Genomic DNA, 121,896 nt, shown 5'->3' on the forward strand with positions numbered 1-121,896 from the left:
TAAGTCTGATCTGTTTAACACATAGTATTTTCATCTGCAGGTCTTTTTATATATATATAGAGAGAGACCATATATACATACATATATATATATATGTTTTAATCAGGTACAGGATAAAATTTGTCCTAAGGATTTTCAGACTTCATTTACTTTGAAGTATTTATTTCTTGTCTTAAGCAGGGGAGGACGGGCTGTGGAGAGAGGCATTTGGTCTGTTCTGCATTTTGCGGTTAGTTACACTATTTTTTAAAATTGTTATCAGAAGGTTTAAGACTGTTGACTATTCTTATACCTAGCCCATATTTCATCACCCATGCTATGCTGCTCTCCTTACTGTGGCAAAGCATGAAGGGGTTTGAGCACTATGTAAGTCTCTCTCGCCAAGGTTCCCCCTCTCTCCTTATCATCACTTATCCCATATTGCAACAGTCAGCCACCGTCAGGAAAAGACCTAAGTTACATGCAGGAATTTGTGTCACAGGGCCAAATTCACATCTGCTGTAAGTTTGATGACATCAGGAATGAATCGAAAGGCAGTGTTTTCTATACTCCTCCAGCCGGGGTCACATAGCTGCACAGAGCCCGTCTGTCCATATGGTTTTAACTTTGCTCACAAGACAGGCACATGACAGAGCCAGTATTGCAGCTAAGCATAACAGTGAAAATGCTGGATGGTTCCCATTAGTAGCTGGGGTTACACCACCATGCAGGGTATGTAACTGAGATCTGTGTCCTTGCTTTTTCAGTGCTGAGCACTTCGGTGAGGACCAGCCACCTCTCTTCTTGCTGGAGCACTCTTCTCCCACTCTGCCTGGAGCTGGGTCCAGAGGGAGAGCAGACCACCGGACCCATGTTCCCCTAGTCTGCTTGGATTGTAAGGAAGATAAGCAGGTTCAGGATGATGTGCCAATTTATTAGAGTGGCATCTTGATTAACATCTGTGGGTCTCATTGTAAGTTCTCAATATCCTGGTTTTATGCTGTAATAGTTTATAAGATAGGCTAGAGAGGTTGGAATAAAGGTTAAGACCATGAGTGTGTCCAACCAGGACATGGCGCAGATAGATACTAGTGAAAAGTCTAAAACCAATCTGTCACACAGTGAAAGGATTTGGACTTTTACACATGGTTTTAATGGATCAAGGAGTCCTCTTTTGTGTTATTTTTTTTCCCCCTGTATCTGCAGCTTTTAAAGAAATAAGTAGGAACCTTAACACTCTTAAATGCTTTATTATTATTATTATTTATTATTTTCACAGAATCACAGACTAGCTGAGGCTGGCAGGGCCATCTGGAGGCCACCTGGTCCAACCCCTACTCAAACAGTGCCACCCAGAGCCTTTTTCCCAAAAACATGCCCCTGGGGTTTTGAAGATGTCCAAGGAGGGAGACTCCACAACCTCTCTGGGCAACCTGTTCATAGGTTGTTGGTATATTAGCCACTACACAAATGAACCTAATTTCTCTCTGACACTACCCAATGAGCTTTCCCTCAGTAAAAGGGCAATAAAAGCAAGTAGCTTCTTTCCTCAACCTCCATCACAGGTTATGCCTGGGGGCTAAAGACATCTAGCACTATGTTTCTTGCTTCATATATCTTTACTTTCTTCCTAATAAACCCGAGGTACTGGGTGCTTCCACTTCATAATGAAATAAGTAGAGGAATGGGTTTTTGAATCATAGCCTGGTTTCAATTTGAAAGAAATTGTAACGAGACTATAAAAAGAAGAGGAGTGCGGTGTATGTAATGCACATGAGGCTTTTTTCTAGAAGTGAGACATTGTTACTAAAGCCTGCTTATGTCATTTTCATTTTTCTGAATACATTATGAAAAGATAGCATTCTCATGACATGGTGTCTGGTGGCCTTTATGGTACTTTACTGAGTGGTTACTCTATGGCTGCTCTTCAGGCTCCCAGATTATATAGCTTCCCATATTCTAAGTGTGATTCAGATTACTTTCTTCATTGCAAAAAATATACTGGATATGTAGAAGATGCATCCTGCCTTAACCTCTGAATGAGCCATGACTGTATTTTGACATGCTCAACCTGTCAATTTGTATAAGACTTTGGTCTGCTGCTTTGTGCAGCAGTTCCTTATCCAGTTTGTTACAGTCATTATAAGATGATTGATGTGCCTCTTTTGGAAGACCTGACTTTCAGATTTTATTTTTTTATTTTATTTTTTTCCCTTTTCTTTCTTTTATTTATTTATCTATTTATTTTACACTTTCTTGCCATTAAAAAATTATTTGCAAATTTAAGTCATTCAGTTGTTTTTCACTATGGAAAAAATGAATAATACATGGTTAATCTTCGAAACTAATTTATCATGATAGCCTTTAGAAGAAAGAAATGTTGAAGAAATGTTTGAATGCTCATAAAAACAGATTTTAGATGACAGCAACCTTCCTGCTAGCTGCAGAGATGTTTTTCCTTCAGAAGATGTTCTGCAATTGTAAAGGTGTATAATTTCAGAGGATGTCACAGTTGTCATGGCAATTGCATTAATATTGCATGGCCATAAAGCATGCAATAACATCATGTCTATGCCTCCTGCCCCCAGGCTAACACAAGTTATTAATTTTTTTCCTTTAAAAATGTGTTAATTTTTCCCTACAAGCAATTCCTTATTACACATATCAACCAAAGTATATTTCTAATCGTTCACTCTTAATTTGCATAGATAACTTGTCAGTCTATCTGCAGAAGGAAGGGACTTGTAAAAACTTTTTAAAACTTAAACAACCAATTTTCTTGCATTGTTCCACAAACAGTGTGAGGAGTAGTGGATGTGATAAAAGCTGTAATAAAGATTTAGGACATAATTATTCTCCCCATTATCTGCTACCTTCATGTATTTCACCTCTTATATTTTCCTTGTTGTTCTGTCTCAGGTTGAGATTCGAGCCTCTTTAAATCAATGAAATGTTGGCTACAGGTAATCAGGACTTTATCTCCATGTTATCTTTAAGTATACATTAAAAAAGCCACGGGATAACAAAAATAATAGTATGAAAAACCACAGAAATTCTCAGCAGTTCAGACTATGTTGTTATTGCCTGTGTTTTTCCAGATGTGCTGGAGCTGAGGAAAGTTGAGGTCTGTGGGTTGGAAATACCTGGATCTGTGGGGTACCTGGACCTCACTTTCTTTTCAGTTGACTTCAGTGGGCTTTAGAAGGATGCATAAGGATGTAAGAGGTGTTATCCTTTCTGCTTCCTGCATATATGATGTATCATGGAAAGTGGAAAACTCTGTATTAACAGCTGGTCCCAAAAAGCATACAGCTCTCATGTGTACACCTGCACTGCCTGCAGAGGGATGAGCCCAGCCTTGTCATGTTTTGATAAAACCAACCTTGGAGTTGCAGCTGCATCAGTGTTCAGCTCTCTGCTTGTTGAGCTCTGCTTGAGTTAGTGCCCAACATCCTGCCCCACTGTCTGCGCTAGCTGTCTTTGAGTTGGATGTTCGTTTTAGGACTTCAAAGCCCTAAATAAAGTCTGTCAAAAAAATATCTGTCTATGTTTGTTAAGTGCTTCAAGCAGATTCATCTCTCTCCTGTTTCCATATGGTAACTACTCTGTCACCTCCGGTGACTGTAGCAGTGTTATAGAGTAGAGGCACAGACACTTTTTGAAAATACATTTATGTTTTGCATAGGGGAAGTCCTTTGTCTGTCCTCCTTGGTGGAAAAAAAATCCCTCAACCAAGTTTCATGCCTGTGTCATGGTCAATGCGATACAGTCAGCATCTCAGAGGGTTTTATCAGACATGTCTCTTCAAAATTCATAAATGTAAGGCTATTTTTCAGCATATAGCAAGCTTTGTCCCCCTGGAATATATGCATGAGCTCCTTTGCATTTTTGACTTGAGGCCTGGTTACTTTCCTCACATTTTTAGTCCCACTGGTAGGGAAGTGAGTGTTGCTGGCTGGCCACTACCACCCAAAGTCTTGAATTGCTTGAACTTTCTTCCTCTTTCCCCTGTACAGGCTGTGGTTTGCTATCCTTAAGTCTCTGTTTGTCTTTGGCTCATTGAGGAGTTAGCAGCTGTCTGCTGACTGTCATTTTATAGTGCATTACATTTGTACCTTATGGTACATGCAGAGCTCGTCTAGAGTTTTGGATAGGTGGCTATTTGTTCGATAAAGTCATGAATACTTCAATTAGAGCTGCATCTGTAATGCATTAGATAATAAACAACAGGAGACTGTAAACAATTAACTCCTACGAACTCTGTAATAACAGTCTTAGGGGGATGGCATATTTCTTCAGTCTGTGTGGAGCACTGCATCCAAAGCACACCATTAGAGACCTAGGAGGGCCCATCAGCAGAGCTGCCACATGCACTAAATCAGAGGCAAAAAAACTTTGCTCAGCTAGGACTGTAGTACTCAGGAACGTGCACAAGCTGTGCTCCAGATCATTTCCTCAGGATTAAAATTCAGCCTTACAGGCTTCTTTTTCAGCACCTGAAACATTTCAGCCACTTTGATTTTCTGATCTCTTTCATCTTAAAGTAAATCAAGTTTATTTTCCAGCACTTGCTTATGATTTGCAATTAATAGGTGGAGAAGGGCCAATAACTCATTTGATGGAGAAGATCTGTTCTGCTGAGATGTTTGTGAGGAAATGAAAAGCATGAACCACAATAAATGTGCATATTAGAGAAGTATTAAATATTCTGTTGTAAAATAAGATTCTTTGTGATATATACACACACATATATACATACATACATATATACATATATATTTATATTTTTTTTTCTTGAGAGCTTTATATCTTGTATTTCTGGGATGAAAATAGAGATCCACTAAGTTTAGCCAAGAGTTTTTGGTTGGTGATACTATAAAACAAAAGGAACTAATAGGCCAACTGCACTGATTTCAGTGACATTACCACAGATTTACACAGGGCTATGGGTTTTTTGATATTAAAACCCCTTTAACCAAATCTTTTAAGAAATTTCAGGCACTATTAGAGGTGGAAAACATCAGAAATTAGAAGATTTGGGTGTCCCTAGAAGAGACACCATTCTGCTATGCAGAATTATGCCTAGCTCGTATCTTCCATAGGGACTGACAGCCTTGAAATGAAACAAGAAGCATCATTGCTGCCACTGTGGTATGGACCAGGAGAGCTTTCACAGTGTACATCCCAGATATACTGAGAACTTCAGTGCAAATGCTGCTCCCAAGCACATTTCCTGGAAGACCTCAGGGCAACCACAGCCCTTTACTTCATTGTTGATTCCTCTCAATATTTCTTGATACTGAATGACAGACACAAACTGCAGCAAGGACTAAGCCTGAAGGCTGCTGGAAATTCAACCTTGCCATCCAAACAGTCCTTTCTTGCACAGCATGGACAGAGGTCGCATAAATCTGCACTTAAACAAATATGAAAGTGCTGCTGTTTTGAAAGTGTGGTTTATTTCTGTTCAACATAGTTCAGTACTGTTCATGTTTAATATTAAAAAATAAAAATCTCCTAGATGCTGTCAGGTATTCTTCACTCTGGGAGGGCAATAACCTTCAAGGTTAACTATTCTCAGCTGTACTCTTGGTGGCTTTTATTCCTGCTACCATCTCTGTAACTACTACAAGTTTGTATAAAAAATAACCATCTAATAAATATCAAGCATATTCAGCAGAGACTACCCCATCGTTTGAAAAATGAGGCAGCCACTGGATGTGGCCAGTCTCTGTATGTTAAATGGGCAGCTGACAGAAAATCCTGTCCCTTGTCATTCTTGTGATTGGTGAGTCCAAGGTCCAATTTGATTTCCCTGTGATCAATAGGAAACACCTTACTCACTGTCAACAGATTTAAAGCCTTGGCTATGATTACTTTACGCTATTCTACAGCTAAAGCCTGTCTGTCCTAAACTTCCTGATCTTTATGTGGAGTCCTTACTTGGTATGTTATCCATCTACTTAACTGCCTCAAAACGCATCTGTTCGGTTATTTGGTTGGTGAAGGGTTAACATTGCTTTGGTTCATTCCCATGAAACCAGTATTTCCATCACAGGAGTTAGTGGCATGTGGTGCATCTGCCTATGGACACTTAAGTAGCAGGGTCATGGAAACGTCAAACGTGGGTGAAGTTTAAAATGAAAATAAAGACAGAAACATATACAAGTGTATTTACTTTTCCTTCTGTATAGTTGAAGTACAGCTGGAAAGTGACTTTTTCCTCTTTCTCATTGTATAACTGTAAACTAATGAAAAATCTGCAACAAATTCCTGACCCTGCTGTGCATATATGAATAAATTGATTTAATTTCCTCAGAGGATCCATAGGCTCAGTGTTATCTGCTGGGACAGCACTGCAGCAGGAGGTGACTCTGTATGATGATATATGTAGAATTAGATTTTTTTTAACCTGCTATTTTATTGCTTATTATTTTGAATAGTGTTTCCCAAACTAAAACTCTGGATCAAGGCAGTCTGCAGAGTTATTAGAGCTGCTGCTTGTCCACAACCTAGACTGTATGATGGTGGATTACACCTCGTGATTTTCATTCTTGTGCCCCATGATTTGGTGCAAGGTCTGTCACCCTTTGTACATTCTCCTGACTTTGAATGGGTTTTGCCCTGGGCCTGGCTGCTACAATACTTATTACTCTTCCCAGGGAGATGAGACACATCATCAAACTAGGCACAGCATGAAAACCTCACTCTTACATGCTTGCTTTGGCTCTGAGAGCAGCTTGTGGATAGGGTCAAAGTCCTCAAGTAATGGTTGAGTGAGCTGAGATGATAGGAGGATGCACATATTTTCCTTCTCAGTCCTACACTGATAGCCTGTTTGCAAGTAAAACCATGTGAAATCCCTCCCACAAAGTGTTTTCCAAGATAGCATTTGGGATGCCTGCTGTTCAAAGGGTGCTTGCAACGCAGACCTCTGGGAGAGGTTGGGTAGCTGAGTCTTGGTGAGAGGCACTATGCTAGAAGTGAACAGAGGAAGCAATGTTCAGCTTTGCGCTCCAGCCAGCAGTAATCTCTTTCCCTGCTGAATACTGCATTTTTTCCTTTATAAAAACATTAATCTGCAGGGTACTGGGACACGGTCAGATCCTGCCAAGAACAAATTGTTAAGTAGTTGCTGTGCTCGTTACTTCTTAAAGCTGTAACTGTTGGTCTTCATTTTGCAAAATAAGTATCATGGGGCAAATATGCATTGGCTGTGACATTATAACTATTTCCCAGAAGAATTAATTCTAAACTGAGGGACTTAGAAACAAATAATTCTTAGAAGGCTGTGTTTGTTTGTTCAGCAGCTGTTGTTTATATATGAGACAGAGGAAATTTAGTTAAAATTGCATGATATGCCCTTACATTTAAAAACATGACCTGCTTTAAGGTTTCTATTTTCATTTGGCTTTAGATCATGCTACAAAGCATCTAAACTAGAATTTCTATCTGACAAAGAGCAATTCATGGGAATTGACCCTCTGAGGTGTCAGACTCAACCTGTGCCTTCCAGAGACAGCCCAGCAGCAACTCCCCTGCTCAGACCCAACCCTGTGCCTTCTCCATGTCCTCCAATTGCTATACTCAGCACTTTAAATTTCCATCTCTGGGATTCTGTGCCTACCCAGACTTCCTAAAGCACAACAAGGGGTAGAGAATATTTCAAACAGGACTGTGCACAAACTGATCATCTTACTTAGAGGTACTTTTTGGAAATGCTGAAAAAGAAAGTGCCAAATTTTTGTCAAAGGTATTTACAGAAAGTTTTTTTTTCTTTCTTTCTTTTTTTTTTTTTTTTTTTTGTTTTCCTAGGGGGCAGATCTAAAAACCATCACATGTACAAACAGCTTCACTCAATTCAATTGCCCACTTTCACAATTAAGAACCTACAGTAGCACAATAGGTTTCAGTAAGAAATACGGCAATACTGAATCTGATGAGATAATGAAATATATGATAGTTTTACAAAGGAGAAATCTAGAAATATGCACTTTGCACCAGTCTGAGGTTTAGCAGAATAAGTAAGAGTTATGGTCTTCTGTACCAAGATCACTTTTTCCTTGAACTTTACTGGCATTTTTATGCTTTGTCACAAACTAAAAATGGAAATACTGTCAAATACTATATCATCTAATCAGACAGCTTCATTTTTTCCCCTTGTGTGGTTACTTATTAAAGCTGTTGCCATTCACTGTAATGGAAGTTGTGTCAGACTCCTTGTATTCCCCAGTTGCTCACAATTTGTGAATGTGCATGTCTGTCTTCTTGTAATGACAAATAATGCTGTTGTGCTGGTGATGGATTTTGCAGTCGTTTCAGCAGTATTTTTGCAGTAATTTTTAAGTGTAAGGCAGAAGAGAAGATCATAGGAAACCTAATTCTTAGAGTACCTGTCTGGAAAAAGGAGGAGGATAGTCCTAACCTTGCCTACAAGACTTTCACCCGTTTCATGTGAACTTTCCAGTAATTCTAGTGCACTGATAAAATGCTGGGTTTGATGACAAATGAGTTAATAAATCCTTTCCTTAGGCTTTTAGTTGGCTTCCATGAGAGAGAAATCTTTAATTTAATATGTCATTGACCACTTTCAGGTATGAGGTTAGCCCCACAAATCTTTTTGCACTGTCACCTCTTGGTAGGTTATTAAATTGGTGCTGTCTACAAATTTATTTGGTCATAAATAGTTTGGTAATTATTAAGAAACTCCTTTCACCCTATGTGCCCTCTTCAGGCAGTTACTGGGAAGCAGAATAGAAATGGATAATTTATTTTTAATGGTAATTCAAAAGTGCTTGTGAATAAATGGAATATAAAAGAAACGGCTATGTTCAATATCTGAATTTTGCTTTAAGTATAAATGAAACAGAAAGCAAGCTTTCTGGACTAGACATTATTGAATATTTAGTTTTTCTTCTTTACCTCTTTTCACCTCTTTTCTTTTTATTTTTAATCAGATTTTAAAAAAAAAAAAACTATTATATTTATGTTCCCAAATGACCTGATGAAAGATTTTATAGGTAACCTACACTGATTTTGCACTGGTCCTGCTTCCTTTAAACTGAATTTAAAATAAATAAAGTAAAAGTTTATTTAAAGTTTTATTTAAAAATAATAAACTAAATGTAGACCTAAATGCTGTCAAAATATGTTTGCCTACAGAAAACCTGTTCAACTTCCAGTATTTACAATCAACTAGCAGCTCTGCCCTTGAGCTATTGACTGTCATGCAGTAAATAAGGATGGCATTTCTGGTTTTCTTTCTTGAAATATTGGTAGTGCCACTGAACACTGAGCACACTGAGGTCCTGTGGCTTGACTCTGCATGAGGAGCTAAAAGTTTCTGGTGTGGTTGGAAGGAAAATGGGGTATCTAAGCTGGGGGCAGGATGGGGCATCAATATGTGGCGTGCACATATTCACATCATTAACACAATGCTGGGATGGAGCTCACATACTGCTCTTAAGAACAGATGCTGCACTGCAGGATGTGTTGCATTTACATTACAGTGTATTTGTGTCCTGCTTGAGGAAAGTAATCATCCTCTAATAATAAACAGAAGTCATCCTGTTTTCATTATTTTAATTTATTTTATTTTATTTTATTTTATTTTATTTTATTTTATTTTATTTTATTTTATTTTATTTTATTTTATTTTATTTTATTTTTATTTATTTTGTGTGGAAGTCACATTTTTAGTGTTGATAGGCAAAGACCATACACATGGTTGTAGCAGGGACATAATCAAGGACATTAGGTAGCTCACAAGCAGCAAACAAGTATCACCAGAAGCATGGTAAAGCATAAAACAGATCACAGTATATTGATTTCAAAATAAGGTACCTACAGTGAACAGAAACAAAAGGGGTGAAACACAGTGCACCAGAACGCAGCAGTTATTTACTGACTGAACTAATATGTGTTCTCACTAACTTCTGGAACTTGTTTCATCATGTGAGTATCAGCACATCTGTTATTGATCATTCAGTAATGACCTCAAAGATATTAGGGAGTTGTTAGATTGTTAGTTTTCATGTTTTCCACCCCCAACCTTTTATACAGTATAGTTTCAAAATGCAGCACTCCTGCCCCATTGATTTCAGTAAGGTAAAAGCTGACTCTTTATTTAGGATGTCTGTCAGTGCTATAGGAAATTTTTACACAGAACAATCATGGCTTCAGGGTCTGGTCTTGTATCATTATATTAGCTCAATATATTTTCATATTATTCATAATTACCATCTAAATGTCTTTTAAGACATGTCCACCGCCTTGACTGTTGGTGAAGATGTATCATGGAGTATCACAGAGCCAAAGCAAATAAATCTGAGTGTACCATTTGCAGATTCTTGCCCTTTTCTTTCTCCCATGCTGCTAAAAAATATAAGCATGTTAACTAGAAGGGACAAATGATGCATTAACTAAAAGGGACAAATTGTGCAATAACTAAATCATAACACTGCTCATCCTACATATGACGAGGCACTTAGTATATGTAGCAGGAACTGATTTCTGGATTTAGTACACTTCCAATTTTTTCTGCAGCAATGACTGTCTAGCTGAACACCTCCTTCCCTCAGGATGGGGAGTGACACCAGGTGAAAATTCTGGCTGGGGTAAACACCCCCTGACTCTGAAAGAAGGAAGCTGCTCAGTTATTCTCTGCTTAATGTTAGTGCGTCATGACAACTTCTTGTTCCACAATTGAAAAAGGACAACATTTTAGTCCTTTAGATTAATTATAGTTTGCTTCTATGTAGGGATTCCTATAGGGGAAATGGTTGCTTGTGACCTTCCTTTCAGTAGTGGAGCTGACTAATTTTGAAATCCCATGAGGCCCATAATTATTCTCCTTGGTAAACAGAAGATCCCAATACCAACAGATGTCACAGTTTTCATTGTGCTTCAGCTATTTTTCCTTTTTTTAAATAGTCTTGGAAAAATTAACCAGTGCATATGAACCAAGTTCTGAGTCAAAAGAAATAATGTAATGAGATTGATATCTGCAGGTAGAAGCTAGAGTAGGACTTGGACTCTTTTAACATTTACAAATTTCATTAATTTTGAATATGAAAAATATTTCATACTTTTGAAATATGAAAATTTCATAAGTGAAAATTTCAAAGAAATGTCCCTCTTTTCTTTACAAAATCTCTAGACCTTCACTATGCAGGTAAGGTGTAAAAGGAGTAAATAATTGATGCAAGTGGTATAAAAACAACAGGATAGGAACAATTAATACTTGGGAATACTTGTCAGGGTGATATGTCTATATCCACAAAAATGAGGCATGCGATTCAATAACCAATGTTTTAGTAGATGTACACTGTTAAAGACCTATGAATCTATGGAGTACACCTGGAGTATTATTTTTAGTTAAGGATATATAGTTGTTGAAATATGATACTCAAGCTCATACTTAGATTCTGTATTGGCACATCCTTCTGGTCCTGCTTACAGAAAAGGAAGAACTTCAATAGTGATAATTACAAAATCATAGACTTCCAACATCCCAAGTTGGAAGGGAGCCACAAGGGTCATTGACTCCAACTCCTTGGTCCACAAGTCCAAAATCAGGCCATGTGTCTGAGAGTGTTGTTCAAATGCTCTTTGAATTCTGGCAGCTCAGTGGTGTGCCCACTGCCCTGGGGAGCCAGTCCCAGTGCCTGACCACCCTCTGGGTGCAGAACCTTTCCCTAACCCCCAGCCTGACCCTCCCCTATCCTAGCTCCATGCCGTTCCCATGGGTCCTGTTGCTGTCCCCAGAGAGCTTAGCTCAGCACCTCCAAGTGGGCTAGTGTTTTTGTGGAAGCCTAAATTCTCCTTCTCCATTCCTCCACTGCTCTCACCACATACACTAGTGTTTCTCCTGTGCTATCCCAAGCAGGCCTTCTGCATGGTACCAAATTGCCACTTGTGTATTTACACAGTTACTAGGGTTATACTAATGCAAACCTGCAAACATATTTTTTCAACCAAGATATTTGTCACAGAAGCGAACAGAGATACTATTGTTGGTATCCAAACAGAGAAATATATCCCATTAAGTTATGCTTTGTTGATAGGTTACCTTAATATTTCTGAGATGCCAATGTCTCTTGGTAAGACATTTTGTACCTGTTGCAATAACTGAGTAGATATTTCCTTGAAAGGGATGGTAGAATGCAGAAATATGACAAGCAGTGCGAGGGATAGATGATTTTCAGTGTGTTACTTGTACTTATTTGGACTTGCCCTAAACTCTAAAATTTGGAAATCAGCTTACATTTCCCAAATTTTTAGCCAGACCAGTCCTGGTCATAACAACAAATAAACAACCCTCTGTTGATTTTTTTTTTTTTTTTTTTCCAATAATAAAATTGTTTAAAGGTGGAGTGTAGCTGGATAACTGCATAACCCTAGAGTGAGTTCCTTGGTCATCATATGAATTTCTCTGCTTTGAATTTCATCTCATATTCTGAAATAGTTAGTCTTAACATTTCAGTCCATCATGATCACAAAATTGTACATTGCACCCTGTGAAGGCTCATCTGAAATCTAACAGCGTATGTGTTTGTAATGCACCTTCAGTTAGAATTGTTGAAATGGACACCCAGCCTTTCCAAAGTGCTGAGTGTACTTTATGGACATGAAATTGAGATGTAGTTGGTATGTGGAGGCTACAAATAAAACTAAAAAATAAAATAATTCAAATTTCCTATGTATTATGCATTGTTCTCTACATCTACCTTAATAATGAATGGATATTTTCTCTGTAGTTTTAAGTGTCACATTACAGCATAACAATACAGTGATGGATTCATATAGCTATGGGATCTGGAGTGTTCTCTCTAAATATATATTTTTGTTTGGTTCATGTATGACCCGTTAGTACAGTGTCTAATTACTCTGTGGCCTGGGGAGTATACAGATGGAACATCCCGGTACAATTCAATAGAGATGTGAAGATTTTCCTCCACTCATTTAATAATAGGATTAGATTTTACATGTAGTTTTCCTTAATTATATAAACATCTCAATTAAAAACAGTGCTCCTAATGAATTGCTGAAGATTCTCAGAATACCTCTAACAAAGTAAGCAAACAATCCAAAAGAGATTTGCAGCTCTCTACTCTGCCTGCTGAACCCAACCTACACTGCACGGAAGCCGTTTGATGGCTGCTATCCACCTTCTGCTATTGCTTCTCAAAGAAATTTGAGGTACAAAATTTATTTAACTGAAGTTTATCACTTATTCAAGATCTATTACAAGTAGCTCTGGAGGAAGGATGAGTACCTGGGACCTAAGACACAAAATGTTGAGAATTTTTACATTGATTCCCAGCATTCACAGAGGCACGTACTTAGAAATTACAGGGATATTCTATCACGCTCTGCTCCCCTTCCCCCCCACCCCCCCTTTTTTTTGACAGTTTAAGACAGTTCTGATGCAGCCCAATAATGGAACTCTTTTCTTCACTCTTTCATCTCTTTCATCCCATTCTCCTCAATTAGTGTTCGTATTTTTTTCTCCTTTTTATTTGTTTTCCCACTTTTTCCCATCTTCTTGTTTCATTCATTCCCCCTCCCCACCCCGCTTCATGCCCAGCAAACCATGCCTCAGCAGACCATGTATAACAGTGAATGATACATGTATATTATTCACAACTGGTTCTGTAGAATTAAGAACCTCAATTTCCTCAGAAAGCTGGGAAAACCATAGCATTAAACAACTTCTGTAGGAGAAAGACAGATTTAGCAAAATTAAGGAAATGTTAAGTATCCCCCTTAGGACTGTAAATCTTGTTCTTAGTGTTAGCAAGTATTAAAAAACAGGGCAGTTAACAATAGCTTTGCTGGTGAGGATTGAGACTATGGGTTTATGGTTTTGACTTGTTTTTCTAAATAGTCATTATTGTGTGATAATTCAGTTTGTATGATGTACTTTCCCCTCCTCCCCATCCCCCCCCCCCCCCGCCCCCCCCCCCCTTCCTTTCTTTCTAATCTTCTTGGTTAACTGACCAGGATCTCCAGGTTTTAACCAAATTCAGTAGAAGTATGGGTGTCTCATGTGTTTTCACAAGTTTCATAAAAATAACTATCTGAGTACAGAAAAAATCAGAATTCAAAGACTTTCAAGATTACACTTTTTATAAAAGTCACTTTTAATCTGTTGTCTGACTTGGTCAACAAGGAGGCACAGCTATACAGGATATTAAGCATCATTAATTCTGCTGTTCATGGAGCTTTTTACTTTTTTAATGATGCCATTAATTTTGTTGCATTTGTGTCTCACTGGCAAATTGGTGATTAATATAAAGCTCCTACTGACTGGAGAGAAGTTTTTTAAACTTGTAATGGCAGTGAAGTTACTGCCTTGATGCAAAGTTACATTGCAAATAAAATACATCAAAATATTTACAAATGTAGACATAGCTATCCCTATATGATAAAGTGGCTGGACTTCTAAAGACTGTATATTGGAGTCATCAAACCAAATTAGTCAGTCAGTATTCTCAGCATTTACTGTTGAACCTCTTGTAATTGTCTATTGTCACTAAAAATCTATTCATCTTTTGCTCTGATCTTTCTTTAGCCATTAACGCTACTGTAAAATGCTGCAGTTCTAATTTGGTGGCTTTTCAAGTTGTTACAGAAAGAGACATTAGAAGGATGTCTGTGTGAAAGTGTTGAACAGCTGAATTCACCCCCAAATGCCTGTTTTCCTGATGACTTTGCTGTTGAAGGTGCATTGCTAGTAGGCTCTGGCAAACTGAGCAGTGGAGAGCAGGGCCAAATTCTGGATGAAACTCAAACATCTCCTGATCTTGAAACCTAGATATCACAGGCTCTATAATTATATTCATTCTCCAGGAGGTTCAGAATATAATCTAAATGCCAAACTTGTTTTAGAACGTCATTCCTTTAATCTTTAATTTCCTTCCACCATATTTTTCCTAACTTTTTCAAGCTGGAGTTTCCCAGTGGAAGTACTGAGTAGCTAGATATTTATTTAATAAGAGATTCTATGTGTCTCTGCATCTCTTATATAGAGATATAGACAAAAGTATAATCTTGATGTTTTTTGTTTGTTTTTATTTGTTTGTTTGCTTTTGTTTTGTTTTGTTTTGTTTTGTTTTCTTCTTCAAATACTCATAGTTTTGTAGAGATACAGAGACTGGCTTGAAAACCACTGTCCTACTACTGATGTTAGAAGACAGTGTTTAGTATTTAGGCAGTATGGATATTTTTATACAGTATTTGCACTAAGGAATGTTTTTTGTCAATGCAAAGAAATATTTTCCATGATTTGTGTCCTATGAATACCTTGTTAATAGAAACCTTCACTGATGTGAAAACCTTTATAAAGATTGGGTAGTTGCTTTTTAAAAAAATTTATTTTATTTTATCTTGAGGATGCAACCATTTTATTTTATTTTGAGGGTGTAACCATTCCCAGCTTCTTTAGCTGTAGTGAATGGAAATGCAATTCCTTTCTATGCTTAATACCTTATTGGTATGTAGGCTTATGATTAAGAGATCTGAAAAGAGCTGCACTTTTATACAAACATAGGCATTGTGAGTAACTCACTTGGTATTTTCAGTCAAATAAATTATAAAAACAGCACTAAATTTGATAGAATGGTCCCAATCTATATAGACAGCTTTAGAATTTGTGGACATTTCTGTAATATTCCTAGTGAGTAGGAAGGTTGAGTCTGCATGTGTTTTTTTTTTTTTTTTTTAATTTATTTTTATTTTTATTATTTTTATTTTTATTTTTATTTTTATTTTTATTTTTAATTTTTATTTTTATTTTTATTTTTATTTTTATTTTTATTTTTATTTTTATTTAGAGCTACAGCTCTTAGGTACTTTATTATGTCTTCAGAATCTACACACCACCTGCAAGAACTTCTAGATGAAATCCTCTGACCTTGCTGTGCAAACAAATAGTTCTGGTATTAACATACTTCAAACTCACTTCACTGCATTTGTTTTCTCTGAGGTCTATGTCTCCAGACAATACTGCTGAATCTCACCCTCCACTGGCACAGCCCTAAAAATGCATATTTAACATCTAAACTCTTTATTTTATTCTGGTCTTTCCTCCTTAATCAGTAGAATGTTCATTATACTGTCATCTTTAACTGAGAAAGTAATAATTCCTCTTCCATGCATGGCAGTAGAAGAGTGAGAAGAGTACTGACGCTATTTAATAGTAGTACTAGGTCATCTGGGCTGTAAGCCTGACATCTTCCATCCCCGTGTTTTTCACTTTTCTGTTCTAATACTTTGCTGATGAGCTGCTGATAAAGTAATTTTTCCACAGGTTTATGGTACTGTGTTATTCTTTTTCCATGGTGGGGAGAAAAGGAAATGTTCCTAGGTACCAAACAATATTCTTGTCTCAGATGCTTCATTTTGATTAAGAATGCCTTATTCAGCAAAATATTCACAGCAGATTTTGCACACTGGTTTCAGCAGATGTATTTTTAATGATGTGGCTTTAAATACTTTTTTGAAACTCTTTCATCCATCTCTATTCTTTGTTGGATCTTAAAAGGCTGTGGTTCCATTCAGCATCCCCAGAGAGGAGGGCTGCAAAACTGGAAAACCCTTCTTCCTTTCTGCTATAGGATATTGCTTTTTCTTAGTCCTCCTGTAAGACTTCCACAGCTTCTAATAGTTCCTGTTGAGCATGAATACCCAGGTAACAACTAGGGAAAAATGTATATCAATTACTCAGGAGAAACCTGACCAAATTAATAATGCCAAGGCCCCTTGACTGATGAATGTCCTGAATTTCAGTGTTTCCAGGGAGTGAATTGTACAACACAGAACAACCCATAAGCAGCATTGGGCTGGCTCCTCCAGCGTATTCAGTGTGTCCTGTTTTGACTGTGATTAGCAAAACAAAATTTCAGCTCTGTGTCACTCATTCATCTCTGATATTTTATCCTGGCTTGTCCACCTCTTCATATGCTTCACTGCACTGTGCTTTACCTCCTGATTATATGTCCCTCCTTTTAAGCCAGCTGTGAATTTCTGAACTGATTGAACCCTCGCTGGGAGACAACTGCTTATTGTTTTTTTGATCAGCAAGGTCTCTCACAGACTGGTTTGTATTGCCAGAAAAAGAATCTGCAAAATATTCACAGCATATTTAGCTCAAGCCACAGACTCGGCTTGAGCATAAAAGGCATTATGAATAGAGAGATATTTTCTCTGTCTCTGCTCCCCTGAATTGCAAATGTTGTCATCCAGCTGCATTGGATAAAAGCTTGTAATAGCTATGAACGTTTCTGTCTTTACAAATGTAGCTATGAAATTCGTCATATACTAAGTCAAATGTGTCTGTCCTCTCACAATCTGAGTGGTTTTTGTCAGCATGCATCCTCTTGCACAAGTCTGAGGAATCAAAGTGTTTATATGTGAAGCAGTACTTTCTGTGGCTATTTTTAGAGACCCAAGGGTGGATTTTTTTTTTCTTTCCCAAATGAAGTTTAAGAGTGCCTCAGTGAGCTTTGACTGTTTGTTTTCTTCCTTATGTCTCTTCAGATATCATTACTCCAGGATGATTCACGTCGCGTTCTGAATTCATACACTGGGATGCCTGTTGAGGAGAGCTTAGCAACTGCATCACACTGAAAGCCCATGCTGGCTGAAGCACGGCTGATGCTTAACCTTTACTCTTCTCTGTCAGGAAAAAGGTCATTGCTATGAGCTCATGACTGAGCAATGTTCTGCAACATTTAATTACCCTCTTTTGTACCTCTATCTATCTTCTCCCACTATTTTCTACTTTCCTGGTCACTGTCTTTTGCCTTGTTACCTGTTGTTCTTCAGCCAGGATTTTGCAACATTGACAGTCTGATAGTGAGGAAGCATAGATACAAGACAAGAAAAGAACTACTAGTCATTAATTTTAGCTATATGTCCTGAACTTATGGGCCAGACTTTCCACTGCCACCCCTGGAATTACTCCAGTGTATTTCATTGAATTTTCATGGACTGAGCTGGTGGAGAGTCTTCAAAGCTTGTGATTTAAAATAGAAGACTTAAATCACAGGTCTCACGTTAGCACTGGCTTGGACTAGACTTGCTTCATTCAAATAAAATTTGGTCATATCCTTTATTCATTACATGCAGATAATTTCTTGATTCTTTTTTAAACCTTAAGGCTGAAATATTTTCAGGTAGTGTATGTTTCATTTCTAAGGCATTTGAATGACAGACAATTTCCCGATTATTTTAATTAAAAAAAAAAAAACAAAAAAAAAAAAGGAAGGAAGAATTTATCTTTTTAAGCCCAGGTATGGCATCAGTGCTTGTCAGGCTGTTAAAAAGTAAAGATAAATAATAGTGAAGAAAGGAAAGCCAGTTGTCAGATTTTAAACAGAAGCAAAATCATGGACTGACAGACTGTAAAAACATTCAAACTCCATTTTTAGAAAGGTCTTTTAGAAAACAAATTTCTACCACAGTTTATGTATGTAAAGACTAAAAGCTGGGTAATGGGACAAATTGCAAATCTATGCATAATTAAATGGGTAGTACTGGAAACAGAAGCTCTGTTTTTCACTCAATTTGCGTGGGAATTATGAGCAAGAATAAGTGCTTCAAGGAAACCTCCACACAGTATTTGCTTAGAAAATGAATTTACAGAATGTATTCTTCCAGCAATTACATATATAGATACTTTGTGCATCAAATCTTGGAGATGTTTTGGCTAGCACTTTGAGTGGGCGAGGTAGCGTCCCTGGAGCTTTGCTTGCTTGCTGCTCTTCAGCTGCCCTTGGTGGCCAGCTGGCCAGTGCCGGAGCTTTCAACCAGTATTATTTGTACCACAGGGACAAAAAGCTGTATTTTCTTTATCTACCTCCAGCATCTACTTTAGATTCTTTTACTTGTTTGATAGCTCAGTGTGATTAGGTTGGTCCTCTTTGCTTATTGGCAGCTTAGAATAATATTAAAAATAATAGTAATAATAATATTATTTTGAGAGAAGTTGAGCTCAAATCATGGTTGTTGCAGATGAAGCTCTACCAGTTGACAGGGAACAGACTTAGGATTTCAACCACTTGTGAGAATCCCCTGTCAAAAAAATAAAAGTTTTCTGTTCAAACTCTGCTTTTCTAATCCGGTAGGATTCAAGGCTCTACACCTGCCTGACCAGCAGACCCAGGTCAGCACTGGACCTTTGGAGATTCATTTATCCTAAGTAGTCCCTTGAAGAAGTTACCTCAGTAAACAGGAAATCCTTATATGAACGTTCCTTTGCCTTATTGAAGTCATAAATGGAAATGTATGCTGCAAGATAAAGCTGGGTTATAAAATTTGGAAGATGTTAGCTGAGAAAGAACCAATATCAGTATCAAACTTAGTAATCTAGGTGTGAAAAATGTGGTTTCATTTGTAAAAGGAGGAGTCTTGACAACTTAAAATAAACACAAGATAGTAAATATAAAATCAGACTGTTGATGTTAAATTATTTTTGTACTTCTGAAGAAATACTTACATTTTTTATGGATACTACCACATATAAGTTTGATTATTTTCTGCACAGATACTGGTGAAAGACAGCAATTGAAAATTAAGCAGTAAAACCAACAACCACACATTAAGAACTTTTTGTAGCCTTGTCTTCTGTTTTAAACTGAATTATTGGAATTGTTTATAGTGAAACTAGAAATCACAGCAGCATAAACCTGCTGCTCCTGCTCTTTATTTGTGGCCTGAAAAGGCTGAATTTTCTGGATTAAAATTATAGGACTTTTACAAGTAAAAACTTGCTCTCCTGCCTCTACCTGCCTCTACCTCAACCATTTTAAGGTTGCTGATATTGAGCTGAACATAAAAAAAATCCAAAGATGTCTTCCAATTAGTGCTTGGTTGGAAGGATTTTTTGTTTTGTTTTGTTTTGTTTTGTTGCTTCTGAATGAGACAGATGGCACAGACTCCTCACCCCAGCCCAGGAGCCCTGATGGCTGGTTTGCCCACTGTGCCTCAGTAGATTCTGCCTGTTTGCTTGCCTCTCTCCCTCTCTTCTTCCTTTCCACTCTTTCTTGTTTTGTTCTACTCCTAATCACATGTTTCTGCAAACTATTTGGGTGCATTGAGTGTCACAAGGTTATTTGGTTTAAGATCATGAGACCTCAAGTTCTGCTTTTTTTTTTTTTTTTTTTTTTTTTTTTCTCCTTAGCTATTTTTAATGGGCCTTTTAGAATTTTTCCTGTTAGCTCTGCAACCAGTGTAACATCAGAGTGAGAAGAGCTGAGTTGAGTGCTGGCCAGACCCGAAACCTCAAGTAAAGCTGGTGATGAAATATAACATTTGTTGAAAAAACATGCAGTTACTCCAGCAAGGACCTAGAAGCAACCCCCCTGTGCTCACAACCCCACACTCCTCCAGTCCTTCAGAGTTTCAGATGCAGAGCTTTTTTTTTTTTTTTTTTTTTTTTTTGCTTCTTCTGAATTGATTTGAGTGGGATTGTTGCTTGGATCAGGTGAGCAGGATGGAGCTAAAGGATGCTTTCAACCTTCTTTTACTTCACCTGACTTAGGTTAAACACATAGGTGATTTCCTTCAAGTAGATTGAAGATGCTGAGTTGTGGTGATTAGGTGCCACGTGTTAAATTTAGTTATAGCCTGTGATGAGAAAATGGGCCATCATCACAGTAAGTCCCCCATGACACTTTTGTTTGTCTGGGTAATGTTTGATAAAGTTATCAGCTCATAATATTCTTCTAAGTTCAGGTTAGCTGAGACAACAGAAAAGAGCAGCTGTTTTAGCTGTTTTAGCTGTTTTAGCTGTTTCTATATATGTGATTTCAGAAAACATTCTCATGCTAGACTGGGCCAAAAGCTCCAGTGCAACTTGTTATTAACATAACTGCTTTAGTTATTAACATTTGCTTTAGTGGTTGGGGCCACACAGACCCACCAGCCTGCTGAGACGCAGCTCGGAAACCTCTGCCATAGCCCCCCCCCAAGAGGACAAATAAGTCCTTGTTTTTTTAAACAAGGCTAGTAGAATTCAAAATCTTGATTTGGTGGGTTTAGTCAGCACTTTTTTTTTCTTATTTGCAGAGGAACAATCACTCTCTTTTGTCCTCTAAATCCATTTGTGCAGCTCAGTTGCTGTGAGTGGGCTTAAGCTGCGCCTTACCACCTGAGGTAAGGTCTGGAAAGGCCCTGGAAGTTTAGTAACACCCGTGCTTCCACCATGGTTTGAAAGTACTTTTAAATCTTCTTTACAAATTTTCTGATTTTTGCCTATTGATTTTTAACACTAACACCGCTGATGTGTGTGCTGATAAAGCTATTCTGCAGCAGGCTGTAATAAGTTTTATTATTGAAATATAGTTATGCATTCTGTATTAAAAATGTGTTTCAGGACTTCCACTGGTAAATCTCTTTACGTTTAACTAGTCAGTGTAAATCATGACACATCTTTTGATGCAGGAGAGTAGATGATTACATTCATAATATATGCTGCAAGGATTAATTAAAACAACAACAACAAACACAAGCCCTCCCAGCGCTTGCTAACTCATAAAGTGCTACCTGAGACCATGCACGATTTATGGATTAGTTCATTAACCTGCATTACTGAGAAGGCAGTAATTGATTAGATTTCACTAATGAGTATTTCTGGAGTGTTCTGCCATAAAGTTGATATTTCTTGCATAGCCTTTGGTAAGTGCCTCTGTTTGGAGTTCAGGACCACATCGTGTTTATCTCTTTGTTTGTTTACTTTAAATTGAGATTGCTGTTAATAAAACTCAGTGTAGCGTCCTTGCTATGAGTTGTTACTTTGTCCTTCCTTCACTTTGTTCTCTTATCTTGTGTATTCAAGCTGCTCTCATATTTAAGAGCCTGCAATGTGAACAGTTCTATTTATCTTTGCAATAGAACATAGAATTTGTAACCAGATATCAGCTAGATAAACTTGTCCAGCAGAAGAAAAAACATGAACTTTCTTAACCATCTGGAGAAATAGTAGCTGGACCCTGAATAGACCCCAAGTGAGATCTTATCCTGAGATGTTTGTGTGCTACCCTGATACTCTGCAAACTCCCTCAGAGCAAACATGCCATCCAGGAAGCTGGGGGGGAGCAACGTGTTCTTGCCAAGCTGCAAATATTTGCTCTGAGACAACCCCAGTCAGCTGTTAGCAAATGCAGCAAAGAGGCCAGGCACAGCAAAGCTGCCATTTGGGCTTGGCAGACAGATTATGGGACTGTCATGCATTTTTCAAATGTGGCCACAAATATTTACCTTCTTCCTAGGGCAGTGGCTTGAGAGTAAATTACTCAGACTTCTTAAAAACCTCTTTTCATAACTTTTGTGGTCAGACAATTTTCAAGAAAATTTGAAAGAAAGCGACTTGAAATGTACTAGCTCCAAGCAAGCAGAATAGATGTATGGACATGAGAATGTCCAGCCTGAAACAGGCAGCTGCTCCCTGACCTTCTCAGCAGCACAAAGAAATGGTGGCAGAGCATCCCCTCTGCCAGAGCATCCATCCTCTGGCACACATCAGAGAACGCCATGAGAGGTCTCAGATGCGGCACGTCTGGCAGTGTTGATGTCAGCTCTTGGTAAGAAATTCACAGCTCTGATCTAAGCATTTTCTGCATGCAGGTCAGACATATCTTCTCCCTACACACGTTCTCTTTGTGCACAGTGTTTTATTAACATCAGGAAACATAACAAGTTTCAGGGCAATGTGATGGTTCTGATGAAGTTATTCTGCAGTGAAGATAAGCAGCAGCACATTTAGGTTAATTCCAGCTATCATTTCCTTTTTCATTGTAAAAAAAATGTGAATGGAAAGAAAACTCCACAGAATACTGACCATATAGCCATAAAAAGCCACAACAAGCCACAACAGCATTTTGATCAAAAAGAGAAATTTTTTTTTGATTAGACAATGCCACGTGGTGCACTGAGACTTAAAGCAGCTCATGACCGTATTTTGTACAATGGATGAAACTCTTCTCCCACCCTCTTGGTGGCATACCTCCCACTGTGCACCAGTTTTCATAGAATCATAGAATATTGCGAGTTGGAAGGGACCCATAAAAATCATTGAGTTCATCTCCTGGCTCCACACAGACCTACCCAAAAATTCAGATCACTTTCAGTTCCTGGCTGTGCTGCTCTCCTGTGTGGAGAGAAGTCCAGCCCTGTGGGCAGGACCTGTGCCCTCCCACTGCACGAGAAGCATGAGGGGTTCAAACTGCTATTTCCACCACCCCAACATTGTTGAATTTTAAGCAATAGTGGCATTAGTCTATCAATCACTTTTAAAATAGAAAGATCCTTGTTAGAGCAGATTTTATACTGATTTTGATAGGTACATTTTTGATGGGCTACAGCTGTGGTTACCCATGGATACCAACTAACCAACAAGCTTTGTGGGAGTTAAGATGCAACTGAGATCACATTCCAATGAGAGTAATTACAAAATGTATATCAACCCTCCTCTGCTATCTTATCTCTGAGATTATCTTTGCAGTTTTTAAATGGATGTGTGCTGGTGAACCATAGTACCATGTCACTTAGAGAAAGGAATTTATTTTCTGACAGAGAAGTTATTTAGTAAAGCATGTTTTGAATGCTAAGACACACAATAGTCAGATTTAACTTTAGTACAGAGGAACATGAGATTTTACATGTACTAGTATAAAGTTATAATTCTAGAAGTATGCATTTTGTTTTACATGGTAGCTAAACAGAGAAAATATAAGTTAGGAAATCCTTTTTAGACACATAGCTCACAAAGAATCAGTGATGGAGCTACATTTATTAATTATTTGTACTTCAGAGCAGAGTAGACTTGGCTGAGAGATGATGGTTTGGTGTTTTTTGTTGTTGTTGTTTGTTTGTTTGTTTGTTTTTAGTGGGGAAAGAGAAGTTTCTGGTTTCTTTTTTCTTTCTTTCTTCTTTTTTAAAAGACTCTCCACGTGGAATTTAAAAAACAAACAAACAAAAACAACAACAACAACAACAACAACAACAACAACAAACAGATTAATCAAGTCAAATCATTTACTTCTGCTGCGCAAAGAAATTACTGATTGCTTCAGCCCTCCTCTTACTCCTATGACATATGAAATAAAGTGGAGGAGGCAATAACCTTATTAACAAACAAAGATAGAGGGACAGGCCCTTTAAGTAAGGGATGGTTTACTACCTTAATAAGAGCCGTGGTGTGATGTTTCTGCCCTTGAGCATTCTTTTCCTTCTTTGATGTCTCCTATCTATTTATAAAGTACTCTGAGATTGCAAGGATGAAGCACCCTATATAAAGTACAAGGTCTTTGTCTGTTTCTATTAAAATAAGCCAAGACAATTTATGTTTTAAAAAGAGGGGGAAAGGAATTCAGGAAAGAAACTGTGTGCTGCATGTTGTTGTAATATCTGAGAAAATCTTTTGCTAAAGCTGACACTTTCTTCCATTTCAGCCTAAATCACAAACATAGCTTCAGAAAGCTTCAGTTAGTTCAGCTACCCAGAGCAAATGAATCTGAAAAATTAGAAATAAAAACTTAACCATAACAATAGAAAAAACAGAAAGCTGAAATGGATGTTGTCTTGTGTTCTTGACTGTAATTGCACTCTAATGCAAGCAATTATACATAAATAATCAGTTCAGGTAGCAATGCCCTGTGGAGATGGACTGACACTCATCTGTATCCTAAAAGTAACCTGCTATGCTGAGGTGAAAATCAGATTAATCAGATTACTCATATGTGGGAATCACTGTTAAAAATGTTTGGTCTGAGCAGCTTTATTTTACTAAGATACATGCTGAAACCAACAGGCTTACAAATGTCTGAAGTAATGGCTCAATTAGTTGGTATTACGGATTCTTAATTTTAAGGATCAAATCAGGACCATGGAAGATAACCCCAGAATCAGTCCTATTCAATATGACTTTTCAATGACATTTCTGAGACTTTTATTTTGTTTTTATAGACTAGATCTACCAAGCCTATGGTGCCCAAATCATCTTTGGCTGAGGAAAGCTACAGAGTTTATGAATCATATAGAGCTGGCAGGAGTTCTGATTTGGATCAAGATCTCAACCCTACCATGTGTTACTAACTTCAGGAGGCCAGATGCTCTCTGCTGGCTGTGCAATACCCTAACTGGGGTCTCACACTGGAGAATGTCCTATGTTGGACTGGGCAAAATGGGACGTTCACCTACCTAAGTGTGCAATGCACCTTATCCTCTCCAGTTCATTGTACTCATTGAAAACAGACAGTACAATTTGGGCAGCCCAGATGTAAAGGACTTCAAGTACCTGAGCTAAACATTCCTAATTCAGCAAAGCTGCCAAGTACTCCCTTAATTGCTGTGTTAAATTACAAGCGAGTTCCTCTGTTCCTTTCATTTGTACACCTAGGTCAATGAGACTGTCACGCTGTCTGTCATGCAAAGTCAGAAAGAAAAGATTAAAAATGGGACCCTTTTTACCTGTCTCATGTGGCTAAGAGCTTTTCCTTTATACTTATCAGCTTGTGGGCTGCTTCAGAATAGCTGCATCTAAAAAATCCAGTTGACAAACTCTGCTGATAAGCCACAAGAGAAGTCCCCAATAAATACTAAAGATTTTGAAAAAAGCTGTATTGTCACTTCATTGGAATTCCTAGTTTTGAGTCTTGATTAACCATTAGCCATTAGCCATATAGCTGAACATTTTATATCAAATAACAGAAAATAGTTAAGCTTTGGACATGGTGCTCATTTAGTCTCCCCTTACTCTAGGCTGTGTTTGAGCACAGCTATTGTTATTTCATACGTGGCAGATATTTGATATGGTGTGTGTCCTGCTATTGTGATTCTGTAAAGCTTCTGAGGATTAAGAAACGTTGCAGAAATGAGCTGCCTGAGATGTCAAATACAAAAGAGGAGAAAAGGGAAAATATACGAAAAGTGGATAGATTTGTACCTATAGCCCTCAGAGAATCAGATAGAGCAACTTCAATTTCTGATTCTACTACCAGGTTCTTAATGTGACCTTGGGAAAATCATTTAACTTTTATCTCTCCATTTTCTCTTCTGCAGTATTGACAATGCGCTTTGCTGAAAGGTAGAGAGACAGGGACAGCTTTTGGCCTTATTTCAACACAGAGGTCATGCCATGTAGGTAATGACTTTTTCATGAATGACTTTTTAAAAGAAAATATAATTTATAACATAGTTTCCTTCTGAACTAGACATAGCACTTGGTGTTTAAGACTTACCCCTTTTTGTTTTATATCTCATATCAGAATAAAATAGTATGTACTTAAAGCTATCTGATTGTAATCCCCTACACACAAATGACAGCAGAGATTTAACATCTTGAAGCACAGAAAATAAGCATTTTACCTTTTTTTTTTTTCTTTTTTTTTTTCTTTTTTTTTTTCCTTTTTAAAGCTGCTGTTTTTTTTTCCTAAAAGAATTATCTTTGGCAAAAGATTTGTTTGTTGTAAATCTTCAGAAACTACAGCACAAGTCAGCATTGCAACTTTCCATTTATTGGGTCTCAACAAAGTATTACACATTTTAACAGCACCTATAAAACAAATTGAGGAGATTTAGGTATATCTCTTGTCACTAAACAGACTTTTGCTAGTCCTTTCTTCAGCTGACAGTACTTTTAAACATTTATATGACCTAGGATTTATATTCTATCTGCATGCAAGCAAAAAAATACCCTAGTTGGTATCAAAAAGCCTTAGTGGATGTGTTATTTTGGAAATCGACTATTTAGGCTTATGCTGAACTAAAATCACATGTTCTGTCATGAAGAACTGCTTCTGTTCCACTGTTTACATACCATGAATAAATGTTTAAAACACTCTTTCCTGTGAATAAAGCTCAAAAGGAAAAGCTTGGCCACTCCTCATAGAAAGCAAGCTAGATTGTGATTTCTGAGTGCTACAGGAGAGGTAGGCTCCGGCTGGGCCAACAACTCACTGTCCTTAGGGAGAAGGGGATTTACATTCATTCTTGAATGTGCAGGTGTTGGGATCTTACTGTGCATGGGACACAGGGGTGGCTGGGTGACCTGTGGCACTGTCATGACAAATGGGAATTTTTGCCTATAAAATGAGGCCATGAATTCTCCAGCAGACAGCTCTGGATTGTTCCATATGGTGAAATCTGTAAACTCCTTCTCACAGATGTATCTGAAAAATGCTGAGAATCTGACCTGCAAAAGGGGAAAAAGAAAAAAAAAAAAAGTATGTATCTACGCAGAAACAAATATGTGATAAAAACAAACAAATAAATAAATAAATAAGGACATTTTGAGCTTTTGTAGTATAGGTCTTGGAATATCTGCAGTTAAAAAAAAAAAAGCATTGGATCATATTATTAAGATTACCTAAAATAATATCCCTTAAAAAAAAAAAAAAAAAAAAAAAAAAGAACAAATGTTCTTTACCTTGTTTCTAACACTTCCTAATTTTTCTATATTCAACTTGGCATCTTTAGTTGTGTCCTTAGTACTCTTCATGAGTCATACATAAAGTATTTGGACAGCATATGCTCTTTGATTGAACAGATTTTTAAAATGTGATTATTCACATTTGTATGAGCAAACCCCCCCTTTCCAAACATTAGCATGTACAAAAATCAGAGCCATCTGAGTACCCACAGGAAAGGAACGGCAATGATAGGAAAGGGAGAAATTACACTTCATCTCACATTTTATAAGTTCATTTACTCTACCTGCACCTCCTTATTTGTGAAACTCACACCTATCTAAATACCTACTAGTTCAGAGAAAGCACAATCGCCCTGTTTTAACACTGACAAAAGAAGGATATTTTTCTGTGCTGATTGCAATAGAAATAGATTCCACTTTTTAAAAAATAATGATCTGATAGTCTTCTTCTATCAGGGTGCTGGACTTTCAATCTGTCCTTGTAGTTTTTAGCATTACTCACTCATGTGACTAAGGGATAAACCCAAATTTCAAGCCTTTCTCCTAGGAAAATGCAGCATGTATAAGCTCTCTGATACATTTTTTTTTTCATCCTTTCACATTTATAGGGCAAGCCCTGAGAAATACTTAAGGTAATATGCATTATGAATTGCACACTGATGCTGACCTATTTTTAAATACGGTCTTTTTTTTTTTTTAATTGACAAATCGTTTGATATTTTTTTTCCTTTTTTTTTTTTTTTTTTTTTTTCCATGTAAAGTTTGCATCCAGTCCAAGGATACAGCAGCAGTCTATGATTCAAGCTTATGAGTTATGTTGTCAGGTTCTGCCTTGTTAAACTCACTCACACTGCATCATCTGCTTGACCTCATTTACCTCGTATGAAGCCAGTGCCTGAGGCAAGAGGTTTAGTTTTTAAGTAGTTGTTTTGGCTTCACATGCTTAAAGCTATTGAACAAATAAGTCTCTGTAAAAGGGCTTGTGTCCCTGCAGCTATTATTTGGTACACAGCACCAGAAAGCATTATATTGTGCTGTAAGAGTAAGCAGACAGACTTTGACAAAAACATGAAGAGAAAACAGATATGTTATGCTAGGTACAAACATTCATTACTTAACCTTTGGTTTCATTGCTTATAAAGAAAAAAAAAAAAAAAAAGTTTTCAAGCAGCAAACACAGAGGAATGGCAGACATGATGGTTTCCTGAAGGCTCTGAGTCTAAAAGTAGACATGGGCTTTGAGCTCCCTGATGTGCAGAAGTTATTATGGAACTTGCAAATTCTTTGAAGAACTATACTGAAGGCATTTGGTGTGAGAGTGATTTGGCTGCGATTGTATGGACAAGATGCCTACCAGCGTGGCTGGTTAAAGTGTGGCTGTGCAAATGGATAGGTGGATGCAGAACACTCAAATACAGGCGTAACTGCATTGGAAATAGCATACTTCAAAATACCTCCTTGGGTATCTGCAGCAACTTGAAGACTAAAGGCTCCTAGCTCCATCGGCAGGACATCATTGTTCCAGGGAGATGGGTATGTGTATAAAAGACAGATACAGAGAAGATTGTGTCCACACATACAGCTTATTTACATGAAAACACACATGTTGCTGGCTCCATATTATACCAGTACTATTCCTAAAGTCAGGGAATACTGGATTAGGTCTAATCCTCCCTTCCAGAACTGCAAATGAGATGTTTATACAATCATACAAATGTCTTTATTTCTGTCATCTTTTGCCATTGTCACACCACACCCCTCAGCCCCTCCAGCACCTTCCTCCTACAGATTTTGATTTGACTTCTGAGATTCCGGGCCTTCCTGTGTACATGACACACAGGACATCTTCACTATAAAAAATGAAACGTTAAATCACATGTCCTGCAATGTGAGTTACAGGAACTATCTAGGTCTAAAAAGATACTGAAATAGTTTTGTTCAATTTAAGGGACAAATCCAGAACCATAAATCAGTGTGACTATCTCCAGCAGATCCAATTTATACACAGCATTGCCTTTTGTTCTAAAATCAAAACAAAATGAAGTGGTGTTTTGGAAAAGGTCCTTGAGAGCATAGGAAAAATCTTACATGCTTGAAGTACTGATACATCTGAATTATTACTGTCCTCATTCATGCTTTCAGGTTATTGCTGTTGCTATTTCTGGTGCTAGGTTCTAATGCCTAAACACTTTTTTTTTTGTGGTTTAAATCTTACAGATATTCACTCTTTCCCTGCAACCAATAAGTGTGAGAAATACTGACTTAAGGCTTTTATATTCTTACTCACTCTGCACATAATTTGATTTTAGCAGAGGGATTTTGAACTAACAGTTCAAGCTGAAGAAACACTCCAATAACAAAATACACCTTGGCCACCTCCGTTCCTGTGAAATGGCCAGGCATAACCTGAAGTTTCCTTCACTAAGCACAAAGGAAAGGAAACAGCAGGCCCTGTCACTGAGGGGCTGATGCATAGTTTCAGTGTCCTGGCAGAACTACAGTGATGGAGTTCACAGAAGTGTACCTAATGTGAATTTAGAGGATATCTAATCATTATTAGATATATGCAGCTTGGGGAAGAAGCCTGGTTCTGGCTTCAGAGGAGTGACTTTTGCCACAGCCAACACTCACAAAGCATTTGCCATCCCACACTCCATCTACACAAAAATCAGAGGGGTATCCTTTCCTCTGCCTTTAGCTATTAGGTCATTAGTTAGCATATGTTGAAGTTGATCAGAGGGCTGGAGCACCTCTCCTACAAAAAAAGGCTGAGAGAGCTGGGGATGTTCAATCTGGAGAAGAGAATGCTCCAGGGAGACGTCACTGCATCTTTTCAATACTTGAAAGGAGATTTATAGAAAAGATGGAGAGGAACTTTTTGCTCAGGCAGATAATGATAGCTCAAGGGGGAATGGTTTTGAACTAAAAGAGGAAAGATTTAAATTAGAGGTTAGGAGGAATTTCTTTGCTGAGAGGGTGGTGAAGCACTGGACCAGGTTGCCCAGAGAAGCTGTGGATGCCCCATCCCTGGAGGCATCCAAGGCCAGGTTGGATGGGGCTTTGGGCAACCTGGTCTGGTGGGAGGTGTCCCTGCCCATGGCAGGGGGTTGAAACTGGGTGGTCTTTAATGTCCCTTCAAACCCCAAACACTATTATTCTTTGATTCTGTGTTTTACTTGCCTGCCCCCACATAATCCAAAATTGCTGTGAACTCATGCTAAGGTTTGCTTTTTATGGCTGTTTTTATTCACTGAAGAAAGGTGAATTTTCTCCTGTGAAAGGTGAGGGTAGAAGCCACTGAACCTCAATGCCCACATAACAGGAGCAAGGTCATGTTGGCAGGTGCAGATGCTTGCTGCACATACCATGACCCCTCAGGAAAGTACATGTGAGCCACATCCACCCCAGCCAGTCCAAGACAGGTCCCTCCTCACCTTGGTGCCTCTCTGAGCTCCTTGGTCCTCCTCATGCCAGGATAAAGCAGGGATCTCAGCAGCTCCTGGGGTGCCTAGATGCTGGTCTCTGAAATAAATCTGTCCTGCACACCAGATGAGCTGTGGGAACATCCAGTTGACTGGGATGGGCTAAATGAAAAGGTGCAGAAATCCCATTCGTCAACTTTGGACTTCTTTAGTTAAGTCCAATCCTTCAACCTCTCAAATGCTCTAGCATAAAATATTAGCTATAAACTCCAGCAGGCTGAGGCAACCCTTCAGGCCACCCTAACCTACTGCAGACTAATTCACAGATCTGAGGATAAGAAAGAACCACATGACCTCAAATCTATCTCAGTCTTTCCATACCCTGTTTTCATAAAAAACAGTGTGTGATTCATGGGATATTGCCTACATGTTTTCTTCTGTGGAAACACATTCTGCAGACCCTTATGGGAGTAGTTTCCTCCTAAGACTGGCTTTCTGTTTTACAAACTCACCCTGTATCTGTGGTTTCCTAACACTCATCCAGTGTGTGAGCAAGTTTTACAAGCTAAAACATGAGCTCTCCATGAGACAGCATCCACTTTTACACAAGAGAACAATGAAGAAATGGATGTGTATTTATTACTGCATTGATGATCCACCTTCAAGTTTCTTCCATATTAAGTTCAGTACAACACTGGATCTTTTAATGAAGCTCCACTTTATGTTGTTTTGCATATCTTCTAACCATTATTTCTGTTTAAGGAAAGAAGAAAGTGATGAGACTATCTGTATAGGAACATTTAGGAAAATGTCTCTGGAGATGTCATTACTGCTTTGAGCTTAAAAACAACCTGAATGGGAACCAGAATGTTTCATTCACTTACAGGTATTTTATCATAGTTCCATTCTATGGGTCTCAGAGTTTCCAAAATTTCTACTTTGAGGGATCACCAACTGCAAACTTATTAGTGAGCTAATAAATTGCATTTCAAGAGCGTTTCCAGATGCTGAAAAACTTTTATCCTACGTATATATATATATTAGTTGTGCTTTTCCATTTCTTGCTATATTTTTGAACCAAAGATGATTATTTTAACAAATTTAAGATGATAGGACATAGTTAATAATGTATAAGTTATACTGAGATGAGGTTAATGATAATAAGATAACAATAATGAGAAGCTATTATTTATTTATTCCAATAGTGCAAAAGTATAAATCAAATCTTATTTGGAAGTATTAATTAATGATTCTATTACTGCTGCTAATACTGAGCCTAAAAAGAGATGGAATAATATGTCAACACAGTGTACAGGAAGCGACTCAATTCGAAGTATAAAATATTTACCTCTCTAGGGTGTGAGCTGGCACTGTAGGATAGAAATAAAACATGATAGTTTAGAAAACACATGAAAGTTTAGAGACTGGTAATTTTAATGTTGGTAATTTCACAGAGATCTTTGTCATTTTCCATAGTGTCCATTTTCATTATGCTTTCAGATGATTTCATCCAGAGTGTAAACACAAATATGAAGGTGGGCGTGAGTCAGTGTGAGTGGGCTTCCATCTTCTACAGAAAGACACTTCCCAAGCAGGCCAACATATCAGCAAGATCTTACAGCTCTGATTTTGTTATTTTCTTTAAGTAAACAGCAGCTACTGACCACTTCAGTACTAAGAAAACACAGCTGTGCCACTCCAGGCAAGAAGGCAAAACACAACAATCTTGATGGCAGAACAAGATCTTCACTTGTGGAGCAAGTTACTACAGTTACTTTGACCTCTTCTGTATAGCACACTGAGAACAAAAACTGATATATCATGACTCAGAGAAAGATGGTTTCTTTTACTGCATTGCACGAAAGCAGACAGAATGCAGGGAGCAGCTTCAGCTCTAACACTGTCCCAACCTGTGGTTGTTTTAGATGAAATGTGGTTGCTATCAGACGAAATGAGGGCAGGGCTGAGAAGAAGAAGGTAGAGGAGAGGTTTATTTTACTCATAGTCTGTGACATAGCCATAAAATTGCTGGGGCTTTTCAAATCCCTGACAAAGTCAGTGGAAAGATTCCCTTCTGTAGGCATTGTCTTGGTCTTTGCAGATGAAGAACCCCTCAAGATGGGATCCACTGAGCCAGGTTATGCACTTCAGTAATTTCAAAGGCACATACTGCCATATTCAAATTTAATGAGTTCAGATTCTTAAAGATTAGGGTGATCTCAGTATTTTTTCAAGCTATTTTTTTTTCAAGGTTAAGTCTCCTGTAAAAATTTATGTATAACACATGTTTCATGAACACACCTGGCCTCTTTTGAGCCACTTCAGGATCTGACTTGCAATGCATTAGCAACAAGAATTTTTATAGAAATAGATGTGGTAAATGTCTCTGTGCTGAAGCCTGAAGTTATACATTTACATGCACCAATGAAGGGTGAAATGTCACTGACATCAACAGTGAGACTTCCAGTTTTCTTGGGACTCAGGATTTACTTAATTAGTGCCTGGGAGTGATGCTGAGCCTATTGCAATGTACCTGCACAAATATGGATGGTTATACATACAAAAAATCTGATTTTTCACACAGCTCTTGTCTTACTTGCAAATTATGTTGCACTGCACAGTGGCTGAGAAAGTTAGCCAAATTTGAGTTGTTACTGTTTGCAACTCATGGTTTTGTTACTGGGGCAACCCAGAACCTTTGCTATGAAAATGTTGCTTTCAGAATTTGAGATAATGGCAGTGTTACATAGATTTATTAAATCATTTTTAATGATAAAACTGGCTTTAATGGGTATGCCTTGAGAAAGAACTGAAATACTTTGTTATTTGTAAATGCCTAGACTAACTACGGCAGCAGATTAGCAGTGGACTCACAAAATTTAAGTAAAGATATTGTCCCAGCATTTTGCAATAAGTAAGATTAACTTTAAGAGAGAAAATCTGCTTTAGCAATGTGCTGGACCATGATTTCAAATCCAGATTTATGCCTTGAAACTTATTGCTTCTAAAAGACAATGTGGACATTAAAAGAGCCTTCAGACTCCCACACATACAAAGACCTGCCCAGACCTCTCATGATCCTCTCTGCTTTATAAAGCTTTCTTCACCAGGTTGTTTGGTCTGATACCAATTTCCATTACACCATGATAGTTAGGAATGAAATCTCAGCTCTCAGCTTCTCTCTAATGTGCTGTGGCTGGGCTGTGTGACTGAACAGGAGCACCAGCTTCAGAGCATCAGACCCAGAGCCCTAACCTGCTCATATCTGTGAAGCCAGACAGACCCCCTGCTGTCCTACTTCAGGCATTGTCAGAGGTCTGCAAAATGCTATGTGCCTGCAGCCAGACACAGCAGAAGCACACGTGGGCCTGCCAGCTTCTTACTTTACTCACAAAGTCATTTCTCAGGACATCCTCCAGTGCAGCTCTCTGTCCATCACTGCTGTTACCCTAGCTACAGTGTATCTTCTGCCACAGTGGTTTTTCATCTCCTGCTTGAGGACTGAAGCATTCAGTACAGAGGAAAGAATGGAGTGAGGGCTTCCACATTATTATTTTTTTCCACACACTTTCTTCAGAACATTCACACAATAAAGATGGCTCAAATACCAGTCCTTTCCTCAGTCGCTGGTTCAAACTGAGCCCAGGTAAGTCATAGATATTTGATGGAAAAGAAGAAAATAATGAGCCATCTCAAATTATTATGAAGTGGAATGCGATTAGTGTCCCCTTACTCTAGCTGTCTTCAGTATAGCTGCTTCCATCTGAGCTAGTCCTCTGGAGCTCCCATTACAATGAAAGGAGAAAAATAGACACCTTTATAATGAGTCACTGACCTATTTTATCTTTAGTAGGGTGTTTCAAAAGCGCCTTTTTCTCTCCATCAGCCAAACAGTTTAAGTGACTGGCTCTGTGTTGGGGATGCCTGAATTTAATGAGATGAATCCCACTGCTTCTGACATCTTTCTTGACACATAATGAAAGAGCACCCTGATGGAGCGGAGACACCAGTACCTGTTTGTCTCCCACTCTGCCATGAAGCATCATGAGGGGGTAGTGGAAGGAAATGATCACTGCCAACGTTATTTATGGCATGGAGCTACATACATGCATTACTTAGAAAACAGCAGTGGGATTTTCATCTGAGTAAGGATGGGTAAGGAAAGGGGAAAGTCAGACCATTTTGGATAAACAAAGGATTTTTATCCCCATCAACATCAGCCTGACATCTTTCACCTTCCCCTGTGTTCGCTTGAAAGGCACACATGCAGAGAAGTCCAAAAGCATGGAAAATTTAAAAAGCAGCATGGAAAAAAAAAATAAATGAAAATCTGTCAGATTTGAAAATCTGTAAGAAACAAGGTTTCTTGAGCTAAGATACCTATTGCTCCCTATTTTTTTTCTGTAGCTCACATGATGGATCCCAGCTGCATGTGAATCATCGCCTCCAGGCTGGGCACAACCCATCCATGACTTTTTGTGGGAGGCTTTGCAATTTGTTTTGGGAGCCAGATAGGAGAGACCCCACCACCTCTTTGTAGGCAGAGATTTTCCTTTTTTTTTAATCACTTGATAGAAAGCAATTTTAGGTTTTATTTTGCATACTGTAAAAAGTGCTTAGAGACTACAGGGTACTGTTCCATTACCTAATTAATATTTAATAATTAGTGCTAAGTGGAGCAGTCTGAGATTAGGAAAGAATCCCTTTCACAGCATGCTTGCTGGGACAATCCCCTGACACTGGTAATCTTGATTCACAGCAGGGTCTGACCGCAGGCTTCCATGGCAAAGGGGAATACTCTTAGCATGCTGAAATCAGTATGTTTAAATAAAATTACTGTTTTGAGTGACATTTTTTTTTCAAAGGTTTTCTACCATCTCCATATGTTGGTTCCATTGAATGGGTCATTGGGGCTCAAGTGTATATTTCATGCAGTGGAGAACATCTCCTGTGTTTCCAATGAGGAATTCAAAAAGAAGGTGAAATAACAGCTTGAAAAAGATGACGTTTTTCAATGACCTTTCCCTTTAGTGTCCTGAGAATTGTAACCAAAGCCTAATGTGACTGAGAAATCCATGACTGGTTGATTGACCGATAGCCCGAAGATAGCTTTTTCCAGAGTTAATTCTACCAGACAGATTCTTCAGGGAGTCCTTAAACACTGTGAATGTTCCCGGGAGATGAATTGGATGGATGCATCTTCAAATGTTAAATAGCATTTAACATGATCTAGTTTAAATTTGTTCTCTGTCTTGTAATTGCTATAATTGCCTCCAGACAGTAAATTGGATGCCATTTGAATACTAGTGTACTGCATCTATTTTATGCAGATAACAGTGCTTATAGGGGGCAGATAGTATGGAAGTCTGTGTATTGAACACCCACATGCCAACACTAGAAGCACAGAACTTGCTTAAATACAAGCTGTGACAGTAAATTAGTGACAGTGGGGTTATTGTTCTGTTTCATGTGTAGGATTTTTTGGCCTGCTACCAAAGGAAGAATAAATATTCAGGGAGAAGAAGCTGAAAAAGGGGGTGGTTATATTTTGTCATTCCTGACTTCCTCAGCATGTAAAAGCAGAAGAGGAGCATCCTCCAGCCACCCCTAGTATCTTCTGATTCTCTTCTGGCAACACTTCTCAGTTGGAGTAATAGCGGAAAGCAAGAGTCTCACTACAGCAGATATGAGGAGGTTCAAACATTCAAAACCGAGATGTGCTCCCTAGTGGAGAGAGGTAGATGACCCAAACCATTAAGAGTGAAATCTAACTGCAATTATGTCTGATTTTCCTGAGTACAGGAAAACACTAACAAGGTAAATAGTTATTTCTGAGTAGTTCTGTGTGTAGAACAGCCATAGATAGACATTCATGATAAAATAGCTGGAATATCTGAATCTCAGAGCTAGTCCCCCACTTAGAGAAGTTATTTGGCTCTGGTCCTTCAGCTTCTCTGATGCATCAGAGGGATGTAAAACCTCCCTAGACTGAGCAGGTCTTGTGCAATCCTTAAGGAAGAGGCAAAACAAACTTACCCAAATCAGAAGAGCAAAGTAAGATGACGCGGGCTTGGAAGGTCACTGGTGACTGAAAATACAGCCTGTAAAAGTAATATGAATGTTTTGGTTGACTCCAGTGGTATTTGGATTAGGCTTTAAGTGGAAGAGAGTTGCTGGCTTTGTTGTGTCTTTAGGACATATGAGTGCTAATCCTAGTGTTTTGTTCAGAGGATTCAAGGGACTAAATAGGGACTTTAAATATAGGATTATAAGACCTGCAGAAATTATTCTCATACCTATACATGTAAGCTTAAAAAGGATGTTTTAACTTCAGGTAAACCCCCACTTATACTTTCCTAAGTCTCAACATAACCTGTGGAGGATAACAGAGCTGGAAAACTTTACCATTAGGGATCTCAAACAAATTGGCATCTTCTTACGTCTCCAGCAGTCCCCTGGGGTGACTGCCTGAAGTGAGCTCCACTGGCTATTGATTTTTTTTTTTTCAGTGTCTCTTTAATGCATGAAATCTTTTCTTTGGTGCACATAGACTTAGTGGCCTGGAAAGTAGAGAAGCTGAGGACACAGAGAGCCTAAAACAGGCACCAAAGTTAACCACTAAGCATTTTAAAATGTCTTCTCACAACCATGGTAGCAACAGAGGATGGCCAACAGTGAATTCAGTCCTGATATAAGCATTTAATTTCCATGTGGTCTCACTGAAAAAAGTTTTGTTCCTCTGCAGATGCCCAAAGGGAGACCAGGTTCACTTGGTGGTATAGTGACCCAATGTGAGATGGTAGGTGTGATAACCAGTCAGTGTACATCTGAAAGCAGGTGTGTAATAGGGAGAAATGGCTTTTAAAAAACTGTGCCTGTACCTGTTGTCTTTTGTGTAGCTGCCTGGGAGACAAAGCTATTTGAGAGGGCCTGGACCTCCACTTGCCCTCTCTGAGCATAGTGCTGTAACACAGAGGCTGAGGTTCAAACACTGTTTTCAGCAGTCTCTGTCACAAGAGGCTAACAGGGGTCAAAACAATAAATACTGAGTTGAAGGGAAATGTGTGTGGAGTTCAGGCACCTATCTTGTACTAAACTTGCATGTATCCAAATTGGAATCATAATAGGGCTGTCTAGGGAACAGATGTCTTCCACAAACCAATTCCTGTGCAATTTGGGATAAGCAGAGGAGTATCTAATAAGCTCAGTTGCCTACAGCAAAAAATGATTGTCATGCAACCTGGAGTTGAGATCTATCACATGGCATATTTCTTTACCATTCATGAATACTACATGATATGAAAGACCTATTAATATCCTTAATATATGTATATATATATATATATTTTTTTCCTAGAAGAAACATTCCAACTGTGACCAAATAATCCCCATTCTTGCACAAATATCTATACAGAATATGTGTATCAAGAGAGTCGAGTTGATTCCCCAAATACCTGTAGGTTCCTACAGCCACTACTGTTTAGTTGTGATTGTCATAAACAATCCATTCAATAATGCCTGAAATAGCTGTTAAAAAGAATGATACCATTTTCTGTTATGTGAATTTTAAATCTTAACTCTTTCTGACCAAGGCTAGGATCACATTAGGTGGACTATTACCAGACTGTTGCCTTGCTCAGGTGCATTTAAAAGACCATATCTGTTTGTAGCAAGAATGATAATTCTCTCTAATAGGATTTGGCAATTTATAATTGCTATGTTCTGTTTGAAGACCTTCTGTCACATTCATATAATCTCTATTAGAGATCTCCAAACAAAATGAATCATAAAAAGCAATAATTAACTGGAGGAAAGCCAGAGATCTAAAACAAAAACTACCATTAAGCATCTCCAGCAAGTCCAAAATAGTCTCCAGAGATGCCAGTGTCACAATGAAAAAGCTTTCAAAACAGTATGATGATGTATTCTACATGTAAATAGAATGATACTGCACAGTCAAAGACCTAGAGATCTATATTTAGAATACATTAAAAAACAAAAACAAAACAAAAAAACAAAAAAACAAACAAACAAACAAAAAAAAACCACTAAGCTGACTACATTATCCCTGCTATCTTTTTAACAGCTGTCTCTAATTTAAGAACCAGGTCATGTAACAATTTGTTTGTCCAAAGTGGAAAGGGAATCCAAAATGCCATCTTATGCCACCTGAAAGCTCCAGCCTAGGAGGGCAACACGAAGGAAGAAGACTTCACTTGACCACCATTTGCTGTCATCTCTATGTATGTGGGAAGGTGTGAAGAGCATGAAAATTCAGTACCCAATGTAGCAGCTAATTTGGGTGTGCAAGCATTAGGGTAGACTGTAAAACTTACAATCAACCCTACCATATTTTCTTTTATCTGAATTCTGGGAAAGGACTTGTGTGCCTCAGATAAGTACATACGCATGTTACTAGAATTAATTCTGAAAAAAAAATTAGATCAACCAACAGAATACTTCATAGGAAAAAACAACAACACATGTAAACAGCACAGAGAAATGAGACAGAGGGTGCCATACAAGACTTTTTAAGTTGAATTAATCATGCTTCTTTGGTGACTTTTCCAAATAAAAATGATACAGAAAAATACATACTTCCAATGTAATTGCCTGAATTTTTATTTCATCAGCAAGAACTGTAAGCAGTAAGTTATGGCTTCCCAGTTCTTTGCCCAACATTGGCTTGCGAGCTGGTTACAGCACCCTAGATACTGCTCTTAAGTGCATCTGCTGGCCAGAGTCCCTAGTGAAAAATTTAGAGCTGTGGGTTAGCAAAGTGCACATAACCACATTTCCTAACTGCTCCTCCTTGTGCCTTACAATGACCCTTCCATTAGTTGAGAGAGAAGGAGAGAGTGAAAATTAGCTTAACCTGTTAAATTGATATATTATTGGCTTACTTGTAAGCTGTTTAGGTTAGGAGACTCTTGGTCTTTTTTATAGTATATTTTATTGATTTGGATACATTAATGAGTTTGTAATATAAATAATGAGAAGCCTAATTCTATGGGTAAGAGGGAAAGAAAGCTTTATGTGCCTTCACCTCTATTGTAAAGTAGATAACAACCATACAGTTCAGTGCCAACAATCAGTGAACTAGAATATTCAGCTTTATCTCCTCAGTTTTGGGGGCCTGCTCTGTACCTGAGTGAAGGTTAGCAATGACACTTACTTTTACACTTTCTATCAATTCAGGCACTCCTTCAGCTCTGAAAGGCTGAGAGGCGTCTGGGTTCATGTGCTCTGCTAAATGTCATATTAGATTCAGTGTTTTTATCAACAATGTACTACAAGCAGGTTTTGTAAAGAGGTGCTTTCATGTTTTTCTTTTTTTTTCTTTTTTTTTTCTTTCTTTCTGAAAACTTTAACAATAGTGGATATATTGAATAAAGGGAGATGAAAAGAGAAAAAGTTTCATTTGGAGGGTGCATACTGCTTGATAGAAATCTGAATTAATTGGATACATTCTGCTCAGTAAGATTGAACCTGAAATTCTTCCCAAACTCTATATGTGCTTAGAGGAATTTAAGATACATTTAAGCTACTGACAGAAAATATACAATGTCTGTAAGGTTTTCTTATACACACACACAAAACAAAACAAAACTTCAAACTTTAACTTCAAAAACGTCAGTTTCTGTGGTAGATCTGCATGAAGATATGTAACTTCATACAGCATGACAGAGAAAAAAAATGCATATAACTTAGTGGCTGAAGGGGAAAGATGGGAGATTATGGGAAAGCTGTGAAGTGAAACATCCTGTCCTCATTGAATTAAAAATCTACAAGTCTTTGTTGACCTATAGATGTGAACATTTCTCTTGAATGCAAGTGGAAGCCCTTGCAGCAATCAAGGGCAATCCTACAGGAGATTGAGGAGAAATGCCTATTATTACCATTGTTAGGAAATGTAATGAAGCACTGCCCCTACTCATTAAAATGGCATGCTAGCCTGAAATGTAAGCATGTTAACCATCAAGAAGTCAGATTAGCTAGAAGGATGAATTTGTGGATGAGTCATGCTGATTAGCAGGCTTATAAACAAAGGCTCTTTTAAAGGTCTATTTTGCCTCTCTGCTACCATCAAGTTCTCATGCAGAAATAAAAAGAATGGAGTGAAAATCAAAGGGGATTTAAAAATATCTAAAATTAGTGTTTCATCTATTTCTGTGTAGCTTTCAAGATAAATTGGTTTGATAAAGTAAGTAACAAAAGCAACACAACTTTTACTTCAATCAACTACTCCAAGGGAAGAGCTACTGATTCTGCATTCACTTTCTTTGCATGTATTAATTTACCTCCTCCTCTTGCTCAGCTTCATGTTTTCCCTTAGTCACTTCTTCCTAACAGTTTCTTTGATTGTACCTGCATGCAATAACAGTAACCCCCTTCAGAAAAGCAGTTGCTTTTCTTCTAAGTACAATGAGAATGTGTATGAATAATTTGCATACTGTGACCCAACCCTTCCAAATCCATAAGAAAAAGACTTTTGGGTACATAAATGGACAACATTCCTTCTGCAACCTGACGAGCTAACCTTGATGAACTTGAAGATTTCTATCAAAGTTTGCTAGCCTCACCTGCTAGCCTCACTGATCACTTACTTCTTCAAAGGAATCCTACTACATCACTCTCCTCATTTGGTGGGAGGAAAAACCACAAGAAGACTGATTTGCTCACATTCATTCCTAGCCATTGATGTACTTGTTTCTTTTTAGTAAATGAAAAGTTGATAAAATGACTGCTCATTTCTATGAGAAGTGCTTAATTTTTATCTTTCAAAAAATTAGAAGGAAATATATCCTGTTTACCTGATGCATTTATTCTGGACGATAACACTGCCTTTTATACTCCAATCTCCTTTGGAAACCACAGAATTAGTAATATTGCCATGTCTAGTTCACTAATGAATTGCCGTTGGAGCTGCTTTCCAATAATCACCAGAGTTTGGAGGTGATTATGTGAAACTTCTTTCATTTTTAGGAAAACTTGGATGCTTCTTTATATCTTAACACTCAGATGGGTCTGAGAGGGAACTGAGAATGAATATCTTTCTGTCCATGGAGTGTACAATATTGCTGAGAAATACAGTGGAATGTGGAGGAATTTAGTATTATTTTCCACTAGCACCAAAAATGAAACATCTGTGATGTATATTACAGTGCTCTTTGACATCTTCATTTACTTGTATTGCTTTGGAAAGAACCTTCCGAATGGCTGCCTTGTGGCTGCACTGATACCTCCTGCCACAGTGAAAGACCTTATTGTCTGAAGAGATTTACCTTTTCCAGTGAGGAATTGTGCTGAAATGGAAATGTTACAAGATATCTGCTGATCTCATCTTGTTTTGCTCCAGATGATTTTGTTTAGGCGACACAAATATTTAGACTGTGACCTTTCCCCTCACTAGTATTTGTTGATCTTTTCGATTTTAATCTTCTGTGAAGAACAAAAGGTCCCAATAAGTTTGTAGGGATAGGGGAATTAAGACACAGTTCAAACTTTACTTTTGCCAATAGAAATAAAAGACAGTGAGAATCTTATTCTCATCTTTAGTGGGCCACTTTGCATCATGACTGAAGCAAAATGAAATAATTAGAATCTTATGGCATCTTATTCCCAAGGTGAGATAAAGAATGATAAAACAGCTCCTGCCCTGAGAGAGGAATTGAAGCACTTCGGATAGCCTTTTACTGCTTTGGTTTACCTTGTTCCTAATAGTTCATGTACCACAGCTTGAAATTCTGGAAGAGACTGAAGACTATGTATTCATGAACCTTTGATAACAATTCTCACACAGATCCTGTAACTGATATGTCAAAGAGCTAAAATGACATAGCAGGAACTATTTAATGGAAGTAACTCTTCAATGATTAGGAGAAATTGTTAAATACATTGTGTAAAAACACATTTGGAAGGAAGATAACAGTAAGTCAAATTCATGAAAGCCTTTTTTCAATCAAAGAATATAATATAGATGGGGATTCTAAGTGAATGTCACTAACACTATGGTCTCTGTCCCCCGTGGCAACATTCATGTCATTGCAGATATCTGAGTGAAGTGCGTATTTCATTTTTCCTTTCCTTTCATCTACAAAGGGGAAAAAAGCACTAACTAAAAAGCTCCATTTTATCAACGTGAATTAAAGCATGCAAGCCCTTGTACTCTGAGATCCAAATGTATCAGATAACAAAGAGAATTCACCTTTGGAAATCCAATTAAAATTTAAATTAAGGTCATGTGTTATCATTTTAATATGCAAGAGTAGCATTGTTTTCAATCAGCATCTACTATTTATTCTGTGAAGAGTTAAAACAGGACTTTCCAAATGAAACTGGTTATAAAAGAGAGAAAGCTTTTCTGCAGTGATGCGTACCAAAAGTAATTGCCAGCAGAAACCAGTCTGGAACTTAGCTGTATATCCAGCTGTAAATCCAGCTTAGCTATATGTAGTCTTTCTTAGATTTTAGATTTTTAGATTTTTGCTACAGTAATTTGGATGTCATAGAAAATATGAGTATGAAAAAATTTCATTATGATGTACTTCGCAATCAAGTCAAAAGAGACAAACAACAGCACTGGATTCTGGGAAATATACTATGAAAGAAAGAAAACTCTATAACACTATTGTTTACTTTATAAAACTACAGAAAGCAAATGACTGTGTATGAAAATATATTTTCTGTCTTCTCAGATAAAGTAATCAGTGATTAATGTATACATATTTACATGTATGCATATGAAAAAGTTTAATGTGCATATCCTTAAGTAAAAGTCATGACAAGCGTGATGGTCATAGCCATCTGGACAAACATGGTAGCTATTATTTGCATTAGGCTTACTCCTACTGTGTTTTGACTTGCTGTTAGATCAACTCCACTGCCAGAAACATCGTGTCTCCTATCAGTAAGAAGGGGAATAGTATGACTTGAACAGCATCAATTTTAAGCAGTCAAGGTTTCACTAGCACTAGTGAAACTAGTTCACTAGTGTAAGAACCTCAGGGATGGAATTTTTTTTAGAACCTGGGGCCAAAGAACCTGAGGCCTCATTCACTGATTTTTGGCCTATAGAAAGGAAAGTGGAGCTACTGATTCCTGTGGGGTACCTGGTTTATAGAGTGTTGAATTAACTGAACTCTTTCCATTAACTCTACTGGGCTTCAAGTTGGAAACAGAATGGCATCAGACTAGCCCCCATCTAAACCAGAAGCCTCTCTCTAATATTGTGAATTTAATCTTGAGATAAACTCAAAACACTTCTATAGAGGACAATAACAGGTTTAATATAGTACGTGGCAGGCTTTCTTCCAAATTTTCGTATCTGGAAATGGAGTGCTCCCCTAATGAAGGAGTCCATGTTCTGAACATCCAAGCAAAAGAAAATTTGAGCTCTGGAAGCTGTGTTCATTTGCGGATGAGTTTTACTTAATTTACTTAATTAGCCATGCAAAGGAGAATTTTATTTGCTGAGGAATTAAGTATATTTTCACAGTCCAGAATACAGATGACCCACTTCTACCTTTCGCTTGCATAAGAAACAGTGTGGCCAGCAGGGCTAGGGAGGTGATTGTCCCCCTGTACTCGGCTCTGGTGAGGCCGCACCTCGAGTACTGTGTTCAGTTTTGGGCCCCTCACTACAAGAAGGACATCGAGGTGCTTGAGTGGGTCCAGAGAAGGGCGATGAAGCTGGTGAGGGGCCTGGAGAACAAGTCCTACGAGGAGCGGCTGAGGGAGCTGGGCTTGTTCAGCCTGGAGAAAAGGAGGCTCAGGGGTGACCTTATTGCTCTTTACAGATACCTTAAAGGAGGCTGTAGTGAGGTGGGGGTTGGCCTGTTCTCCCACGTGCCTGGTGACAGGACGAGGGGGAATGGGCTTAAGTTGCACCAGGGGAGTTTTAGGTTGGATGTTAGGAAGAACTTCTTTACCGAAAGGGTTGTTAGACATTGGAACAGGTGGCCCAGGGAAGTGGTGGAGTCACCATCCCTGGAAGTCTTTAAAAGACGTTTAGATGTAGAGCTTAAGGATATGGTTTAGTGGGGACTGTTAGCGTTAGGTCAGAGGTTGGACTCAATGATCTTGAGGTCTCTTCCAACCTAGAAATTCTGTGATTCATCTGCTCCACCAAAGCACAGGGATGTTTGCTGTGTGACTTTAGATCTCTGAAACACTCTGTATATCTTCACATCTTTTGTATCGAGTGTTCCACCTTTTATTTTCAATTAATCCCTTGCTAGTTTTTAGGATGTTCCGGAGTACTGAATGTTTTTCACTTCTTCTGATAAGACAGGTGGAGCAGAAGTTTTTACTTTGCCAGCTGTGACCTGTACTTTTCTGGGTGGCTGTGTTTTCATTTATACTTTGGAGGTCACGGAAAAGATGAATGTGAAAAAAAATAAATCCATTATGATATACTTTCTTTTACTCATCATGTTCCTTAGGTAGCCAATATCCCTTTCTTTACACACAAGTTATTTTGGAAAAAAATACTTTCAAAGAATTCTGACACAGAATTACAGCACTTTCGTGTGCTAAGGACAACAGCAATCACCTAACAGAGGGTTTATCTTTTTAAGTGTATTGAACTAAAGTAAGGCTAGAGTATTTGTTGTTGTTGTTGTTGTTGTTTTACTTCCTTTGTTATTCTATTTTCTCAGGTTTCAAATAGATTTAAACAAAACAGACAAACAGACAAAAAATTCCTTCACCCATAAAAAGCTTTCAAATTTATTGAGAAAAGTAGGGAAGAATTTACAGAAAGCCCTTGATGCCTACAAAAACATACAGGCCTTTGGGACTTCAGATGACTGAAACTGTGATAGCTGAAATGGAAAGACAGAGGTCAGACCTTGAGATTTGCAGAAGCTTGGAAGGAATTTGGTTGCTAGGAAGCAGTATATTTTTTAAATTTAATTTATAAAAATGTTTTAAAAAGGTTTAAAAGAACTCGATATAAAATATTTTCTTAATTTGCACGGTTATTTTTATCATATGCCCTGCTTTTATTGATTTGAAATGATAGCACATAATGTCAGCTGCTTTCTCTTGCAAATGCAGTTATGCAGTTTAACCTCTGTGTTACTATGGTACAAACACATAAGACATTATTCCTGCAAATGACTATTCATTCAACTTTGTATGTATGGGTCATCCCATTAAAATCAATTAGAAAATTCCTGAATATATGAAGTTTGCCACCTGCCTGAATTTTCTTCCAAAATCTATTTGCTTTGCTATTTTCTATGCCAGAGGCCAAGGAGAACACCCTGGCATCAGGAAATTCAGTGTTGGTCCAAAATAAATCTCCTAAATGCACTGGAATCTTCTGGGATTTACACCATGGTGTACAGGGAATGGCAGTTTACTGATACCTGGGACCGGAGCAACCCACATGCTGTCCGACAAAGAGCACTGGAAAAGAGGAACCAATGAGGCAGCTGGCTGGGGTCTGGTCTATGCCCACAGCACAATGCTGGGGCCAGTCAGGATGAGAAAAGGCAGAAGACTGCACGTGGTATCTTCCACTTAAGGAAAAAACAGCAACAGCAAAATACCTACTAAAGTGCATAAAAATAAAATTGCAAATAGCTTGAAATATTTTGATGCAAGATTCATTTCACATTTTTCTTTCTGCAGTCTGGCTGTAAAACATCAGTAATCAACTCGGACTTTGTAACTGTACATTTGTCACCATGCCCAGAATACTCTCCCAAAACATTATACAAACTACATCCTCAAGGTATGAGGGGTGGTTATCCGTCCATCTTCCCAAGGCTCCTTGTCAGTGATTCATATCATATGGTTATGTTCTTGTGACTGAGGAAAGGAAAAACAGTATCATATCCTAAAAACTTCTGCCCTGAGAAAGAGTCCAGCAGCCCTGCCACAGTAACAGAAAGAAAAATTTGCAGTGATCTAATATTCTTATTATGTTATGATTATCTGCAGAGCTCTGGCTCTGCAGTCTTTCTCTCTTTCTCTTGCTTTAATCTATGTAGGCATTTCTATTATGCCTGTCACCATAGCATCTGAATGCCTTCCAAGCAAGAGGAAATACTACCTCATCTTACCTCCATCAGCAAAATATGGCCTTTATCTTAGTTAGGATGGAGTCTCCTAAAAATATCAGTAAGCCAAGAAGGAGAGCATGGAGACACAGCACCTTGTTCTCCAGTCTGTTTTCTGTTCTGTTTGTATATTGTACTGGGTCTCTCTGTGACAAGGCGAACAAGGTGATGACTGTGGTATTAACAGGGTGTTTGTATAATGAATATTTTTTTAAGTATAGTGACAAGTTTAAGTATGATATAGCAACTCAAGAAATACTTTTGATAAACTGGGTAGCTCCTCCCAGAAAATCGTCCATCATCTGCCTCATTTATATTGCAAAGGGTACTTAAATGTAAGATACTATTTGCACTACTGGGTCTGCCTTCTATGTGGTTTTGAGAGACAGAGACCTTCTATAAGTCATAAAATAATCACAAGTCACTGTGTGATAGATGCTTTAGTCATGGTTTACATGATTTAAATCTCACAAAAAGGTGCTCTCATTGTAAGTTATGCTGTCTTGACAGGACTTTAATTAAAGTTTCAAATCAGTCGGCTCCTGTTCCAATGATGACCAGGGAAGCAGACTAAAGTCCTCTCACCTCCATTCATGTTGCAAAATGAATGAACCTACTGACAATGCTTTGTTTGCATTTTCACTGAATAGGGGGAGAGACAGAGAGGTAATATGTAAAGGTCCTTAGAATTTTAAGAATATTTATTTTACCTTCATTCTTCATATTAGTAATTCAAACTGTCATACAGTTTACTTCAAGAATGAAAAAGGAAGAAGCTTGTTTTTCTTTTTCTTGCTCCTTTCAGAGTAGTCCTTTGAAACCTTATTTGCATTGAAAATACTTATTGAAAAGCTGAGTCTCATGTCAGGGTTCCTGTTCTACTCAGAGGATGTAATTTTGCTTTGTAAATTGGTCTCTCATCTTGAATGAACAAATAAACATCCTGGTGGATGCCAATTAGATGAACTTTTGTATCCCAAGTAGAACTACAGAGAGCAATTTTGATAGACTGATTTTGCATTTGAATATGCTTTCAACTGGATCTAAAATACATTTTAAAATCAGATTGACCTCTCTAGAGTTTTTCCAAAGAAAAACATTCCAGTTATGATTAGACATTTTATTTGGACAGTTTCAGAGCAAGACATTTTGACTCCTGATTAGTTCCTTTTTTCCTTTTTTTTTTTTTTTTTCCCAACACTTAAACATCATATCTTAAAAAATGAATATAAGAGTATTTCAATTTTGCTAAAATTGAACATTGAGAATAAGTACATCTTTGTTGTTTGTCTGCTTTTGAGACATCTTCAAGGAAAAATCTGGAACACTGATTCCTACCAGAATCAAGTCGACTATAGAAAGCCTAACATTCTTTTGAAATGTAACTTCCATTCTCACAGCTCATCTGCAGAAAGAAATGCATTGGTTGCTTAAAATGTCTCCAGCTGCAATAGTCTAAATCTGGAATTTCAAAACATTTTTGACAGACACTGCCTTTGGTAATGGCAGTTCTGGGTATAATCAGCGACAGGAATAGCACTGATTACTGGTATCAGTCAAAAGCACTTCCATTTCAGACTGTCTGTCTATCATTTACAGCCAGCTTCCATACCCTTAATGGTATATGTGGTACCTACAGAACTGCTGGGATTTGTACCAGGGTTTCTGGTGTGCTACAGTTCTTACTAACCTAGTCTTTCACTGCTTCTGCATATCTAAGACTGTTTTTAATGGAATTCTGAGCATGTTCAAAGAAAATGATTTTTGGGAAGTGTCATTCACCACTAGCATGCAGGATAGGTAAGCACTTTTAAAACATGTTTCATTCATCCTAAATCACTGAGACTCCAGTAAAAGAAAACATTCCTTCATCTTGCCTTTCAACAAAAGATAAACCAGTCGTTTGCTGTAATAACATGTTTCTCAGCTCCACAGAGCTACAGACTGATGCTATTGGTGTTCTGCTGCAATTCTTGCTCGTCTGTATTCGCACACATAATACCAATGCTTTTGGGAGTCAAATGGCAAGGAGGATGAAAGGTGCTGAACTTCCTATAAAGCCACTCATGAATTATGAATTCTGGTTGGACTTGGTGGTGGGAACTGCAACACAATGGCAGGCACTACCAGTGCTCTGTGACACAGGATCATCTCAAATGGCTGCACAAAGGTTATAAGGGTTACCCAAGAAATCACTCTCATCTAGTTCCTGAAGTCCAAACTAAAATCCTGTGTCAGTGAGAGGCATTGGCTTCAGCGCTGTGGTTTTAAAAGAAATCACTAAAGCAAAGACAGCTCAATGAACTTGTAGACAGTCTCCTATTCTTTAAAGTAGTAATGGTAAAAGTACTGTGCTTCCCTGAAATGGTGAGAGTGAGCAGCTGACACTGCTTTCCCTTCTTTTATCTGCACATCACTCTACATCAAGGACATTTTTCTAAGGATTTCCCAGCATGGCTCAGCTTATTGCCAAACTAGAAATGATGGGAGCCTTGATGAAGACATTTGGAAGCTCCTGTTTTATATAATCCTGATCAGAATAAGTGTAACTAAAGGAGTTATTTAAAGTTAGCAACAAGTGGCCATCTGAAGGAGCTATTCTAACCCCTGTGGAGAACTAGGGAGGACATCTCCTATGGTCACCTGCACAGAGCAGCTGACATGATGCTTTGCAACCCAGTCTCCTGAGGATGATGCCCTTCTCAGATGGCCTTCATGATTCACATAGGCTTCTTTCTCAGCCCCAGCATGTATTCCCTGATGGAGTCAATTCTCTTTATCCTTTCTCTTTGAGAGCTATTTCTTCATCACCATCTCTACAATTGTCCCCATGCTTCTGTGTGGTGTGCCCTTTCTCTGTAGCTGAAAGGAAGATGAATTTACCAGATGATGTCACCAAGTCTATGTTGTGATGAATGTTTTTGTGGTCATTCAGTGTAAGACAGATAATAACAGGGAACTGGAAGTGAAGAAGGAGGGAGAACTGTGTCATCTTGATGTCCCAAACAGCTACTGGTTTCCCAGACTAAAGATAGTATTTATCCTTTCTACACGGTCCCAGCCATTAGATCCCATCTCCCACAGGCTGCCGGGCTGCAATACTCTGTGCGGGACAACCCCACATTTTTAGCACTCTCTATACAAACATCTGATGTGACAAATCCAAGCCCATGTTTGTAATGGCAGCTAGACAAACTCATAAACAATACATCTCATAATAACCCAAGTTCATATGAAATCCTAGTCTTCAGGGAGCTAGAGGATAAACATGAATATGTGCTGTTCTTCAAAAATGCTGAAGAAAGACCAGAGCCTTAAACAGAAAGTTTTGAAGCAAATGATGGCTTTGACTCTTCAACTGCCTGCCCCACAATTTAGGGGCATAACATTTGACTCTCTATTATAGGTTACTAGAAGCAAAAGAAGCACTTAGCTGAAGTTAAGAAAAACCTTCAAATCATTATGAGTTTCAGGTTTTTCATGTTGCTGGGTTAGCTCTAATGTACTCTAATTTCCATAGCTGCAGAAGATAGTATGTTGCAGTTCAGAATTATTTGGAAGAAAATATTACATACAGATGTATGTTGGGCCTATTTAACCCCAGGAGGCCTCTGTGAAATGGAAAATATCAAAAGCAACCCATAAACTTTTCATATTTTCATATAAAGATGCTTGCGTGTATGCACACATGCACGTTTTGGCACACCACTTCATTCTGACTTATGTCAGGTGGCCGTGCTCTTCTTTTGGGCCAAGTTTGCTTTAGCCATTTTTCTTCCTGACAGAGCTGGCCTAACATCTTCACTTCACTTCTATTCACATAGTCTTCTGAGAGGTCAAAGTTAGCAGCATAGTTTCCAGAGACTTTCTGTGCAATCAGTGCCAAGGTTTAATCACCTTCAGCAAGATTATCCAGGTCATCTTGACCCTAGAAAATTTGGAAAATGGCAAAAGAAACAACAATCCTTTCCAGAAGGTTCAAAAGCATTTGAATTGCCTGTCACAAGGTGTGGAAAAATAATGATAAAAAATAAAATAAAATAAAATAAAATAAAATAAAATAAAATAAAATAAAATAAAATAAAATAAAATAAAATAAAATAAAATAAAATAATAAAACAAACAAACCACCACCACCACCAAAGAAACCAACCAGCCTAATGCTCTTTTTGAACTTCTTTTTGTTGGTGGGCTTACCTAGTGGTGTTGCTTACCTAGACACCTCCTCAGACATAACGGGTTACCTGATCAATGCTTGCCCAGTGTTTGAAAACAAGACATGAAGATTCTATCCAGTCCCATTGAAAGTGGCAGGCTTGTCCAGGAGAAACTGAAGGCAAGATCTTCCCTCATTGCATTGCATGCTTTTCCCTGTATCAAAGAAAATTTCCAAAAGGCAGAATGTTTCACTGTAAATTACTTTATTCGGAGGAAGAAAACAAAGCTAATGAACCTGGGAAAGGAAAACTCAGTGTTAGCAATACAGCATCTTTCCTATTCATGAGGAATCCTCTGTTTCAATCTGCCAGATTGAACAGTCATTATTAATCTAATTTCACAGCACTGATTACATTAACATTATTCTTTTGTATTGTACGACACTATCACTGAAACCTTGAGGAGACAGAAGCTAAACAGTGAGGTTAAGAAGACAAATCAACTACTGTATAAGCTAAAAAAAAAATAATAATAATAAAAAAATGACCTGTGGCTGATGCAGCTTGAGCAGGAAAGATCCAATTCCTAATAAACTATTCAGAGAAAGGCAGAAAGACAGAGAGAACAGGTTGAACCTTTCACAAGATGCTAAGTGCAAGCTTTTTCTTGGCTAACACTTTTTCTGTCATGACAGCTCTCAGTCAGTTCCAGATGAAATCAGCTGCTTTCCTAGAATGGGCCACAGCTTTCCTGACTTCTCTGTCTTGGTCTCACTTCTGTCAGAATTTGATTTACAACCTGTTACTAAAAAGCATATGTAAGCCCTTATTTATTTAATTATGTTGGTTATGGAGATATTGTTTCTATGATCTCTAAAGCCACCACTTGTTCCATCACTTCAGAAATGTATTTCCTACAATACTTTCTCAATATTCTCTACTGAGGGTGCAGAGTTTTGACTTATTTTGATTGTATATGTAAATTCCATGGCACATTGCTGTTCTGTATCATTAGGTAGATGTTATTTGATTTTGGCATTCAATTAGCACTAAGAAAACAGAAACACGGAGGCGCATTCAAATTTTTGGCACTTTTGATGATTTTCACAAATCCTAAATCCTTTACACTGTTCTTTTTGCAGAGCCCATTTACAACGTAAATTACATTTGAGGGACAGTTCTACCAAATGCTGAGCACTTCTAGAAAAGTGCTTATGTCCATCTTCATAAAGGGACCTAGGTAGCAACATCAGTGTTTTGGATATTAGAATTTCCTTCAGAAAGGTATGTGGATTCTCACTTATGTATTGAAAACACAGTATCTCTACAGCAAAACCTTCTCTACAGCATTTCCTATTGACTACACTGGGCACATTCTATATCTTATTGGCTCTTGTAACCTCACACTGATTTGCTGAACTCTTCCCCCTCACTTTCTATCGACCCTCACTGCTCTACTTAGGGGAGTGAACTGTGTCTAAATACCTCTTTGCCCTGTGGTGGAGCAGATGCTTTTCCCAGCACCAGGTCTGGATGTCAGTGTGAGCTACCTGACTATGCTGCAATGAGAGCCACCACCTAATTTTGGGTGCTTAACAACTGAGAAATCTAAAATCAGAGGCAATCTTTGAATACACCATACTTTAAAAGCAGTGAGTCTGTTTGCATTTTGCTTTCTGCCTCCTACTCCTTCACAATCCATCTGCTGGATCTGTACCAGCAGCCAGAACCACATGACTCGCACTACAGGATGAAATGACTTTAAATGGCAACGTGGCTCTAGCACAGCATTAACATCTCAGCAGCAGACAGGGTGAGATTAATGTCACAATTAGCAAGTGGCTGTTTGATATCTTAACCTCAAAGATTCATTGCACTTGTAAATCTATGGGGGCTCAGTTGGGTGCTCTGTTGTTACAGATCACAGAGATAATGTAAACAGGCATTTGCTGGGGCCTGGTGGAACCAGGACGTTTCTGTTTGCATAAACAATCTTTTTAAAAGGTGGAAATCTTGCTATAATGTAAACACAAAGGTATATGTATATAAACACTGTTTTATGGAAGAAAAATTGAATAAACCTAAATTCAGTAAACAAAAGCTAAAAGCAACTCCGCATTAAATATTGAAAGGGGAAAGCAGCATCTCCTTCCTACTTGTGAGCTCAAGGATGATAATTCAAAGCAAATATTGTGAGCCGAATTCCTCAGTGTTCCTGGCAACCCAGAGAAAAACATAACTGAAGACAGCAAAATATCGAGCACTATTGCCTGTGCAGATCCTGAGATGTGAGGGCTAGGAGGAAGCACGCAGATCTGATCTTGAAGAGCTTTCTGGATGCTACCTGTGAGTCAAGGTAGCATTGTGTACCAAAACTGAACAAAGACTGAGATTCTGCAGGGTATAACCCTTGATGATGGGGGTACTACTGCTCTCTGCTGGTGCAAAGTCACATTCGGTAAAACATGTCCTGCTGATGCAAACCAACTCAGAGAAAATGAATGCTGTGGACTAGAAATATGCAGAGAATGGGCATTCCCCATCAGTGAAGATTTAACATTTTCAATATTTGTCTGTTTTTAACAGATGCTCGAAGTTCTTCACACATGAAAAGAGAAGTAGCTAGGATTTATCAAAATATTTTGTTTTAACAAAAAAAAAAAAAAAAAAAGTTTTGTCTGAGCTTTGAAGTATTTAAAGTCATAATATGTGGAATTAAAAAAATGAAAATAATGTTGAAATAGAAAAAAAATAACGTGTTTCAATGTGGTAATGTACTTGTTCTTCAATTTTTTTCTTTTCTGTTGAGCCTGGCCACTTTCACCTTGTCTCTTTAGTTACTATTCTCTGTAGCCCCCCATATTATTCAAATATTTTCTCTGCCTTCTGTGGCTTTTCAGAAGATTTACTTAGAATTCCAAATTTCATATAATATGAAAAATACTGGCTATAAATGAGCTTTAAAATAAATGATAGTCTACTTATTCAAAAAACAACAACAAAAAACACATTTATATAAGTACTACTTATACTCTTTACATTATTTAACTAATGTTTTTTTTTCTTCCCTCCAATAGAAGAAACTCTCTCTCTCTTTTTTTTTTTTTTTCTCTACTTTCTTTCTAACTGTTCCCTATTCTAAACACTGAGTTGAAGCCCAGTAGATTAAACAACTAAGCACATTATTTAATGGGATCATTACTGATACCATGTAAATAAACATAGGCATTGACACACACATATATCTAAAAATTCAATGGAAGCTCTCAAAGAGCCAGCATACACACTAACTCCTAATTACTGTTCTATTACTAATACAATATATAGCAAATATCAGTTTTAAGCAGAAGTACTAAATGAAGTTTGTATTGGTTTTCCAATAATAACACAGTAAGGGAGAAAAAAAATATCACATCAGACTAAACATGAGGAAAAAAATTGCCCAAAGCATGTGATATTACTGGTGTCAAGAGGAACAATTCACTAACTTTTAATTCAGTGAGCTCTGGCATTAAGGATTCCTCTTTACAAATCTCTTTTTATAATAGGAATGAACATGATTTCCCTTTAGGCTGCAGCTCTTTAGCACAGCTACAATAAACACACACAAACTGTAAAAGTATTCTCAGCTCTACTATGTTCTTTCCATGTGTAAGCCAAGTAGGGTACCAGTTCCTCTCCTTCCTTTTCAACACATCCTGCTACGAAACCAGCCACCAATCAGTTCTGCCAAGTAGCAAATTGTTGTTTTATATCTTTTGAGTAAAATCCCCTAAGAATCCCTCTCCTGGCTAGATAATCTCGTTTTATAGATTTTTACTCCTGTGTGGACAGAATTTGCACCCCTGAGTAAACCTAGTTAGAGGTTTTGCTCATTGCATGTTCAGTATGTAGGCACCCTTGGGTCTTCGGTCTCAGATGATCATCCTATGTGCTTCTTCACAATGTATGATTTTTTTTTTTTAATGGACTGTACCAAGGCTAAGAAGCTTTCACAGAGCTCATCATCCATCTCACTATCCTATGATTTATATGGCATTCCTATGCTTTTAAAATGTTATAGAAAGGGGCTGTATTTATGGCACTTTTTCTACAATGTTTTAGAAGTGGTTTCAGGACATGTAATGTACTTTATAGATTATAAAAAGGATATAAGGAGGGTATATTATCTTCTCTAAGAGTCTTGCAACCTTCATTGACACTAATAGGATTTACATGTCCTAGTGGACTAAAAAATGGACTGCAAAGTCTTTAATTCAATTTATTAGAATGAGTGGCTGACTCAGAGTTGAGAAGGATCATAACCTTTTGACATCAGTCGTTTGCTTCTAGTGCCAACACAGAAAAACTCATTGTAATCCCCAGGGAGAAGAATATTCTTTGAGTATTTCTTGAGTGGCCTCTTTGGCCATTTTGGCCCCAGTACTGCAGCTCTACAGCGCAACTGTTTCATTTGCTTAAGTGGTTCTTTAGACATTCTTAGTGACTGATGATTTTGCTGAATCAGGGCCTTAGGAAATGTTTCATCTTCAAAGATAAAGCGGTGCAAAAGTAAGTACACCACAGGGTGATTTGTTTCCTTCTCTAAGACTGTGTCTATTGATAGTTCTCAAGGGAACAAATGAGATTTTTTTTTCCTCTCTGATGATAAAAGGGTTGAAGAAACCATAGTTTGGTTTCTTCATCCCTATGGATGTTTCCTGGGATTAGATGGGGGAAATCAGAAGATGTAATTAAAGAGAAAAGAAAAAAGGCTGATGAAAACCTAGGCAAAGGAAATCAAGAATAAACGTTGATACATCTTGTCAATGAAGAAGTCCATGTCACATTTGAGTCATCATAAAATGGTCCTTACAGATATTATACTCGTGACTTCTATATTTCAGAAAAGGTGTAAGTAGTCAAGATCTAACCTATTTCTTGAAATTGTAGGGGTAATAATTATTAATTTATTAGACATAAAAAATAAAACCCTAGTGACCTTGCCAATATAGAAGAACTCTAAGCAGTTTTTAAGGTTGATGCCTAATGCCCCTTATGTAACAGAGGGACACAATGTCAGTGCAAGTTGACAAAAATCATGAACGAAATGATCTTACACAGCCTATTGAGCTGGATTTGTAGTTCTGCAGAAAGCAAAGCTGTCCTTTGTATACATTTCCTGATACAAAAGATTGTGAGGATTTGGATGCCAGTTTCAAATTAAAGCATATCACTCAAAAAATATTCATGGATTATCAAGGCCACATGTACACTATTGTAACAATAGTGCCCCAACTGAAAACAACATAATAGCAACGAACTGAAGTCTGTGAGCTTTTGAGTGTTCCTTCAGTATGTTACGTTGTCCATCAAGGAGTCTTCCAATGTAAGCACAAGCTATATATGTTCTTTGCAATAAATCTTTTCTTTTCCCTTTTATCACCTGGAAGAATCCATTTGAATTTGAATTACACAGAATCAGAACTGTGGTTCCTGAAATGAGAAGTTCAATGAGAGTTATGAAGAGGTGTGATATCAAATGGAATGAATTTCTTGTCATTTGATTCCGTTGGAAGGCATACATTCCTAGACATCATCTAAAATACATGGGTAGGGATGACTTAACCAGTCTGGTACCACTGCTATCCGAGAGTATTTGTATATGCCATATACATGGTGCTTAAAATATTGTTACGGGCAAAGAGAAGACAATACCTTACACCTGAGGTCAAGATTTTATTGTTAATCTCATATAAAGATTGACTATATAATCCAAGTACAGAAAACAGTTAATGTTATTAGTCTAAATAAAGTTAAAAATTTCCAGGTAAAATATATATCTTATCAACAGCACCAAAGCTAAAAGTTATAATAAAAAAACAAACAAACAAACAAAAAAAAAACCCTCCTGGTATCTAGTGCTTTTTCTCTGGTGCTACATTTACCTCTTCACTGCTTGATCTTCTAGGTTTACTTCCCTATCTACTAATGTTGATGGATTTTGCCTGGAGTAAGAGGTGTGATAGAAAGTTGTCATCCTGAGATGCTTGTTGGGAGGAGTATGATTTTCATGGTAGTGGATTTTTCCTCTTCTTTGCTAGTAAAAACATGATGTTGATGCTGACGGCTGCTTCCTCCTCACTTGTAGAGGCCACCTGGGTACATTTTTTTTTTTTTTATCACGACTACACCCTGATTTTTCTTTTTTGGTTTGCAATGCAATTCTTATATTACATCTAACTTTACTATACATGTATGTGATGGGGTTTATACATGAGACACTCGTTTTTTCTCTTATCCCTAAAACTGTTTTTGCCCAGATCCTAGGTTTGCAGTACCTTTGATGGTGATTTAATGATAGCCCAAGGGCCTCTGGTATCATCCTATGCCCAAACCTTTACAGCCATTTTTATCACTCTGCAGCTTTACTTTACGCTTCATCATTAATCTAGGGTCATAAATCGTTCTACACAGTATAATTACTTGCTATTCCTATTTACATGTATATAAAAACTTTTAGCAACAGGTATTACACCAATTATATAAAGCTAAACAAAATGAAAACAGATAAGGGATGAGACCCCTGCTCATTAAACAATTGTTAGAGATAAACAAGCTGAAACAAAGTACCAAGCTAGCTGAGACTAGTACAGACAAAACCTAACAAGCCCTCAGGACTGTTTTAAATTAATACAAAACCTGTGGCTTGTTATCAGCAACAGCGACACTATTTACAGATACATGGGGCTACATAGGGCACAATAAGATGGAGAAGAGATTCCAAAGGATCCAGTTCTCATTTTTTTAAAAAAAAAAACACTATGTAGTGATAGTAATGATAGTATCTTTGCATCTCTGAAACGTACAGTACTGAAGATAGGATAGTAGATGTACAGTAGTGAAGATAGGATTAGACTTTGGACATGAACAATTTTGAGAAATCTAAATTCTCAATGTATCAATAACTCAGGAGAATGAAAAGCGCTAATAGCAGTTTAAAGTGCTGTTTTACCTTCTGTCATTCACATCTCAAAGACTGGACCTGATTTCTAGCAAGGATAGTTAAAACTAGGAATAGGGCTAGAATTTGGGAAAGTACAGACTGAGGATCCCAGGTCCTTACTGTGTCTTGGAGCAGGGAAGAGGATTTGTGTCATTTTTATCAAAACTGTTTTTCTTAACACTTTGTTGGTTCCTGTCTCATGCCCACCATTACATTTTGAAATGAGGTAGGACCAAGATCAGAGTTTCACCTAGGGTTTTGGAAAGTACAGGCTCATACACCCAAGTTCTATCTAAGGAAAGAATTGAAGTTAGGCTTGGGGTTTTGGAATATTGTTTTCTATTTAGTGTCTTCTATGGAAAGTGAAAATTCAAAGGGAGGACCTTCTGGATCCCGTTGTCTATATTTTTTTTCCATGGAAGCCATGTTTTGTGATTATATCTGGTCCCCAAAATTTCTTCTCTTTGTTGAAATTTCTTCTTTTTGTTGAATTTCTTTTCTTTGTTTTTCTGGTGAAAATAACCATTTTCAACAAAAATGAGAGGGTAATTTCTCTCTGTCATACCTCATAGCCCTGTAATAAGGTCAATTTGCAAATTTGCACTCCCCCCCCCTTTTGGGGTGTGGTTGTAGATTAAAACATCTTTCGTTTAGGAAGAGCCTAGAAATGGAGGTGCCACCATGTGAATAATCTGACTGCTAATCTGCTAAAATGCAAAAAACACATGGTAGGTAACTATTTCCTCGGCCTGTTTATTGTAGCTCTCCTCCTATCTCACTTTTTGGTCTGCCCTGTGTTCAGAGTTCAGGCCCCCATGGGCTGACAGCCACGTTAAGCACCAGTGCTAAGTATTTTTCATGGCAGATCTGGCCCTGCTAACCACAAGCTGGTGCCTGAATTTAGATGCTCAGTGACTCCAAGGTAAATTTGGAGATACTTAATGAGACTTAAAAAGACTTAGGCACTTAGGGGACGAGCCAGCCTTGACCAGTGAATGACACAGCTCTCTGCTGGAATGACCCAGCCCCGGAGGACACCGGAGGACACCAGTGAACTGGAGTGCACCTCAGTGAGAACGGTGACACTCAAACATGCCATGTATGCTCCCTTCCTCAGCCACACCTCTGGGGCAGCTTTTAGTTCACAAGCCTTCCCATAAAAATGAAAATAAAGACGAACACTTTGTCACCAGCCCACAGAACTCCCTCTCTCTGTCCTTCCCCTGACTGCCTGAGGCACTAGAGCTCTGTCTGCGTTTGCAGGAAGAAATAAAAAGCGGTGCTGGACGAGCTACAGACACCGCAAGGGCCGGGCCGGGCCTTCTCGGCCTACAAGGCACCAGGGCTGGAGCAGCGGTGCTATGGCTCCCCCTGGCGGCCCCCTGTGGAGCCGGTCACGGCTGAAGGAGGCCCCAGGCCCCGCGCTGCCTCCTCTCAGCTCCGGCCTCTCCCCGCTTGCTCAGCTGATATAATCGTTAATATCCATCTTTAACTCTGTTGTTGTTGTTGTTTTGTTTTGTTTGTTTGTTTTGTCTAAATTGTCCTATGAGCAGATGCAGGCATCCCGATGAGCTTGTCTAGACTGGGTGACAGTCAGCGTTCCCCCAGTGTCGGTTGCCACCGCCTCTTCGATGAACTGCAAATCAATATGTCACAGTGGTTGTCAATAGCATAAATTATGCCCCTTAAAAGAGAGAATGAAGTGATTATTGGGGATTTAGCCACCTGCTTTTATTGGCCTGACCCCAGCATACGGAGCAGGGTATGCGTTCCCAGCTACCAGTGCTCCCTGGCTATGCCACGTCTGGACATGCTGGTTTCAATGGGAGACCCTTGGGCCCGTGGCTGGCTGGGCTTAAAATCAGCCTCAGGTAAAATATACACAATCGTGAATTTGCATGGGAGGCAGGGCAAGGTGGGACATGTCTTTGTGTCTTTTTCCCTCGAAGAACTCTGTTGCTGGTTGGCAAAGTGTACAAGGATTTGTGGGAAAGATCACATCTTATGTTTCCACTGCAGGGAAACTTGCAGTCCTGCTACCAGTGGGGCCCTGGGTTGTGATAGTGTAAGCCTGCCTCTCCCACCATCCACAGAATTCAGATTCCAGGTTTTTCTCAGCATTTTTGCTATCAGATTTTTTGCATGATGGCATTTGAACAGCCACTGGATTTCTCTGCAGAACGGGGCACTCAAGTCACTCACTGCGTGCCCTATGCTGTCCTCCAGCCCTTTCAGCACAGGAATTATAGTGACACTACCCACAGTAATTTTTCTTGGAGGGTCACAAAGTATAATGCTCATCTGTCACTTACTTTCCAGAAACTCAATAAGCAATAATATATATATATAAAAAGAGAGTTCACACTAGTATGTTTAAGTATTTTATTTCTACCAGTGGTCAGCCTACTGTGATGTAGGATACAGTTATTACTAATACAGTTTTTACATGTATTAACTTTCAAGCTACAGTGTAAAGTCCATCTGAACTCTAAGGCATGTATTTGAAGAAAATGTTTCAGAGATGTGTTTGTTTATGAATTTGTCTCTTAAAGATCTTGAACTTTACTATGCCACGAAGACGTCCAGAAATTAATGTTGATGCCACCACACTTCAAATTATTCATTTTAAATGAGATTTATTGCTGGAAATGAATCCAGACACTTTTCATTGGAATTCCATTATTTTCAATATAAACTAGGAATTAATCAAGTGGGGCATTACAGATCAGGCAGTAATAGAAATCTAACCAGTACAAATTGTGTTTTAGCCAACATGTTGGTTCAGCTCTCTGCACAACTCTAGCTAAGGTTTTGTGTACACAATTTTCAAAATCAAGTGGTCAGAGACAGTCCTTTAGTCTGGCAAGTGTTTATCAAGGTGCTACTCCATGAACCAAGGCCTAATAATGCCTTCTGTTACTTTTGACTTACTTAAGCTCTCACTATTTTTTCACATTTTCTTTACTTACGTATCTGCGTATAGATCACATACAATTTTACCAATAGCAACATAAATTGCTTTCCTCTATTATCAACTGCTAAATATGTTCTTGGTAGAATGCAGTAAACTTTTCCACTGTTAGCTGTTCAGCTGGGATTCAGTTAAGACTACATGTCCCAGTCCCTGGTATCCACCTGGGGACTTCCATGACTTCACACCATCAAAATTATTCTCATTACTGTCAAGACTAAGCCACTGAATCAAAAGTGTTTGTTTTTTAAACAGGTGATTTCCAGATGGACAGTGACAAAAAGACTAGTCATGTTGGGAGTCTGTTCACACAAGGAGGTAGTAGCAACGGTTTTTAAGTCTTAAAATTCAGTGAGACACTGGGCTACAATTTCCAGTGTTGTCATTACATGGTTTCACAGTGGGGCTTTACCTCCAGATTTGTGCTGTTTGTAGCATTTAGCACAAAGTTCCAAGTTGTGCTGGGAGACCTGCACAGACTGATAACCTTGATTAAGTCAAGTGCTTGCAGGATTCTGTTGTTCAGTGCCCAAGTTGCCTGTCCTAGTGTTTTTTATAATTAGATTAACCAGAGCATAACAAGATTATGATGAAAATGAGTTCAAAATATATTTAATGAAAACTAAACTGAAAAAAAAAAAATAATTCATTTCTCAGATTTCAAAAGTGAATGTTTCTGCAAGACCAAATTTTAAAATTCAGTTTAATATATTTAGAACTTGCATTTTGTTTACCATAGCTAAATGTTTTCTGTTGTTATAGTCACAGTAAATCAAGTGTAATGGGAGCAGTTCTTCAATAACAAAGTCTTTGTATAGAGAATGGATTTCTTCACCAAACTCCTAATAATAGGTTTTTGCCTCAAGGACAGGGGGGTCACATATGCTGTGCACTGTTGGAGATGACTACTGCAATCACAGGGTACTAAAGAGGTTCAGCAGTAGGATAATTAATAATCATAAAAAAAAAGTCAAATATCTAATTGTTAAAAATGTTTCACCTTGCCTTTGTAGAATATGCAAAGACTGACAGTTACTGTAATATTTTTTTGTCCCTCAGTGATTCCAAAAACTTACCTACCATCTGCCTCCATCCTACTGCTGTGGGTTTTTTAATTGCTGTTGTTATTTGTTTGTTTATTTTTGTTTTCTCTAAACTGGTGAGCAGCATTTATGAATTTTGTATATGTGCAGTTTTTATACATGTATTTGTGTCCCTCAGCTCTCCTATCAAAACAGTGTAATTAGACATTCAGATTTGCACTGCTCTTTGTCATATGACAGTAAAGTCTGTGTGTTTGCTTCTGTTAAACTTATGGAATGACAGTTTTTATTGTCAATGTAACATGAAAACACAAGAGCAATGAATGGAAATTATCTACTGATACTACTTTTTTGATGGTATAGCTTTTTTTAAGGCTTTAGATATGACAATTATCTAATCTCTGTTTTGTATTATCCTTTTAACCCCCCTACAGGGAGGGGTTATAAGATACTGAGGTTCCCCCAGTTTTCTGAGAAGTGCTGATTACCTTAAAATGAGTAAAATACATGAGTAAAATAGGATTTCCACTTTGATTCCGGCAGAATTTATCAGTGGCTAGCATCTCTGAAGAAGGCATATATTTTTCAGTCTTCTTATGACATATAGAAAGTCTGTATTGTTTTGCAGTGCTCATGCTATACCCAAAGCTTCAATTGACAGCTAACGAAAACCTGAAGGATATTGTTTCTTCCCTACTGATTTTTCTCTCTATCAGCAAGCAAGATGTACAGAAGAAAGGGTACAGACCTGAAATCAGGCTACAAGTCAGGAAATGAATGGCTAAAAAAGCCCACAGTCTTTCAGATTTTCTTTGATTATTATGTCTGTGACCGCATCAAAAACAAACTTGACATTCTGGGTGTCTGTGGCACATGTCAAGTGAGAATATATCTCCTTGTCTTCTTTCCTTATGTTCAAGTCTAGGAATTGTTGCTTGATGTAATTTCCAGCATCTTCAAATGTATTTAGTCCTAGTGGAGATGACAGTAAGAGGCGAGAAGACATGTAACAACTTGTACTCATGTACTTCCTCATAGCTGCTAAGAAACATTTTTTTTTTCTTTTTTTTTTTTTTTTTTGGGGGGGGGGGGAGGGGGGCAGAAGGTGGGGATTATTTTCAGGCATTAGATATGAAAGTTTGTATCTAAACTGCCCATTCAAATTCAAATTTCTATTCCTAACGAAAAGTACTAATTTCTGAAGAGAAATGCTCACAAGTAGGTAGGACACTGTGAAACTATTAAGGCCCTTAGAAAGAGCAGAAAATGAGTGAAATGGAAGAAAAAAAAAAAAAAAAAAAAAAAAAAAAAAAAGGAGGGACCATAAATTCTGAGGGAATAGCTACATAATAGACAAAATTGGTGGGAATTACAGAAATGAAGAGATAAAGAAATTAAGAAGAAAGAAGGGCAAAAATCAGATGCTTATATGTTCATTTATAATTTCTTTACACAGCTTCTCTGCCTTTTGTTAGTAGTTTGTTAAAGCAACAGTGTTGGAGTAAGCACTGGTACTGGCACTCAGAGTAGAAGGATGGGACACCTGGCAGGCTGCTGCTTAGAGGCCCTTTTGGCTCCCATATGTCTCTGAAGGTAAAGCGGTATTGCTCCACAGAGTGTAGCACATAGTATTTGATTATCCCACTGAAGTTCTGAACAATTTTTGGTCCCTGTCTTGATGTGTTCTTCAAAAAGGAGTGAAGGAGCTGTTTGTCAGGAAGTACACAAAACCTACCTTCTAATAATGAAACTTAAAATATGTTTCATTTCAGACACTCCCTATCAAAAATATATGCGGTTAGTCCTAAAATAACGGATAGCTTTTGTTTTTAATCGAGCATATTCTGGCATATCTTCATATATTTTCTTGCATCAGCTTGGAACAGCTGCCAGTAGATACCACTATGACACGTAAAAAGAGACAGACTTTCTTTATGGTAATAGTTTTCAAAATGGGAACAAAAAGACCGGGATTAAGTTATGGTGTATATGAGTGATAAGCCAATTCTCCTACTGACACGTGGGCTGGTTTTATCACACCAGACTTCATCCATCTGAAATTTCTAGTCTCAAATTCCTCTACTTACAGTGGAGAGTAATAAGCATCTCCAGAGAGAGCCATCCCCAACCTAAGAATCATAAGTAGGTGAGATGAATCAAATTCTGTCAATGTCTATCCCTTTCTAGTCTTTTGAGAGAAAGGCTAGATGCTTAAACACAATGGTTGACATTTAAATGGTTATATATATATATGTGACCTGAATAAAAAACTTTAATGCATGGCCTACTCTAATCATCTGAATGTATTTTCTTCTGGGAAAAAAAATAGAAACAACAAACAAACAAACAAACAAATAAAAGCCTTACCATTGTATTCAGGAAAGCAGATATTCAGATGAACTTTTGTTATTTTCTCTTTAAAGAGGTCTTTTTTGTTTAGAAACAGCACAATGGAAGTGGTTGCAAAGCACTTGTGGTTGCAGATGCTGTTGAACAGCTGAAGGCTTTCATGCATTCTGTTCTGTTTTGATGCAAAAGGTGAACATAAGAGACCGACAAATCTCATCCCCCATAGTAATTTTTACTGTAATATTCTCTACTGCCAGGAACCCATAGAGCATAATAGCCTTTAAATGGTTATCAGGGAACAGGGATAGTTCTGATATGCCATCAGAGAGTACATTCAACCATAGCAGCAAAAAGTATTGTTTGTTTCTTCTGACTCACCACTTCTTTATCTTCCACCAGAACCATGTCATAGGCACTGAGCGCAGCACAGAATATGATGCAAGTAACTCCCTCAAAGCAGTGAATCCACTTTTTTCTCTCTGATCGCTGTCCACCCACATCAAACATCCTTTGCAGAAAAAAATAACATAAGTACAATGTAAAGTACAAACTAATAAGAATGTAGTCATGCTGTTAATGTGCAGACTGCAACTAGAGAGGGATGACAATAAAACATCCAGCTTTTCCAGTTATTGGTCTATTTCCTTGACCCATCAGGTCAAGGAGAACTATATATTACTTAAAGCTTTATAGTGAACATAGAATGAAATGTAAAGGCTTAAATATCTGCATAAAGGAGATATTTTCAGTATTTTCAGGTGGCCCTTCTTTTTGAGCAAGCTCTTCACATGACCTGAGGGCAAGACTTAGTCCTGCAGGTGATTTTTGGAAGAGAGAATTCATACATGAAACATTGACAAAAGCTCCACACAACCATAATTATGTATTACTTTATAGTATTGCTTGTGGTGAAATGATGCATTTACCACATAAGGCATATGTTTGGAAGCCAGTCCAATATGATCTATTCTATTTGATCCACCACTTGTGTTTGAGTGGCTGGTGTAGTATTTAGTATATATTCATTGTAGTATTTAGTCATCTATTGATTTTTGTAATTTGATCATTTAACTAGCTATATAACTAGCAACTCATGTTTCTGTGTGTGGGTCTCTGCCCTGTCTGTCTCGTTTAGTTGCTGTTTGAGCAGTAATTCCTGGGGGACATAAATCTGTTCATTTGTACATGTAGAGAGGAAAATGAAGGGCAGTCATTGTCTACATTATTTTCTTTCAGCTTGTGGCAGAAATTACTGCCTGTAGGTAAAGACATATGAACTTTTTATGGACTTTTTACAAGGCATCCAAAGCCAACTGTATTATACTGAAGGTCCAAACTGATGTTTGGACCTTCAGTATAATACAGTTTAGTGCCTACCACAGATGGACCTTCTGTCAAAATCACCATTGTTCTTAGGACTAGGTTTTAAAATTCCCATTTACAGTTTTACAACAATAACAGATAGATCTTTCTCTTCCCTATTTTTTTGACATAAAATGTACAAAATAAACATTTTTCAAGTGCATTAGGAAGGAAAAAGAACATGTTAGAAGTCAATTGTTTCTATTTCCTTGTGTGCATGACTTTTCCCTGTGCTGCATTTTGTTGAACTTAAACTCTAAAACCTAATCCTTGCTTGCACTCTCCCTTCCTTTAAGAAAATGAGTTTGGTCTTACACTGTGGATGTATCTCTTGCAGCATCTGAAAATTAAAGACAATTTTTATTTTTTTTTTTAGCAATGAAAATATTGGGATTCAATATGAGAAAAGCAAGTCAGTAGTAAACTGGGCAAAATTTATTACTGAAACATCATTTTTTCAATATATAGATCCTATTTTCTTCATCATCATCAATGAAGTTGACTGAAACAGTTCATTGTTTAACATTTTTCATCCTGCTTAGAAGAAATGAAACCAAGAAGCTGTTGTGAAACAAGATTTTCTTAACAGTAATGGCATTCTTCCAAGCATATCTTCCCTGAGTTCAGCAGGCTTACTGAAGAGCAAGGTCAGTATGAAAAAAGCATTTTGACTTTTGGCTGTGGTTAGTGCCCAAAAGTCACCTGACTTGTGTCTTCCTTGATTTGCAGTGTATACCTCCAAAATCAGAGACATGGGAAAAAAAGAAAGCTTCAAAATGTAGTCTGTCTTTCAGTTTCACAAACACACATAATTTGTACGAATCTGTATTAATTTCCTGCACATTTTTAACATATGACCCTGTGACTATTCATGAGAAGGAAGTTAAAATAGGACAAGATCAAGACCAGCAATGCTTATGGGCAGTTTTTGTTGTACTAAACTTACCTCGTTTAGCTCTTCTCTTGTCAGCCCAGAATCAGTGTATGCAAAGCTGAAGTCATGCTGTGATCAGTGTATTTCTAATATTATCTTTTTCTTTTGCAAAGACATACAAAGTTAGTCTTGAAAACTGTATTTTCCCAGCACTACTCTTGGGAAATCTAGACATGAGTAGGGGGCTAGTTTTGTATTCATTTGTCCTAATGATACATATAGGGAGACCTGAAGGCTGAAATGAAGTTTGCCTGATTTTCAGTGAGACCTTTACTAGCTCTTCAATGCAGGAGAGGATCTATGGAGACCAGACTTCTTTAAAAATAAATAAATAAATAAATAAATAAATAAATAAATATATTCCAGCATGTTCTCATCTTTAGAAATCAAAATCAATTAGTGAAATAAACTGAAGAGCACAAGAAAGCCAGTTTATGTCAAAACAGCAAAGTCATGACTAAGAAGATAGCAAATAACAAGACATGTTGCCCGTGGAACTACAATTAATTTCCCTGGAGCAGTATTGGAATATTCAGACTTTTAATTCACAGTTACAAATTATGTTTTTTCTTTTTTTTTTTTTCTTCCTCATTCAGTTAGAAGAGGGAGGAGTGTTTAGTAAATGAAGCATCTGTTCATGATTTCTTTTTATTTGCATTTGGTTTGTGACCCCAAGCCTCACTTAAGCACATCAACCAAAACTCACTCTGAATGTGGAAGCGTTCCTCTCTTTGTAGATGTTTCTATGGTACTTATCAAGGTAAACGCAGAGTCATCAGGATCCCCCAGCTGTTCTGCATTGCTCTGGCAATGCAAAGTAGCAGTAACTGGCTGGTTAAGATGGATTTATTGCTGCTTTGCATCCTTATAACAGCTCAAAACTCTCAGACTGTTTTGTAGTGACTTTACCTCATATTATTTAATTGCCTAAAACCACTAATGAATTTACTCACAGAACACTACTGTGATGCATAACAGAGGCTAAACACAGTCTTTTGTGTGTGTATGTCTTTTCAATGTCCTTAGGATCCCCTCTCCTGTTTACAGACACTCAGGTAACTTTAGTTTCAGTTAGGCTGCATTTCATTCAGACACACAACTCTAATATTTTAATATTACAACTGATTGCATTCATATCTGAGAGTATTTGCACTGTGATAATTTCCTTCTCCATCCTGACTTAGTTTTTATTTTTTCATAAATAAAAGGTCGTAAATGTAAAGGTGCTCAGATTTCCAGTGTACAAAGCTATCTGAAATATATTAGTCAGAGAAAAAGAACAGTATGTGTATGGCATTGCACTATAGCATTTGTAGATATGTGCTGAATTAGGAAAAGGTTCTTTACTGGTAGGGTGGTCAGACACTGGAACAGGGAAGGGGTAATATCACCAAGCCTGACAGAGTTCAAGATGTGTTTGGACAGTGCTATCAGACATAGGGTTTGACTTTTGGATGTTCCTGTGTGGAGTCAGGAGTTGAACTTGATGATCCTTGTAGGTCTCTTCCAACTGGGAATATTCTATGATTCTATTACTCTAATTTTCAGGAGTGATCAGAATATTTTGGGGGGTGATAATTTCTTTGTTGGGCATCTTCTTCAGAATCTTATTTGTATATATAATCTCAGTTGAATCAGAACATCTGTGTGCTAGGGTAAATAGTTCGGGAGATACTTAATTGCTACATGAGGAAGAAGTAAGAGCTCTGAAAAATATTGTAATCTTAATGCTTCCTAAATCTATCTCTATTTTTTTTTTGTCCAGACTGCATTCCTCAATATGCACTGCATGTACTGCAGCCTTAAATGAAGAATTAAATAGCATTCAATCAACAGAGAAAAATGGTCTCATTGAACACTGAAATGATCATAATTAATTCAAATACATTTTAATGCAGAATTATGTTTTCAGTTTGTTCACCAAGCATAACCAAATTTTGAGTATATGAAAGTGCCAATTACTTTCGGTAAATTTCTTAGAGACATTATTTTCAATACTTTTTTCTGAACATTTTGCTTTTTATCTTAAACGAGCATGAAGGCATGCATGTTAATACTATAATTTCCCATGAGACAATGAGACACTTTTTTTTTTTTTTTCCCAACACTAACAAATTCCAATGTTAACAGCAGTTATTTCTGTTCCCAAAGGAAGAAAGTGAAAGGTTGAGAGTGCAGTGCATACAAATTAGTAGTCATCAAATGTTTTGCATGCTGTTAAGGACATTTAAGTAGGCAAATTTCAGAAATGTCACAAACAATTATTCAAATGGCAGCATACAAATCATGCTTTTTAGACACTTACATATGTAAAATGTCCTTTTAGAAACTGATATTCTGAGATCTCTTAATAACAGTCCATTATATACCTAGAGTTGGAGCACTGATACTAAAATGACTTGTTTTTTGCCTCTTACAAATTATTAAATAAGAGTGGATTCAGGAATATCACAATAGGATTAGCAATATTATAATAGATCAATGCCATTGAAAATACTTAAAAAAGCTAAAACTACACAAACTTGTCAAATACATCTTTCTTACCTGAAGTTCAAGTCCTTGAAGGAAAACTGAGTCTCGATAATCCCAGTTGTTTTCACTCGGGAGTGCAAAACGTCTTGCTCACTGGGTATGTAGTCAGGCATTGCTAACCTATCCAAATCATTCAGGTAACTACAGAGAATAATAAGAAATGCTGACTGATGTATTCAAAAGGTTAGCTGAACATGATGTAGTCACTAATGCATTTCTATTGAGCCATTTTCAAATATTCTCTGTAAATCACACACTTAAAATTGGGGTTTATATAATCTAGATCCAAAATCTAGATCATTTCCTTCCTTCCTTCCTTCCTTCCTTCCTTCCTTCCTTCCTTCCTTCCTTCCTTCCTTCCTTCCTTCCTTAGAATCATAGAATCATAGAATATCCTGAGTTGGAAGGGACCCTTAAGGATCATCAAGTCCAACTCCCTTCCTTCCTTCCTTCCTTCCTTCCTTCCTTCCTTCCTTCCTTCCTTCCTTCCTTCCTTCCTTCCTTCCTTCCTTCCTTCCTTCCTTCCTTCCTTCCTTCCTTCCTTCCTTCCTTCCTTCCTTCCTTCCTTCCCCCTCATTTTGCTTGTATATGGAAATATAATTAATTTAGTTATATATTGTAAACATCTTTCACAGAAGTGAGTTCAGGAAAATCCGTATTTTCCTCATGGAGGTTAAGAAACCATGATAACAGTAAATGTTTTTGTCTATTTTACTTCAGTAAACGGAAAAATGGAAATTATCACCACAAGGGAAGAACCCCTGCATCTTCAAAGCAGGTTGACTAGAAATTATTGCAGCATATAACAATATTCTGTTGTAAAGATATCTTGCTTTCCAAGTGAAAGCGAGGGCATGAGTTTGGAGGATTTCACATTCAAGGCTATTTTCCATTCACATTTATAAGTTTACAAGAGTATGGTATATGATATTTTTTAAAAAATACATATTTTTTAATCAAAACCAGAAGCTTCAACCTATCTGAGGTCCCACTAAGTTATTATTCTAACAACCCTGGAGTTATTAACATAAATGAATAAAGAAAAGACTCAGAGAAGATAACCTTAGAAAGTCAGAGTTTACACAGTAGTAATCAATATTCTGTGTAGGTACTGATTTACAAGGGCTGAGAAACAGGCTTTTGGTTTTAAACAATTTAAAATGTAGTGTTAGATGGTTGATTAAACTGATCATTAGGAGCCTAGCATCAAGAACTCAACTTAAGTTGATTTTAATGGTTCAGAGCCAAAGGCTAGATTTTCAAAAACATATCTAAAGCTTTTAGGTACCGTTAGGTACCTAAAAATGAAGATAAATGAGTTGAAGGATTTTCAGAAGTGTTCAAGCAGAGGCAAAGCATATCACTTTGTTGTTTTTAAAGTAGCTCTGGCAATAAATAATTACTGGCACCTTTACAGTATATACTGAATCCCTTGAGGTTCATATCTCTCACAGGTTAAAACATAACACAGTTCATTGCACTGTTAGGGAATTTCCTTAGACCATCCTATCTTATTTTTAGGCAGCAAAACCTAATCTACCAGACACAGTGCACACTACTAGAATGGTAAACAGGGAATAAGTTTCCTTTTCTGTATTTTTTTTTCTCCATTGTTATTGTTATTATTTCAAGAAATGATTTTCCTTTTACTGACTTGGTATGGACTTTTAATGCTGGCAACCTATGCAGTGCAACCTATCAGAAGAATATGAAAAGAAACAGAAGATTGCTCTGTACTTCCATCAGTTATTCCAATCAAAATACAAGGCTACTATAAAGTGATGCCAAATAAGGCATGAATCACAGACAATATTTTCTGTGTTTAGGTATCTTGCTGAAAGTGTCTGAAGATAAGATGAGATGAAAAAAAAATAAATCATGATATGTCCCTTCTATCTAAAATTGGTGAGTTAGTAATAAGTTCAGTTTGCCTAGCTTCTGGCCTGTAATCATGCTTTTTATCTGCTGGATGGAGGTGGCACCGTACACCTTGTGCGGCTTCCTTGTGCATGTAGCCTTAACCAGTAGGAGGAGCTGCAGCAGCAGCAAAGGCTCAAACTGCAGATCTTGGTAAGAGTGCAATCTTCCAAGGTCAATGGACATGAGCTGGAAACCACCCCCCTCCCCCAGGTCCAGGACTTGTGCATTCCAGGAAAACTCAGACCTTCTTCCCCAGGTTCTGGTCAAACTTGTACACTCCAGGAAGACTCAGACCCAGATGACACCTCACTTCTTGGTCTTGTATGTCCTTAGGGAGAAAATGGCAGAACAGGACCACTCAGGGCCTGTGGTGGTCTGCAAGAACATCTGTAAAAGCTATGAAAACATTGACTGCTGAAAAATCTAAGCTAACTGACTACATCAACGTGTGACCATCTGACTACATAAGGGATAACTGACTCCATCCACATCAGGATCCTGACCCTTCTTGAAGTCAAAATTGAGCAGCACTAGTCTCCTCTTATGTCTGCCACCTCTCGGGCCACAGAAAGAGAACTGGGGCCATCAGGCTGGAGAGCATCTGTGGTACTGATGACTAAGATGTATGCTGAGATGGTAATGGCCTAGGGAACACGAATGCATGCAGTCTGGCAAGTTTAGAGGAAACCTTTCATAGTTTTCACTGGAAAGTATATTTGAGCAGCTTGAAATCTACACATTCAAAGTACAACTTCAGGTAAAACCTAGTTGTTTCAATTCACTTTTCCCCCTCATTTTGCCAATCTTATAATTACCTAGAGATCATAGCGATAGCTTTTTTTTTTTTTAAGTTGTTATTTGTTTTTGTTTGAATTCCTCGGTTAAATATTTCTAATATATTATTAACAGATTAACAAAAGGTCTTGTCCTTTTTCAGGTTGATGAGCAATTTTCATAGATTGCTCTACATGTGACGAAGAGTTCTTGTTACAAGGCTTCCTATGCTGTCTGTTACTAGCTAAATGTTCTACACCCTCACTTACTAGGCTGCCGAGTCATTGAGCTCGTACTCTGATGCTCTTGCAAAACATGCCTGGATTCCACCATCATTCCACAGTCGTTTGATGAGTTCCACCAGTTCAGAAGTCATGTCACCATCCTCCAGATTTGTTGCCATGGCACAGAGTTTCTTTTCATCTTCCTAAAGAGAAATTTCAGTAAATGTAATGCAAACACACTGTACCCCAGCTTGAAGATGTACTTGGTTTACAATGAATTACAATGGCAGAGAAGTTTCTTATTTTCACAATATTTTCCATGGAGATGTACTGTGCATGTAAGCACAGGTATCACATGGACTTTTTTTTTTTTTAATTGTTCTTTCTCATTCATACAAGAGTTCATCCAGTTTCATTTTACCATAGGTATTCACAAAAATTCCAACTCTGAAGGAAGGCTTGTATTGTAAGAAAGAGAATAGCAAACTATTAACAACTAAATTAACAAGAGTGAACATATTATGACTAAATTAATGTAGAAATATGTAGCTAAATAAGAGTTTGAATATATTTGGAAGAAGAGTTTTCTAGCTCTAGAGCACACTGAGCAAAATGAATATAAGCAATGAATGTATTTCCTGTCTGATTTTTTTTTCTTTTATTTTATCTTTCTTTCTTTCCCCTAGGGAAGAAGAAACAAGTAATTTAAACAAATACCAAATATTTTAATATGTATTATTCTCTAATTTCTTCATTTTTGCAAAAGACTTCAAGTAATTTATTAGATTAAAAATATTTCTTTTCTGTGGTTACTGGCTTAGGAATGCACTGTAAATAAAGTGCATGATTAAAATAGGGTCATTTGATACACTGTCACAGCAGTGAGTAATTATCGAATATAATTCCTTCCTAGCCATATAAGTAGAATTCCAGTCAATAGTTGCAAAAGTAGAAATTAATTCTAACAGACCCTGTTTTGGCAGGGAATCTGTTTTATTCAAAAGTAGAAGACATCTTCACAATATTTTGTAACAATTTTTTTTAGAAATGTTGTATATCTTTATGTTTCATTAGAAATTGCAGTTTCTGGAAACCTTGTGCAAGTCAGAGACTGATCAAAGTAAAATACTGTAGGTTTTCTAAAATATTTGTGGAATTAAGTTGGAGTGGAGAGGAAAATGGGGGGAAATAGAGGCTTACATTTGTTTGAAGGAAAACAGAGAGCAGTGCAGTTGTCACTATACATTAAAACCAACCAACAAACAAACAAAACCCACAATATATGTCACTGCTGTGTTCAGCAGACCTGACTCATGATGTCTTGTGTATGCTCATCATTAGACTCCAGGGCGCACATTTGTTCAGCTTCAAGATAAGGGTTGGAAAGTATTCTCCTTAACGATATCACATATCATTTAATGAGTATAACTGTTCTTCTACAGTGCTGTATTTGTTGGTTGAGTAGTGTATGATGACTTAAGCTCAGAGCCTGCCAGTAAATGTTTATTGGTAATTATGGGCTATTATGCAAAAGGTGGCAACTGTAAATATTGTTCTTTACGTAAAAATGGAAGATAGCAGAGTTTATCATAGCCCTGGTTTAGATAAAATCTTGTTTGTCTCTGATATTTAGACATTATGATTATAATGCTAAAAACAGATTGCAATGGCACACTAGGGGAAACAAAACAAAACAAAACAAAAACAGAAACAGTGAAACCTCTCTCCTCAGATCAGGTGCTGTTCAAAACTGCATGCTTAGGCACTTTTAGAATCGCTGAGTAGTACTTATAGGCAATCATGGAACATGGATAAACTCACTGCTTTCAAGGACCAAGATAAGCCCAGTCTATGCCTCATTGACTTTAGGCAGCTAATTCTGGACCAGAACTCAGTCCAGCTGAAGTAAAGCTTCATACCAAAACAACTCAAACTTATGTATGGCTCATGATTTTACAGAAAATGTAAACTAACTTTTTTTTTTTTTTTTTTTTTTTTTTTTTTTTTTTTTTGGAAGCAGGGGCTATGTTTAACAAATGCAATTGAAATTTGAAGATTCTTTAAAACTCTCATCCAGGTTGCTCTGTGATCATGGGGGGGGGAAGAAGGTAGGCACTGCAAATATTTTATACAGGTGTGTTTGACTGTATTCCTAGAGGCCTATTCTTCCAGTGTCAATGGAAGTGTGGTCTTCCTGTGCTTTCAGTGGTAAACTTAACATACCTGCAGTTTTCTACATTTGATTGTATATGATGCTGAGAAATAAAAAGTGCTACTTAACAAAAGATTTCAATTCCTAGTTCCTCAAGCTGTGAAATTACTTGAACAAAATTTCTATGAAACTGGCATAGATTTTTGGAAGAAGTTTTATAACCTGCTTGCAGTGTTCCTTCTTATTTCAACTTTGTTAAAGTAAATGAATGCAAAGGAGAAAAACAAAACAAAACAAAACAAGCAAGCAAACAAACAAAAACCCAAAACTTTTTCACATTGGTAACCACACAGCAGTGGATTACAGCAGTCATCCTTTAGGAGTGGTCAATAGTTGGTATACGTTTATTTCTGAGAAGCTGTCCCATGGTCAACTCCTGAAACAATGGCCTCTCCAGTTCCAGGAAATTCTCAGCTTGGACACTGGATAAGAAGTTTTATAGATTAATAAAAAGTAGTTAATATTAATCTCTGTAACTATTTATTTTTTCTGAGTAAAAAAAAAAAAATCTTGGAAAAAAGAGGTTGAAGTAAGGCCTGGATGAATCTAAGGACTCTGATCAAGCACTTGCCTCATATGAAACCAAAGAAGTTATCTTGCTTTTCAGTCACTTATGTCTTTGATATCATCTTAGACACAGTGGTTCGGAACAGCCAGCATGGTTTTACCAAGAGCGAATTTCGCACAACTGTCTTGATTGCCTTCTACAGTGAAATTTAGTTTGTGAAGAAGAGGGGAAGTAGAGGATGGTATGTATCTTGGCTTTAGCAAGGCCTTTGACATTTTTGCCCACAATACTTTTATAACCACATTGAACTGAGTAAGTGGGCAATAACATTGGTGATTTGTTAGATCTTATCATCTCATTGGCTAATTCATTAGATCTTAGGGCTCAAAAGATGGTTATCATCAGTACTGCATCCAACTTGTAGCAATTTAGTAGTGGTTTGCCTCAGGAGCTGATACTTGGGCCCTTTCTTTGTTTAGGACCTGGATGGTGGGTTGGAATGAACTCTCAGAAATTTTGTGGAAAATACAAAATTGGAGGCACTGGACACACAGGAGGGGGAAGCAGGCAGGCAGGAAATATGAACACAAAGGAACCTTGTGAAATTCTGTGAAGCATTTCAAACTCTGGAGCAGGGCCCAGAGAGGCGATCATGTGAAGAAATCTTCATCCTTTGAGATATTGAAACTTGACTGGAACAACCCAGAATAACAATTTATTTGGTCCTGATTTTATCAGGAGAATGGAGCAGAATAACCTCAGGAGATCCCTTCCAAACTGTACTTTTCTGGTGATTTTATAGTGCCTGTGGCTAAATAAATTAGGTTGCTATGCTTGTATTCCCTACTTTTGTATTTTGTGGGTATATCCCTATGGGAGAATGATGAGTGAATATATATAAATTTCTCAGAAAGTTTGGTAAGGCTGGGAAAATAAGCTGAACTACTGGGACATGAGCAGAACATATCTCAAGTATAAGTGGCAAACAGAGTCTGGACCTGGCAGTAGATACTGATGGATGAGCCAGAACTAGCTGGCTAGGTTCTGCAAGGTTCAGCTGTCTTAGGCTGTGCAGACTGGGGCATGGATCCTTACTCAGTATGTGTGCCTATTGCAACTGAGACAGAGCCAAGCTGCATCATGTTCATATGAGCCTGTTTTCTGTGTGGTGTTTTTGGGCACTTTTACATTTGTTTGCATGATTAGTGGACATGGACTCTTAAAAGAAGGCAGGAAGAAATATTTAGTTTTTATTTTGTCAGCTGACTGTATGTCCTTTAGTAACCTCTGAAGCATTTATCGTTTTTTAGATCAAAGTATTGCATATCAATGGAATGAGATATAGTCTTCTGTAAGAAGGAGATCTGATTTCAGATAAGTAGCTATAATTCCCTCTAAGATGAACCCTTAGGGAATATGGAGAATTTGCCAAAACTGGAACCAACCGGTATTCTGATGGGCCTTTGAGAAATTCTCAGCAAGATCTGAATTACAAGCAAATCAACCCATTGAGAAAAAGATATGCGTTTTCCCTTTAATTATTTCCCTGAAAATTCTGCATGATTACCAGAAGATTTCAGGTCTTCTTACTGTAAATGAGCAGGCACTGTCAGTTTACCTGTCAAATGAAGCCAAAAATTTCCTGATTTGGAACATACGTACTGAGGAGAAGTATGGCATCTCTCAAATGTGTCTTTGCTTTTGGGCACAAAAGAAGGGACTGAGTTTCCTCAATTATTTAGTCTTCCTGATTAAACTTCTGATAAAAAACTGCTTGCTGATGACTGCTTTAATCTTATTTCATGGAATCATAAAATCATGGGATAACCTGATTTGGAAGGACCATAAAAGTCCAACTCCTGGCTCCACACAGCACCACCCAAAAATCAGACCATGTGTCTGAGAGCACTCTCCAAATGCTTCTTGAGCTCTGGCAGTCTCAGTGCTGTTACTAATGCCCTGGGGAGCCTGTTCCATTGCCTAACCACCTCTTGGTGCAGAACATTTCCCTATTACCTAGCCTGACCCTCCTCAGCCCCAGCTCCCTTGGGTCCTGTTACTGTCCCCAAGAGCAGAGCTCAGTGTCTGCCTCTCCACTCCCCGCAAGCGGCCTCCCCTCAGCCTCTTCTTCTCTTCTCCAGCCTCTTGGTAAAGTTTGCAAGGTGCTGGAATCAGTGTTATGAGCTGCTTAATGAAGTTGTAAAAAGAGAAGTGCTGCTCTTAACACTTGTGTGTAGGACAGTTACCCACGCCAGGAAGGTCAAACTCCACTTCTCTGCAGTATTCCTTCTGTACTATGAGATCTCTGACCCACGAGCAAGATAAAACTGAAATATTCCAAACACATCTATATGACCCTTCCTTAAATGGCTGAGCCCCAAGATTTATTCTTAAAAGGGAAATTTTTATCACATTTCTAATACCATTGAATAAATGACTAAGCAGCCAAGAAAAGAATTTTTTTTACTATTTCTTATGTTTTTGTTTTTTTTTTTTTTAACATAAGACTTGAACATTTCTTTTGTAGTAGAGTAAATGACAGCTTATGCAAAGTTTAGACCGCAGGTGTCAGTCTTTAGAAAATGAAAATAAGTGAGGGTATCTTATCACATCTATAACCCAAAACCCCAAACAGTACTTAGTTTTTACTATCATAAAGCAAATACTGAAGTCTTACTTTGTTCTATTAGTCTCTACTACTACATATATATATATATATATATATAAATACCTATTTCAAGAGAAAGAACATCATACTCACAATTCTAGCTGGGTTTTCATAATTGATCCCTAACTTAGTCATTGCTTTCACGATAGACAGGATAGACTGCACTGCGTTACTGTAAATGACAGGTCTGAACTCCATGCGTTCCTGGTATGTGAAACCATCTTTATGGATGATCCTGGTGCAAATAAATAAATAAATAAATAAATAAATAAATAAATAAATAAAAATTGTTTGGGATGCATTAAATGATAAAAGTTGAACCAGATACTTTTGTGCTCTGCATGAAAAAGAATTGAATCTGTCTGGCCCTTGGAAAAGCATTTATCAATACCTGTTCTGCCTGTTCTGGTGGAATGGGACAGCAGCAGTTTCTGTGACAATAAAAAGCAACTTTTTTTTTTTTTTCCCCAGTTGTCTGGCTGAACAGGTCCTTTTCTTTTCACCTGTGAGTCAACATAAGGTAGTGTTGCACGGGTCCAAAACAGGTCCCCAGCCCATTCCTGTGGTTACAGGGCAAGATGCATAGCTGGACCTAGGCCTCAAATAATGTATTATTACAGTCTACACTACTGGAACCAGGCTCTCACATTGCTTGTTTAGTGCCTCTCATTATTAATCTGAGTCTTATCTAGAGTGGAAAACAATAATGTAATTGTATTTCTACACTGTGAGGTACTTTCCCAACAGAAAACACAGTCTTGAATATTTCTTTGTACATCAATTAAAACTTCTAATTCATGAAAGATGATAATATTTTCTGTAGCCTTTGGGGAAATAACTATTACTCAAGAGGATTTTGCCCATATTCCAAAGGTCAAAGAATCTTAACAGTCAAATTCAATTAATCTGATTCTGAGAGAGGGACTGTAATTTCATAATCTTCCCTAACTGAAGTGTGGCATAGGGTTAAAGGTCTCTGAGATCAGTGTGCAGAGTGGATCATGGCTCAGAGAGACATCTTTTTCCAGTAGTTGTGAAAAGGATGAAAACTTCATCTATTTTGTGTAGCGTACATCAGTGAACAGACAGCAAGCTGCTTTGGCTACTTCTAGAACCAAGACTGTTCTTCCTCACTTCAGTTGTTCAGAGGTGAAGGCCAGGTTATTAAATAACTAATTCCTACACCAACCCCCCAATCTTGCCAGAGATATAGTCTTAACAGGACTATACAAGCCAAAGTAGGTGATATGAAAGAATCTGACAGTCTAGCCCAGATAGTTCATTTGCACACACAAGCTAGATCATAAATGAATGCTCAAGAATCATAACATGTCCAATTTATGGATAGCACAGAATTCAAAAGTTCTGTACTTGTATCTGTAGCATTATAAGAGAACACAGTTCTCTTAAGTGTTTTCACAACCACTTTTTGAACAGGCAAATCTATAAACTCCATTTCAAAGTTTTATTTATTTATTTATTTATTTATTTATTTATTTATTTATTTGATGCTGATTTCAGCACTGATCTGCAAGATTCAAAGGAATCCTACTAAACTTGTAAGAAAATAAAGAGGAGCTGTGTTATGCAGACTGGCATACTTGTGGACATTTTTCTACCAGCACCTGAGGTATCTGTGTATCCCTATGTTAACATGGTGATTTAAATGAAATAGTAAGACTTATTGAGAAGGGAGATGTATTTACTCTGATCACCTAGAGCACATTGCACAGGATGGCATCCAGGTGGGTTTTGAATATCTCCAGAGAAGGAGAGTCCACTACCTCTCTGGGCAACCTGTTCCAGTGCTCAATCACCCTCACTGTACAGAAGAACCCTCTCATATTCAGCCAGAACTTCTTACATAGCAAACCATGACAAGATGTGATGTACTTGAATAGAAGGACAATGTGGTTACCCCATGATAAACATGAGCTTTTTTTGATTACTTTGAGTGTCTTACATCAGTGTCCGAAACAGGATATGTGGAGAAGATAAGTTTTTTTCCTGTGACTGGAAAATCTGGGATAACAGAAAAGATAAAGCCTAAATGGAGTCCCCAGATAACTATTGTATATGTTGTTCTCATGTTTTCCCTTTGAAGAACAAAGAGAGGAAGAACGTATAAGATCCTGAAATAAAATTAGATTCTGTAATTACAGAACAAAACTTGCTTTTTCTCAAGGTTTTTTTGTGCCACTCCCTAATCCCCTTTTTAAAAAAAAAAAATAATATATTTTTTATCTCTTCTGGCAGAAAAGATGCTAGCCAGCCTGTTAAATCAGTAGTGAATTTTGCTACATTTATTAAACATTGGTCATTCTTAAGAAAGGATTGTAAAAGAAGCTAACATCTTGTGTGGTTAGAAGGAGCTTTCTATCAAATGGAAAATTTAGTTCTATAACACTCCTTGGAAAACAAGACAAACAAACAAACAAACAAACAAATCCAACCTGTAAATAAATGGAGGATTCTAAAGTTGTGGATTGTTTTACCTGTCACAATATCTAGAATATGTTTTTATTGGAGGAAAAAGTTCAGGCAGGAGGCTTTGATTTAGTTTCAATTGGCTTGATGAATTACCAAATATTTTGTTTCCTGCTTTTTATTTCCTAAACTTCTACAGTTCTGAGTGTTATAAAGTAGATTTATACTTCTAATTCAAGGCATAGCAGAGAAATACTCAGGTTGGATTTAAACAAGTTAGCTCACACATTGGAAATGAGATAGAAGCACAGAGAGACGGAAAATTTTTTTTTTTTTTTTTTTTTTTTTTTTTTTTTTTTGTCATCCCTCTTAAACATCCTAGCTTTTTTAGGCCTTGCACCATATCTATATTTGGAGCATCACAAGACATTGTGCAAAGCTAAGTGGAAGGATTTAACTTTGATTTAAATCTTCAGTCTGGAAAGAGTGAGGTTTATGAATTAGAAAATTATAGTAATAGGAGTAAAATAACCCTGATTTTAGTGTGAATTTGTATTTTCAGCAAAATGACTTCTTTTGTTAGTAGTTATCAGTCTTCTCTAGAAAATGTTATACTTCACTGAAAAAAAAAAAAGATATTTCTTTTTTACTGTATAATTTCCCTTTTAAGAAAAAAAAATGGTTATGACATAAAGTTGACATTTTGTATGAAAAGTGATAATTTTCATCAACATTTTCCTGGGAAAATAATTCACATTTGTGCTCAGGTTGACAGCGCATGTATACACATGGCTTTAAAGATAACTCAGCTTTTCCACTTCCTGCTCCCTTCTTGAAGTTGTTTAGGGTTATCAGCCTTCTTAAAGTGTTTAATTCAGAGGAACATCTCTAATCTGCTCATACTTGGTGAAGCTTTCAGCAAAATACATTTCAATGGTTTAGTGGATATCTCCTGACTGAAACTCAAAACAGAAATAAAGTTATCCACCACTGAAGTGGAACAAAGCAAACAATCAAACAAAAAGAAAATAGCAAAATATTTGATGGATAGTACTGAATCTGTCATGTTAGAAAATGAGCTGCTTATGTAGTAGAAAATTACTTTTATGATATGACATTTTTTACTTCACTCTTTGAAATACATCACTGAAGCTATAAAATATTTAGGATAACTTAAGACACTTTTTTTTTTTTTTTTTCACAGCAAGATGCTAGTGCTTACAAAGTGGGATCATGTTTTAAAGTTTTGCAGTTTTTTTTTTTTTTTCATAGGACCAAGAATGACCCACAGAACCCAGTTTGAAGGAAGAAAAAATCTTGACACTACGGTTACATCATGTGAATATTTCAATATTTTCACTTGTAATACAGGGAAATTGAATGATAGTGATATGGACAAAATTAAAATTGAACAAAGGGAGATAAGGGTGTTGTTAGTTAACATAGTTTCAAAAGAGATTTGGGAGAAAACTGACATGAATTAACTGAGGACTATTTACCATGCTGATACCATCTCTGTTTCTCTGGTTCGGGATGGTCCCTGAGTCACAGATCACCAGATATTGGCAGGGTATTCAGTGAAAGTATTACAGTGTGTTTGCATGTGTATCCTCCAGTAGCTACTTCAGGAGATGAGATACTAGGCTAGGTGAACATGCTATGGCCTGTTATCTTATATGGTCTCACCACAGTACTGCAAGTCCCACTGAAGCCAAAGAGGAAGCTTCAGTAAAGGGTTGGACAGGTGCATGATTTGATCAGACAGATCTGATTACCAATCCAGCTGTGTGTCTTAGTCACTTTGTATTTTTGTTTATGTGTCTGAATGAGAACTTGATTTTAATGATGTTTCTTTGCATTTTATTCAAATAACATAAATATTGCAATAAGGTTAGATAGCTTATGCTACAAATACCATATTCAACAACTGATGTGAATATTCATGTACTTACTTCATTTGCTTTACAATAGTGCTCTTTCCTGACTCTCCAGCACCTGCAGAGAGGGAATATTCAGAAGATATGATTGATACATCAATAAGTAGAAAATATTAAAAATAACTCTCTGGAACAGAATTTGGTATTTATGAAGAGACATACAGATGTTTCAGATCCCCATTTCACTAACTGTAAACCTCCCTAGTGTCCATTCAGACTTAGAAAGAATGAAATCTTGGTGAAAATATAAATTCTAAAAGAGGGAAGAGATATTTGAAAAGAAAGGAAAGTGCAGTCAATTAAGAAAAATACAGTTTCTTATTATCAAAGAGATATTGGTCATATTTTGATTTCATCCCCATCACCTGGGCAGATTGCTGAAAAGACACAAAAAAACTACAGCACCTGACAGTATGTTGTTCGTTATATGATTGTAGCTGCTCATTTAATGTCTATGCTGACTTTGTAATCCAGACCACCTAGCATATTTAAACAAGTGGAAAAGCAGGATTTCTACGTGATTTAGCTCACGAAGCAGAGGCAGCACATGAGCAAATATCTTGATACCGGTCTATTGCCACTTCCTCTGCCCTATGGTCTTCCACTGAAAGTGGGAAATCTGCACAGCCTTGCAGCAGACACAACTTGAGAATGAATTTGCAGTAAATTCCCATTGCTGTCAGGGAGATATAGGCATTTGGTTGTACAGGCAATTTGCAGAACTAGGTCTTAGTTTAAGTCAGATTATTCAGATTAATTTGGCCTTCTTATCTCATGCAAAGTGAATAATCACAGCACAAGACTTTCCATTGCAAATCAGTATGAGTTTAACTATTTTAACTTCTATCAGTGAGACTGGTGAGGAGCAGGGCTTGGCCACACCTGCCAAACACAAGCTAGATTTTAAAAGAACCTGAAGAGAAGGTTTGACTTCTCTGTATGAATCCATGGGACAAGACTCATCACTACTCTAATTTTTGCAGATTATCATTTACCTTACTGGATACTTTTGGCTAAAGAGAAAACTTGCGGCATAGCTATTCTAAGTGATGGCCCCTCAGTGAATGGAACAGATTACAGAGTTTCCAAACAGATTTTGTAAAGCTAATAGCATTTAAATGACAGAGATTAATTTACTCAATTGAATCACAACAGACAGCAAACCATATGCAAAACATTTTCTAAAGCCCACAATGTGAATGGCAGAAAGTGCGAGAGGAAAACATCAAGCCCATGCAAAATGAGATGATGCTGCCATCTGCCACAGTTTGGACAAAATGCAAATTTGCTTTAGATCACTTTTTATCCTCTCAATTCCCCTCTGAAGGACTTGGTAAAGCCCTGCCAGGGAAGCAGCATTGCTAAACTTTTTGTAGGGAAGAGAGCAAGCAGTTCTGGGAATTCCTGCATCCACCTCATGGAAAGATGCCAGGAAGCATAATACAGAAATGAACCTCTCTTCCAGATTTGGAAGACAAGGTTAAAATAGAGTAGGAGTCATAATTTATATCTTATAGGTGTATTTCTCTACCTCTGCTCATCTCTAATTTATGACCCAGTAATGCCTTTATCTAAACAACAGATGACTCATAGACTTTGGCTCCACTCTGGAGTATTGTGTTAATCGTAGCAGCAGTTGTACTACAGGAAACAAGTCAGAAACAATTTACTTTGCACCTGCTTCCCTTCTTTCTTCCCCCTCCTGTTCAGCCTGCTTTTCTGGCCCGAGCCCTTAAGACAGGAGAGCAGGGCCACAACTACATTTCTACTCACCACAGAATTCTTCTGCCCATGCAAATGGCAGCAAAAGAACTACGGGGAGCTGAGGGCAGCTTCACTTTAGGAGGCAGTGAAGAGGGAAATTATGATCCAGCCCAAATTTTCGACATAAAAGACTAGAGCTTAGGCCAAAGTCAGTCTTGTTCTAAAGTCTGGAAAATTTAAATGGCTTTTAAACAATTTCCTGTCTCTGTGAAGATTTGTGTCTCTGCCTGACAGGGACCTTATAAAACATGCTATAGCCTGTATTTTGCATTTCACATTCTTATGATCTATTTTTTATTCAAATTTACCTTTGATTTCCATATCTCTATTTGTATGCCAAGTTTCCTTGAGATGGATATAGGCATGGAAAATAAAGGCACGGAAATCTTTGTTACTGCCTGAAATTCTAGGCATTTTCCTGAGAGATGAAAGACATTTCACGGTGTATCAGGGTGTGCTACATCCACCTTCAGCACTGTGCTGGACAACGAGCAGTCTGGCAGACTGTAAACTGCCTCTCATCTTGGTTGGGATATTCTGAATTCAACTTCCCAGCTTCCATGCCATTTCTGTTTCAGGACACATTGAGGCTTCAGAGAAGCCTCGAGAAGTGCAGTGAGCATGGCATAGCTGCAGGCAAAGATCTGCAAAGGAGCCACACCCAGAGACATGTCTTGAATTGCCCCTCTGCTCTGGGATGGTCCAGCCTCTACAGTGCAGGCAACAAAGGTGTATAGACAGACCAGGAACAGAGAAAAAAATAAATATGGAGGTACTTTGAAAGACAGTGAGAACTGATTGAATTCAAAGGAGAGCAGAACACAAGACCTCAGATGTAACTTGAATCCACTACTTTCCTAAGCAGAATTTCACAGGGTCACAACATGGTTGAGATTGGAACAGACATTTGGAGGCCACCTTGTCCCTGATCAAGCAAGGCCACACAGAACTGGTTACCTAGGACCATATCCAAATCGCTTTTGAGGATCTCCAAGGAGGGCGACCACACAACCTCTCTGGGCAACCTGTCCCAGTACTCTGTCACTTACACAGCACTGAAGTGCTTCCTGATATTCGGGAGGAACTTCTTGTGTTCTAGTCTGTGTCCATTGCCTCTTGTCCTGTCCCTGGGCACCACTGAAAAGAGCTTGGCTCTGTCCTCTTTGCACCCTCCCTTCAGGTATTTATCCAAAGTGATAAGATCTCCTGAGCCTCCTCTTCACCATGCTGAACAGTCCCAGCTTCCTTGGCCTTTCCTTGGAGGAGGAGTGCATCGTGGTGGCCCTACATTGAACTCCTTTCAGTATGCTCAGATCTCTTCTGTACTGGAGGGCCTAGAACTGGACACAGTACTCCAGATGTGGCTGTATCAGTGCTAAGTAGAGCAAAAGCCTCAAACCTCCCTCAACCTGCTGCCAATACTCTGCCTAATACAGTCCAGGATATGGTTAACTTTTGCAGGAATGCCTTATTGCTGACACTTTTTCAATGTGGTGCCCACCGGGACCCCCAGGTCTTTTTCTGTTTTCCATCTTGGTGATCCTCAACATATACTTGAGCCTGGAGTTGTTCCTCCCCCAGTGCAGGATTCTGCATTTCTGCTTCTTGAACCTCATGAGGCTCCTATCAGACCATTTTTCCATCTGTCCAAGTCCCAAGGTAGCACAACTCAATAGTATATCTCACCTCAGTTTTTGTGTCATAAAAATAAATAAATAAATAAAATAAAAAAACCTGAGGGTGTACTCTGTGTCATTGTCCAGATCATTAATGAAGACATTAAGATTTTTTTGAATATTTGTGAATACAGGGAAGAGTACAAGTCCTGATCACAATTAACATCTGTTGAGTCATAAAAGAACTTTTTTGTTTGTTTGTTTAATATATTGCATTGTTTTGTGTATCAGAAAAAAATAGCTATCATCTCTTTACAGTTATTATTTATGTGATAATAAAGGATTAATTTAGGAAATTTTCCAAAAGAAAAAGTAAGAAGATATAAAATACTGCTGCCTGAATATTTTTTTGAAACCTGCCACAACTGACTCTCATGTAATACTGGAAAAAAACAAACACCCTAAGATCAGAACAGGTTTCACACCTCTGCATGAACCTTGTTGATGGTGCTCAGAGCTCCGGAAACTGTGAACTAGACTGGAAATCATATCTTTCCAGTCCTCTTACCAAACTGAACTTACTTTCTCCACAGGAGAGATAAATTAGAAAACAAACAAACAAACAAACAAACAAAAAAAAACACAAGTGTTTTATTAACCCTTTGCCCTCTTGAGTGAATAAGGTCCTTAAGCTTCTCCCCCACTCCTCCAGAAAACAAAGAAACAAAACAAAACAAACAAACAAACAAAACAAACAAACAAAAAACCACCACTTTCAGTCAGCAGGATTATTCATCTGTCTTTGCTTTTGAAGTCTTTGCTTTCAGTGAAGGTGTTAATAGCAATAATTTAAGCCTTGCCTCATAACTATGGCAATTGAACTGGATTTGGCTCATTTAGTGGATTTTAAATGTCTACACTGCAAACTGCTATGTTCAGACTCACTATCAGGTACCCTTTGTAGACAGTGGAGAAAAATATTTTCTTCTAAAACTAAAAAAAAACAACATATTACTTCAATTTTGGTCATCCTGAAGTAGATGCTTATATTAAATTATATACTCTAAAAATGAGTACTTCTCGGTGAGATGAGGGTGACCAGCTCTGATGCGGGTGAGTTGTAACAGGCCACCAGAAACTGCATACAATTAAGTCATCAATTAATAAAGTTCAAAGTTGTAATGATTATCTAAACGAAAGTTAAGTTCTTATTTCTATGAAATATTACTGTTCCTACAGTACTGTGAGCTGTTCTGGCAGTGTTTCAAGTGAGCATTGTACTTTACCTTTAGGCTGGCCTCCTTAAAGTACGTACAAGATGTGGCTGTATTTATCTCCTGATACGAAAGAAATAAAACTTTCACCTTGGAGTTTGTTCCAGACTCATAAAAATATATGAATTTTGGAAGTATAAGTATTCAAGGACTAGATTTCTGGACAAGAATGACCTTGACAGCACAGAAGCACCTAGCACAAAGCTCTGAACCTTTCTGGCTCTGGGGAAACTTCTGAAGAAAACCAGGAAGGGGCACTGCTTTCCTCCTCTCCTTGTGCATAAACTACAAATTATCGCTCTGTACCAAGAAAGTGTTTACCTAGGTCATGGAACTTAATATAAAGAAACGTGGTAATGTGGTACTCGGCTCTGGTGAGGCCGCACCTCGAGTACTGTGTTCAGTTTTGGGCCCCTCGCTACAAGAAGGACATTGAGGTGCTTGAGCGGGTCCAGAGAAGGGCGACGAAGCTGGTGAGGGGCCTGGAGAACAAGTCCTATGAGGAGCAGCTGAAGGAGCTGGGCTTGTTCAGCCTGGAGAAGAGGAGGCTCAGGGGCGACCTTATCGCTCTCTACAGATACCTTGAAGGAGGCTGTAGTGAGGTGGGGGTTGGCCTGTTCTCCCACGTGCCTGGTGACAGGTCGAGGGGGAATGGGCTTAAGTTGCGCCAGGGGAGTTTTAGGTTAGATGTTAGGAAGAACTTCTTTACTGAAAGGATTGTTAGGCACTGGAACAGGCTGCCGAGGGAGGTGGTGGAGTCACCATCCCTGGAAGTCTTTAAAAGACGTTTAGATGTAGAGCTTAGGGATATGGTTTAGTGGGGACTGTTAGCGTTAGGTTAGAGGTTGGACTCAATGATCTTGAGGTCTCTTCCAACCTAGAAATTCTGTGATTCTGTGATTCTGTGGTGTCTTTAGTTTCTGTATATAATTTAATTTTTGTAAAATGGCCTGTTGGAGGACACAGAGAGACCAGACTAGATGTTAAATACTCCTCTCAGGAAATGGTCAGAATGCTTTTTGTTTGTTTGTTAGGTTGGTTGGTTGGTTGGTTGTGTTTGTTGTTGTTTTTTTTTCATTTTTTTCTTCACATTTTAAAGGTAAGAGCAATTGTGAAGACACAGAAAAACATATGAAATATATATGAAATCTTTTAAAATGTATATATATATAGACTTACCAATCTGCCTACTGCAAAATAAACAATGGTGATACCATAACATAGAGGCAATGCGTGATCAAAATTAATAGAAATCTAGGGCTAGGATAAGACTAGTCTTATCAATTTGAATGGAGGTGCCCTTGAATTATGAAGTATAAGAACTGAATCATTTTCTGAGATCACCTTGGAGGTATAGAAAGATCAGAATAATCTAAACTCTGAAATAAAATAAAATAATCCAGCCTTGAATCCAGATATGGATAGTGGATTCATTTTGTCCTACCTGGCCAGTTCACTGGTTGACCATAGGAAGATTTATACGATGCCACATATACACATTGCTTCAGCAGTTGTGATTCCAAATGTTGAACAGACACTTTCACTCTAGCTGTGTACTAAGTTCAAAACAGACTTAATTTTTATTCACCCCTCTCTCTCTCTCTCGTTTTTTTTTTCCTTTGAAGAAGTAAATTAATTTTTTTACTTTTTTTTTTTTTTTCCCCTGTAATGTTTTTTGTTTGGTTCCTTGTGATCTATATCATATGTACCCTAGGAGAAAAGCCTTCTAAAACACCACCCACTGACATAGCATGAATAAAAGCAGATAAAATAGAAATATATGCTATAGAGAAGAGTTCATCAAGTTTTGGTGATTGTCTTGTTTCATGCAGAGAGTTTGAATAGTTGATGAGGCTAAAATATGCTAAAGTTAAACCAAATAGAAATCTTTTTTTTTTTTTCATTTAGCTTTCAATTCATCTCAAAACATTTTACTATAAGTATCTTAAGATTAAGATATAAATAGTGTCAGAAAAAGACTCATCCAATGGGAAACATTCTAGGTTAATGCTCTAAATACTAATACATGCATGTTTTCAAGGAGGAGTAATTTAGTTTGTGTCCTGGTGTAAGACCACCTGCAGTATGAAAGCCAGGACATGAAGGTTTGAAGATAAAAGTATATCATCAAACTGCTTATCTTATAAATTTATCTTTATCCTCTAAATTCCTCTTAAAGGATTTCTTACATCTTCAGTTTTGGTCAGAGACAGAAACTCTCTGACGCACTCTGATGCACTCTGGTTCTAACTCAATCTGCCAAATAATTGAATTATTAAATTCAATTATTAAATTGAATTATTAAATTCAATTGAATTATCTGCCAATTATTTGGCAGATTGAGTTAGAAAATAAATTCTTAAGAATATATAGAAATTATTGAAATTATTGAAAGTTTAAATGAAAATATTATTCTGTTTTTCACCAACTTAAGGTTGTGTCAGCAGGAGCAATAATTTCTATTAATGTAGCACAGAAAATCTTCATATTGTCTCCAGATTTCTAAAACTTTGTAAATTGCAATCTGAATACTGATGGTACTTAAACTGTGTCAAACTGTTATTTTCCCGTATTCATTTGAGAAACTTGCATGCTAGTCTTTTTTCTGTATTTATTATTTATAATGGACAAATTCTCAGCAGGCATAAATAGATATTTTGCATAAGATACAAAATAGAATTCATCTGATTTACTTTATGTGAGGCATCTAGCTCAGGCTGAATAAATTTCAGTTTAACAGCAGTTGTAAACCTTGTGGTTCCAATGAAGAAGAATACATAGAAAAAAATGAATGATGAGAGGCTATTTTTCTATTCGTTTGGTGTAACCACTGTAAACTCTCATAGTATAATAGTAGAAGAAAGATATTAAGATACCAGCAGTGTTATTGTGCTCTTGGATATTTCTAGCAGGCTAAGTAGTAACATGGTGAAAAAAATAAAATAATAAAATGTCTTCAAGAAAAGTATCATCTTTCATTTGCTATTGCACACACTGAATAAATTGTTCATAATGTGGATTAGAAGTAGTAGTCTGTAAGAATATTCATCTCTACTCATTTCACTACATTCTGTTTTTCTATTTACAGTATCATTTTTATACATAGAAACAAACAAACAAAAAAATAACCAAACTCACCGTGTAAGTTTTTATGTAAAAGAATGAAGTGCAACAGTTTGGAATATAAGCAGTTTCTATTTCAATACTTAGAGGCACCTGGGAATTTTCTACCTAACAAATTATCTCACTTAATCTTCCTGCAAATTAATGCATATAGAATCATAAAAAAAAAAAAAAAAATCTGTTCTACCTTCTGCATATGTAAACATCAGAACAGTTATTCTAACAGTAGGTTCTAATTTCTCTAACCTTTCTATGCTCAAGGATTTATAAAAATTAAAAATGAATCCATTTAATTACATAGTCATTTTCAGCTCATTCCACATTTTAATTGCTTGCTTTATGTGTGTCCACAACTAGAAAACACTTTATATGTGCTGCAGGACTGTTTTCTTCCATTAAAATTGTAAAGGCAGGGAAATCCACTGTTCTGAAATGTAATTGTAGAGCAAAAAAACACCTCATTGGAAAAGTATTATCAACAATTTTTATTCTATTTACCCAACAGTAGTAGTTTGACTGTCCTGGCTTCCCTCTCTGCATCTTCCTGGAGTTTCTTTTCCAGCTCTCTGGATCTCCTGGCTGACTCCTTGCTCTCAGAACTGGCTCCGCTGCCCATCTTGAGGTGGTCACAATCCTCTCTGTGCCAACTGATTTACTTCTATGTAGACTAGTTGCTTTAATTCAGGACAACAGCCTGTACTTTGAGGAAATCTAAGAATTCTGGACACCTCTGTGTTCAGTCTTCAAATCAAATAGTCCCTTTTCACATGTCATATGATCTGGAGATGCTACAGTCAAGGATTTACATAGCAACATGAAGTGTACTGTTATGATGTCAGAGAACTAAAATGATCTATTCAAAAGCAAAATCAAGGTCTAGATAGTTCTTTATCCATGGCCAGACAGTGTCCAGCCTCACACATTTCAAAAAAATATGAAGAATGTCTTGAAACAATAAATATGAGAATAATTCAGCTAAAGGGGAAAAAAAAAAAAAAAAGAATAAATAAGTTTTGAAGCCAAAAAAAGGTTTATATGTCTTTGAAGCATTTGAATAATTTATTTTTCATCTTTCTCGGTGGTTACAACCCTAAATATCAGTATTCTTTATTTAAAATTAACCTAATTTGGATCTGTATTGAAGACATTTTATTTTGAATTATTAATTATCTTGCAGAATGTTTGATATATTTTCATATTATGGCAAGTTCATTTGTTTTCTTGTAATGACAATAAGCACTTCACTGCAGTTTGTAACACCTTTGTTATACTTTTGTGTGGTCTTTCCTTAATAACTCTCATAGTGCTTTTTTCATTTCTTTATGATTTTATTATCAGTTTTGGCCGAAAGTACCACACTTTCTTTGTCTAAGACAGGAAAGAGGTCAGATTCTCCTTACTGATGTAATTATTTTGTCTTAGTTTCTTCACAATGTAATAGCAATATAGAAATATTGTATGTAATATGGTGGACACATTACTTAGTATGTGCTGCCAGCAGAGCTGAGAAAATATATTCTTTTGTAATCCACACCTGGTTGTAGCGGGTAAGAGTAGAATTACCGTCAGGACTAAAAGATTGAAAATGATTGTTTACAATACTATAAATACTTGTAATGTTATACTTATTCACTTTGCCCAGTATTTCAGTTACATTAAATATAGAAACTTGTATAAAGTTGCATTACTCTTTTACAATTATTGACTAGAAATAGTCAATAATGCTTTGACTTTACACTGTGTAAGCTTTAGAAGATTTAGACCAGAAATACTGTTTAAGAGAGGTATAAGCTCTCAGTTTGGTGGTGTCAGATGTATTTTCCAGCCAGAAGAAAAATATGGAAGAGGACCTGAAGCAAAGTTTTTCACTCATCCTTCCTATAGAATAGAAACTTTCCCACGGCAGGACCCCAGATTTAACAAGAAGGCAAGTAGCACTGGGTCACAAGGGTGGCAGGGAGAGGAATAAAGATGAGCAGCATTCTTAATGACTTGTGCTCCATATGAGCAGGAGAGTGCTGTCTTCTGAGAAAAGACAGGCCTTTTGCTGTCCCAGTCCCATTTACAAGAGTGTCATCTTGTAAAAAGACCACATACTGCTGTTAAGATCTGAAGATGTGCTTGTTTGTCTTATGCTTCTCAGTCAATGGAGCAAGAAGCCCTATTTTCAGTCTCCTTGCGTTGCTTTGCCATAAATGAATAACAAGTACTTACCAACAGCTGATTTTTTTTTTTGCATGTATATCTGCAAAGATATAGATGTATATGTAAAGATGTATATCTGCAAAGGAAGAAAATGCTCTATTTTGTTAAGCTTATATTCCTACTTTTTTTTTTTTTTTTTACTCATTAATATAGACCATAATAAAATCTTTATGCAGCCGTACTAATAACATGTTTGTTTAAAAAAAATAAAATAAACAGCCCCAGAAGTGTTCTATCTACACCAGGTGTCTGTTTACCGGAACCATAGGCAAGTACCATGCTCTTATGGATTTCAGTGGACTAGAAAATTAATTATGTTTGAGCATTCCTGAATATTTCCAGAATTAACAAATTAACTGCTACAGCCACAAAGCGTGAAGAAGAACATCACCTCCAGATAAAGAGCCCAATACACTACTGAGTTATTCAAGGCATATACTGTTATATCTCTACTCATTTTGCATTAAATTTTTACAATATCAAACTGGAATAGTACAATGGCAAACTAGCTCCTATTCATCTGCAGTGGAAAAAAATGAATGTAAATAAACAATGGAGAAAGTTTTATATCATTTTTCCTACCATCTCTTGTTTTTGTTATGCCTACATACATGAGTTAACTTTATATAATTAGGTGATGCAAACATGCTGCAAAGAGAATGTCAATAGAAATAAAGATAAAAACAGCTACTTCATAAACATACATTAACAATTGCTTCACAAAACATGCAATAAAAATTTCTTCATAAACATGCAATAGCATGAAATTAACATCTTACTCATCTGTTTTGCTTGGTTCTGCCTTCTAACTCTTGACTAAATAGTTTACTGAAAAACACAACAGACTGTGCCTATTTCTCAGGGAAATTAAAACAGATTTAGGAGAATGAAGAGGATTCTGATCTGCTTTGGATATCATCATTATCGTCATTGTTATCACAACCTATATTCTGATTGAGGAACTTTCTACTCATGATCAAGACAGAAGCAATAGACACTGACTTACAGAGTTCAGTTGAATCTAAAATATTTTGCAATAACTTTTCTTCACCTCTTCTAGTTGCAATAACAAAAATATTGCCTCCCCGTCTTTCTTCTATTGTGTAAACCAGGTATGGTTGAAATTAAACTCACTGAAAAAGAGTAAGTCTGGAAAGCCTTCCTCTGAAATACAATCACACTTTGTGAAGAATATTATGTTACTGGAGTTATTTCTAGAGATGCACTCTAGGTGGTGCTGATATATAAAGCGTACATTGCAAGCATTTTGTAGCTACTATGAGAAATTCTGAGACACTTTCTGAACGGATCTTTCAGATGATCAGTTCATGGATTTGGAATTCTGGATTGCAATTCCAAATTTTGATTTTGTAACTTATATTAAAGGTGTATCAGTTTGGGATTTTTGTTTGGCATTTATATAGATTGTACTCTTTAAAGACTCTTTCAATGAACTTAGGTTTTATTTTTTTGTTCATTTATTTGTTTTGTAAGTTATTTTCAGTTTCTTAAAATAAACAAATAAACAACAAAGCAATGAAAAAAACAACCAAACTATAATCTTCCTATCTTCCTTCCAGTCAAAGAAAAAGGAATAGCTTAGGAAATTTGCAATTTCTTTTTCTTTTTCTTTTCTTTTCTTTTTTTTTTTCTTTATTTTATTTCTATGTCTTTTCATTCAGAAACTGACCAGTTAAGGGACCTAAAGGTACACAAGTCCATGAGACCCGATGAGATACATCTGCCGTCATAAGGAAACTAGCGGATGTTGTTGCTAAGCCACTGCCTATCATATTTGAAAAGTTGTGACAGTCTGGTGAAGCTCCCACTGACTGGAAGAGGGGAAACAGAACTCCATTTTCAAGAAGGGAAAAAAGGAAGACCAGGGAACTACAGGCCAGTCAGTCTCACCTCTGCACCTAGCAAGACCTTAGAGCAGACCCTCCTGAAAACTATGTTAAAGCACATTAAAAAAAAAGGGGGGGGGGGGGGGGGGGAGGGCAATTGGTGACAGCCAGCATAGCTTCACTAAGGGCAGATTGTGCCTGACCAATCTGGTGGCCTTCTACAATGGGATTGCAGCATTGATGGGTAGGGAAAGAGCAACTGATGTTATCTACCTGGACTTGTGTAAAGTATTTGACACTGCCCTGCATGATATCCTTGTCTCTAAATTGGAGAGACATGGTTCTGATGGATGGACCACTTGATGGGTAAGGAATTGACTACATGGTCACACTCAAAAAGTCGACGTCTCAATGTCCAGGTGATCAGTAACTAGTGGTGCTCCTCAGGGGTCAGTATTGGGACTAACACTTCTTAACATCTTTGTTGGTGACATGGGCAATGGGACCAAGTGCATCCTCAGCAATTTTGCTGATGACACCAAGCTGTGTGGTGTGATTAACACACTGCAGGGAAAGGATGCCATCCAGAGACAGGCTTGAGATGGGGGCCTGTGCAAACATCACGAAGTTCAACAAGGCCAAGTGCAAAGTCCTGCATCTGGGTCAGGGAAATCCCAAGCACAAACATGGGCTGGGCAGAAAATGGTTTGATAGCAGCCCTGATGGGGAGGACCTGAGGGTGTTGGTTGATGAAAAGCTCAGCATGAGCCAGCAATGTGCACTTGCAGCCCAGAAAGCTAACCGTATCCTGGGCTGCATCAAAAGCAGCATGGCCAGAAGGGCAAGGCAGGTGATTTTCTCCTTCTGCTCTGCTCTTGTGAAACCCCACCTGGAGTATTGTGTTCAGCTCTGGGCTCCCTCCCCCCCCCAGCATTAAAAGGACATGGATATATTAGAAGAATACAGAGGAGGGTCATGAAGATGATCAGAGGGCTGGAGCACCTCTCCTATGAAGACAGGCTGAGGGAGTTGGGGTTGTTCAGCCTGAAGAAGACAAGGCTCCACAGGGACCTTATAGTACCTAAGAAGGGCCTATAGAAAATCTGGGGAGGGACTCTTTTTCAGGGAATGTAGTGATAGGACAAAAAAGAGGGAGGATTTAGATTACATATAAGGAAGAAATTCTTTGCTCTGAGGGTGTTGATTCACTGGAACAGGTTGCCCAGAGAAGCCCCATCCTGGAAGTCTTGGGGCTTTGAGCAACCTGGTCTGGTGGGAGGTTCCCCTGCCCATAGCAGGGGGTGGAATCAGGTGATCTTTAAGGTCCTTTCCAACCCAAACCATTCTATGATTCTATGATTTTAAGTCTGTTTCACTACAGACATTTCACTATAACTAATGTTTTCCCTTTCACCTGATAACATTTGGAGGAGTGACATTGGTGGAAAAGGAGGAAGTTTTACTAAGAATAGAATTCTCTAGATATAGAAACTTTTAATACATTTCCTCCAGTATACTCTTAAATAAAGGAAGCCTGAAAAATCTTCAATACAATGCCTGTTACAATCACAGGAAGACTTTCAGGTCTTTCAGTTGTTCTATTACTCTATTGCACATTTGACCATTTCCATGTTGTGATAAACCATGTTGTGGTTTAACCCAGCCAGCAGCTAAATACCACACAGCTGTTCACTCATCTTCCCTTCTTCCTCTCTGGGATGGGGGAAATAAACTGGAAAATGAAGCCTGTGAGTTGAGATAGAGACAGTTTATTAAAACAGAAAAATAATAATAACAATAGTAATAATAATTATAATGACAATAATAGTACTACTAATAACAATGTGTATGAAACAAGGGATGCACAATGCAATTGCTCACCACCCACTGACCAATGCCCAGCCTAACCCCGAGCAGTTCAGCCCTCCCACCCCGGCTAGCCACCCCTATATATCGTTTAGCATGACATCAGGTGGTATGGAATACCCCTTTGGCTAGTTTGGGTCAGCTGTTCTGGGTCTGTCCCCTCCCAGCTCTTGCTGCACCTCCAGCCTGCCTGCTGGCAGGACAGAGCAAAAACCTGAAACGTCCTTGGCTTGGTGTAAGCACTGCTCTGCAACAATTAAAACCTCAGCACTCTTCTCATCCTAAGCCAAAACATAGCACCCTACCAGCTACTAGGAGGAAAATTAACTCTGTCCTAACTGAAACTAGGACAGTGGGGAAGAAAGTTTCCCTTATACCCAAAATGCTGTCAAGTTCATCTGGACTTTCATAACTACTCTTGTGCTGTACTTCTTGAGAAACCCTGCTGAATGACAGATGTTACAGAGGAAGTACAGAGTCTCCTTATATGCTCAAAGTCAGCACTGCTATTAGTTTAGACCCATGGCAAGCTGCATTAACATGACACAAAGCTAGATGTTTTGAAAACTGTTTTGAAATCTGTTAAGAATCAAAGTTTATTACCTTTGGCACTTGGCCACAGTCACGTGGCTTAAGTGTTTATGGATCTGAGTTACTTTCTCCACATAGGACCGTGTTTCACTATGTGATGTTTACAGTTTGGATTGTCATCTTTATTGTGCAGTGTACACATGCCCATATTACTTGACTGTGACCAGACATCTCAGGGTATCTTTTCGTCTCTTAGACTTGAAAGAACAGGAATGTAAGATGGATCTGGAAGCAGGTAGTAGGGTTAACTTCAAAACTTTCAATCCAGCCTAGCAATAACAGGTAATGGGGGAGAACCTTTGGGTAGTAGATTGGCTATGAAAGTCTTCTAAAACTATCCCCCATTGCTACTCCAATACCCTTCCGAGATATTGTGACTTAGTCATAAAAGCAAAACTGTTGAAGTTCAAGTGTGATATGAAACGCACATAAAACATCCAAATAAGTACCTATGTCCTCTTAGGAATCATCTTCATACATCTCAAGACAAGTAGAAAATATATCAATTTCAAAACCAACTGTACATGGCACTGAAATATCTGATATAGAATAAGAAAATGTATCATTTAACTGGTGGCACCAGTCACCTTCATAATCCTGTGTTTATGGAAATAGCATTAGGAGACAGAATTACTTTTGTTATTCATCATTCTGTCTCCACAATAGAAACAGACCTTTCAGAGTCTCTGGCATCAAGTTTTCTGATTTTCCCTAAAGCACTGTTGCCTTTGATCCTGCCAGTGCACATACATGATGTGTTTAATTGAGTTGACTCAAGTGTAGTCAGAGCTTGGACTTCCTCAGTTTCCGACTGGGGAATCCAGAAATGCTTCTTTGGGCACACTGTTTCTATTACACACCCATACTCAATTTGCTGTCCAGCATCCAGGTCTTTTTTGCAAAGCCACTTTCAGCTTGGATTGCTGCATCAGGTTATTCTGCTCCAGGTGCAGGAATTGTCATTTTACCTTGAACTTCGTGAGGTTCACACTGGTCCTGTAATTCTTGTAGCTCATCTGTCCAAAAGGCAGCCTTGCCCTGTAACATACCAATCACTTATAAACACTGTTCAGTTAATGTTACGTTAACCCAGAGCAGTACGTAGGCACATGTGAAATTCAGTGTTTGGACAACAGAACTATTCCCTACTGGAAAAAGTTAATAAGTTGCTTGAGTCTTTTCAAGCATATTTTTCAGAAATTAAAATATCTCTAACACAACTGTTTTAGTAGAGTCACATATGTAAGAGGACATAACTGAACACGGTGTTCTAGATATTGTCTTGGACGTTTGCATGATGAGCTATCATCTGTAGTTTCCATGCTATTCAGAACAGCTGTAGTAAAACAAGGTTAATTAATATCCTGATAACTGGTAAGAAATCATGGATCTACTTAATCTCACTTGAGACCATTATATATCTATTTCTCGAAGCTTCTTTGTGTTGGTTTATTTTTTATACTACCTCCACATTTTTCAAAGTCAAGAATTTTAAAAGTCGACAATGCAGATTTAATATCCATGTTTACGGCAGATACTTAAGAAAAGATATGATTGACAGCTCTGTGGATTCCCTTATAAGCGATATTAGTCTTAAACTATAAGTTCCTGAAACTTTCTAACTGGAAAACAAACAAACACAAACAAACAAACAAAAACAAAACCAAACAAACAAAAAAAAAAACCAAAGAAAAAAATGTAAGTTTTTTATGATGAATAAAATATTGTTTCTATGAAAAACATTTAAATGCAAAGAATATATTAATAGGTTAAGTTCCCAGTTGAAAATTCTGCATCTTTTCCTTCAACATATATATATATGTAAGATATAAATAAGTGAATGACGTTTAACATTTATTTTTTATTTTATTTTATTTTCTAATTTGTTATTGTCTTTCTCTAGGAAACATTATCAAAAATTATTATATATTTCCTTATAGAAGGAAAAAAAAAAAGAAAAGAAAAGAAAAGAAAAGAAAAGAAAAATTAGTCCCTTAGTTCTATAACAGGATTAAAGAAATGATGCTGTATCACTTCCAAAGCCACTTTGTTATATAAAAAAGAAAAAGTAATTATATAGTCATTCATTTTTATTGATTACAGAGGAAAATGAAAAGGAAGTAGAAGAGAGAAAGAAAGAATATTAAAAAAGAAAAAGAAGAAGAAGAAGAAGAAGAAAGAAAAAAAGAAAAAGAAAAAGAAAAAGAAAAAGAAAAAGAAAAAGAAAAAGAAAAAGAAAAAGAAAAAGAAAAAGAAAAAGAAAAAGAAAAAGAAAAAGAAAAAGAAAAAGAAAAAGAAAAAGAAAAAGAAAAAACTGTTACATTTTTAATGCTGCCAGATTTTTTTATTATTTTTTTATTTGTTTTTAATATATTGACATATTCAATAATTCTTGTACCTTTTTCTGAAGATCTCAGGCTCACTGTGAGATACGTGAAGTGTATTGAAGTTAGTTCAGTTTTTCTAAATTGAAAACTGAACTTCAGTACACTCATTATCTTCAGTTCTATATTTGCCACACATACTGATGCAATGGAATATGTGACATTGTGTGTGTAGAGATTATTGGGAGCTGGGTGGGGGCTAGCTGGCTGAGTATCAGTCCAGATAAGGCTCACATAATTTTGATGTGTTTACAAATACTTTAGCTGAACATAGGCTGTGTTCTTACTGAACCTATGTCAATTTTGTGACAGCAAACATGTGGCTAAGCTATTATGTTCAAGTAAAGAACCAGTCATTCCAAAAATTTTTAAATTGCTGCATAATTTTGCCTTATTAGTAAAAAAGAAACATCTAGTGCAAAATCATTAAAGAACCCCAAACTCTTCAGTTTCTCCTGAACAAATACTCTGATTCCAGACCACACTTACGGAATTGATTTCTCTAATGTATTTGAAAGAGCTATGAACTGCACTGTCTAAAGTGTTTTTCCCTGATTTCTTACATGAAGACAACAAATATCTCAGCGTCTGACCCTTCTACAAATATTAGCAGATGATCTCTCTGTTATGATGCATTTAAATTTTCTCCTGACTTTCACCTGAGAAAATTGAAAGGGACAGTCAGAAAGTAACGCACTGTAATGAGTATGTTATTTTAGGTTTTTGAACTGATTCATATGTATTTCCCAGTGGAGTGTCTGACACTCTCCAGCTGGCTTCTTCAAGGGGTGTATCTCATATTTTCAGAAAAATGTTAGGGAATCTTAGCAAAAAAAAAGTGGAGGATGCCTGCAATTTCTGTAAAAAGGATTTCATTTCTAGTACAGGATGAACAGTCAACATAGTACATTAAAAAAAATCTTAAAACAATGGGCAAATATTTGCCAACATCTCACTCTGAATATTTCTAATTCCCAGAAGAGCCATATATTAAGATCTGCCAAGTCCCACAGTGCCTTGCACTGTCAAAAATGAAGAAAGAGTATGAGCAAAAACGATTCTAATTTGACTCCTTGAGTAACAAATATTTTAACCTTTCCTTTTGGAGTCAAACTGGTATGCAGGGGAAAATATTGAAAAGATAAAAAAAATATATATATTTTTTTCTTGACATCATGGTAGTCCTCGTTTTTTGTTGTTATTGTTGGTGGCATTGTTGTTGTTGTTCATGTGTGACTGCAGTCCCTTTGGCAAGCATGGGACTCCACATAGAACATGAGCAGATCTGTACTGTAACATAGCTGAGTAGTTATTGACAATGTTTAGCTTCTGAATACTGAAGACGGTATAAGTAGATAGTTTCAGAGCTTGGAAAAACTTTGCAGACTGGAAAATAAACAAAGAAACAAACAAATAAAAAGCAGTTACAGGCTGCTAACTGAATCAAACCTTGCTGCTTGAAGTGTGTGCACTTCTTTTCTTTTGTGTAAGAGCTGTTGTCATATTGTCATAATCCCTATGGGAAAGACTGTAGAAGAGGTTGGTCTGCTGCTGAGGTAATGCATCACATCTGAAGAGAGATGGTTTAATCTATATGGACTCTTATACTGTATTCTCATGGAAGTTGACTTCGGTGTCTTACTAGTTCTCTCATTCTGACTCTAGATCACATTATTACATAAATGAGATTCTTATGTTGGTAGGTTTTTAGAGAGGATGGTGGCATAAGGGAACCATTTTTGAAGGTACATTTCACTGTAACTCTGTGTTAGACCCGATGAATTAAAAGAACAGAACACGGCAACAAAATATGGTAAGGCGAGAGAGTGATTTCCTGGGAAAGTCAGTCTATGGTATTCAAATTATTCTATGAAAGCCTGTCTCCTGCTTGGTATAACTTCTGTAAGAAAAATTACTTCTCCAGGGCAGAAAAGCTGTTTCTCATTATCTTTGTGGCTGGCAACCATTTTAGCCTCTGATTGAGCCCTATACATTCTCATTTACTTCTGTGGTCAGATCAGTTCAACTTTCAAACATCTTCAACTAAGATGTATAAAGTAATTTCAGTTTCAATGGTATCCTGAAATAATGTGCAATAGCATCATGATGTACCTCGTGTTGACACATGTAGCATGTAGAGGAAGTACTAGGATTTTTCACTCTGGGGATTGTAAGAATTATGTTTTATGTATTCTTCTATGCTGCTTATAAAGTAGCATTATAATTAATGCAGCTTGAGGTGACATTTCCCCTAGAAAAATGTGTATTGTCCTGGGAAGAATTCAAGGGAAAATGGAAATTACCTCATTTTTCTCAGCTCCCACTCCCCTTAAAGAGGAATTTAAGAGACGAGCGTTTCTTCCTGAGCTGGGCCTCCACCCCTGAAATGTTCTGTACTTAGAGAGGGAAGGAAAAACAAAAACAAAATATTTTTACTACTCTCCTGAATGACAGGAGCACAGCTCAACCTCCTTGGACATTTGGGAAAGAAGATCCTAAGCACATATGTTAAGAACTTTACTCACATACTGTGAACCTCTGAATCCTCAGTGTCTCACAAGAAATGAGATCAGAACTTAGGTGAAAAGGAAATGAAGAGCCTACAAGACTAGCCAGACATTTTATGAATGTCAATAATGTCTAAGTGTTGTTCCATAACAGATCACAGCTGGGAGTGGGTCTCCATCCTCAATGGTGTCCAACTTCAAATGCTGAAAAGGAAGTATAAAAATAATTTGGTAATTATAAACTAACTTTTTAAGATGGGGAACACCTATTTACTTCCAGGCAGCACATTAATTTATGCTTTCAAGAGTGATGGTCTTGTTATTCAAAACCACATGTTCGTTTCCAAAATTAAATATCCTTCCATTTTTATTCTGAAAGTTGTAACTTTAAGTAGAATTGCTTCCTACTCTTCAGGGGACTTGTTCTCTTGACATCTCCAAATGTTTTGTGCAATAGTCTCTATTCCCAGCGTTTATCTTGTCTCAAGTTCGACCATCTGAGTCTGTCTGTAACTGAACTGCAGAACAGAATCTGCAGGCTCTCTTCTTCCAGAAGTCATTGTAACACCCATACCTTATTTTAAAGTTAGTGTTGTGCAGCTGGCAAGCTGTATTACTGGTATTTCACACAACTTTTTCAGGCTACTTATTTAACTGCATGCCCTCTCTTGCTGTCAAATCACCCTGATGGAAAGTCATCTCTGGGTTGAAGTGTTGGCTGGATGCCTTGTGCTGCCCTTTGTGATTCTAGCTTCATGGAAGTGTGTATGTGTGTGTTTGTGTGTTGGGGGAGGAGGGGAGAGAAGCAGTCCTGCTATCTGAGCAGTCGAGCAGACACACCTCATGCTTTGGTGTGTTGCTCTGCTTGGGTCTTAGATTTCATTTGTGCCTGCCCAGTTTTTAAGTCCTTCTGACCTGCAGACACTGCAGGGCTGGATTCCAACATTTGTGATCAGGCTCCTCATACATATTCAGCCCCATATTCTGTTCAGATTTACACTTTGTAATTAAACTACTCACTACATATGTAGATTAGCAATGCCACTAGCCTTTCCAGATGACCAGCTCTTCTGAGTTATTTTGTGACATGCGACAGAAATAAGTCTTCCTATTCAGTATTTGACCCCTATGCTCAGTTATGTGTTTAATTTATAGGCAGCAGCTATATTAGTGTATTCAAGAATGCCTGGCAATTATCCTGGAATGGAATTGTTAGAATCATCCTGGTGAAGAATGTAGAGTGTTTGCAACTTTCCCTGGGTAATTCTTGGACTTGGCTTGACAATGAAAATTGTCATGACTAAAGAAAGATTATTCACAACCTGTCTGTTTTGAAGCTTTTGACTGTTTATTAACACAGACTTGAGATGGTCTGTGATATTTATTCTCAGTTACTGTAGGTGCAAGGTTCTGAAGCTGATGATGTAATGGACAAGATGTGTCCAAGCTAGCTCGTGGTCAGCCTTTCCTGATTTTGGCTCTCAAAGCCTTATTCTGCATTACACCTTCCTGTGCTTCCTAAGTTAGAGTGTGAGAACAGTCTGAGATGGCTTCTATGCCCACAATATGCACAAATCTGTAATACCAGTGACAAGAGTTTCTCTATAAGTGGGAAGAACCACTTAGATAACAGGTGCAATCCAGACTTTGGAGGAAGCCTTTCCAGTACAAGTTATGTGTTACTAACATAATATTATTGTACTGCCTAGCTCATTTATTTCATGATGTTGTCTGCCAGGATATTTTAGCTTCCTGGATTTTTTAGCCTTTGATATAGTCAAAATCCATAGAATTAGTAGTATTTTTAGCATAGCAATAAATTCAGAAAACAAAAGGGCAGTAGATACATTATTTGACTTCTGGCTTCATTAATATCTACAACCGTTAGAGCAAATTAGTCAATAAAGGGCAGACAAGGTCTTTCAAAGATGCATTTCTCTTTAGATGACTGCAGAATCCTATTTATTTTACATCACAATCTGTGCTGATCTATGTATTTATGGAAGCCAGTGCCTATGTCCCAGAGTAGCACAAACACTTCAGCAATGTGGTCCTTTTAGTGCTGTCTGTGGATTGTGCAGACACCTTCCACTTCTACAGCTGCCATAAGCAGTATAAAGCAAGAAGCATAGTAGCCTATTTTCCTAGTTTGGCCACCAGTTTCATTTCATAATATACCATAACATGTGGGGAATGCTAGAGGTTAACTTCTGAAAAAGTAAGATCTGCCTTCAGATGTGAACAAGCGATGATATGCTTGTAGGTTCCTCTTTGTTCCCAGCTACTCTGTCAAAATTATTATTTTGTGTTTGATCGTTGTATCAGTGTCTAAACCTAGCATTTTATTTTGATCAATTTGCTGATCAGCATCTCACTCAGCATCTTCCTGGAACGTATAATCCTATCACATATTTCAGGAAGGGTAATGTTCCAGGAAGGGAATGTTCCTGGAATGTTCCAGGAAGGGCAACCCTGGAAATATCTTGCCACTTCCAAGACCCGAGGTTGAAGAGAGTTTTGAGAAAAAGAACAAAAATAACAAAAGAAATCAGATGGTGCATCATTGTGAATAGAGACCTACAGTATGGCAGTTCTTTCTTCTTTTTTCTTTTTTTTTTTTCTTTTGGTATATTAGAGAAATCACAGTGGCCAAAGATAAAGATGTAATTAGTTGTGTGAGAACTTTAAAAGTAGGAGGAAGAGTTATAACTTTTAAAAAATTGCCAAGAGGCATACCCAAAGACAGAAAAGAATATTTCTCTGATGTGTGTACTTTGGGAAATGGTCATCTCATTCTCCAGAGACATTTCTAATTATGTGACACTATGTAAAAAAAGAACTGAAAAATCCTCTTTATCACCATCTGATACCATGAGATGCTATTTTGAGCATCACATTTGTACAACTTTGTATCTATGAAAACAAAATAACATTTTCATATTATATTATGTTGTTTTAAAAGAGCATATTTATGTAGACGTATTCAAAAATATTTCATCGTTCACTTCAATGTTGTGTATTCTTCATTAATAATTCACCAGAATCATGAATGCTAAGTAAAACTACATGCTTTCATTGCTATCAAAATGTTGAAGTGTATTTGTTGATATTAGTTGCACCTGTCCTCAGATGCCTACAGTGTATGAGTCTAAATTTCAATGAGACACCTTCTATCCTTTTTACAGGCAATGAAAAATAATAGGCATTTCCAGATTTTAGTTTCCTCTCACACATACAGCAAATAGCGTAGAGGCCTCATCTTCTACTGCTAAAATCATCACCAGGAATGCTAAAATCTTTTTTATTTCTTCAGTACTTTCAGAACTTTAGTTCTTCAGTACTTTCATTGTCATTCTCACAAAGGCTCTTCTGAACATGGTTCTCATCAGAAGCACATATTTTGCATCAGAAGCAAAATATGTATTATTATTAATATTTATTATTACTGTTATTAATAATTACAGCGTTATTATTAATAATTAATATTAATTATTATTATTAATTATTAATTATTATTATTATTATCCACTGCTCCAAATTCAGCAGTTCTCCAAGGAAAATATAGATAGCATCCCACTCTCATGGAAGTATCTGGTGAAGGATTTCTTTACTACTTAATCTGAAGATGAACTGATTTTCTCAAAGTCATTGGATAAGTGATAATGTCATCAATGTCCAGAGAGACTCCAAGAGTTCCAAAGTTAATTTTTTCATTTAAGAAAACACTGTGTAAAGATCTTTATATTAGAAACCTTTCCAGTCTCCAGTGCATGAATACTTTTGACTTGTTACTAGAGATTTGTTGCACTGATTAGTAGAAATCATTCTGGAGACATCCTGATAAACTCCAAGATCTGATGGACCTGCTGGGAAAAAAGTACACATGAATCTCATGAATGACTCAAAAAATTTTGGAAAAGAGACAAAAATTTGGAAAATGGCTGAAGCTATTACCAATTTCAAATAAATTGGAATGGGCGCAATGAGATGAAAAAGATTTATTGATAGAAACACGTTTCGGTAAAAAAGTGCAGTCATTGATCTATAACCACAAAATGAGGAAATAGTAATCAAGAACAATGGGAGACAGGGAGTGTCCCTGTGGAGACAGTCATGTGCATCTTTGTGCTGAAAAAAGCTCTTTTGCATGTGTCTTTTTCTACTCTGCTTTCAAGATAACACATTTATTTTCACTATAGCAGATTAATTGTATAGTCTTTCAGGACATCCATCCAGGTCTCACTTTTGAAAGAACATTTCTATGTCCGAGTTTTTTTTTTTTCTTTCCTAATTAATAACTAAGACTGAAATCTGTCTCTGAAATAAATTCTACCTGCTTCATTGGCCTGTGGGTTGAACATTTAAATATTAGTTCAGAAGCCATAGTTTTAAAAATGAAAACAAGCAACCAACAACAAAACAAGCATTCAAAACCACAGAAGCAAAGGAGAACTGTTTTCTCCAGCAGCAAAAGGACCACAAATAAACTTTATATTCAAACAAAACTGGCTACTGTGTGTCTGACTACACAGGCACAGTCTATTATAGAGAAACATCTGTTTTACCATGGGCCAAGTTCTGTATTTTTTGAGTTCATGTGGTTATGCATGGAAATTACATGGAAAAATGAATAGAGACAAATCTCTGGAGGCAAGAAAATTGTATATACTTAGTTTTCCCTATATACTAAAAGAAGGAGGAAAGTGGACATACAGACATCTTCTAAATATGTTGCTTTTCTTAGAACAGATTAGTCACAACTGACATACCTGAAAGGAACAGCAATATCCAAGTCAATATAGTAAAGGGGAGTTCTTCACATAGATAACATTACACTGCTAAAATGCAAGAGGAGCTTTTACATGAAACTACTTAGAGAAGCCTGTTACAGAAAGGTGTAGAAGCTATTAATGGAGTGAAAAGTGGAGAAATTGCCTTCTTTCTCCCTGTTGCACATTTTCTGATTGAAAACGTAAAGGATATTCTAGTCAAAAAAGGTTATATACATTCACTGTACCATTTTATATGTAAACAACAGGTGAATATAACAGTCTAGACAGTTCCACTAGGACCCAGTTTTTACAAGAAATGTATCTGATATTGTGACATTATACGAATGTATTTGTCTAATGTAATATATGCAATCTGAAAGCATGACCATGAAAATAGTTGTAATAATTTTGATAAGGTAGATGTGCTTTTCCATTATTAATAAATAAATAAATATATTTTCAAGTTTAAATAATCAACTAACAAAAAAATAAGATGTAAAAGTCCATAAACATGCATTAAGAGGATGCTTGTGATGTCAGAAAATAAAAGACAGTCATAATTTATAATGAAGGTTTCCATTAGGTATTCTTTAAAAACTAACTATAATGGTAATTAAGCCCCAGGACAATCTATAAATGAAACTTACGGAAACCCCAAGTCGGACGAATTTCTACCAGGGACTCTGGTAGCATACTAAATCCAGACACATACATATATAATGCAGAAAGGCAGAATGGAATCCTTTTGATATCTTATCTAATACTACATTACTTTACCTGTAAGAATAAGGTACCTAAAGACAAATCTGAAGATTTTCTATTTGAACAACATGATTTCTCTACTCATTCATTTGGATCCTGCTGTGCCATTACACATATTTATCTTGCTCAATGACCTCTTGTTCTTCAAATAGTTTTTTAGCTACTTGCAAAGCTCTTCATTTTCCCTTTCCTTCCCAAAAGTTACAATGAAATATTGTACCCTATGACTATGATGTATGCCAGATCAAAACATAGCCATCTATTTACTTTGAAGAAAATGATAAGGGTTTCAAAAACCTTTTTTAGGTTGAGGATTCTCCTCCATCCTCCAATCATGTGGTAATGAATCACTTTCAGGAGGACTCCAAGGCTCAAAGAGGAGTCTAGACTGAACAATGGAAGTATGAAAGAAAATTGTGTATGCAATTAATCCAGAAAACAAAACAAAACAAAACAAAACAAACACACACACACACACACACAAAAAAAAAAAAAAAAAAAAAAAAAAAAAAAAGAGTGCCTAGTCACTTTAGTATACAGTTGTTGATTTGTTGATTTAAACCAGATGTAGACTCAGTGTAGACTCTGATCACCTGAATTAGCCAACTTAGTGCTTGCCTGGCCCAGAGAGGGGAGTCACAGTAATGAAGTTGGCACACCAAGGTTCCCAGTACAGTAGAAGGTTGTCACCTCTGTTAGAGATGCTGAGCTCTCCAAAGAGATGCTGAATAGAAACATGAGTGTGAACTGTTGCTTAGACTTCTCTACCAAGAGCAAAAAACAGGAGGAAATCATAAGGTAAAATGGCTCTGTAAACTACCATACTCAGTAGTAAAAAAACCCTGAGGAAAATTTATTTATTTATTTTATATATATTTATACATTTATCTTTATCCAGCAGTAACCAATTCATAAAAACAGCTGAAGAAGGGCTTCCCCCCATCTTTTTGGAATGCAAACTCAGATTTCCAGGGATAGCTTGTGATGAGATTCAGAAGGGAACTTTAGTGTCCACCCTGATAAAGATGATTTGAAGGACTTTATGGCATAAAATACAAATCTTTGGAATCTTGCTGTGTTCAGGATTACATCATACTGGAGAGCAAATATTCAGATTCTCTTTATTCAGCTCAGGCTTCCTAATTGCTCCTCAGGTGTATCAACGACACACAAGTAGGTGATCTGAATCTTACCCTGTGTGTTTTTCAAAATAGGAACAAATGAACTTCGGTAAGACTTACTACCTATGAATGGAATTTTATTTCAAAAATTCCTAGGATATTTTGCTTTTTAAGGATGTCTTTAAGATTTCAGAACAGATATTAAGGTAAGGAAATTCTTTAGCTAGTTTCTGTCTATTTCCTTCTTCTGTTGAGAATTTTATAAAAAATTAGATCATTGCTTAGAAGGTGATATGAAACACAGATGGTGGGACAAAACCTCCTTCTACTTTACAGTGATGTACTCATTTTATAGTTCCTCATCTTCTCTACTTCCCTTCTTCCTTCATTGGTTTATTAATTTCTACAAGCCTGGAAAGTGAATTCTGTGAGAACAGAGCTGTTCAAACTGCAAATCATGGAAATCCTATGTTTTCTGTTATGGAGAGAGACAAGAAAGCTAATCGTAGTGCAACACTGGCTTTGTCACTTACGGTCTGTTTCTTATGGTATTTTTGCTCAACTGTAAACAGCAAGAGACCCAATAGTCACCTGATGCCTTTAAGTGCTATGCTAACATCAGGTATATAATCCTCATTAGTGATGAATAATGGGGTCCCTAATGGTTCACAGAAATAGAATCTGGATCTTTATGTTGATGACATCTAATTGATTAGAAAGCTATGTATATGCATAATTATATGCTCTGCTTAAAAAAATAAAATAAAATAAAATAAAAATAAAAAGTTCTGTTGACACAGTTTATGAATGATATTGCTGTATGTATATTCTACCCAGTCTCCTGTGCTGGTTTCATGAACCAGAATATTTTGTTCCCATTTCTTCACAAGTCTATAGATGTAGTATAAATGCACATACAATCTTGTTGTTTTATATATTGCCTCCTTTCCAATATCTTTTCCTCTTAATTTCATGCCATTACACCCAGGAAGTGAAGGGATCCAAGGCTTAGCCAGGACTGGACAAAGATTTCCTGGAGTGCAGATGCTAGACTTAAAATGAGGGCCATGATGCTTCTGAGCCTCCAGGTGACACTGAGTGTAGCAACTACCTCACATGTAGTTCTCTCAGAACCTCTGATGTGGCCAAACAGCAGGGAAAAAGGGAAGAAGATGGAGAATGAATCAGGTTGGTCTCTCCGCGCTGTGATTCCCTCTGCAGCACTGCTTAAGTGAGATTCCTTTATTATGAAGGGTCAATTGGAAGTATAACAGAGTTTTGGCCTTCAGTACCCTCCTGTGGTTGACAGAGAGTGCTAACATCCTCTTATTTATCTGTTACCCAAACTGCAGCAGTCCTACCTCAAATCAGCTTGGACCATTAGTGGTGCCCATTTAAATGATTTTAATATTGAACTAAGCAGCAAAAAACATGTCAAATGAAAAATTCTGAATCTTCTTCAAACTCAGTCTTGTCCTATGGGTTTTATGTTTATCTGTGCCCAGCTAGCACAAATTAAAAATATGAGTAAAAAAATTATGTGCTGGTCATCCAGAATGTCTAATTTATATCCCAGCAGAAACATAGCTGTCTTTGAACCTTACTTTGCTGCTATATTATGCTGTTGGGAGGTTCATTGGAGTTAGGCTAAATGCACAATAGACATTGAAAAAGAGGGTGTTGTTGGATATGTTAATTTTTTCTGCATATCATTTATCTTCATGTACTCAGAATGGCAATCAAGCCCAATATTTTGGTATGATTTGTTAGATAGTCAAAATAACATATGCTATTTAAGATTAGATATCATTGATTCTGACATATATATTTTTTTTCGCCTGCACAAAGGATTGGATGAATAAGTACCTTTTGTTATCTTGTTTCTTCATAAGTGTATAGGTGTAGTAGAAATGCATTTCACCTTTGTTATTTTGCATATTACCTCTTTTCCTCAGCTCCTCTCTTAAGAAACACAATATAATATTGTTATTGGCAGAAAGTGATTTAGCCCTGGTGCTTTTTCACTCCTTAGGAATGCCAGAATATAGTTGCATTCTGGAAACTGAGGAACTGAGGTAAATGCATGAGCCTTCAGTTAAGAGGAGGTTGCTCTGCAGCATGTATTCCACTAGAGAGCTCCAATGCAGCAGCAGAATTTGCTATTGTCACCTTGGTTTTGGTCTCCCTACATACTCCTTGGTGGCTTACTCAGATGAAGCCAGCATGGGGCCCTTCCCTGTCAGGGAAAAGGATGAGGACAATCACTATATATATTACTAAAATCTTGGGATACATTGTGCAGGTCCTCCTAAAACATCCCAGAGTTTATCTTCTAATACTATAAAGAGTATATATGACTATGCCCATACTTCAAGCCCTACAAACCCTTTAATCCTTTTTCTTTCCCTATTTTGCATCTGAGGCTTTTGCTGAGTATTCCAACATCTGCCATTCCTTGGTCATTTTTGAGTTGATGGACCATTGTTTATCCAGTGCAGCTCATCTTATACTTCTTGAATGTTGATAGCAGTTTCAGCTGCTGAAGGTTAAAAACATGGATTTCTCACATCAAAAACAAAAAAGGGATTTTTTTGAATGTTTAAATCAGAATTTTTACTGGACTTCAAAACATAGTTAATCGAAGTTAAAAGTTTAAAGGAAAAAATAAATATATCATTGATCTGAAATAAAAAATAGTGTTAAACTGAAAATACATACTTTATAGTAAGAAAGAGAGAGATGGGGAAGCAATTTCATTATACAATCTGAGAAGGAGCTTTTGAAGTCCCTAAGTCTAGTTGTTTCACTTGTTTGTGAAACAGTAGTGAAAACAAAGTTAGGTACAGAAGAATATCTATATTAAATACATTCACAAATATAGTTTACAGCAATTCCCCACCTTGAACACATGCAACAGAGCCTTGGAGGAACCAATCAATTTGGTACTCCAAGAAGTGGACCTGGGGGGTGGGGGATGTTGGTTGGAGCTGAGCAACTCCCACTACAAGGAGGGAAGAGGAAACTGCTGGGAAAATGTTTGGAGCTGAGTTTGCTTTTTCTGCTGCCTCTTAGGAGACATAGAAAGAAGAAAGGTGCCCAGTGCCTGGGAGGAATTGCTCTTCCTCTTTTCCCCAGCGCTACATGCCAGCCTACTCACCACAGAAAGATAAACCATCTTTACCATCTTTACAAGGCTCCTGTGTCATAAGTAAGAGCTGTGGAAGAGGATTTTTTTTTTCCTATACCTGCTTTCTAGTGTAACTGCCTACACTGCCCAAGACTAGATCAATCATCTATAGGAGCAAATTAATATTACTGTACACCTTAACTGTATTTGCTAAGTCTTCAAGTTAGAGAAAAGAACGAGGCAATCTAGTTTCTCTGAACTGCATTGACAGAAATATCTGTGGGCAGCTACTCAAGCTATCATTTATTTATCTCAAGTACAATCAATTTCTGGCAAGGCAAAGCTCTGTGTGAGCTAACTTACCTTGCTCTAAATTGATAAGGTTTATTGGTATTAGTCCAATCTGATGAGAGTTTCCTTTTGGGAAATTCATCAGGTGTTTCTCTAAAAACTGCAAACCATTGTGTTGCTTCATTTGGTACATTTAGTACTGTGGAGTGGCTGTCTGAAACCTATTCCTGTGACATGTCTTTTCAGTGACTGTCTCCAAAAATGTAAAGCCATATTTCATTCCATTTTGGCTGTGCAAATGCTTTTCACCTTCTGGCTTTCAGGTTCAAACTCTGAGTTGAGATTTACATATATTATGAGAAAGAGGCGTAAGGGTTCACAGAGATAAAGTGTCCCTGCTGATGAGCAAACTCCGGTAAAGACGAACACACCTCTGAACACTATGGACAAACACTACCTGACTAAGATGAACACTACCTGACTGGGTAGTGGGTACCCAGAAAGAAATGGTCAGAAAATCCATATTCCATTCCAGTACAAAGACCATCTCCTTTATACTTAATTTACTTTAGAGTTATCTGGGGACTGCTTCAATTTCTTTCCTTTCCTTTCCTTGCATAAAAATGTGCTTTTAGGAGCTCTCTTGAATGATACACATAGTTTTGTGCTTGTCTTCAAAATACATTTTGAACTTTGATCTTGTAATTTCTGAATAAATTTTTAAGAATTATTTTCATTTTGATGTTTCAGATAACTATCCATGAAATTACTCTTTTAATAGTAACTGGTCTAGAGTTTTGAAACATTTCTAACATCTGTAACAGATATTGGAGTGTGTAAGCATATGATTTTCTATCCATTATTTTACGAAGTTTAATCAAAAGCATTTTCTTTGAATTTCTTTTCTGTCACATTATACTGGCACTATTACCACTGAGATTTGACAAAAATGAAACAAACAAGTAATCAGACAAGAAAATACTTATTTTCAGTTGTTAAGTGCATGCTCTGAAGGTATGCTTTCCAAGTTTTATTTACTGTTACTGCTGCAGGATGTTGACCTTTTAGTTTACAGAATGGTGCTAACAGGAGCTGCTAAAATAACATTACTCTGTAATGCGGCAAGATACATCTGAATATACCTCCCTAAATTCCTTAGGAGCCCTCTAACTAAGTAGCCACTTAGCCTTTTACTGCTCAGAAAAAAAAAAAACAAAACAAAAAAAAAACACAAACAAACAAACAAAAAAAACTATCCAACTATCCCAGCACAACCTGCAACTTTTCAGTTCCCATTGATTTTTGGCTGTTGCTTATTTCCCACAAAAGACTCTGCACAAATGGATCAGACAGACCCAGCAAAAGTTGTTCTCTTTAGAAGTGGACTCCATTGTGTCAGGAAAATCTTGAACTTTTCTGGGGCATCACAAAGTGTGGGGAAGGGGTTATACTATTATTAGTTTTTTTTTTTTTAGGAGCTTTCTGAAAGCTGAGACAGTTACAGCTATGCACCTCTGATACGATTCTTATCTTTTGGCAGTTCATAGTATTTGACAGCACTCCTATCCAAAAAAAAAAAAAAAAAAAAAAAAAAAAAAAAAAAGAGAGAGAGAGAGAGAGAAACTATTCAAAACAGTGATCAACATGAAGTTTATATTTTGAAAGACCTTATTCCTGTGACCTCTATCTATAATGCAGGCAAGAAATCCAGGTCAGGAAATCCAAATATGAAATGAAACAGAAGGAAATATTAGCAGTGGTTTGCCAAAGCTGAAAAATAGGAATCTGGTCCTGACCTTTGAATTCATGCTATAATGTTATTATTTTACAGGCTCTAGCAAATTTATTCCAAATCTGCTCTGCATCAGAGTACCTTCTGTGTACCTTCTGTGTACTAAAGGAACAAGAACACCAACGAGGCTGCCAGAGGCTGAAGCAGAGCAACAGAATGTATTTAATTGTCCTTAACATGCATATATATATGTAATAAACACAGAGTACTGATTTGCATATATTTTCTCCCTGGTGCTTTCTAACTGTAAGAGTCAATATAGAATTAAATCCAGATGGCGACTGGTCAAGAGTGGTGCTCCCCAGGGAGTATTGGGGACCATCCTCTTTAATATCTTTATTGATGAATTGGAGGCAATTGAGTGCACCCTCAGAAAGTTTGCAGATGACAGCAAGTTGGGGGAAGTGTCAATCTGCCTGAGGGTAGGAAAGTCTTGCAGAGGGATCTGGACAGGATGAGTCAATGGGCAGAAGCCAATGGGATGAGGTTCAATGTGGCTAAGGTCTGGATCCTGCATTTTGGTCACAACAACCCCAGGCAACACTGCAGGCCTGGGGAAGAGTGGCTGGAAAGCTGTGCAGAGGAAAAGAATCTGGGGTTGCTGATTTATGTTCATCTGAACATGAGCCAGCAGTGTGCCCATGTGGCCAAGAAGGCCACTGGCATCCTGGCTTGTATCAGGAATAGTGTAGCCAGCAGGAACACGGAGGTGATTGTCCCCCTGTACTCAGCTCTGGTGAGGCCGCACCTTGAGTACTGGGTTCAGCTTTGGGCCCCTCAGTACAAGAAGGACATCGAGGCCCTGGAGCATGTCCAGGGAAGAGCTACGAGGGAGGTGATGGAGTCACTGTTCCAGAGGATGTTTAAGGAGATGTTAGACATGGTGCTTAGGTACATGGTTCAGTGGGTGATATTGGTGGTTGGGGGATGGTTGGACCAGATAATATTGGAGATCTTTTCCAACCTTAATGATTCTATGATTCTAATTTGAGAAATGTATTACCCTCTAGAAGGATTGAATAAGGGGACAAAAATTCAGACTGTAGTTTCTTTGCTGCTTAGCATTTTGCTCTTTATAGTAAACTGTTGCTATCCCATGGTCTCACAGATAGTATTTGAGAGGAGCAGTCACTCTGGTATCACTGTTTTTCCCAAAGCTATAGCTCAGACAAAATTCAGGCATGTTACTGGAGCACAGGTCCTTCCTCTGATTGCTCAGTGATTAGTTTCCATTTTGTGTTTACTTAACTTAAGAATGTGATTATCCTTCAAGATGCAGGAAAGCTCTAATTTAGAGGCAGTTCAAAACTGCAGAGAAACAATGGGAACAAAGTGTTTATACAAATATTGGCACACTGTTCCCAGCAGTGCTTCACAAAAGGCAGCTGGCTGAATGGCCGTTCTGTGCTGCTCTGAGGGGCATAGCTGGAGACTTCTTGAAGAAAACCTGTATCTACTGAATAAATACTGAAAAGAAAACAAGCTGTTCTAATGACTACTGTTTTCTTTAGACAGTACCACTTTGTGAGAAGAATTTCAGACAAGAGTTCCTTTAACATAATTCTTATTTTAGATTAAAGTGTGATCTTGTAATAGCTGAATAACACATTTCAAAACCTCTGACTCAGCAGTAAATTCATGTTTCTTTTTCCATAGTTCTCCCTGCAAACAGTAGTACTTACTGGCTACAACCCACTGCAGCCAGGGGAAAATTTATGGGCAAATCTCAATCTCTGTGTCTATGGACAGCCTTTCCTAAATGCAGGAGGTTATCATGCTTGGAGGACTGAAGAACTGCAATTTTTCACCTGGCACATTTGTTACTAAATCAGTCACTCAAGAGAATTTGATTTAGGGTATTTCATTCCATGTAGCAACACAGAATCATTTCTACCCTTTGTAATGCAAAGGGTTCTTCCTGGTCGTGTCCCAGTACTGCGAACAAAACATCCAAAGAAAAACCTCTGAGTACTCCTGTCTATACATGTCACTTTGCAAGGCAAGCAGTGCACTGGATTAATAATTTAGAGGAACTGCAATGTTGTTCATAACAACTGATAGTTTTCTGCTGTAATGAAACACTGGAAAAATGCTGATTATATAAAACGAAATGCTCTCCAGTTAGCTAGCAAGTAAGTGGGTGGCTGAGCTTGCTGAACAGGGAATGTTCAGGCTGTTCAACTTGCTGACTGCTCTGCTCTCTGCCTAGCTTTTATTTGCAGCAGTTCATGTCCATTTCACCTACAGGAGATTTTATTATTATTTTTTTTCTCAGAAATTTACTATATATGCATATTAATTTTATGTATGTATATTTGAGCAAAAAAATTTTGAGCAAAAATTATTTTTCTCAGTATCCTGTTAAATAAACCATAAAATTCTATACCATACATGTGGTTGTTGACAAAAAAAAATAGCATACCATCTTCTTTCCTTTTTGTTCTTGATGAATATAAAAAATATTTCACACACGCTAGTGGGCAGATACACATATGACTACACTATATGACTCTCATAAAATATTCAATAATAGAATATAAATAATGTTTTTCCTCATAAACGATTTCACTTATCTTTCCTTGATCAATAATGAAATGTCATTTATATGATTAAGCAATAAAAGTTATGTAAAAATAACAAGCAGTATTCCAAGTGTACCTTATTCTGTGCCAGTTCTACTATTTATGATAAGCTTAGTTAAATATTAAAAAGGACTTATTTGAAATTCTCATTGCTAGGTCATTTTTTTCTGACCTGAGTTAAAGCACAGCAACAGCAAACATGTTCTCTTTGCCACTGCAGAATTTAAAAACTCCTATTTTGTCTTCATGTAACAATGTTTATTGTAACCACAATCAAAACAAAGGCTGATCACAACTTTTCTGTTTTTTTAACAGACACTTCCCATGTCACCTCTGTGGGGTGTGTAGGGGGTTACAGGTTTCACAACAAAGCATAGAGTTTGAAGATTTATCATTGATTATGGTACCAACTCTCTGGGCTTTGGATCAAGAGATTGTGGTAGAAGCTGAGGCACCCTGGCAAGACTGAGCTGTGATTAACCAACCAGCTGACCCCTGCCATGTTGCAAGACAATTCAATATGACTGTTCAGCACAGTAATGTGGGCTTCACTAAAATATATTTGGATTTCACTAAAACTTTTGTATCTTTAAATGTAAATTGCTGGATTGGAGTAGAAGTAAAAGTGAGTAGCATGTGGAGTTGGCATTTCTTTGGCTGTAAACCAGCACTGAAGCACACTGCTGAAGGTGCATTAATGAATGATAGTTGGTGCAGTTTGAGGCCATCTCACTCAAGAAAATGGAGAATCACAGAATCACAGAATCACAGAAATTCTAGGTTGGAAGAGACCTCAAGATCATCGAGAATCCATCCAACTGATAAAATGATTAGCGGCCTAGAGAATATGACTTGTGAGGAGAGAGAGATTGAGGGCTTTTTTGGTCTAGAAAAGAGAAGTCTAAGAGGCAATATAACAACAGCTTAAAACTTCTAGAGTGAAGCAAATGCCAAACTCTTCTTGATGGTGGCAGATGATATAACAAGAGAAAAGAGCCACAGGATGAATATTTTCAAACACTAGGAAAAGCTTCTTAGTGGGGGGTGGGATAATGCACCACTGTGTGACTCTGTGGAGTCATCAAATGATGTAAAATAACATTGGATAAACTCTTGCTTCAAGCAGGAAGTTGAACTTGAGGCCTCCAGACACACTTCCAGCTAACATTCTGTGATTAGGTTTTGTTGTAGATCTAAATTCTGTTCAAATTTAGGTGAAAGTATTTTTACTTAGTTTATCTAATGAATTTACAAATGAAGAAAAAGCGTAGGCAGTGTATATTCTGACTTGCATCTAACATTATCTTGCTACTATCTTAATTATTTTGCAACATGATCTGAAAACACACTATATACTACACTCAAATGCATGCAACAGATTGTGAGAAGGTACTATAAATTCATAGCTATTTTGAGCTCATAACAGCACTGGGAACCTCTTCCTATTTCAGTCTATGACAACTCTATGTGCCTGATGTTTGTGATAAAAAATTAAAGTCCGAGATGCACTAAATAGAGTGATATGAGTTTTTCCGCTTGTTGCCAGTAAACAGATATTGAGCCATACACTTCATGATCAAGCAACACAATTAAGTATGGTTACATAGTACCTGTTGTCCAAATCTCTTCTGTGTCTAAGTAACCCTGTATGTTCTGTCAGAGCTATAAATGAAAAATGTTTCTCATCTGGTATCACGCCACTGTAGTTAAGGAAATGGGCAGTATTGACAGTAATAATCAAGCTAAAATGAGGTTACAATATATAGAATTAGCAACTCAATCCTGTTCTCTATTTCAGTCTGTTTTTTAAGCTCTTTTGTAAGTTCTCTAATTTATACCCTCAGTTATTTTACTTCATTTTAAATTTTATTATAAAACTCTGTGCTGTGCAGATAACACAGTCTCCGGGGCTGTTATTTTTACTATACCAAACTTTGACTCTGGCTCATGTAACTGCATTTCATCTGATTAACTGTTGCTGAGTCAGTGCAATCCCAAATGCTGACAGATTTAACAAATTATTATTATTATATTTTTAGCAACCACATGGTGATACTTTGGATATTTTCAGATCCGATACTTAGCTTGGAAAAAAGATGCTGCCCTTAATATGAGCTGTGATAGATCTACAGCTTGATCAATAATGAATGATGAAGTCATGTTTAAAATGAACTGTCAGAACATGGGTAACCTTCAAGCAGACTTCTAGAAATCCCATAATGGTTTTTCTTGACAGTGAAGAAACCCTATAAGTATCTGTGTTATCTTTCAAACCCGACTATAAGGATGGGGTTAAATTGCCTGTTCAGCTACTTGAAGCCATGCTTAGATATTTGGCATAAACTTTAGATATGCATTTACAGTAATTAAGTAGAACCTATACTCTTATCATCCTATGTGCTCTCCCCTGTTTCATTTGTACGGTTTCATGGTTCACTGTATTAGGGATAATGTCTAGCTGGAAATTAAAAAAAGGAGTAAACATTTTGGTTTCAATGTCACCGCAGAAGGGATAGATCAAGAGCTGAGACCAGCTACCTGCTGATAGACAAGAAGTGCTTAAAATAACACAACCAGTGAAGGAATGAATGTTCAGGTCTTCTTTCTGTATGTTCTGCAATGGATTTCCGTTCAAAGAGAGACTTTGAGGCCCTCCTCCCCCTTCAGAAGCCTTTTGCTGCCCAGTTAAAGCTCATTTTTCAGTTCTGAATTGCAACAGTCAGTAAGCTGAACAGCTGTTGAAGGGACACTCACCACTCAGGAATGGTGTTCAAGCTGACCATCTGACGTAAACAGTCTTACCGCTTAATTAACAAATGTGTGGCCATCACCATCTAAATGTTTGTAACACACAACTGGGTTTAACCACTTGCCTCTTAGCCTGATCCTTCATGCCATGCCCTACTTATGCCTGTCATCCCTTAGATTTTGTATTTAGAAGTTAACAATCCTAATATATTCCCTTCAAATAAACTGGTTGCTTTTAAAAACACTTAGAATTTCTCTTCCTTTTCCTTTTCCTTTTCCTTTTCCTTTTCCTTTTCCTTTTCCTTTTCCTTTTCCTTTTCCTTTTCCTTTTCCTTTTCCTTTTCCTTTTCCTTTTCCTTTTCCTTTTCCTTTTCCTTTTCCTTTTCCTTTTTTCCTTTTTCTTCCTTTTTTTTTTTTTTTTTTTCCCTTCTTCTTCTTCCTAGGAATATTAAACTTTCAGAATAAATTCCTTGTCCAAAACCAAGAGAAAATTTCTTACTGAGTCCAAATTCAGAGTTCCATTGGAAGCAATGAGCATAACCGTTTGGTGTTTGCATCAATAAATATTAATAAGAATAATAAATTATATATATATTAAAAAAAAAAAAAAAAAAAAAGCTTTCCCAGAGATCTTAGTTGAACTGACTTCAATATGTGGGTGTAACTTACTCAAAAACTAGATGCTTAAAGACGTGCAGAAATTCATTTAAGTCTTTCTCTGAGGGCTGTAGTCTTGCTTTGTGAATAAAGAGACTCTGGAATTACACAATGCACAAAGCTGTAGGATTACAGAAAAAAACAACAAAGGTAATCCTTTCTTAGGGTGATTCTTTCATCAAGCCCTGAATTCAGAAGAGTTTTGAGTGAGTATGTAACTATATTGGGAGGGTGTTCCTCCTAAAACATGACACTAACTGCAAGGTGATCTTCTGCAAATGTGTGTTTAGGGATTTAGAAAGATTTAACTTCCTTGTACACTGTCAGCAATATAATGTAGGACAAATTTTCTGGACATGCAAACACTTAAATATCTCCTGAAATGAGATGCATTTTCTTTGGTTAAATACGAACCCTAACTGTGGTGTGTGGTCTCCTAAAAAACGTCTTATATTTTGCTCTGCTCTGTAGCCTATGGCATGACTACTATAGCCAAGGAATGTACCTAGTATCCACATGTATATGTTATTTGGGAAGCTGTGCTTCTTTTATTGTTATACAAACAAAACTAGGTATGTTTGGTGAGAGCAGTCACACTGAAATGAACACTACTCCACATTACTTAGTCCTTATTCAGAACTGAAATATATGAAATGTGGCCTCAACCAGCTATAGGAAGCAAAATGTGATTTATTCCTTCCATGGGAAGAGCTCCCAGACCTAAGACTGAACAACTGAGGAAAGGAGGAGACATTGAGGTAAAGTGAAGGGGTCTTGTAGATCTGTATTTCACCACTATTTCATTCAGCCAAGGCTCAGATATAACAGTGTATAGCTCTAAGTTCTACTTAGTTTTACTTAGTTCTCATACATGTTTGCTTGAGGGTAGGAAAGAAGCAAGAAAGGAGCAAGAAGTATAAGATAACTGCTCAGTTCACTGGGGAGATACAGTGAGAATTTGAAACCACAGTAACCAACTATCATAATTTTATCTGAAGGAAACCAAACCAACATATTAACTACTTTTCACCTTTGAGAGGATTATAAATACTACAGTAAAAAGAATCAGGGTAAAATATTCTACTGAACTACAGGAATGGTCTGAAATTTTAAAAAGTCAGTATAGTGTAATATTGATGAAGGAGAATTTAAATATCACAGTATGACTCCACAATCTGAGTTTTTTGTGACAACAATCTGAGGAAGTTAAAAAAAATATTCCAGGGTGCTTTAAAAATGGGGTTGTATTACAAAGAAAAAAATAAAATATATATATATATATATTTAGGTAGTGTTAGAGAAGCTATAAGACTGTAAACAGGATAAGAACAGCCAAGGCAAACTGGAGAAAGTCCAGAGGAGAGACTAAGACTGATAAAAGAATGCATGATTACTATGGAAAGACTGAATGCACTTTGTTTAATCAAATATACTAAGAAAGGCATAAAAGTGTGGTACAATGAAACATCAAAAAGTATCTTTTCACCAGTTTTTCTCCATGTCAACTGAATGGAAGAGAAAGGAAAAGCGCCTGGAACACAAGTTCTATGAGGATCAGCTGAGGAAACTGAGGTAGTTTAGTCTGGAGAAGAGGAGGTTCAGGGGAGACCTTATTGCTCTCTACAACTACCTGAAAGGAAGCTGTGGGGAGCTAGGTGTTAGCCTCTTCTAGCAGCTAACTACTGATAGGACTAGAGGGAATGGCCTCAAGTTGTGCCAGAGGAGATTTAGGTTGGAAATGAGGAGACATTTCTCCTCAGAAAGAGTTGTCAGGAATTGTAACGGGTTGCCCAGGGAAGTGGTGGAGTCACCCACTATCCCTGGGAGTGTTTAAGGAAAGGTTGGACATGGTGCTTAGGGACATGGTTTAGTGGGTGACGTTGGTGTAGGGGATCAAATTGGATCAAATGATCTTGAAGGTTTTTTCCAACCTTAATGATTCTAAGATTCTAACTATTAGAAAAGAAAATTCAGGGTCAATATTCACAGTCAGTGAATATTGTGGAATGTCCTTCCCCGGAGCTTTTTCTGATGCTTCATTTCTGTTTGAAAATGGTAATTTCCAATAAAAAAGTAACCGATATTTAGAAAATTAAATTTTTTTAGAAAAAAATAATGAAAATTGAAATAAATTACTATTCATTGCTAGTTTATAAATTGCTTTTTAATGAAATCACTGCTTATAAATAACAAAATGTATGTACAAGTAAAAGAAGCATCTAAGGCTTCTTTTTTCAATAATTCATTGGTTTTGCAAGATACTGCAAAAAAAATTAAAAATGTTTCTAGGAGACAGTTTTTTTCTTTCTAGTCCTCAACAATGATAAAAGCCTGAGAAAGAAGAACTGAACACAAGAGGGAAATACATGTTAGAGTAGAGGTTATTGATAAAAAGATTTCTGCAAGTCATGGGCTGTTGTCCTGAGAAAGATGAGGAAGAACGTCAGAGGACAACAATTTGCCAGAAAATGAAGAGAATTTACATTACATGTATTTAGATTAGAATCATAGAATACCCCAAGTTGGAAGGGACCCACAAGGATCATCGAGTCCAACTCTTGGCACCACATGGGTCTATCCAAAAATTTAGACAATATGACTAAGAGCACAGTCCAAATGCTTCTTAAACTCCAACAGGCTTGATGCCATGACTATGTCCCTGGGGAGCCTGTTCCACTGTGGGACAAAAATTGATCCCAGTGAAAGAAATTGAGCTGGAAGATGGAAACCACCATTTGCTTTGGAAGTGGCAAAAAATTACTTTTAAGCTACTTTTAAAAATTACTTTTAGTAGTTTAAATTACTTTTAAACTACTCTTAAGCATCTACTGATAGCAGTCAATAACAGGTATGTATGGAGGGTGACCATGACCGGAAAGAGATTGAGTACCTGAGTTCACATTAATTTATTAGACAGACTAGGGCCTATTCATGCTAAGATCTGAGCTGTTTAGTCTGAA

General features: G+C 37.3%; 1 protein-coding gene and 1 long non-coding RNA gene across 3 annotated transcripts; both read right to left on the bottom strand.

Annotated features, from left to right (window-relative positions):
* Nucleotides 1-26,479: 26,479 nt before the first annotated feature.
* On the bottom strand, nucleotides 26,480-31,151 carry LOC137850325 (uncharacterized). Its single transcript, XR_011092477.1, has 2 exons — nucleotides 30,847-31,151; nucleotides 26,480-27,175 (listed from the first exon to the last, which is right to left on the bottom strand). It is a non-coding gene; the product is annotated as an uncharacterized lncRNA (long non-coding RNA).
* A 29,280-nt stretch (nucleotides 31,152-60,431) lies between these two features.
* Nucleotides 60,432-98,710, bottom strand: LOC137849848 (guanine nucleotide-binding protein G(t) subunit alpha-3). Of its 2 annotated transcripts, XM_068669908.1 has the most exons (9): nucleotides 98,592-98,710; nucleotides 97,162-97,231; nucleotides 81,923-81,965; nucleotides 77,637-77,778; nucleotides 72,201-72,358; nucleotides 69,250-69,378; nucleotides 64,788-64,917; nucleotides 64,428-64,581; nucleotides 60,432-63,032 (listed from the first exon to the last, which is right to left on the bottom strand). In XM_068669908.1, the coding sequence occupies exons 3-9, from the start codon at nucleotides 81,925-81,927 to the stop codon at nucleotides 62,842-62,844; spliced, it is 909 nt and encodes a 302-aa protein (XP_068526009.1). In that variant the 5' UTR covers nucleotides 81,928-81,965; nucleotides 97,162-97,231; nucleotides 98,592-98,710; the 3' UTR covers nucleotides 60,432-62,841. The 2 variants fall into 2 exon arrangements, with proteins under 2 accessions (XP_068526009.1, XP_068526010.1); XM_068669909.1 differs by lacking the exons at nucleotides 97,162-97,231; nucleotides 98,592-98,710 and adding an exon at nucleotides 90,183-90,665.
* Nucleotides 98,711-121,896: the final 23,186 nt, after the last annotated feature.

This window comes from Anas acuta, chromosome 1 (assembly GCF_963932015.1).
Source record: "Anas acuta chromosome 1, bAnaAcu1.1, whole genome shotgun sequence".
Lineage (NCBI taxonomy): Eukaryota > Metazoa > Chordata > Aves > Anseriformes > Anatidae > Anas > Anas acuta.

Coding starts and splice junctions, on each gene's coding strand:
- LOC137849848 (XM_068669909.1), bottom strand. CDS start 90,300: ATGGGCAGCGGAGCCAGTTCTGAGAGCAAGGAGTCAGCCAGGAGATCC. Junction 72,359..77,636: donor ATGAAAACCCAGCTAGAATT/GTGAGTATGATG, acceptor ATTTCTCTTTAG/GAAGATGAAAAGAAACTCTG. Junction 64,918..69,249: donor TTCAAGGACTTGAACTTCAG/GTAAGAAAGATG, acceptor TTTTCTGCAAAG/GATGTTTGATGTGGGTGGAC.